The 117,533-nt window shown below is 36.1% G+C and overlaps 2 protein-coding genes, 1 long non-coding RNA gene and 1 pseudogene across 14 annotated transcripts; 2 read left to right on the forward strand and 2 right to left on the reverse strand.

The window, feature by feature from the left end:
• Positions 1–23,280: 23,280 nt before the first annotated feature.
• Positions 23,281–33,538, reverse strand: LOC141561655 (uncharacterized). 5 transcript variants are annotated; one of them, XM_074301558.1, is made up of 5 exons: positions 31,673–31,844; positions 31,179–31,228; positions 28,425–28,464; positions 28,267–28,343; positions 23,281–28,117 (listed from the first exon to the last, which is right to left on the reverse strand). In XM_074301558.1, exons 4-5 carry the CDS (start codon positions 28,283–28,285, stop codon positions 23,295–23,297), a joined length of 4,842 nt encoding a protein of 1,613 aa, XP_074157659.1. In that variant the 5' UTR covers positions 28,286–28,343; positions 28,425–28,464; positions 31,179–31,228; positions 31,673–31,844; the 3' UTR covers positions 23,281–23,294. The 5 variants fall into 5 exon arrangements, with proteins under 5 accessions (XP_074157659.1, XP_074157658.1, XP_074157660.1 ...); XM_074301557.1 differs by lacking the exons at positions 28,425–28,464; positions 31,673–31,844 and adding an exon at positions 33,294–33,538; XM_074301559.1 differs by lacking the exon at positions 28,425–28,464 and having other exon boundaries at positions 31,673–31,698.
• Positions 33,539–44,631: 11,093 nt separating this feature from the next.
• On the forward strand, positions 44,632–71,649 carry LOC141561656 (uncharacterized). Of its 8 annotated transcripts, none has more exons than XM_074301560.1 (3): positions 44,643–44,790; positions 66,660–66,709; positions 67,576–71,649. In XM_074301560.1, exons 1-3 carry the CDS (start codon positions 44,714–44,716, stop codon positions 71,634–71,636), a joined length of 4,188 nt encoding a protein of 1,395 aa, XP_074157661.1. In that variant the 5' UTR covers positions 44,643–44,713; the 3' UTR covers positions 71,637–71,649. The 8 variants fall into 8 exon arrangements, with proteins under 8 accessions (XP_074157664.1, XP_074157665.1, XP_074157661.1 ...); XM_074301561.1 differs by having other exon boundaries at positions 44,658–44,790; positions 67,579–71,649; XM_074301563.1 differs by lacking the exon at positions 66,660–66,709 and having other exon boundaries at positions 44,632–44,790; positions 67,579–71,649.
• LOC141561658 (uncharacterized) lies at positions 45,094–105,320 on the reverse strand. The gene is made up of 4 exons (XR_012488105.1): positions 105,250–105,320; positions 67,560–67,666; positions 52,527–52,661; positions 45,094–45,232 (listed from the first exon to the last, which is right to left on the reverse strand). It is a non-coding gene; the product is annotated as an uncharacterized LOC141561658 (long non-coding RNA).
• A 4-nt stretch (positions 105,321–105,324) lies between these two features.
• LOC141562096 (HAUS augmin-like complex subunit 2) lies at positions 105,325–110,482 on the forward strand (annotated as a pseudogene).
• Positions 110,483–117,533: the final 7,051 nt, after the last annotated feature.

Consider the following 117,533-nt stretch of genomic DNA (forward strand, 5'->3'; position numbering starts at 1 on the left):
TCCCCATATTGGGAGCCTGTAAAGTTACCAAAAGAGAGAGAATAGGGAGAAAAAAAAATAGGCCACAAAACAAAATCTTGGTATATACCTATCATTAGAGAGTATGACACAGAGAGTGCATTAGCAAGGCAGAAAGAAAAGGGGTGACTGGACATATGGGTAAAGGCAGCAACAAGAAGAATTAGTAAATATATAAATCAGTCTTCCTTTTCTTATAAATTGTAGCAATAATAATCATAGCTATCATTTATATAAAATGTTTTAAAGGCTTGTAAAGCACTTTACACAAGTTTATCAATTTAATTCTTACAACAACCCTACCAAGTAAGTGCTATTAGGGTTCTCATTTTGCAGATAGACACAGTGAGATGTTAAATAACATGCCCAGGATCACATAACTTTAAATAGCTGAAGTAGGATTTAAAGTCTGGTATTATTGACTTTTAGGAAGGTTGATCATTTGCTAGCTTAGTGATAATTTCATTCTTCAAAACATAAAGGAAATAGCAAAAAGAATTGCTATTTTGAACCCACTTCTAACAAATGCTGTAAACCTTGAAAAGTTAGTAGGAACATCATCGGAGAGTCTGTGATAGACATAAGGAAGAAGGTGACTATGATCTAATATCAATTTAGATTTTTTAAAAGTTTCTGAAGAGTTCAGAGTAAGCATAGGTAGGCCCTGATGGCTTACAACACTACCAGAATAGTCCATCCAAGAGAAATGAGATGGTGGCAAGACAATAAACACAAAGCAGGTGTTAATACAATTAAATCTATGAGCTTGCATGAGGAGTTCATTAATCAACCTAAATATTTTTCTAGGAGATAAAAACAAGGGAAGACAGCTCAGAAGTACAAAAGGCAAAAGAAAGGAGAAGCTTGCTGATAGGTTTGGCCCGAATAAGAAAAATGAGAGACAGAAAAAGCAAATTACACAACAATTATTTTTCCTCTGCTTCCTCTCTCACAAGGAGAATCTTCAGAGTAAGAAAGTAGAACAAAAAGGATTAGAAAAGACCTGAAATCCAACATAATAATAGCACAAGAGAAACTAACTGCCCCCAATGAATTCAAGTCACCAGGCCCAGACTATAGACTAGAATATCAAAAGAATTGATGAATATGATAGCTGGACCACTGTCACTGAACTCTGAAATGTTGATTAGAACAAAAAAATTTCAAGGGTAAAGATAAACAAATGCAATCCTAATTTTCAAAGTGGGGAAGATAATTTATTCAAACTATATTTCAAGGAATTTGATTTTGATTCTTTTCAAATTCTAATGTCATCAAAAAGATGTAGACATTTATAAAGGGATCTGGAGTCACTCAGAACTAGCATAATTTCAGCAAAAAACAGACCATGACTTTCCAGTATAATTTTCTCTTGAAAAGAGGGTTTTAGATTGTTAAATCAAGGAATGCCGTGAGCAAAGCACATCTGGATTTTAGCAAGGTATGAGACAAGGCCTTACCATATCCATACAGACACTTTTTCTAGGTTTTCTAGATCTAACTCCTTAGAAGGAAAGGTAATCTGTCTCTTTCATTCATTCCTCCACATTTAGCAGCAAATGTTCTCTAATGACAATAATTATGTGTTAAACATTACCCCTATCTCACTAAAGGGGCAGGTAAGTGACACAGTGGATAGAGTATCAGGCTTCTCAGGAAGGATTCATCTTCATTAGTTCAAATCTGGCCTCAGACATATATTAACTATGAGATTCTGGGCAAGTAGTTAAACCCCGTTTGCCTCAGTTTCCTAATCTGTAAAATGAGCTGGAGAGGGAAATGACCAACCACTCCTGAATCTTTGCCCAAAAACTGCCAAAAGGGATCACAAAGAGGCATATAGGACTCAATAACAACATCACTAAAATTTAAAAGGTTTTTTAAAACATGACTCACAATTCACCTATATTATGGGGTTTGTTATAGCTTTGACATAGAACCAGCTGTCTCTCAGAAGAAAAGTGAAAATAAGGAATGGAATGATGCCAAGTTCCTTTTGGTAGGTACTTGTAGACTGAGGGGCATGCTCCTTTTGGCCTATGGAGTTTCTGTTTCTTCAACAGCCTTCTCTATGCCAATCAATTCAAACACTATCGTCTATGTTGGAGGAGGATGAGAAATCTATAATGAGACTCTTTATATAGAGTAAAATCTCCATTTCTAACATGAGTCTTTATTATTAAGTTCCCTACTCTTCAAGTATTATTGATGACTATGGGGCATTCATTGACCAAAATTCATGAACCAACTTTCCCCACACTTTTGATTGGTTTTTGAAGATAGTTATGTCTCATTTCAAGACCTCAAATGACATATTAGACATATGTTCTTGAAGACAACATATGATGGAGCTAGATGTTATAATTAACCTAAAGATGTTATTTAGATAGTAATATTAGGAGGCAGCAATTTTCTCAGTTTAGATGTTATTATATATTCTGAGAATAACTTTGATAGATATCAATATATCAAAATATCTTTTGCAGAAATCCTGTTCAATGTTTAATCCAGTCTTATGAGACGAGAAGCATGTGGACTTCAAAGGAAACTTATTTTTTAAGATTCAGACCAAACAAAAGATTGGAATAAGTTTCTTTTGCTTAGTGATGGAATCTCTCAAAATGGAGGCTGCCCTTGCAGTTTTAATAGACATAATGATGATACTGATGATTATAGTGACTAAAAACATCACTTCATGCTTATACTTGGTTATATTCAGTTCACCACTAACATGTAAGTTGTCTTCTACTGGTTTTTAAATTGTTTTATAGAATCCTAAAATGTCAAAATTAGGATAGGTCTCAGAAATAGCTTTGTTCCATTCCTACCCAAAGCACACATCCCTCCTACAATGGACCTTTATAATGACTGTTTAGCCTCTGATGGAACAACAAGGAAATCTGGCAACCAAAACTCCACATTCCATCTTGAAACAGCACATCTCATTAGGAAATTCTAACTGAAAGTAATTATAATTCTATTTCACTTTTCAGTAACTATAGCTGGAAATGGATATCAAATTATCATCCTTCATGTTTAGTTTTGTCCTTAGATAAGCAAAAAAAAAATCCTAATGCATTTTCTCTTCTGAGATCCTACACTGGACCTGGACATCTTTTCCAATTCTGAGATTCTTGAAAACAGCAGTCTTGTTCTCCCTATGACTTTTCTTTTCTAGGACAAGCTTCCCAGTTCTCTCAGACTTTCTTCATTTGGCATAATCTTAAGATTTCCTCTCTCCTAGCTGCCCTGTTCTTGACATTCTACCATTAATTACACTTATCCCTTTCACATTGTGGGGGTTAGGAGCTAGGCACAGTAAACTCTGGAAATTTTTTTGGTTCTCTCTTCATATCAGAGAGAAAGTCTGATTTTTTTTCTTTTTTCTTTTTTCTGGAGTGCTTACACCCTTAATGTAAAATTTGGGTTAAGTATTTGGCTATAGGCTCTGCTAGCCTTCATTTGTCATCCATGACTTCTGAAAACTCCCTAAGAAATCCCATTTAATTTCTTATGCTGATCCATGATATATCAAAACTGCAATGGGGAAAATTGCAATGTGGAATGGATAACTACAATACTCTTCCTAAAACATGGTTCCCAGAATCGAACACAATACTCTGAACAGCCTTCTCTACTTGTAGTCTTCTCTAGTCTGAGATACCTTCAATGTTGACTAAGACTGCATTAAGCTTACTGGAACAAACCTCTCCAAATAAGCAGTTTCCTGTTCAAAATAGTCATTCTGGGAGATTACTATCTTTATGCTGTTGGTTTCTTCCAACATATTGACATTCCAGACATGATCAAAAGATTCTTGGAACTCTTCCTTTGGCTTTACTTCCCAAGCCTACACCATGTTCTTTGCAGTGCCCTCAGTGGTGACAAATTTTTATCCTTTAAGGGTGGTTTTTGCTTTATTTTTGGAACCAGAAAAAGGCCATTTGAAATCAAATCTGGTCAATAAAGGTGGTGCTCAGAATAAGCAATGCTGATATTGGGTAAAAATGAGACATAACTATGAAGAAATAATCATTAAATTTTTCATGGGATTTGTTAATTGACTCTGGAGGCAATTCCCTGATTGAATAAGTACTTATTAACTGCCCACTATAGGCCAGATACTTAATGATACAATATGGGATAGAAATACATAACTGAGAGAAATCTTTCCCTCAAAAGGCTTACATTCTACCAGATAAGTAAAGGCAGGTTATAGTCAGACATCAATATTCATCTATGCATATATTTAGATATACACAAATATACATACAAAGTGACTAACACCTGAGAAATCAGAAAAGATCTCTTAAAGAAAGTGATTCTAGAGCTGAACTTTTAAGGGAGTGAAGAATTCCAAGGGGCAGAAGTAAGAAAGCAGAGCAAGACAAAAAAGACAAGTGAAGTCTATGTGATAGTCACAGAGGGTCTTGAACGTGATATTCAGGAAAAAGCAAATATATTAGTTTGTCTGGAAGGAAGGAAGGAAGGAAGGAAGGAAGGAAGGAAGGAAGGAAGGAAGGAAGGAAGGAAGGAAGGAAGGAAGGAAGGAAGGAAGGAAGGAAGGAAGGAAGGAAGGAAGGAAGGAAGGGAGGGAGGAAGGAAGGAAGGAAAAAGAAGAAAGGAAGGAATTAAAGAGACAAAATATTAGTAAGTGGTTACTCTATGCCAGGCAGTATAAAATGCTTTACAAATATCATTTCATTTGCTCCTCACAACAACCCTGTGAGGTAGATACTATTATGATCCCCATTTTATAGTTGAAAAACTGAGGCAATCAGAAGTGATTGAATTGAAAAGCCTGACTCATGTGTACTGCCCTATTTTATCACTGTCCTGTCCCAGAGTATATGAGAAGGAATAATGTTTGATCCATTTAGAAAGACTGTGAACAGTTTTAGATGTCAATCAAAGGAGCTTGTATTTTATTCTAGAAGTAATAGGGAGCCATTGGAGCTTCTTGAGCAGGGGCATGCTATAGTCACATCTCTGATTTAAGAATATCAATTTAGCTGCTATGTAAAGGATGAAAATGGGGTAAGCTGAATGCAGGGAAACTAATTAGAAAGCAATTGAAATTGTAATGAGGGCCTGATCTAGAATGGCAATGAAGTAAGTGGACAAAAGGTAATGAAGGATGTTGGTGAGTTAGAATCAATGGGAATTGGCAAATGGATTAGATATTAAGACTAAGATTTCAGAATCAAGGATGACAGGTTTTGGAACGTGGATAATGTGAAAATTATAATAGTAATACTTTAGGGGAAAACATCTTGGGAGGAGGAGTAAATTTTGGAGGAAAGAATAAGTCCTCACTGAGTTTTGCAAAGTCACCTTCTGATAATTCACAAAGAGATAAATATTACTAGAACTTTGGCGTGAATAGAAAGGAATTTCAGTGAGTTTAACAACTCACAGAAAGGGAAAATCTGGAAGATTTTTTTAAAATAAAGGCAAAGGGAACCTATGCTGATTTGAACTTAACATGTACTTGAAAAGAAAGTTATCTGATTTCAAGTGTGTCTGTGACTCCCCAAAGGCACAAGACTCATATTGGTGACTGTGAGCTAACTCTTTCAGGCTTTAAGGATATATTTGAGTGTGTCAAGAAAACGTATTATATACCAAATCTTGAAAGACTTTTATCATCTCCTCCATTATAGCACTCACTGTCTTCTAAATGCTTCTTATTATCTCTGCTGCTGTTTAAGGCTGCTTCTTATTCAGTCCTTGGCAGAGAGAACATCCATGTAGAACACAGTCTTCAGATATTTAAAGACTCTTCTCCACATTAAATAATCTCAGACCAAAGTCCAGTCCCCAAAGATGGAGTGAAGAAAAGCTCCCAATAGGTACTTAAGGATTAAGGAGTAAAGTCCCTTTAAGAGCTCAGCTAAAGATGCAGGGAACACTCTCGTAATTGAAGATAGCAGAAGGCTGAGATAAGTTTGCCTTATCTTTATCAAGCCCCTTTCTTCTATTCTATACTAGCTTATGCTTAGGTCCCCAAGATTGCAACTGTTTTCTCAGAGAGATATTGTAGAAACCAGGGACATAACATCTCCCTAGCTTTGTAGCTTAGAGACGGAGGGGGATGGCAATGCTGGATGGCATTAGAGTGTAGAGATACCATGAGCAGAGAACACCAGAGCACAGACCAGCTCTCAAAAATACAGAATACAGAAAACAGTGTTGAGACTTCCATGATGCTGCTGAAAATGAGAGAACTGGGGGTACAAGGAGACAAGTCCCAGGGAATCCATTTGCCTCTACAGCAGTTGGTGCCAGGAAAGGGAGTAGGGGAGGAGGAGATACAGCTATCCCTGGTCTCTGAAGGGCCAGTCCCAGAAGGCAGAAGTTATGGAGAAGAGAAGGTGCAGGCAGCAAGCTCATGGCTTCTCAGAAAAAAAATTATGGGGCTTTGTTGGAAAAGGAAAAAGGAAGGAGGAAGAACAATGGGATGGCAGAAATGTTGACATAAAGGATGCATTGATCCTAATATAAGCTGTACCACTAAAATGAGACCTAGAACTATAGATTCAGAACAGGAAGGAGCCATCATTGAGTTTGTTCCTTTTTTCTTACAGATGAGGAAATGAAAGCCCAAAGGGGAGAAAGTACCTGACTCAGAATCACTGTGACCATGACTGGGATTCAATCAGCACCTCTGACTTCCTCCTGCAGATTGTGGGAGAATAGGAAGGCCTGGGATCTAATCCTGGGTCATATGACCATGAACAAAGCACTCTAGACTAGGGGAGGAGTATTTGGACTCTAAAGTGTCTTCCTGCTTGAAAAATCTATGGAAATCTCAGAATACAAACACACACACACACACACACACACACACCTGTATGTATGCATATATTCATGTTATATGTAAATGTATATATGTGTGTGTCTATATCTGTATGTATCCATATTATATATATATATATATATATATATATATATATATATGGTGTATCTGCATTAATATATCTACATATATGTGTATTTATCTGCATGTATGTGTATATATATATATATATATATATATATATATATATATATATATATATATATGAAAATAAGTTACTGCAATGGATAGAGTGACCCTAAACAAGTCACTTAACCCTGTTTGCCTCAGTTTCCTCATCTGTAAAATGAGTTACAGAAGGAAATGGCAAGCCATTCTAGTGCCTAGGCCAAAAAACACCAAATAAGATCACAAAGATTTGGACATAACTGAACAACAAGAATTCCAACTTCAAAGTCCACGTGATCTCACAGGGTCATGGGAAGGACAGAGCATGGCAGATCTTTAAGCATGAGATCAATGTGAATTGTTATTATTTCTGTAACAGACTTGGGCTTAAATGACCTTTGAAGCTGAGCTAGTCTAGGATTCTTTCACTCCTGCTGATCCGTTCCCTAGCTTGTCTCACACTTAATATTAGTTGTCCTTTTTCCAACCAAATGGGACTATGATCAGGCTTGCTATAATTCCAGGTCATTCAGTGGTTACTCAAAGAAAAACCTATGATAAGCCATGAGCAGTTGGTCAGGTATCTGAAAAGAGGTTTGGAGGACTTCCAGTTCTCCACTCTGCCCACAAATACAGAAGCAATACTTGATATTAGATAAATAATAACATCCCATATAAAATGTCCCTTCAGAATTCAATTCTAGGAACTCACAGATCCACGCATGACACTGCCTTGTATTTAGCATTTTTCAAATGCTTTTCAAAGTTCTTTCATGAGGAATCAAGCATCACTGACAGTCCTAGAAATTATTCAATAATAATTATTGCTTGTTGAACTATAATGAGTGTTCTCTGGATAGGCTTAGTACAAAAATCACCATTACCACAGTGATGAGAAGAAAAGAAATGGTTTGAAATGAAAGCAGGTAGGATTTTGATTGGATAGGAAAATTTGCTTCCAAACAATTCTCATTAAGGAGGCAATAAGGCCAATGACCTATGATAGCTTATGGTTGTATGTAAGTTTAAGGTTGATAAAGCTCTGGATATACGTTATTCTACTGAATGTTTGCAATAGTCTTTCACAATATATAGTTTATCAGATGAGATCAGAAACTGAGGTTCAGAGAAAGGAAGGAAAAAAGCATTTATTAGACACCGACTATATGCCAGGCAATGTGCTTTCCAAATAATATCTCATTGGAACTTCACAATAACTCTGGGAGAAGGGTGTTATTGTTCTACCCATTATACTGTTGAGGAAACTAAGATAGGCAGCATTTAAATGACTTTCCCAGGGTCATAAATGTGACTGAGGCTGAATGTGAACTCAGGTCTTCCTGATTCCAGGCCCATTGTTCTGTCCACTGTGCCACCTAGATGTGTTGTCCAAAATTATCCATGCAGAAAAGCGAGGACTTAAACCCAGTTTTTAAATCCCATATCCATCCCTCTTTCCCTTTTTATGATACTTCCTCTTGTATAAATTCCCGAGAAAAATTATGGAAACTCCTTCCTTAAAAGTTTCACGAAAAAATTCAGCCTCCATCTACCTAGAATGGTTTCTTGCAATCCAAAAGATAAAATTACCTCTGGAAAAGCTCTCCTTAGATTAAATAAAAACTTGAATATAGGGAAAGGCTGAGAGAGAAGGACATATCAATCAATAAACAAGCATTTATTAAATACCTGCTATGTTCCAGATGCTATCCTAGGTGCTGGAAATACAGGTAAAAATTAAACATTTTCTGTTTTTAAGGAGTTTACATTCTATTATTGTTAATATGCAACATGGAAATGTAATGTAGAAGATAGAATGCTGAATCTGGTATAAGGGAGGTCTAAGTCCAAATTCTGTTTTTGATCCTTACTAGCTATGTGACACAAGGACAAGCCACTTAACATGTAGCCTTAGTTTGCCAATGTGTAAAATATGAAGAATAAAGTCTCTAGTACTTTCTCAGTGTTGTCATGAGACTCGGGTGAAATGAGTATTAAGTGCTTGACAAAATTTGAAAGGCTACATAAATGTTAGGACACATGAAAAATTGAAAATGAATTTCACACATAGGGTAGTGAAGTACATAATGGGTATGAGGAGGCTACCACAGCTAAGCAATGAGCAATGATAAAATAGACATAAAAGATTCCACCAGCCAAATATAAAATGGAAAAGATGGACTGGTAATGTGGTGAGGGCAAGTGATGACGGGTGTACAATTCATAAATTCCAATGCTTTCCTCACCATGCCTGAAGAAAGCAAGGTCAGCCTCCGGTACATGAGGTAGACCCCACTATTGTGAATTGATGAGAGTTTTAGAGAAGGACACTAAAAGGATGAGCAGGCATCACTGAGTCGCAATCTAGGCCATTTAAGGAAAAGTAATAAATTTATGAGGTTATAGACTTATTTTGAGTATAAATGCCAGTTATTAATTGATGATAGATGTTTTAAAATCTCTGCTAAAGTCCTATTTTAGGGCAGCATGGAGTAGTAGATAGAGAGTAGGGCTTTAGGCTGCTCTCTAAGAGTGTAAATTTCAGGGAACTTACCAAACTTAACTGATTGGTGTCATTTCCTTTTCAGGGAATTTTCTAAACCAATGAAATCACAGATCAGTGCTCTATTTTTAACCCTTGAATGCCTCACTCAAATATCTCACTGTACCATGGAAATGACCCTGGTCCTTAAAGTTTCTTAGCTTCTTAGAGACTCTCAGTGGAGTTCAAGTTTCAAAACTTGTATGCACCAAATTCTTATACCATAACTTATGTACCCATTCTGCAATTGATGGGCATCTACTCATTTTCCAATTCTTTGCCAGCACAAAAAATAGCTGCCACATTTTTTTGCATGTGTGGGTACTTTTCCCTCTTTTGACCCGTAGTAGCACTGCTGGATCAAAAAGCATGCGCCGTTTTATGGCCTTTTGGACATAGTTTCAAATTGTTTCCAGATGGAAAGCAATTTGGATTAGTTGGATCAGCTCACAATTCCACCAACAATGCATTAGTTTCCCCACATCCCCTTCAACATTTATCATTATCTTTTTCTATAGCATACAAATTCTTAAAGGAAAAGTTAAATGAATCACAGAAGGAAATAGACAGTTAAAAATGTGTTAGTGGGGAATCTCAGTTTACCCTTCAGAGATCTAGAAGAATGGAACCGTAAGATGAATAAGAAATTAAGAAGATGAATAGAAGCATAGATTATGAATAATTTTAAACTAATAGAATCCTAAAGAGTAAGTATAGGGGGCAGCTAGGTGGCACAGTGGATAGAGCACCAGCCCTGAAGTCAGGAGGAACCGGAATTCAAATCTGGTCTCAGACACTTAACATTTCCTAGTTGTGTGACCCTGGGCAAGTCACTTAATCCTAGCCTCAGGAAAAAAAAAAAAAGAACAAGTATGTCAAAAAGCAAAGCATAGAAACAATAATTTCATTAAGATAATGAGAACAATGACACAACATAACAAAATAGGGAAATACAGTCAAAGAAATGCTTGGGGAAATTTTTATATTTCAAAACACATCAATAAAAGAGAGAAAACAAATTAACATACTGAACTTTCAACTAAAAAAGTAGAAAATATATTTTAAATTCCCAATTAACTTTTAAAATAAGAATCTTAAAAGTCAAAAGGAAAGTTTAAAAAAATTGAAAGTTTAAAAAATAAAAACTAGGACCTGACTTTATGAAAAAAAATCAATAAAATAAGTAAACTATTGGTTATTTTGTTTTTTAAAAAAGAAGAAAATCAAATTGCTAGTATAAAAAATGAAAAGGTTGAATACACCACAAATGGAGATGAAATTAATGCAATTATTAAAAATATTTTTGCTCAATTATATGTCAATGAAATCGACAAACTAAACAAAATGTATTTCTATATAATAAATATAAATTTTCGCAGATTGACAGAAGAGGAAATAGAATAGTTAAATAATTCTATTTTTTAACAAATTAAACCATTAAAAAAAAACTTCCGGGGTGGGGGGAGGAATCAACAACAGAGCCATGTGTGTAACGAGCTGTCGTCTCTAGAAGCTGCCGGATCACTCTCTGGGAAGAGATCTGCTGTGTCTTCTACTCAAATCTCTCGGACAGATTCTTCTTCCTGTAACGAACCGTTGTCTCCAGGCAGTTGCTGTTAACTCTTGTCCTTAGAAGTGACTTCCCTTCCTGCAGAGAGCCCCGTCAAGCCTGATGCAGTGCAGAGTCTTTCTCTTGAATCCTGGCTCTGAATCTCCTCCAGCTCTTATCCTTCTCCAGGCCGATCTGCTCTCTGGGCCCAGTGCTGTCTCTTTTATCCTCCCAGAGAATGGGTGTGGGATAATGCAAGGGCTTCTGGGAAGAACCACCCCAGCCAATGAGCTTGCCCCCTCTATCAAGTCAACCTGAGTTCTCACCTTGTAATTGTCCAGAAAACCTGAATTCTCACCTTGTCACTGTCCAGACAACCTGAGTTCTCACTTAGTAATCCTAACACATGTGGATTGACAAGTGAATTCTGCCAAACATATACAGAAAAATTAATTCCAATACCATAAAAACATTTGAAAAATAGGTAAAGAAGGTCTACCAAATACCATACAAATATGATTTTGATATTTAAGCCAGGAAGAGCAAAAACAGAGAATGAAAATAGACCAATTTCCCTAATGTTAATTGATGCAAAAAGTTTAAATAAAATACTAGCAAAGAGAGTGCACTAATGTATCAGAAAGATCATATACTATAATCAGCTTGAATTTATATCAGTAATACAGAGTTGGTTCAGTAATAGGAAAACTATTGGCGTAGTTGACAATATAAATAAAAATCATATGATAATCTCAATCGATGCAGATATAACTACTGACAAAATACACTATTAAAAACATTAGAAAATAAATGTAAGAATAAATGGATCTTTTCCTAAACCAAGAGAAAGCATTTTTTTTTTGTAATTGGGACAAACTAGAAGGCTTCCCAAAAATCAGGAGTAGAGCCAAAATGTCCTTTATCACCAGTATTAAGTAATATTGCATTGGAAATTCTAGGTGTAGCAATTAAAAAAAAAAAAAAAAAAAAAAAAAAAAGGAAAAGAAAAAGAAATTGAAGGAATAAGAATAGAAAATGAAACAAAATTTTCCCTTTTTGCAGATGACATGACTAGTTTTGTGACTAAAAAACAAGTTGAAAAAATGATTTTAACAAAATTGCAGAATATTTAAAAATCCACATAAATCATCAGCCTTTCTGTATCCTACCAACAAAACCCAGAAGGAAGAGATAGAAGAATAAATTATATTTCCTTAGGAATCTACCCACCCCAGGAAGTATATATCCAATTACAAAACACTTTTCACACAAAGTCAAATCTAAACACTTAAAGAAATAGTAATTGCTCATGAATCGGCTGAGCCAATATAATAAAAATTTCAATTCTACCTGTTAATTTACTTATTCCATATCCTATCCATCAAAATGCCAAAAATGATTTTATAGAACTAGAAAAAATAATAACAAAATTTATTTGGAAGAAGAAAAAGGTCAGTAACATTAAGGGAAATAATTTTTTTTTTTAAATTGAAGGAAGGGCACCTAGTAGTAGCAGATTTCAAACCATGTGACAATCATCAAAACAATTTGGTACTGGATAAGAAATAGAATGGTTGATCAGTAGAATATATTAGATAAACAATAAACACAAGTAAATGATCACAGTAATTTTCTGTTTGATAAATCTAAAGATCTAAGTTTGGGAGCAAGAATTTATTATTTGACAAAAACTGCTGGGAAAACTAGGAAGCAGTGTGGCAAAAGCTAAGCATAGACCAACATCCTCAATTATATATCAAGATAAAGTAAAAACAGGTAGATGATTTAAACATAAGGGTGAATATTGTAGGCAAATAAGGAAAACACAGAAAAAGCCTACTTATCAGATCAATGGATAATGGAAGACTTTATCACCAAATAAGAGATGGAGAGGATCACAGGAAGCAATATGGATGGTTTTGATTAATTAAATTGAAATGGTTTTGCACAAACAAACCAAGGCAGTCAAAAACTAAAAAGAAAAGAAACTGAGAGGAGGGGTAGAACGTTATAGCATGTTTCTTTAATAAAGATATTTCCCAACTATACAGAGAAATGTATAAATTTATAAAAATAAGACCCATTCCCCAATTGATAAATGGTCATAGGATATGAACAGTTTTCAAAAGAAACAAAGCTATTAATAGCCTATGTTATTAAAAAAAGGATTTAAATCCCTATTAATTAAAGAAATGTATATTAAAAATAACTCAGAAATACCACCTCACATTTATCAAATTGACTAACATGACAGAAAAGGAACATGGAGGAGACGCGGAAAAATAGTGGCACTAATACACTGTCAGTAGATTTATGAACTGGTCTGACCATTTTGTAGAAAAATGTGGAACTATGCCCACTGTACAGCCTTTGATTTAGCAATACTGACTGTACCCTAAAAACATCAAAGACAAAGGAAACAGATCTATATGTGCAAAAACATTTATAGGGCTCTTTATGTAGTGGTGAAGCTGGAAATTTGAAGAGATGCCCATCAATTAGGAAATGGCTGAACAAGTTGTGATGTAGTGTTGAAATACCACTGTACTATAAGAAGTGATGAGCATGAGGGTTTCAGAAAAATCTGGGAACACTTATGTGAACTGAAACAAAGTGAAATGGTCAAAACCAAGAAATCATTGTACACAGTAACAGCAATATTGTAACGATGACCAACTCTGAAGTCTTGGGTACCCTCATCAATACAATGATCTATGGCAAGTCCAAAGGATTCTTGATGAAAAATGGTATTCACTACCCAAAAGAGAACTGATAAACTCTGAGTGCAGACTGAAGCATTTTTAGCTTGTGGGTTTGGGGGGGTGTTTGGGAATTTTTTTTGTAAAATAGTTAAGAAGGAAATATATTTTGCTTGATTTCACATGTATAATGGATATTATATGGCTTACTTTCTCACTAGTGGGGGGAGGAGTTGGAGGGAGAGAGAGAATTTCAAGTTTAATTTTTTTAAAATAATTTTTTCAGTTCCACTTTCTCCTAAGGCGTATAAAGATGGTCGTCTATATCAGTAAAAAGAGTACACATGTGGATGTAATCATGTTCAACTTTTGGAAGATAATGACTATGTCTCAAGAATGTCAAAAGCCAAAATGGACCATAGTGAAGAAAGGAAACCTCTCGACACTGTTCATGATCAGCAGCTACCCAAACGCCTCCCCAAAAGAACAATCTGTGTTTCTGTAATCTCCACTGAAAACAAAACATGGAACAAGAAACAGCAGAAATCTTCTTCTTACCTGAATCAATAAGGAAATAAAATTTTCTGTCAAGGAAAGTCAGGAGGGCAAAGTGGGTAGGCACTAAGGAAATTACTTTGTATGCATAGAGAGGCTATGAGAGAGACAGTGATTGAGAAGGAGACAAAGAGAGACAGAGATAGAGACAGAAACAGAGAGAGATAGTCAGAGATAGAGATGGAGACCGAAAGAGACGAGAAAGACAAAGATACAGAGACAGAGGTGGAGATAGAGACAGAGACAGAGAGACAGAAAGAATAAAGTAAACAACCCCATATTATAGACAGAAATCCCCTCATTGACAGGAGAAACAAAAGAACCATAAATTATGTACAGCAAATTCCTTGTTGAAGTTCACTAGGCTTAATTACTGAAAACAAGGTGCCCTGGGCTGCTTTCCTCCTTAAGCTCTGTCCCCTTGGATCTTTCTTCTAAGAGATTTCCGTGTGAAGAACTGGCTTACTCTTCCCATCCTCAGTCCTCTTCCCTTCCCCATCACAAGTCGAGTGCAATTAAATGTCTTCATCATGAGGTTCAGGCTTGTCCACCTCACTCTCTACTCTATCTTGCTCCAAGAAGTCTGGGAAGATCCCCTATTCAAATAGGCTGCCCCCTCAATAGTAACTTCTTTTCTGTTGCTGGTTATCCTTTGTTAAAGTCTCTAATCTCCTGTTGCCATTTCTACTTGTTGTAGTCCTTTCCTTCCCAGTTGTGTGGTTTAGTGAAAAAGAACATTTGGCTAAAGAGTCTCCTCCAGGTTTAAGCCTCAGTTTTGCCATGATCACTATGAACATGAGCAGATCACTTACAACCTTACTGAGCCCCATTTGCTTCCTCTGAAAAATGAGAATAATAAAAATTGAAATAGAGATTTAGAGATAAGATCATGTAGTCCAATGCCCTTGATTTATAAAGGAAGGCCCAGAGGCATTTAAGTGATTTATTCAAGGTCACACAGATAACAATGGCAGAGCTGAAGTTCAGCTCAGCTCTTCATATTCCATAACTAACATACCCTCCACTGGAACAACCTGCCCCTCCTTGATGAGCTGATGAGGAAAGAACTTCTGAAAACTTAAAATCCTAACAAATCGTGCTAGTGCAGGGTATAAGGCCTAAGCAGGACATTTCCCCATAACTTGGAGACAATCAGAAGACATCACTTTCAGAAAATGAAAGTAATAATTACCATAATGCAGATGTGAGTAGCCATTGGCAGTAGTAATTCACTCTAAGATATACATTGGGAAGGAGCTGCTGAATGAAGTAAGTAAGGCTTCCCCAAAACCTTTCCTGGAGAATCTCATCTAAAATTCAACTAAATGAAAGAACAAGCATGAGGGTGGGGAAACTGATGTAGATAGTTCATTGGGGATTTCCCTGACCAATTTGAGGAGCTTCTAAGTTGAATTTTTCATAATATTTTTTAGTCATTTCAATTGTGTATGACTTCTCATTAGAATGTGAACTCCTACAGATCTTAATGCTTTATTTTTTGGAGGGGGGAGAGGTGTCTCCAATATTTAACCTAGCAGTTAATAGCTGCTTGTTAGGTGGTGCAGTATATAGAGTGCTAGGCCTGGATTCAAAAGACTCATCTTCCTCAGTTCAAATCTAACTATAGACCTTAACCAGCGGGACAAGTCACTTAACCCTGTTTGCCTCAGTTTCCTCCTCTGTAAAATGAGCTGAAGAAGGACATGGCAAACCAGCCCAGTATCCTCGCTAAGAAACTCTACATGAGGTCATGAAAAGTTGGACAGAACTGATCAACAGCAAATAAAAATTCTTGGTGATTTGCCTTAACTACGGACTCTGATGAGTCTGAGAGTAACCTACACATCTATACGTTCCTGCCCATTCCTACCCTGCTGCAGAACTGTTGATATGAGACAATCACAGTGCAAGAGAAGGGAAGAGAGGGAATAAGCATTTATATGATGGTTACTCTGTGTCAAGCGCTGTGTTAAGAGCTTTACAAATATTATTTCATTTGATCCTCACAACCTTGGGAGGATAATGCTGTAATTTTTTAAATTTTTTTTTACATTTTACAGTTGAGAAGACCAAAGTAAACAGACATTAAGTTACTTGCTCAGTATCACACAGCTAGTAAGTATCTGAAGCTGGATTTGAACTTCCTGACTTCAAGCCCAGAGCTCCAACTTAGCTGTGGCACTTAGCGGCCTTTTAGTTTGTTCTCCTAGTTAGAAGAGGATAGCACAACGGAAGGGAGAGGAAAAGAGGAAGAGAAAGGAAGGAAGAAGGGAAGGAGGGAAAGGGGAAGGGAAGGAAAAGGAAATTTTTGTTTTTGGCATTTGGGGTTGGGTGACTTTGAATGCCACTTTATGTTTTTGGCCTTTAACTTTCTCATCTGTCAAATGAGAAGGCTGGACTGAATGATCTGAAAAGTTCCTTTCAAAGTTAGTATTATATGATTCTAAAATAAGCTGTAATCTAATCAAGTGTAACCTTTCCTTTATAAAGTAATATTATTCAATCAGATGGTTCGAATGGAGTGTAGAAAAAAAAAGGGGGGGGTGGAACAACCCAACAACAACAGACTTTATCTTTGTGCTTCTAGAACCACACAGGAGAAAGAGTATCCCTACCAGCAGACTTGGTATATACTTTGTACCCATAAAGGAGCCCTGAACTTGAAGTCACACCATCCCAGTTGGAATCTTAACTCTGCTGCTTATTAACCCAATAACTCTCCAAGTCTCTCGCTACCCCCTCACCTGTAAAGTATTTCTATAATAAAAATATCCAAAATCAAAAGATGATTAAATTTCCCAGGACACTTGGGAAATATGTGTAAACATTCATTGGGGAACACTGACTCCAATTTTCAAAAAGCCATGTGACCAAAGCGGGGCTAAGGATTGGTATAAATAGATTTGGAAAAACATTTTGTGGGAGTTGGAGGTTCTTTCCAGGACCAGGACTATATAGGGATACCCCAGAGACAAACAAGCCGCCTATGATGTCCCAAAGCAAAAAAGACATCCAAGCCACAATGAAGCTGTGGAGACTTAACTGATTATGACAGCATAGATGCAGATGCTATGGGTAAAATTTCCCACTCAGGGGACTGAGTGTTGCCTTAGACGCTTGCAAACAGTGTGATTCTGGGAAAATATTAACCTCTCTACTGAAATTTCTCCATCTATGAAATGGGGATAGTGCTGGCACTTCATCATAAGTAAGGATCAAATGAATTGACAATACATATAAAGTGCTTTGTAAACTTTAAAACTCTATATAATTTCTACCTATTGTTGGATGTACCACAAAGGTCTTTTGTATATTGTCTCCATTGTCTAGTACTTGCCTTTATCTACTTAGAAATTTGGGAATATCTGACCTTAAGAAAGGTCTACATATTCAGTGGTTCATCTGACTCCAAGTTCAATATTCAGTGCATTGTCCCACGGAACTTTCTGTGGTAGTGATGCACAGTGAATAGAGTGCTGGGCCTGGAATCAAAAACTTCATCTTCCTAAGTTCAAATCTGACCTCAGATATTTACTAGTTGTAAGAATTAGCAAGTCACTTCACCCTTATTGTCTCAATTTCTTCATCTGTAAAATGAACTGGAGAAGAAAACAACAAGCTACTCTAATATTTCTGCCAAGAAAACTTTAAATGCATAAATAAATAAACAAACAAACAAACAAACAAATAAATAAATGAATGAATGAATAAATGAATGTATGAATGAATGAATAAATAAATAATAAAATAAATATCAAAATATAATAATAATATCAAAATATAAAATTAGTATAAAAATAAATAAATGAATAAATAAATATAGAGCAGGGTATGATTGCAATTGCAAATACAAATTGATTGTGAGCTCTCCTGAGTCAGGAATGAGGTGGGGAGAATAGAAGAAAATAGAAAGGGGAACAGCTCAGGAAATATCAACATGCCATCATTTATTATTGTCTTAACCAGTATTTCAGGCTCCTCTCCTGCTGTGTTGGGAAAGCACCTTCTTATTTCTATGGGCCAGGAATCTTAACCACAATCTTTATTGCTTACAAAGGATAGGGCTTAGTTTCTCCCTAAGAATGTCAGCTAAAAGTTACACCATAGTTGTTAGATGTCCTAGAGAAAGTTAGCAATGTAAGGCACTCCAAAAAAGAATTATAAATAATGTATAATAAATGAGAATTCAAGATTGAGCATGCCTGCATCTAAACATTAGATCAGGGTCAACAAAAACTAGGTCCAAAAAAATGTCCAAAAACCAAATAAATTGGATGAAATGGATGAAAATATACATTACTTAGATAAAGGAACAAGAAACAAAGAATTTAAATGGTTCAATCTCAGATAAAGAAATTGAGCAAATTATAAATAAACCCCCAAAAGAAAAATAATTTCATACAAGATGGATTTGCAAGTGAATTGTATCAAATATTCAAGAATAATTTTTAAATAAAAATAAGAAACTAAGACATCTTTGCAAACTCCTCCTTTGATACAAATAATGTCTTGGTACCTAAACGAAAGAGAGAACCCTAAAGAGTCAATTAAAAATTAATTGAAAGAATTTTAGCAAACTTGAAAAACATAAAATAAGTCCTCATAAGTCAGTAACATACTGTATTTTATCAACAAAATCCAGAAGGAAGAAAAAGAGAAATTCTATTCAAAATTACCGCAGAACAGATAAGATTCTTAGGAGTGTACTTAACAAGACTCACCCAGGAACTATATGAATAAAAGTTACAAGACATCTTTTATACAAATGAAGACAGAACCAAATAATTGGAGAAATATTAATTAATGGGTAAATAGAGCCAACATAATAGAAATTCATTTACTTATTCAAGGCCATAGCAATAAAAACTATCATAGGATTACTTTGAGTGAGAAAAAAAGCAATAAAATTTATCTAAAAGGAAAAGATATTTTTAAAAATCTCACAGCAAATAATTTTATTAAAATGAAAAGAAAATCACTAAAACCAGATCTCATAATACAAAATCTCAAATTATACTTCAGAGAGTTTTGTACTTGTAATATTTCTTAAACAGAGAGGGTGATCAGTGTAATAGATTAAACACACTACATACATAAGCAAATGAACACAGTAGCCTATTGTTTGATAAACACAAAGACTTCAGCTACTAATACAATGATTTATTATCTGAAGAGAAAAAAAAGTATACACAGTAGAGAAGAAGCTAGATGTAAACATTTAACCCCATAAAGATAAGCTCCAAATATGTATATGTTTTAAATATAGAGTGAAATCATAAAGTAAAACAAGCAAGAAATTACCTTTCTGATCTATGAGGAAGAGAATTATAACTAAAGAAAGGACTAGGAAGATTATAGAATATAAAATGGAAAATTTGATCATATAACGATAAAAAGTTTTGCACAAACAAAGCTAATGCAGATAAAACAATAAAAGGTAACTGAAAATTTTTTACAGTATGTTTCTCTGATAATGGTCTCATTTCCAACATAGCAGCAAATCAACATTCTTAATATGACAATCATTAAGAAGGCAGAGCATTAAATTAATGTCATTATTTTAAAGAATTGACTAATTGAAGATGAGGAAAATCTATTATATTACAGAATGAAAGGTGAAGAGAAGCTACTCATTCAGGGCAAAGAGCCCTGTTGGTGGAGTCCTAGGATATAAGTGCAGCTAGATGGCACAGTGGAAAGAGCTCAGGGCTTGAGGTCAAGAAGACTCCTCTTCCTGAGTTCAAATTCAAACTTTTGACCCAGAATTATCACAACTAGGCATCTACTCCCAAAGAGATAAAGAAATAAAAAAGAACACATAAGTGCAAACATATTTCTAGCAGATCTTTTTGTGTTGCCAAAAGGGGAAAAAAAAAAAAGAAGCTAAAGTGGTAAAACAACTAAACAAATTATGGTATGTAAACATTATAAAATATTACTTAGTACTTGCCATTAAAAATGATGAAAGGGATGAATGACAATGGTGAAAGGCAATCCCACTATATTTTTCGCATCAATTCACTACTGCACTCTCCACTACTCTTTCAAACTTTTTTATTCCTCCTCAAAGCTCCCAAAGTGTACCTTTGTTAAATATTTCCTATTTATCCTGTACCTAGCTTGCTTTGCATATATTTGTTAGTATGTTTGGTAGGTCTTTGAGGACAAAAACTGTCATTTGCCTCTTTTTACATACTCAATAATTAGCACAGTACCAGGCATATAGTAGGTTTTTGATAAATGTTTATTGATCCACCAATCTCCTCACCCTTCCCAACCTATTCCATGGCCAAATCATTCTTTTTTTGTTGTTTTGTCTTTTTTCTACTTTATTTATTTTAAATAAACATTACCTTATCATGTTGGGAGAGAAAAATCAGAGCAGAAGGGAAAAACTATGGAAGAGACAAAAAAAAAAAAAAAAACCCAGAAAAAAGTGAACATAGCATGTATTGATTTTCATTGTCTCCTTAGTTCTTTTTCTGGATACAGATGACATTTTCTGTCCAAAGTCTATTGGACTTGCTTTGGATCACTGAACCACTGAGCAGAACCTAGCCAGATCATTGCACATTCTTGCTGTTATTGTGTATAATGTTCTTCTGATTGCTTTGCTGAGCATCAGTTCACATAAATCTTTCCAGGACTTTCTAAAATCAGTTTGTTCACCATTTTTATAGAATAATAATATTCCATTACCTTGATATACCACAACTTGTTTAGCCATTCCCCAACTGATGAGCATCTACTAATTTTTCAATTCTTTGCAACCACAAAAAGCATTTTTGCACATAGGATCAGTTAGTTTTATCTGAAGTATCAGCCTGACTAATAAAATGCATGCTGAGGACAGTGATCCCTTCAGAATAAGTGGGGGCCAGATTAATATATATTTTTAAATTTTTTTTAACTTAAAAGAAAACGATAAAAAGACAGAAAAGGAAAAAAAATCTAAAAATATTGCCATGTGCCCAGCAAAACTTCAGGGAGCATATGTAACAAAAAATTTCCATTTCAAGAAAACATATATAATAGAACACATTGTATTCAGAACTGTCCACCTTTGCTTCCTTATAAGTTTTCTGTGAACTTTTTATCTTATTCTTTTTTTACCCTTCCCCCTATTTCTTCCAAACAGACTATAATTAAGCATAGTTATATTTATGTTTACATATATAGATTAAAATATATATGGATAGGTTGTGTGTGTGGATACACACACACACACACACACATATATATGTATATATATATATATATATATAAAATACATATACACATACATACATATATATATATATATATATATATATACAGAGATATATTTATACACATCTCTTACTTCATATCCTTTCTAACTCTACTTTATTTCTACCTGCTTACTTATCTTATTAAACATCCTGGTTCCTTTCAAGGATTCCTCCTGTATTCTCTCCCACCACCCTTTCCTTCCCTCTTTATCACTTTCTTATTAACCCTCACACTTTATTACATTCCTTTTTATCTACACTCTTCTATGTTCCATCTTATCCTAGCTCTTCCTTTCATTTCTTTATAGATTGTGGAAAATGTTATACTTTTCTCTCTTCTTTATTTCCTTTTGTCCCTCTCTCCCTTCTTTCTGTATGTATGTATATACATAACATATTATATATCTATGTATTATTCCTTCTTTAACTCATTCCTAATTTGAGTAGGATTTCAGAACCACCAGCCCTCCTCCTCTAATTCCTCTGTGTTGGTTCTTGTACATATAATGTAAATACTATTTTTACTTTTTTCTGCATGGTTTTTCTTTTAAAAAATCACATATTCAGCTCTACCCCAATCTTTTTTTTGGAGTACCTAATTACTAATAATCTTAGACATAAGGTTTACATTTCCACATATAAAACAAAGTTTGTCTTTGTTGAGTCCCTTGAAATTGGATGTTGGCTTTTATATGTCAAATTTTTTTTTATTGAGTTCAGATTTGAAGTAAAATCCTGAAAATCTGATAGTTCATTAAATATCCATTTCCCCTTGCCTCCATTTTACTGGATATATATATATATATATATATATATATATATTTTTTGTCACAAAGCTAGTAAGTGAAGTGTTTTATGGAGTGAAGAGTTTTATGGATAATATGAGCTGCAATGACAGGCAGTTAGGTAGTATAATGGATAGGGTGCTGTACCTACAAGTCAGGAAGGCCAGAGGTTGAATCTCCAGGCAAGTCACTTAAATTCTCAGGGCTCTGGGAAACTCTAAGATTATTATTTGTAGAGAAGGTGACCATCAGGTAAGTCAGCCTTAGTTTACTCATCTATAAGATCGGAATAGTACTAGCACACACACACACACACACACACACACACACACACACACACACACACACACATATATATATATATATATATATATATATACATACATATATGTACCCTGACTTATATAAAGTACTTTGCAACTCTTAAGGTACTATACAAATGCTAGTTATTAGACATTCACTAAATTCCTATTAAATAGTACAGGGGAGGCAGATAATGAAGTCATGGAGAGATTCATTTTAAGTACAGTCTGATTGGAGGATAGACCAGAATTTCTCTTTTTTTTCATCATGAACCCCTTTAGCAGTCTATTGATGCCTATGGACCCCTTCTAAGAATGTCTTTAATTGCATAAAATAAATTTTTATAGGATGAGAAAGAAATAAAATTCTCTTCACATACAGTTGTCCAACTCCTTCTCCTAGCCCGAAAATCAAGTTTATGGATCCCAGGTAAAGAACTCTTGGGCTCTCAGACAATGGAATGTAAGGGAAGGGAGAACTTTTTTGAGAGTCCCTAATTGGCTTGAACTGGAAAAAAAATGGCTCAGTATTTCTCACTACAGAAAATTACATGTGCAAGATACAAAGTCAAGACATATTTCAAACATATAAAGAGTAAATTCTTTCCAAATAGAATATATAGTAATTTAATCTCTCAGCCTCCACTGAAATCTTTCTAACAGAGATTTAAAAAATGTCCTCCCATCCCCAGTGTCCTCTTCTCTGAGGCTGTGCCTCTTCAAGGGCATTTCTCCTATGAATTCTGCTTCTTGGTTTCTCCCCTCTTGCTGATGAGCCTTGTCAAGAATGAAGTGTAGCCACTTTGGTCTAGAAGATCTAGAGAGCCCAGGGTCAGAGTAGGATGATGTTGAAAAGATTTGTGGGCCATGAGGGTGCCTTTGCAAACCATGCCGGGAATAAGGAAACTCGAGAGAGGAGCATTCTGTTGTCTGGGGCACTTGGAGAACAAATCTCACCCCCAGTTCCTCAAAGCCAGGCATAGGAGTAGGTATGGCCAGCAACTGTGCTTCAAATGGGTATTTCATTCCCTCATGGGGACAGCCATTTGGAATCCAGGAGGCACAAAGTAAACAGATAGGATAATAAGATGAACTATATCCATTAGAACCATGAGGGGAAAATTTCCTCCTCTTTCGTAGGAGAATTTGTTTATAGACATCATTTTTTATTTTTTCCTGAGGGATTGAATCGATGATGAGCTGAACGATTCTGTTGGGGATGATTCCTCCCTCCACAGTGTATGGCTTGATATAATTTAAACAAGATGACTTTTTGTTTAGCACTGGTTGGGTCTGGTATTGTAGTCTTGACTGAATCTGAACTTGGGGGTCATATTTTGGTCCAATTTCAACCTGAGGGCCACGACCCCTTAGACGTTTAGTCAGAAGCCCAGGACCTGAGGGCAGTACAGTCTTGGGTTTAGTGAAGCTTATTAAAGCTTTATCCTGATTACATAACTGTGTTGGTATTGTGCCCTGGTGTTTGACAGAATTAAATATGGCCTCCACCTGGTTTGTTGAATTGGGCAGAAGAGTGACTTGGTGGTCAACATTGGATATGTGTGTGATTTGGTGATCTTGCCTCGGGGACCATTGTGCTAAGCACTCAGCATCTGGTAGAGGTTTGTTCTGAAGATCAAGATTTGAGAAAGCTTCTGCAGGGCCAGATAAAGGTATGGTCTGGTAGGTAGAGTCAAGCAGAATTGGGTCCTGGGGGTGTATCAGCAATGGAGGTGATGTCCTGAATCCCAAGTCCATTAGAATTGTGGTCTGCTCATCTGTTTCCTGTGGCATTACTGTGCATTGATTGACTGGGGGCTGAAGTGAGAACAAGTCCTTGGGAGACGCCATATTTTTACCCCGTTGGTCAGGACTGCACAGAGGTGGGGTCTGGCATTTAGGACCACATTGAGCTGTATCCTGGGATTCCAAGTCTGGGGGACATATGACTGCCTCCTGAGTCTGGCCTGTTACACTTGTGGCCTGCTGATCTGCTGCCATTGATGAGGTTTCTCTGGACTTTTGTTCTGTTTGAACCCATGTTGGGGCAATGGGATCTATTTTATCTGTAGTCTGATCATCAGGGCTGTAGAGGGGGTGACATGGAGTTGTGTCTTGGGGATCTAAGTCCAATTTAGGTATATGCATGACACCCACTTCTAAAAAGATGGCATCCTGGGAATTGGTTTCTTCTGACCTTTCCCATTCTTCCTGTTCTATCTGAATTGGGTTATGAGCTGCAGCAGTGGGAGGATAGGGGACCTGACAGTCTGCTCCAGTTACAGGTGGTGTTATCTGGCCATCACAGCCTGTTGTATCTGTGGCCTGTTGATCTGTTTTTGGTGTTTCCTGGAGAACTTGTTCTGAGTGCATTGAAGTATCAGTGACAGGCCCTGATGTATCCACATCTGGCTCAGCTCTGGGTGCAAGGGAGCCATGGTTTCCAGGGTCAAGCAGAGTTTTATCCTGGGCATCAGAGCCCAGTGGAGGTACTGTTGCCTCCAAATCGTGGGTTAGAAGAGTTGTGGCTTTGCATTCACTTCTGAGTTGTGTTCTTTCCTTGTTTTCCTGTTCTGTTTTACCTGATACCCCAGTGCCAGGGCTTGCTGTATCTACAGCCCTACAGTCAGGACTAAGAGAAGTTATAGCCTGGTGGCCAGTGCCTGAGAGAGTTGTTTCCTGGTTCTCTGTGCTCCCAATCAGAATTATTTCTGTGGAATCTTGGGCAGTAGGATTTGTGATCTGCGGATCTGTGCCAGGTTGTTCTTTTTGCCAATGTTGCTGTTCTGGTTGAATTGAATCCTGGTCACTAGAGTCTTGCATATCCTCAGTTTGATAGTCTGACCCAAGCTGAGAAGTGTCCTGGTGATCAAGCCCACAGTTAGTTTGTTGATCTTTGTTCAAGGGAACAAGTGTTGCTCCATGGTCTTCACCAGTGGGATTCTTGGATTCCTGCTCCATTGCTGACTGCATTATTTCGCTGGGTTCTAGCTTTTGTTGCTCTGCATCCTGATCATTAGGATCTGGAATAGACTCAGCCTGGGAGGTGGGGCCAGGTGGTGATATATGACAGTCAGAGACAGGGAAAGTTGTTACCTTGTCATCATTGTTCAAAGGAACTGTTGTCCCATCGTCATGCTCAGTGGGATTTGGGGTGTGCTGGTGTATTCCCTTTGGTGGTATTTCACATCGTTTGAATGCTTCTTGATGGGAGACCTGGACCTTGGCATCCCCCAGCCTCTCCTTAGGCTGGGGAGGAGCATTGGCTACAAGTGTGGCTTGGTGTTCAGAGACTCGAAGATTTGGGTTTTGGGTATCTAAGCCCAGTGAAGATGCTGAGGATAGATCTGGGGCTGGGATTTTTATTTTTGGCATTGTTGGTCCCCTGCGCTCTGGTTCAGGCTGAAACAAGATTTGTGCAGCGGGGTCTGGTATAGCCATAGCTGGCTGTTGCTTAAGCCCAGGATGAACGCTGACTACCTTCTGCTGATAGTTAGGGCCAGGCAGAATTTTTTCCCAGCCACTTACGCCTGGGGGATACATAATTGGCCCTTGATTTTGGCATGCTAGAAATGCAGGCTGGTGGTCTACTCCTAGTTGCCTTCCATGATGTTTGAGTTCTGATTGAAGGGTAAACTGAACATTTGGGTCAGGTATAGCCTTAGTCTGAAATTCAGGTTGAAGTAGAGGTGTGCCCCAGTGGTCCAAGTGAGGTGGAATCATCTTATTTGTGTTCTGGGGTTGAGGGATTGCCCCATAACCCCATACAAAGGGACTCATATCCTGGTGATACATTCCCTTTGTCATTGCTCCCCACAGTTCTACGTTTGGTTGGTACATCAGCTGGGCATTAGGATTTATGACTTTCCCAACCTGGTAGTCAGGGTTTAGTGAAGTTGTGAATTGGGGTACGGTGCCCAGCTGATTGATGTCTTGCTTATAGGATATCATTGAAGGTACTGTCCTGAGATTATGACTAGCACCTGTTATAGTTGTGGCCTGTGGCTGTATTCTTGGTGGCAGTGTTTTCAAGGTATAAGCAATGGAGCCTGGGATGTCCTCCGACTGATGGATAGGGCTGGGAGGTGGTGTGGCCTGGTATTGAGGGAGAAAAAGAATTGTTTTCTGGCCATCCATGCCCAGGAAAGGAGGGATGGCCCAGGTATCCTGTCCTGCGGGATTGGGGGCCTGGTTATCTAGTCTCAATGGCATTGTCTTCCTATGATCTTGTTCCATTTGAAGTGGGATCTGGGCAATAGGTTGTGAAGGACCCTCTAGATGGGGAGGAGGTACCACCTGGTGGTTAGGGACATGTAGAGTTTTGCCCTGGAAATGTAAGTTGAATGGAAGTTGTCTTGGCCCTGGATCCTGGCTGGATCTCACTGGACTTGTTTCCCAGGGCTTTTTTTCCATTTGAAGTAATCCATGGGCCATAGAGCCAGTCATGTCCCCAGCCTGGTGTAGCTGAACAGGAGCAGGTGCAGTTGTAACCCTGGTTTTCTGATTCGGATGAGATAAAGGTTCCCCCATTGATTTTTGGAGAGGCTCATTGCAGTACAGCAGTGACACTGTTTTCCAAGGGCAAAGGAGATTGGGATGTGAGGATGAAGATCTTTTGGGTTGGGCCCAATTGTCCAGACCTGAGGTTTTCGAAGTTGTATCTCTGGACCAGTGGTTTGGACCAAGGGAGATTGAGCTAGCGGAATGAAGCATAGGTTCTAGTTTTAAAAATCCTAAAAGAGCGTTTGTGGCCCTGATGCGCCGCCTGGGCTTGGGCAAAGGCTGTGGGCCAGGATTCACTGGTACACTCGTGACCCTGACTGAGTGGTTAGGGCCCGTTTGGGGTACCGCTATGAACATGGTCCTGTGGACCTCACGTGGTGGAACCTCAGCAGATGGAAGTGCCGACGGGTGTTTGAGATGACTCGGATCCTCAGCCAGTGAGACAGAACTCGGGATAATCTTGGGAAAGTGGTCAGGGTTGGGAGCAGCTTCCGAGTGGTGGTTAGCATCCAGTGGATTCACAGGCTGATGTATGGGGCGGAGTGGAGGACACTGTTTACTGAATGCTAAAGTCACAGCGGGTTTAGTGGAGGGGACATCAGGCCTGTTCATGGGCAGGGCCGAGGCAACCACTTGGTGCTTGGGACTAGAGGGTGCCTTATTTACTGTACTCTGGTGGTGAAGATGGGGCAGTGGTATTGTAACTGTTCTGGGAGGAGGACAGGGAGGCCGGACGGTTATAACGGGGTGTTTGAAATGTGGGGAGGGCACTGGTTCAGCCCGAGGGCGGGGATGGGGCACTGGTTGTATGGTTCTTTCCTGATGCTTGAGGGATGTCTGCTCAGCCTTCACATAGGAGTCTTGTTCCAAGAGGGGTGAAACGTGATGTGGGGGGCATGGTAACCATACAACCTTGGCCTTGTAACAAAGGCCTGTTCGAGGAGCTTCTGTAGATGAATAAGAGAATGAGTTATTTCCCCAGCATCTGAAAGTGAAATATGTCAAATATAGGTCAGGTAGAGAGAGTTTATAGGAAATGCAACCATGGAGAGTGATAGTGGGGGCCCCCGGGGCATAATCCAATCCTTGTCTATACCTGGAAGTTGGGACAGCATCTTAAAGCTTTCCAAACACTTTCATATCCATCACTTCATTGATTCCACACAGGAAACCCTGGTTAAGCAAGGGAGATATCATTCACACCATGTGACAGATGAGATAAGAGATCCCATGTAGAGAAAAATATTGACTTACTGTTTGCAACAAATTGGGGAAATGATGGACAGCTCTTGTGCTATAAGAGATGACGAGAGGGATACGTTCAGAGAAACCTGGGAAGACAGGCCTGCACTGATGCAGAGGGAAAGGAGCAGAACTAGGAGAACAATTGGTACCATCAGGAGAACATTGTAAAGACAGACAACTTTGACATATTGAAGAACTAAGATCAGTGCAATGACCAACCATGATTCCAGAGGACTGATGACCCCCCTATGCTACTACTTTCTTGCCAAAGAGTGAAGATGTGGGAGAGAGATTTTTTTTTTTTTGGAGGGGGAGGACATAGACAATGTGGGGATTTGTTTTGCTTGACTGCATATTCATTGCAAGGGATTTTTCTTTCTTCTTTCTTTTAAGCCTGGGGGAAGGGGAAAGTATGAAAGAGAATAAATAAATGCTTATTAATTGAAAAATAAAATGAAATTAAAAAAAATATGAACCACCATGTGCCATACTAGAGAAAGAATTTTGGAGCCTGGAAGTTTGTTGTTGTGCCTGACTCTTCATGACCCCATTGGAGATTTTCTTGACAGGAATCCTGCAGTGGGCTGTCATTTCCTTCTTCATTTCATTTTACAAATGAGGTAATTAAAGCAAATAGGGTTAAATGATTTACCTAGGGTCTTACACCCATTAAGTGTCTGATATCAGATTTGAACTCAGGTAAGTCCTTCTGATTCCAGGCCTAGAACTCTATCCTCTGTGCCACTTACCTGCCTCTATGAATACTTAGGTTTGATTTTGCCTCTGACACTGGCAACATGACCCTCCAGGGACTCAGAAACTCTCAAGCCCTAATTTATCAATGTACCAATGTATTGGTGAAAGAAATTTGCTTATTGAAAGTTCCCCACATCCATGAAACCAGTGGAAACATTTGGAGTTAGAAGGCCTGAGTTGGAACCCCAGATCCACTACTTGTTTGACCTTGGGTCAAATCACAAAGCCTTCACTAAGGAGTCACTTTGTGCTATATGTACTGTGCTAAATTTCAGAGACCCAAAGTAAAAGGCCTTTCCTCAAGCATTTTATGTTCCAACAGGGGAAACAAGATATATATACATATATATATATGTGTGTGTATATATATATGTACATATATATATACACATATATATATTTAATTATATATGTAAAATATACAAAATTAATATAAGATGGTAATGGGAGAGTGGCAAGAATCAGTCAAGACTGTGTAGGTGGTGTTTGAGAGGTAAGTCTTGAAGAAAACCGGGGATTGACTTCTAGAGGCTGGACTGAGAAGGGTGTATATTCCAGGCATGAGCAACAAAGAGTGCCAAGGTACAGACAGAAAAGATTGTCCTCTAAGTCTAGGATAGACTGCAGGCTAGGTGATGCAATAGATAGAACACTGGATCTGGAGTCAGAAGACGAGTTCAAATCCAACCTCAGCACACTAGATAGATGATGCTGGGCAAGTCATTTAACCATTGTTTTCCTTAATTTCCTCATCTGTAAAATGAAGATAATAATAGTCTTTGCCTCCCAGGATAGTTGTGAAGATCAGATAATACAAGTGGTAGTTATTAATAGAGGCAGATACATGGTACTCTGGATAAGATTGTGGGACCCAAAACCAGGAAAACCTGAGTTTGAATCTGGCTTCAGATATTTGGTAGTAGTGGGACCTTCTGCAAGTCACTTAATCCTATTAGCCTCAAGTTTCCTCATCTGTAAAATGAACTGGAGAAGGAAATGACAAACCAATTCAGTGTCTCTGCCAAGAAAACCCCAAATGGGGTCAGACATGAATGAACAAGTTTTTTCTAAGGACAACATGGTTAAACCTACATTTTGGGAAAAGCCCTTTGGCAGCTGAGTGGAGGGTGGATTATCACAAAGAGTAGGCCATATTATTTGGCTTCTCTGGCCTTCATTTCTATCATCTGGAGAATAAATGCATTTCCAGTCCAGATGCTTTATTAAGTACTCTTCCCAAAGTCACATATCAAATCACAGGTATTCGATGAACTGCAGCAAAGTGAAATGAGAAGAACTAGGAGATCATCATGCACAATAACAGCAATGCTGTGATGATGATCAACTGTGAAAGACTTGGCTACTATGATTAATACAACAATCCAAGACAATTCAAAAAGGTTCATAGTGAAAAAATGCTCTCCATCTCCAGAAAGAGAACTGATGAGCTCTGAGTTCAAACTGAAGTATAATTTTCTCACTTTTAAATTTTTTTTCCTTTTTTGTGATATGGCTAATATGGAAATGTTTTACATGATTTCATATATATAATTAATGTCCCATTGCTGGATTTCTCAGTGAGTGGGGGAGAGGTGGGAAGAAGGGAGAGAATTTAGAACTCAAAACTTAAAAAATAAAAAGAATATTAAGAGAAATATCACAGGTTTGAGGTTTCTAAGAATGTCTGTTTCCTATCCAACATAAAATCACAGCTTAAAACAACCAAAACACTAAGAATTTGTTTCCCCCCAACTTATAAAATCATAGATGTATTAAAACAACCAACACTTTATAAATGCATTTGTTTTTCTCACTTAACAACTCTCAAGTTTAGAAGTGAAAGTCTTACTATTCCCATTTTGTGAATTAGCATAAACTGAGTTTCAGAGAATTTAGGGAACTTGCCCCAATGGATAGAGAGGATTCAAAGATGGGGTCTCTGGAGAGATGGGGGAAGGGAATGAGGAGGGAAGGAGAGGTGATTTGAATGAAAATGAAAATTCTCACCTTTGGAAAATATCTTTTGATTTTTCCCCATTCCACTACAGAAGAATTTCCTTGCAGGAGGAAGAGAGGGGCAAACAAAACAAAACAAAAGCAAAAACAAAGACACAAAAATGTTAGCAAATAAGCATCTAGAAATTGATTTTAGTTATTCTTTCAACCAAAAGACTCACAATTCAACTGATGAATAGTTGCCCTTTATGTTACCTCCAAGATGAAGCCCTCCATTTGGCCTATAACACTAATTATATACTTGTTATCTTCCCCATTGTTTTCCTTTTGTCTATATACCTGCCTATGTACTGTGCTAAGTACAGTAACAGGCAAATACTATGTTTGTTGACTGACTCACTAATAGTTACATAGTTACTTTAGGGCCAGAGCCTTAACCAAGCTGGCAAAAATTTATAAAGTGAATCAATGTTCTCTAGGGCTTTGAATATCCTCATTACTAATAGTATAAAGAGCAGGCCATTGGAAAGCCTGATAACAAATACCTTCTGGCTTGAAGTTTCCTATATTGGGGAGACTGATGGAGTAAGTCCTAAGTAGATACAAATCAACCAGAAAATAAGTCTTTATCAGAAAAAAATAGCTTCTCCTGAGAGGACCGTAATGTCCTGGTCAATCAAGGAAGATTAGAATCACTTCTTCCGACATCTAGACAGTAAGATTCTGTCCTATGACCTGACTCATCTGATGAAGATCTGAGGTCTCTGACATCACAAAGTAGCCTCGATGTGCCCATTGTCTGCTCGAACTATTTCATAGAAGAAGGGGTCTTAAGAGAAGTTTTTTTCCTTTTGTTCTCATAACCCAAATACCAAGAGACATTAGGAAATTCAGTCTGGCAAAAAACTCTTGTAAAAAAAGAACAATCTTTTTAAAAAAGTATTATTTCATGTCATAAACACTAAAAGTCTAGAAGCTTAGAATGAAGAAAAGGAGAAGCCTTTGGGAAATAAAGCAATTCTGAGGACATGGAAATTAAATATGAATCCCCAAAGATAAAACTTATCTTTAAAACTTTCAAATTAGTAACATTTTAATAAACATTTATAGGATATGGGAAATAATCTTATCCTATATTAAAATAGAGGTAGTAGTCTCTTTTTTTTTTTAAGTTTGGGGGCAAAGAGAAACTTGAATAGAGGGCAGGACCAAAGGCATTTTGGAATTTTACAATTAGGACTCAGATCTCTGATCCAGGATTCTAGACCTCCTCTCTCAACCCTCTCTCAAAGTTTCCAAGCTTTGAGCCTGAGTTCCTATTGTCAATCCTCCTCTCACTAGAGATATCAATTTAGAAATTACTTTTGACACAGCAATCCCCACTACAAGGCATTATACGAAAAGGAATCAAAAGATAGAAATAGAAGTTATCAATATATTTCCAAAATAATTAATGCAGTACTTCTGGGGGTGGCAAAGAACCAGAAGCAAATTTAGTATCACCATCTATTGGGGAGTGGATGAATAAACTTGTAGTATATTAATGTAATTTTTTTTGTTTGCTTGGACCCATGACAAAATATTGAGGTGGCGAAGTAAAAGAATTCTGGGACTGGAGTAGGAATACCTGAGTTCAAATCCAGTCTTAGACATTTACTAGCTTGGCAAGTCACTTAAGTTTTGTTTGCCTCTGTTTCCTGAACTGAAATCTGGGTATAGTGATACTCCTACCTCCTTTGTTGGGCATATAACAACTGCTGACTCAGATTTAATGTATTCAGAGTTGTTTTTGTTTTTGTTTTTTGCCTTCCATAGTTTCATTATCTATAAAATATAAATACAAATATTTTATTAAATATTAAATAAAATTGACAGATAAAACATTTTAAAATATAAGTACATGTAAATATTTTAAATATTTAAAACATGTTTATTTAAAAATAAACATAGATTGCCTCGATCTAGGTTTCTTTGGGAGTCAAAAGGAAACTGAAGAAATAGAACCTGAGAGCTTAACCTGGTCAACTTGAATACTATATTCTTCTCACATGTGAGAGCAGACAAATCTTCCATTCTTAGCCCAAGAGCCTGCCTAACACATTTGGTCTAAAATTATGTCCTGCCCATGAAGCTCTTTTAAAAACTACATACCACAGTATCTCTTACCAGTAGAATATCTAGAAGAACAGCAAAAATATTTCAAAAGCTAGAAAGCTCATTCTCAGTCAGGGCAATTCTGCTCATGATTCTGGTGAGGGGAGGTCTAAGGAACTCGATCCATAATAAAAATTAATTAGAAAATAGTAAAATAAAGTCTGTTCAGAAAAATAATGCACTTTTTCTTATGAAAAGACTGGGTCCTAGGATGAAAAGAAAACTAGATTGGCATCTTCAAACACCTAGAATAGGACAGAACCTTTAATTCTTCAGTCCACATTCTTCAGAGCATCAAAGAAGAATCTGACATCATAAAGCAACCCAGATGACTTTGTCCACCTGAACTCAGAGCTTCCTCACAATTCTAGGGGATCCATCATTGGAGGTGGTTGTGTTCAGAGAACAATGATATCAGCTTATTGAGCACTGCTGCTACATGTCTTAAATAAGTAAAGCTGACTTTTTTTAAAATTCTTTTTTTTTTTTTACGTTATATGTGTACATTTATTTTTTTTTTACATATTTCCATATAAGTCATGCTGGGAGAGAAAAATCAGTACAAAAGGAAAAAAGATGAGAAAAAAAAAAAGAAAAGGTGAAAATAGTGTGTATTGATCCATATTCAGTCTCTATAGGTCTCTCTCTACATGCCAATGGAATTATCCATCCAAAGTTTTTTGGGGATTGTCTTGGATCACTGAATTACTGAGAAGAACCAAATCTATTATAGTTGATTATTATGCAATCTTGTAGCAACCCAGACTTGGTACTGTATTAAACACTGAATTTTCTATTCTCATCAGTTAGATTCCTGTCATCACCACTACCACCATTCTATCCCATAAGTTCTTTCCACAAAAGATTCAGCATTTTTTTTTTTTTTTGGCAAACACAACTTTATTCTCAAGTCGTTTGTAAAAAAGAGGAGTTTCATAGGTTGTTTCTTGGAGCTTTGGAATTTCTTAGAGAAAGCTGATTCAATGTGTTATGAAGAATTTGAAATGATTGAGAAAACAAAGGTTTGAGCTTCTAACCATATTGATTTAATTAAATGCATGACAATTGCATAACAAATTGGGATCAGGTTTCCTCAGCTTAGCACTAGATCTTGAATACAGCTAAAGGGAAGGAGAGGAAAGATTTGTATACATTAAAAACAAACAATTAACCAGATATAAATCAATACACAAGATTAGAAAATTTTATTTGTAATTGCAGGAAAAATTATAGGCTTTCCAAGTTGGGAGGGGGAAAACAAACAAATACAATTACTTAAAATCATATAAAGAAATGTCTCCCTCCCTCCCCTTCCCCAAGTGTTTGTATTCAATTAAGGGAACAAGAAAACAGTAACTGATTAACCAATTTGGGGCCAATTTTCAATAAGAAATATCAGTTGCTTGATATTGTATAATTGTGAGAAAACTCCTTGCGTCAATCTTTTATTCTGACTAGGTTTTCTGGTCAGTATAACTCAAGTCTTAATTAAGGATGTCTTTAAGCAACAGGTAGAGGTGGATCAGATTCCTGGGAATGAAGGGTTAAGTTGAAACAATGTAATAAAATATTCTTACAATTTCTACAATTGAATAAAGTTTTTTCACAAGACAGAAATAGAACTATACCTCTAATTGAATAGAAAGAGAACTGATCCCAAAGATCCAAAATTGAGTCACAAGATGAAGCCAATAAGGTTTCCTCAGTTCCCACAATTCCTTCAATTTCTACCTCCCCATGCCATGAATCACTAAATCTGTAAAGGTTTTTATATATTCATGTTCAGAATTAAACAAGTCAGTTTATAGGTCAAACTAGTAGAGGGCTCATAACAGACTAATTTGAGAGGGGATATCATGGAACAAAAAAATCAAAGTAATGAAATAATGATTGTTAGGATTACAAGGTAATGTACTTGGTTCACACCTTTAAAAGAGTTCACACCTTTAGACTTCTGAAAGGAGTTTACACCTTTAAAGGAGCTTGCTCATTGGTCTATAAGGAGTTCTCACAAGCCCATGGAGTACCCACAAGCCCATTCTCTGGGAGGATATAAGGAGCCAGGATTCAGGGAGGAGGATTCATCTGAGATTCTACTGTGGTGCTGGCTGGGGACACTTGGACAAAAGCAGATTCGCAAGTCTAAAGAAAAAGCCTGCTCATGGACTTCCAGGAGATTCACAACTAGGATTGACTTCTCGGAAAGCCATAATTCCACACTCTTGGAGGCAGAGTCTGATTCATTCCCACATCTCCCTTGGTGCTGGCTGGAGGCTTTGGATTCAGAGGGAGCTAGAGACTGAAGCTGGCTGGAGACATTCTGAGAGGAACTAAAACCAAGGCTGCCTCCCCAGAAGCTCCCAAGAGATCTCCCAGAGAACGATCTACAATTTAGAGGCAACAGAATTTTACATTTTGGCGCCCAATGTGGGGCAAGGACTTTTGCTTATCCTGACTCTGGCTGATTCTGAGCCCTTCAGGGAGCTAGCCCAGACTTTACAAATGATCATCAGGATATTAACTAATATTAAGTTGTGTATAGCCTAGTAATCCACTCCCAATGTCCATTTAATCATCACATTTTGTCTTGAATCCTAGATGTCTCATGTAGTCATCTGGTCCTTGGAAATACCTTCTTTTGGACATTCTAAAATAGGCCTAATTCTCTGAACAACTCTAAAAGAGGTTCTGCTTCTTTGGTTCCAAATACTTGTAGAGATTCCTAGAAAATTCTGCTAAAATCTGCTAATAGAAACATTTTATGATTTAGTAAAACCTACTATATTTGCATTTTCAATAACTAGTTCATAAAACCAGTAAAAAACAGTTCAAACATTATGGAGCTAATGCCAGTAGCAACAGAGCTATAAGAAAAACATCAAATTAGGAACCCACAATCCAAATTAAAGTTTAGAGAGCTTTAGTTTCTATATGCCATTTGCTATTTTAATCTTTACCCAAATTCTATACCTGATATGAATCATTAAAAAAATTAATGAGGGTCTAACTTGTAAAAATGAACTCTTTTATCTTTTAAAATTATCAGAGAGATACCTTAAAATGAGAAAAATTGCTTTCCTTACAATAAACAATACAATTTTATATGCAAAATATTTAATCCAATTTTGAAAATTTATTACCCAGAACATACTCAAAAGTTGAATTTCCATGCTAGATACATTTGGAAGTAAAACACATACTAGTTTAATTCTATTCCTTTTTCAAAATTTATCTTTCTATTTAACTAGAAAAATTTTACATTATATTTTTGTTTTATTACTTTGTGTAATTCCCCTGCTTACACATTTGATTTTTTTTTTTTCAGAGGATTGGGATTAAGTGACTTGCCCAGGGTCACATAGTTAGGAAGTGTTAAGTATCTGAGATCAGATCTGAACTCAGGTCCTCCTGACTTCAGGGCTGGTGCTCTATCCATTGTCCTACCTAACTGCCTCTGCTTACACATTTTTAAAAAAATGAAATATAATTTATTTCCAGATGACATCAATTCAGTCTAATACACTTACAAATTATCTTACATTAAAAATTTCATTTTATAACCTTTGGTATTTTGTGATAATTACATCTAAAACACAGTGTGGGGTTATCGAGTATAGAACAATTGCATCCAATTAAAGAAATAATAATAATACCAATGACAAAAATAATGACAACTATAATCAACATTTGTATACTGCTTCCAGGCACTGTGTACAATCGTTATATCATTGATCCTCACAACAATCCTGGCAGATGTTGCCATTATTCTTCTTCTCTTTACACATCAATTAACTGAGGTAAATGGAGAGAAGATAATTTGCTTAAGATCCTACAGCTAATAAATTTCGGAGACTGGATTGTAACTTAGATTTTCTTTTCTTTTCTTTTTTTTTTTTTTTTTGTGCTTTATCTGAATAGGAATCCCAGACCACGAATGGCAGGGATTTCTCTCTCTCTCTCTCTCTCTCTCTCTCTCTCTCTCTCTCTCTCTCTCTCTCTCTCTCTCTCTCTCTCTCTCTTATTAATTTTATAATTATAACATTTTTTTCTTTGACAGTACATATGCATAGGTAATTTTATTTTTTTTTTTACAACATTATCCCTTGTACTCCCTTCTGTTCCGAATTTTTCCCCTCCTTCCCTCCACGCCCTCCCCTAGATGGCAGGCATTCCCATACATATTAAATATCTTATAGTATATGCTTGGTACAATATATATGTACAGAACCAAATTTTGTTGTTGTTGTTGCAAAGGAAGAATTTTATTTGGAAGGTAAAAAATAATCTGGGAAGAAAAACAAAACAAAAAAACAAACAAAAATGCTCACAGTTTACACTCATTTCCCAGTGTTCCTTTTCTGGGTGTAGCTGATTATGTCCATCATTGATCAATTGGAATTTTATTAGCTCTTCTCTATGTTGAAGACATCCACTTCCATCAGAATACATCTTCATATAGTATCATTGTTGAAGTGTTTAATGATCTCCTAGTTCTGCTCATTTCACTCAGCATCAGTTGATGTAAGTCTCTCCAAGCCTCTCTGTATTCCTCCTGTTGGTCATTTCTTACAGAACAATAATATTCCATAACATTCATGTACCATAATTTACCCAACCATTCTCCAATTGATGGACATCCATTCATCTTCCAGTTTCTAGCCACTACAAAAAGAGCTGCCACAAACATTTTGACACATACAGGTCCCTTTCCCTTCTTTAGTATTTCCTTGAGATATAAGCCCAGTAGTAGCACTGCTGGATCAAAGGGTATGCAGAGTTTGATAACTTTTAGGGCATAATTCCAAATTGCTCTCCAGAATGGCCAGATTCTCTCGCAACTCCACCAACAATGCATCAGTGTCCCAGTTTTCCCACAGCCCCTCCAGCATTCATCATTATTTGTTCCTGTCATCTTAGCCAATTTGACAGGTGTGTAGTGGTATCTCAGAGTAGTCTTAATTTGCATCTCTCTGATCAATAGTGATTTGGAACACTCTTTCATATGAGTGGAAATAGTTTTAATTTCATCATCTGAAAATTGTCTGTTCATATCCTTTGACCATTTATCAATTGGAGAATGGCTTGATTTCTTATAAATTAAAGTCAGTTCTCTGTATATTTTGGAAATGAGGCCTTTATCAGAACCTTTAACTGTAAAAATGTTTTCCCAATTTGTTACTTCCCTTCTACTCTTGTTTGCATTAGTTTTGTTTGTGGAAAAACTTTTTAATTTGATGTAATCAAAATTTTCTATTTTGTGATCAATAATGATCTCTAGTTCTCCTTTGGACACAAATTCCTTCCTCCTCCATAAGTCTGAGAGGTAAACTATCCTATGTTCCTCTAATTTATTTATGATCTTTATGCTTAAATCTTGGACCCATTTTGATCTTATCTTAATATGTGGTGTTAAATGTGGGTCCATGCCTAGTTTCTGCCATGTAACTTAGATTTTCAACATGTTTTCAACATTTTTTAAATTAGATGCCACAACTAATAGAACTCATTTTTCCAAATCATAATCTAGTTACAGAATTAATCTTACATAAATAAAGCCAAAATTTACAACCACAAAATCAATTTTTTCAATTTTCCTGGGCTATTAGTTACCTGTTCTTTAGAATTTAAAGCCCAGAATTAAGAACCAGTTAATTTTCAAAGATTCAGTAGCACTTTCACCTTTCCATAATTTTTTTAAAATTGTATTTTCTAAATTTTAAGGAAGAAAAAATTTATCTCTTGTTTATAACAGCTCCATCTTTTCTTCCAGAGGCTTTTCAATTTTAATCACAGATAAAAGATAAGAAGGTGATAGATTTATAAAATGAGCTGAACAAGAAAATGGCAGACCACTCCAATATCTTTGCCAAGAAAACCCAAATCAGATCATGAAGTATCAGATATGACTGAAAGGACATAACAATAAGAACAATAAACCTCACTTTCCCATTTCCTTGTGTTGGAACTCATGAGATTCTAAAGATTGGGGACTATGCCTTGCAATGATTTTTTCTGGGGCAGAATATTTAGTTTCCTAATCATAACTCAATAATTAATCTTTATTTCATAGAATTTCTCCTTTGCAATATGGCATTAATTTTCACACAATGTTGATTAATTGCAATAATTAATTGCAAAACTCTTTTTGAATTCCTGACAGCTTAAAATGCATGGTTTCTAATTGTCTTTGTTGGCTTTGGTGACCTTGCTTGTTAAAACAATTCCCACAATTCCCTCATCCTGGATGGATATGTGGATTCCTTTCTTGATAAGGCATTTAACCTACATGTTCATCGGTGCATCAAAGGTCCTCAAGAGTAAGGAAGAGAAAATTCTTACCTCTATAATCCTTGGATTTCAAGACTTTTGGACAAAGGGGTCATAAGCAAAGTAATACTTTAATTTTCACAATAACCAGCTTTCATGAATAATGGTATCTATTTTTCTTATTGACTGTGAGGTAGCTATGTAGCATAGTGAATAGATTCCTAGACATTAGAGTCAGGAAAACCTGAGTTCAAATCCAGACAAAGACACTTAATACCCATGTAACCTTGGATAAGTCAATTGATTTCTCTGTGTCAGTTTTCTTACCTGTAAACTGAGAACAGCAATATATCTACCTCCCACAATTACTGGGAAAGTGATATTTGTAAAGTACTTTGCAATCCTCAAAATGTGTGTAGTCTTGTCCATACACAAAGTTTGCTCTTCACATTTTTCTATTTCTTTTTAAAACATGGCTTTGCCCCTTTACTAGCCTTTCAATCATGTTCTTTTGTCCTCAGCTTATCATTCCTCCTTCCTCAGTTATACCCACTCCTAAACAATAGATTTCATCAGTTAGGAAACAACTTTGTTAGCTTCTTAGGAAGCTTTCACATTGTAACCAAGATAAATTCTCCAAAGTGCCAGACCCTAAATGATTTGTTTCATCAAGGAAAAAAAATCTGTGTAGCAACAACTTATTCTAACCTATTCTGTTAGTTGAGCCTCACATCAAATACTTAATATTAATTTTTGCTTGAGAGACAAAATCCTCAGGAGCCATCATTCTAAATTTACTTTCTCATATTTCATGAAGTACTTAGGATCAGATAATTAAAGAATTTATAGTTGTCAGACTCATTTGTTATATCACAGATCTTCACAGGAAAATACCTAGGAAACCAGGTATTTTAAAAACTAATCTCTAAAGAAATGTTTCTAAAAATAGGAAAGTTTCCTGCAATAAAATATTTGGCTGGAAAAGATCAGCTCTGAGCAATGGAAACAGTCAAAATCACTGGAATCACCAGAGCCAATCCAAGAGAAAACTGAAGTCAGCAAAGTTATTTTGTGGCCCCTCCTTTAAAAAAAAAAAAATACCCTTTCTCCCTTTTTCATCTTTTTTTTTTTTTCTTTTTTTTTCCCTTGAGGCAATTGGAGTGAAGTGGTTTCCTAGGTCACACATCCAGGAAGTGTTCAATGTCTGAGATCACATTTGAACTCAGGTCCTCCATGAATTCAGAGCTGATGCTCTATCCACTGCGCCACCTAGACGACCCCCTTTTTTTTAGTCTTTCCAGAATCTTCTTGAATATTAAGGGCTCAGAAAATGAGAAACACACACAAACATAATAATAAATATCAGGTGTAGAATTTATTAGATTAAAAAGAAGGAAAAACAAAACATGGGTAATAATCATTATCTCAGACAAAGTTAAAGCTAAAATGGATTTAATCAAGAGAGAAAAATAGGAAAACTATATTATATGTAAGCCATCTTAATCAATATTGTTTTAGACTAACTAAAATAACTAAGTAGTATAAGTATGGAATATTGCCGTGGTATAGGAAATGATGAGTTGGTAGATTTTTTTTTTTTTCCCCCTGAGGCTGGGGTTAAGTGACTTGCCTAGGGTCACACAGCTAGGAAGTGTCTGAGACCAGATTTGAACTCCAGTCTTCCTGAATTCAAGGCTGGTGCTCTATCCACTGCGCCACCTAGCTGCCCCCTAGTTGGTAGATTAAAAAAAAAAAAAAAATGGAAAGACTTGTGCTTATGAAGGAAGAGGTTATTTACCTTCAGAGAAACAGAAGACAAGCAAACATAATATGGTCTCACATAGATGTATATGAAATGTATATGTGTATATGTTTGTGTATGTATGATTATAAATATCCACGTATATGTGTGTATATGTATGTATATTATGACTATATATATACACACATATATATATATATATGTATGCACATATACATATACATGAAAATATTTGTTCAGCCTTCCTGGGAAAAGGAGCATGGGAAGAAGGTAGAAAAAGAACAAAACAAAAAATGCATAGCAAAGAACAAAAGAAAACTTACAAGGAAGCAAAGAAAAGATGGATAGCTCAGAATACAATATGTAATATTTATTGTATAGGCTTTCTTGAAATGAAGATTTAGTAATTTATAATCTGAATCTTCTCTTATGTTCTGCTATCCACATGACAATTTTTTTTCTTTTTCTATTTAAGTTTTAAACTAAGAGGCTTCTCCAACACTGACGGTTTTGTGATGGCAAATAAGGCCATCTGTTGTCTCAACCCTAGTTGATAAACAGGCATTTCCTCTACATATTAAGATCTGGAAAATATCTTAATTTAGAAAAGTTAAGATCTGCTATTGTATTCTGGGCCATTGCCAAACAACTTGACTTTTGTCTTGCCATTGGACTTTGATAATTTTGGAACAGAATTTAATAACTGTGTGCAGTTTTGCTTCACGTAAATCCAGCTCACCAGCAAGTCAAGACATCACCTTCATGATGCCATTGGTTCTCTTGGAGAATGAAGATTTATGTGTCACAAAAAACTCTGCAAGAAGAGATAGTTTAAAATAACTCCAGACAGTATAAAATACCTGGGAATATACCTGCCAAAACAAACCCAAGAACTATATAAACAAAATTATAAAAAATCTTTTTATGCAAATAAAATCAGATTTAAATAAAGAAATATTAATTGTTCATGGATAGACAGAGTCAATATAATAAAAATGACAATTTTGCCCAAATTAATTTGTATATTTAGTGCCATCCAAATTAAATTAAAGTTAATATTATTGAATTAGGAAAAAAAATAAAATTCATTTGGGAAAACAAAAGTCAAGAGTATCAAAAGAAATAATGAAAAAAAGTAAAGAAAGTGAGTTTAGCAATATCAGATCTTAAACTATATTATAATTCAGTAACTATCAAAATTATCTGGTATTAGCTAATAAATAAAAAGTAGATCAATAGAATAGAGTGGACATAAAATTTATAGCAGCAAATAAACATAATAATCTTATATTTGAAAATGTGAAGATTTAAAATTTTGAGATAAGAATTCATTACTTGGTAAAAATTGTTGGGAAAACTGGAAAGCAACATGGCAGAAACTGGTCACAGATAAATATCTTAATCTATATTTATCTGTAATGGCTACATAACCATGTAATTTATGATGGCTATATGACCAAGATATAGAAATTTTACAAGAAAATTAGAATACAGAACATATCATTTATAAGACTTATGAATAGGGCAACAATTTATTAATAAACAAGAGATAGAATGAAAGTAAGGTAAAATTGTTAATTTCAATTACATTAAATTAAAAAGGTTTTGCATAAATAAAACAAATATAACCAAGATCAGAAGGAAAACAGAAAATTGAGGGGAATTTTAAAGCTAGTTTATCAAATACAAATTTTGTATCTGAAATATATAAAGAACTTTGTGAAATCTATGAGAATATAAGTCATTCTTGATAAATGGTCAAAGGATATGAACAGGTAGTCTTCTGATGAAAAAAATCAAAACAATTCATAGTCATATGAAAAAATTCTCCAAATCATTAGTGATTAGAGAATGAAAATTAATAATTTTATACTATTATATTATCTAAAATGAAAGAAGAAGAAAGAGACAAATGGAAGGAATGTGAAAAAATTAGAGACACTAATCCATTGTTGGTGGAATTTTGAATTGATGCAACCATTTTGGAGAGCCATCTGGAATTATGGAGTTATAAACTTGCCTATTCCCTTTAATCCAGAAATGTTTCTACTTGATCTGTATCCAAAGATAATTTGGGAAAAAGGGAAAGAGCCCTTCCCTTTGAAATGTTTATAGCAGCATTTCATCTCTTTCCCAGCTGGATAAATAGTGGGTGAAAAGTTCCTTTAGAAATCATAATGCCTCAGTGTGATGCACAGAAAGAACTCTCACTGAATGGACAATGGAGATATGCTGGGTTCTAGTCTGAAGTCTGCCTTGAATTTATGTGATTTTTGAAAAATGTCTTCACTTTTCACCATGTTCCTTTGAAAAATCAAGCTACATTTGGTTCTCTGAGTCTAGCCCTGGATTAAATGATTCCTACAATGCCTCCCAGGCCATAACCAGTCGCCTTGACTTTTGTCTTGTCAGTGGATTTTAATGACTCTAGAAGAGAGAGTAGGACTGACAACTTTATGTAATTCTGCCTCACTTAAATCCAATTCATGCAGAAGTCAAGACCACCACAAGATGTCACTGGTCCTCTTCAAAAATGAAGGATGAACATCCTAAAAGCCTAGATTCTTTGATCTAAGCTTTTGTTGTCAGACTCAAATAGAAAGAGATCACCAGAGCAGTATAGACAACCACAAATTATTACTATCTGGGTTTTGCTGTATGTTTTGGGGGGTTTTGTTAATTATTTCTCAATTATATTTTAATCAATTGCAGGCCATAATGGAGAGTTTTTACATTGTGTTTTATATATATATATATATTTATAGGTATGTCTTTCCATAAACATATACATGAGTATTTGAGAAGGAAGAAATCAATAACAACTAAGAAAAACTGCCCATAAGAAATAACATAAGTTGAGGCTAGGAAGCCAGAAACCCTAGATAGTACAATGGATAGAATATTGGTTGGGCTTGGAAACAGAAACATCTGAATTCAAATCCTGATTCAGACATTTACTTGCTAGCAAGGCACTTATCTTCTCTTGGACTCAGTTTATTAATCTGGAAAATGGGGATCATAATAGCTGCTTCCACACAAAATTAAGTGAGGAAAATGTGTAAAGTTTTTTTGAGGCTTACAAACAACAAAATCTCCCAATTATATCGTTACTTTGAGACTTGCAAAGAAAGGATAATTGGGGGCTTTTATTGTTTGTTCTATCAGAAGAAGCATTCTGGGCAGCCAGAGGGCATAGTAGAAAGAGTGCCAGACCTCAAATCAGGAAGATCTATATTCAAATCTAATCTCAGACATTAGCTGTGTGACCTGGGCAAGTGACATCACTGAACTTCCTCATCTGTAAAATGAGCTGAAGAAGGAGATAGCATACCACTCCAGTATGGAGTCACAAAGAGTTGGATGTGGCTAAACCATCTGAACAACAACAACATTATTTCTACTAATGGGATTAGAGGAGGAAAAACATCCCAGCCATGGGAGAAAACTTGCACAAAAGCAGAGATCAGATTTCAGGAACAGGTAAATAAGCCATAGTGTTTTGTTCAGTATGTGAAGATGAATATAATGACATGAACCTGGAAGATTGGCTGATCTTTTGTTGAAGGGATTTAAATGTCAAGCTAGAAATCTGGTTTTTTTTTTTTTTTTTTTTTTTTTTTATCCTCAGGGATTAAGTAATGAGAAGTTGACACTAAGCTAAGGAGAAAGAGATTCCCTCTTAAATGAAGGAGAATTGACTTAGAAATACCTCTTTTTCTTTCTTCTTAAAGATTATAACTGATGACAACACGAACAGTTCTAAAAGGAACAATCCCTCTGTTATAGATGACTGAGAGATGACTTTATTCATTGAGTATATAGGAGGTAGAATACTTAACTTGAATTCAAATCTTCCCTCAGAAACTTTCTGTGTGTGATCCTGGTCAGGCCACTTGGCCTTTCTCAGCTTCAGTTTTCTTATCTGTAAAAAGGAGGGGGTTGGACTTAAAAGCTTTCTTTCCACGCTAAAGCTACAGCCCTCTTCATCATACCCTCTTACTCCAAAGCCAAAATTTATATAATTTAAATAATGTGAAACTTATCTATTTCAATTAGGTTTGTACCTGGTGTGAGAGCCTAGACTGAACCTCATCTCAGTGGTCAGATTGTTATGCCACAGTCTCCTTGAGCTGTTCTATCTCAGTTTCCCTGCACTAGTTTCCCTTATTGTCCTGACTGAGTTTCCCTGAATTGTTTTATCTCAGTTTCCTTACTGTTCTGCCTCAGTCCCTTAAGTTGTAAACCCCCCCTGGTTCATTAAGACTGAGGACCATTTGCTCTAAGGTTAAAAATTGTCAATGGGAGATGAGGAGCAGATCAGACTTTCTGGCTCCTAGCTCCTTCTGCTCTCAAAAATTTATGACACTGCCCTCTAAAATATTCCAAAAGATAAGACTATCTCAGATACTTCACTGACATCTTTACTTCTGTTTATTCAAACTTCCAGACTCTGGCCTCCCCCCCATCCTGACAGAACCAAGCCCTTCTAACTTTTCCCGCTCTTCTTCTTTCCTGTGTCTGAAAAGCTATAAAAGTGTTTATCATTCCCCCATTCATCACTGGGTACTTTGAGACGAGAGTCCTGTCCAGTCAATTAAACTCTCCAATTAATAAAATATTAAAAACTCTCTAATCTCTATCTTGCCTCAGTTTCTCTGGCATTACAAAATCTTAGTTCATTCTCAAGTTAGTCATCATAACCTGTTGGAGTTGAGTTTGTTAATCTATAGTTCAGGCTTAATGGAACTGTTTCCAATATTTCATTAAGCCAATATTTCAATATTGAAATTTCACCCTTTGGGTTGATTCATAGCTAGGTAGAAGAAGAGGTTAGGATTTGGGAGTGGATAAGAATATGATGTGGTAGTACAGACCCACTGACAATTTTGCTGAAAGGTTTAAGATATGTTGGAGCTTGATATTAAGATTTGGAACAATATCTGATTGGTGGTTAGGGTTGACTGGAGATATCCCAGTGGTTGGGCCAGATAGAGAAGTCCTCTATATGAGGTGTATTCTTGGAAACAGAGATATTGACCTATAATCCTAACATATCCAGTGAGATTGTTCTTTAATGGCCTAATTCTGGTTGAAATGAGAGCTAGCCACTAGGATATTTCATATATATCTATATCTATATATATAGATATAGATATATGTATATATATATGCACATATATATTTATATAGATACACACATATAAATACATGTATACATACATGTACACATGCATATGCATATGTGTATGTATGTACACTTTAAATTTCATTTTAATTTTAAATTTAATTGTAAAATGAAAAATTACATCATTTGCATCAATTTCACTCAAATAATTAAAGTTTTCACATGTACTTGATTGAACATTAATTTGAGCATTCACTTTCGGTAGAACAATTTACCAACATTACTTAATATGAATATTTCATCAACAAACATGTGTCATTTTATCACTAAGAGTATGATGTGATAAATCAACAAAATTACTTTTTACTGTTTTTTTCCTCAATAGAATTTTGTTTTTCCAAATACATATGAAGATAGTCTTCAACGCTCATTTTGATAAGATTTTGTGTTCCAAATTTTTTTAATTAATTTTATAATTATAACATTTTTGACAGTACATATGCATAAGTAATTTTTTACATTATCCCTTGTACTCCCTTCTGTTCCAAATTTTCCCCTCCTTCCCTCCACCCCCTCACCTAGATGGCAGGCATTCCCATACATATTAAATATGCTATAGCATATCCTAGATACAATATATATGTGCAGAACCGAATTTTGTTGTTGTTGTTGTTGTTGTTGTTGTTGCAAAGGAAGAATTTTATTTGGAAGGTAAAAATAACTTGGGAAAAAAAAATTTTAAATGCAAACAGTTTACACTCATTTCCCAGTGTTCCTTCTCTGGGTGTCCATCATTGATCAATTGGAATTGGATTAGATCTTCTCTATGTTGGAGATATCTACTTCCATCAGAATACATCCTCATACAGTATTACTGTTGAAGTGTATAATGATCTCCTAGTTCTGCTCATTTCACTCAGTATCAGTTGATGTAAGTCTCTCCAAGCCTCTCTGTATTCCTCCTGTTGGTCATTTCTTACAGAACAATAATATTCCATAACATTCATATACCATAATTTACCCAACCATTCTCCAATTGATGGACATCCATTCATTTTCCAGTTTCTAGCCACTACAAAAAGAGCTGCCACAAACATTTTGACACATACAGGTCCCTTTTCCTTCTTTAGTATTTCCTTGGGATATAAGCCCAGTAGTAGCACTGCTGGATCAAAGGGTATGCAGAGTTTGATAACTTTTAGGGCATAATTCCAGATTGTTCTACAGAATGGTTGGATTCTTTCACAACTCCACCAACAATGCATCAGTGTCCCAGTTTTCCCACAGCCCCTACAACATTCATCATTATTTGTTCCTGTCATCTTAGCCAATTTGACAGGTGTGTAGTGGTATCTCAGAGTAGTCTTAATTTGCATCTCTCTGATCAATAGTGATTTGGAACACTCTTTCATATGAGTGGAAATAGTTTTAATTTCATCATCTGAAAATTGTCTGTTCATATCCTTTGACCATTTATCAATTGGAGAATGGCTTGATTTCTTATAAATTAAAGTCAGTTCTCTGTATATTTTGGAAATGAGGCCTTTATCAGAACCTTTACCTGTAAAAATGTTTTCCCAATTTGTTACTTCCCTTCTACTCTTGTTTGCATTAGTTTTGTTTGTACAAAAGCTTTTTAATTTGATGTAATCAAAATTTTCTATTTTGTGATCAATAATGATTTCTAGTTCCCCTTTGGTCACAAATTCCTTCCTCCTCCACAAGTCTGAGAGGTAGATTATCCTCTGTTCCTCTAATTTATTTATGATCTCGTTCTTTATGTCTAAATCATGGATCCATTTTGATCTTATCTTAATATGTGGTGTTAAGTGTGGGTTCATGCCTAATTTCTGCCATACTAATTTCCAGTTTTCCCAGCAGTTTTTGTCAAATAATGAATTCTTATCCCAAAAGTTGGGATCTTTGGGTTTGTCAAACACTAGATTGCTATTTTTATTCACTATCTTGTCCTGTGAACCAAACCTATTCCATTGATCAACTAGTCTATTTCTTAGCAATACCAAATGGTTTTGGTGACTGCTGCTTTATAATATAGTTCTAAATCAGGTACAGCTAGGCCACCTTCATTAGATTTTTTTTTTCATTAATTCCCTTGAAATTCTTGACCTTTTGTTCTTCCATATGAATTTTGTTGTTATTTTTTCTAGGTCATTAAAATAGTTTCTTGGGAGTCTGATTGATATAGCACTAAATAAATAGATTAGTTTAGGGAGTATTGTCATCTTGATTATATTAGCTTGGCCTATCCAAGAGTACTTAATGTCTTTCCAATTATTTAAATCTGACTTTATTTTTGTGACAAGTGTTTTGTAATTTTGCTCATATAATTCCTGACTTTCCTTTGGTAGATATATTCCCAAATATTTTATACTATCGACAATTATTTTGAATGGAATTTCTCTTTGTATCTCTTGCTATTGGATTGTGTTGGTAGTGTTCCAAAATTTTTGTCCCTCCCTTATGTTCCTCATTTCCAAGACAGAAAATAATCTGATATAGGTTAAATGTGCAATATTTTTAAATGTTTGTATAAGTTTTAAAATATTTTATAGTTAAATAGACAATTTGCAGAAGAAATTAAAGCCATTTATAGAAAAAGTGCTCTAAACCACTACTACTTAGAGAAATGCAAATTAAGACAATTATGAGATACCACTTCACACTTTTCAAATTGGCTAAAAAGACCAGAAAAGATAATGATAAATGTTGGAGGGGATGTGGGAAAACTGGGACACTAACACATTGTTGCCGAAGTTGTGAAATGATCCAACCATTCTGCAAATCAATTTGGAAGTGTGTTTGAAGGGCTATAGAACTTTGCATACTCTTTAATCCAGCAGTGTCACTAGTAGGTCTAAATTCCAAAGATATCATTAGGACCAATATTTGCAAAAATGTTGTCGCAGCTCTTTTTGAATTGGCAACTGGGGAATGGTTGAATAAGTTATGATCTGTGAATGTAATGGAAATCTATTGTTCTGTAAGAAATGATGAACTGGCTGATTTCAGAAAAGCCTGAAAAGACTTTACATGAGTTGATGCTGAATGAAATGAGGAGAACCAGGAAAACATTGTATACAGTAACAGCAAAATTATGTGATGATCAACTGTGATGGACTTGGCTCTTCATAGCAGTATGGTGATTTGTGAAGATTTCAATAGACTTGGAATGGAAAATGCCAACCTCATCTAGAGAGAGAACTATGGAGACTAAATGTGGATCAAAGCATGGTATTTTCACTTTTTTTTGCTTATTTGTTTGCTTTTTGTTTCTTGTGTTTTTTTCCCTTTTAGTCTGATTTTTTATTCACTATGACAGATATGGGAATATGTTTAAAAGTATTATACATGTATAACCTATATCAGATTGCTTGTCTTAGGGAGAGGGAGGAGGCAAGGGAAGAAGGGTGAAAAAATTGGCAGTACAAAATCTTACAAAAATAAATGTTAACAACTATCTTTACATGTATTTGGACAAATAAAATCTATTGATTAAAAATAATATAAAGATCAGTTCTAGATGTAGGATGAAAAGAAAAATAATGTTGTATGTCTAAAGACAAGGAAAGAGAGAGAGAGTATCAAATACAATAAGATATGGGTTGCAGAGGGTTTAAGAAAAATGAAAACTAAATATGCATTTGTTTTTATGATTTAGGGATCATTGGTGAATATTGTGACAGCAACTTCAGCAAACTGGAATGTGTCAAATCGTGTGTCATAGGGACCATAGATAGAGAGAAATGATGGCATAAGTTACAGACAACTTTTTTCTTCCTTTTCAAATAAAATTTTATTGACAAAAAATAATATTTTATTCTTTCCTAATTACATGTAAAAAGTTTTTCACAATTTTTTTAAATTTTGAATTCCAAGTCTCTCTTCCTCCCTTCCCTTTTCCCTGAAGCAATAAATTTTTTGATACATGTTATACATGTATATTACTATATACATTGTTCTTCTGTTTTGGCTTACTTCACTTTGTATCAGTTCATGTAAGTCTTTCCAGATTTTTCTGAAATTATCCTGTTTGTTATTTCTTGTAGCATAACAACATGCCATTACAATCTTTCATCCAATCTTTCAATACCACATTCATCCATTCCCTAACTGATGGATATCCATTCCATTTTCAATTCTTTGTCATCTTAAAAAGAGCTGATGTAAGTATTTTTGTAATACAGGTCTTTTTCTTTAATAAAAGCTCTTTGGGATATAGACCTAGTACATTGCCATCTATTAGTACATTGCCAACTATTCTAATTCTGCTTGCTAATCAGAGCTGGCTGGGCATATGGTTCCATACTCAGGGCTAAGTATAGTTTTGTCCTGGGAAGGTCTAAACTTAGCAGGCAAAAGGATCTCCTAGTGGTCTTGGTCTTTTATGGTATTGATTTAGTGGTTTGTTCCCTATGGCATTGTTTCCTAGGGTTATAATTCTGGTTGAAGTGTGAGCTGCATGTGGAGGTCTTGGTGTATTCTCAGTCTGATTGTCACATCTAGATGGAGATTTGACTTGGTGGAGTTGTGGACTTATGCCTTATTGGTAAGGGTCAAATATATTTGTGTCCTAAGACCATAAAGATAATAGTTACTTCTTTATGATCATAGATTGATAAAATGGTGGCCTGGAATTCCATTTCCAGAGGAATTGTTTCTTAATGACATTTTTTAAGAGAGTGGGAAAAGAAAAAATAAAAAAATGTATATGGTAATTTTAATACATATTTAAAAGGAATAGTAAATTGTACATAATAGATTTGCAAATCCATATTCTATCATATTTTTGTTATACTATGTTAGGAAAATATTTGTTTCATTCCATAAATTAATTTTTTTTTAAAGAGACTTCAACACTGGGGTCTCATTAAGCCTGGTTCTTAGGTCTGAGCAGAGATTTTGTCCAGTGGTTGAGCCAAGTAGAGTAATATTTTAAAAGTTTTTGTCCATTTGAGATAGTTCTTAGTAATTCTTGACTGCTGGGATTTTGGGCTCATTGTTTCGTCTCAGTGATATTTTCCCAAATAATCTGGTGCTAGTTGCTGTGTGATCTGGGTCTAAGAGCATATTAAGTCCTCAGCTTTGGGACTAACACTTGTTAAATCTTATGAAACCTCATAAGTAGACTTTAAATTGAGGTAAATTCTGGGATTAAGATGTTGTTTGGCGATATAGTCCTCTTGTGGATTTACCTTCAGATATTTGGGATCTGATGAAAGTTCAGCTGTGTGATTAGCAGTAAGTAGCATCAAGGCCTTGTGATGAGAGGCAGGTAATAATCTGACCCAGTGCTCTGGATATTATGACTTAGTTGTATAGTGGACAAGTTCCATCAAAATTATAGCAAAAAGGTCTAGACCCACTATTTAGATGAGGAAATCTGATATACTGAGAAGTAAAGTTATTTTCCTAACTACCACTGGCTAACAAATGGCATATTTGTTGTTGAATCACTTTTCAGACATGTCACACTTTTCATGACCCATTTAGGGTTTTCTTGGCAAAGATATCATAGTAATTTGCCATTTTCTTCTCTACCTCATTTTACAGAAGAGGAAACTGACCCAAATAGGATTGTTGCTTGTCCAGGATCACATAGCTCCAAGATGGTACTATATTCAATAAGCCACCTACTTGCCCAAATTGTGAATGGCCAAGACTTAAAACTATAAAACTTGAGTTTTGAGCATGTGGATGGTTTGCCCAAAGGTATGGCTATTTAGTGACAAACACAAGATTAAAATTCTGGTCTTCTGGTTTTTATAAGATTGGCCTTTGGCTTACCATCATGATTTTGATTTTCAAGAGAACCACAAGAAGTGTTGCCTTCTCCCTCCTTGGAGATTTCTAAGAAGAGTCTGAACAGCTATTTATATGGATTTCTTTCATGAATAAACTGGATTAGATGGCTATTTTCTGTGATTTTAACTGGTAAGGTTTCAGTGAAGAAAAATTAAAAGCAATGTTCTCAATTTGGAGAAATAATTCTGTTTTTCTCTCATTTGCTTATCAAATAATATTTTTGAGAAAATAGTATTTACAAATAACTGGAAAAATTATAAAAGCTCACCCTTGCCAGAAATAATGTTCCATGGTGAGGGGCTTTTCTTTAAGACCTTGGTGTGAGGTCAAGTCTTGCATCTGATGCTTAAGTGCTGTATGATGTAGGCAAATCAATTAGCCTCCTCTTGGTAGATAACTCCAACTATAAATGGAAGAGAAGATGTCATCAGTAGAGGAGATTCCCTCCTTCAGCAAACTTTCAGCAAAATTACAACTTCAGTCCCTATCACCATAGCCTTTTATAGCTTCCCTTTCCTCACTGTCAGGTTGACGCTTACCTTCATTAGAACCTACTCTAAAAAGCCATGACATTTATTTCCGTGCAGTTATAAACTACCCTATTTCTTACCCCCTACCACCTGGTTACTCTTTTTTCATTCCTTTTTCCTCACCTACTTCAAAGTTTCAACATAACTCTACTTAGTTCTTTCATTGTACCCTTTGGAATACCTATTTCATTGACAATAAACTTGTTTTCATCTTAAATCTTTGTCTCTCTTCTGTATTCTATCTCCCAGCTTACTGAAAACTGGCTTTCCCATTATGACATAACCTTTCTGGCCACACTTTCAAGTACTGGCTACCCCTTCACTCATTCTCCTTAGCTCTCTAGTCAAGGCAGGGGAGCTCCCCAATGCTATTTCCAGGTTCTACCCCTAGTTATATCACTTAGTAATCTTGTCTTCCTTTTGAAGTTCATGTTACATTTACATCATAGTAGTCAATCTCTTTAGGCCCCCAGATCATGCGCTCATGGAAAATGAATAGATTGAGAAACTGTGTTGTTAGAGTATTTCAGGAGGAGAGTCAGTGTATGCACTGAAGATCTTTAGTATGAAAGGAGTCAAGAAGGAAAGAAAAATTGTGATCAAATTGGAGAATAAAGAGAAATGACTTGAAATCATTCTACCTTAGCCATGACTCTATCTTCAATTTTGCCAACATCCACAAATATTCCATCTCTATGTTCAAGTACTCCCCAATCTTTTATCCAATCATAATCCTTTTACCTCTTTTCACCTTTCCCTTTGTCTTTTCTTACAAAATCCTACTGTTCATCAACTTGACCTTTGATCCTTCAATTCTCTTCTAGGCCATCTCTCTTTTATACTTTCTCCTCTTCTCCACATTATAACCTCTTGGTGAATCAATTCAAATCTAGATTGTCCTTCTCTTTTGAAATCCTAGTCACCTTATTAAATCACTGATTACACCCAGTCAAGTCTCAGCCTGGATCACTCTTACTACTTATCACCTCAATACTATATATGAAAAAAAATTCACTGAAGAAAAGAATTCCTTAAAAAGAATAATATGACAAATGGAAAAATAAGTATGAAAGCTCACTGAAGAAAATAATTACTTAAAAATTAAAATCGGGCAAGTGGAAACTAATGCCTCTATGAGACTTTAAGAAAGAATAAAACAAAATTTAAAAAAAGAAAAAGAAAAAGAAGAAAATGTAAACTATCTCACCGAAAAAACAACTCTCGTGGAAAACAGATATAGGAGAGATAATTGAAGAATTATTGGACTACTTGAAAGTCATGATCAAAGAGAGTCTAGACATCATATTTCAAGAAATTATCAAGAAATCTTGGATCTAAAGGGTATAATAGAAATTGAAAGAATCCACTGATGTCCTGAAGGAAATCCCCAAATGAAAACTATTGGGAATATTAGATTCAAATTATAGACCTCCCAAGTCAAAAACAAATTATTTTAAGCAGTGAGAAATAAATAAATCAAACAACAGTCAAAATTACAAAAACTTCTAAGAAAGTAGAAATATGATATCCAAAAAAGCTAGTATTATAATAAAAAAATTACTTAGTAAAACTGAGTATAATGCTTCAGAGGAAAAAAAATGAATAGAGAAATTTCAAACATTTGTTATGAAAAGATCAGAAATGAATAGAAACTATGATATTCAACCACAAGACTCAAGAGAAACATAGAAAGTAAACATGAAAGATCACTCATAAAGAACTCAATGAAGTCAAACTATTTTAATTCATATATGGAAAAATAATACTTGTAACTCCCAAGAACTTTATCATTACTAGGTCAATTTACATAGATAGACGTTATGGATGTAAGAGTTAGTTTAGAATGATCTTCAAAAAAATGAAAGAGTGAGAAAGAGAAGAATGCAAGGAAAAGATCTTACAAGAGAGAGGAAAATCAGCGAGAGAGGTGAAAGGTAATCCTTGAACCTCACTCCCATCAGAATTAGTTCAAAAAAGAAAGGATATATATACAGTTAGTTGTATATAAAAGTGCAACATGCTCAACAGAGAAATAAGAGGAAAAAAAGATAAGAGGAAGGAGGGGGGGATGATAAAAGGGAGGGTGGATTAGAGGAGGCAGTGGTCTGAAGCAAAATAGTTTTGATAGTTAAGATAAGAGTAGGGGGGAGAGGAAAGGAGGGAGGAGGGAGAAAGGCAGGAAAGAGGGAGAGTGGGAGGGAAAAAAGGAAGGGAAGGAGATAGGAAAGGGATGAAGGGAGGGAGGGAGGGAGGGAAAGAGAGAGAGAACAGAAGAAAATAGGATGGAGGGAAATACACAGTTAATAAACAACTATGAAAATGGATGTGATGTGCTCACCCATAAAACACAAACAGAAGAATGAATTAGAAACCAGAATCCAACAATATGTTGTTTATAAGATATACATTTGAAAGAGAAAGACATATACAGTTAAAATAAAAGCCTGGAACAATATCAAATATGTTTCAGCTGAAGTAAAAATGACAGGTTTGGCAAATGACAAATGTTGGTGAAAATGGGGGGAAAAAAGGTTATACTGATGAGCTGCTAGTGAAATAGTGAACAAGTCTAAACATTCTGGAGGATAATTTGGAACTGTGCCCAAAGGGCTATAAACCTGTTCATCTCTTTTGACCCAGCAATACCACTAGGAGTTCTATATCCTAAAGAGATCAAAGAAGAAGGAAAAAGGCCTATCTGTGCAAAAGTACATATAGCTGTTCTTTTTGTGGTGGCAAAAAACTGGAAATTAAGAACATGCCTATCAATTAGAAAATGGCTGAACAAGTTGTGTTATATTATTGTGATGAAGTACTATTGTACTATAAGAAATGATGAGATGGGATGGTTTCAGAAAAAAATATGGCAAGATCCATATGAACTGATGCAAAATGAAGTGAGAACTGAAACAGCAATGTTGTAATGATCAACACGATGATCTAAGACAATTCTAAAGAAATTATGATGGAAAAATGCTGTTCACATCCAGAGGTAGAATTGATGAACTCAATGTAAAATGAAGTATATAATTTTTCATTTTTCTTTATTTTTTGGAAATATAGCTAATATGGAAATAATATATTTCACACGATTGATTTCACTTATATAAAATTTCTATCATATTGCTAGTTTTCTCAGTGGGTATGGGAAAGGATGGGAGGGGGAGAGAGAATTTGATACTCAAAATTTATAAGGAAAAGGATATTAAAAATAAATGATAATTTAGAATTTAAAAAAAATTACTAATGACCTCTTAGATGCTACATCCCATGGTCTTTTCTGAGTCCTTATTCTCCTAGACCTTTCTACAGCCTTTAACATGATCCTTCTCTTCAACTTGTACATACTCTTGAGTTATTCAGAATACCACTCTTGTTGGTTCCCATGAATTAAAAGAGCTAACTCTTAGAGGCTCTTTAACAAGAATCAAAACGTTAAGCTAAAAAGGAGGAAGTTCTTACACTTTGTGATTTGGAGTGATTTTAGTTGGGAGAGGGCTTCTTTTTAGCCCCCCCTGAAAAACAAGTTGTCCAAGACTAGCGCTAACATTCTTTGATTTTATAAAATGATCTCACAGTCTTAGGCTTGAACTGCAAAGCTGTTCCTATCCATGACAAAGAGTTCTTTTGTATATTTCTGGATTTTTCATTTGTTACCAAAAACACTTTGAGAATGTGAGACAATCTTTCAGGAAACAATGGGGCAAATCATTATAAAATGAGGACTAAAATACTAACTAGTTTATACAATCACCCACATTTCCAATATATGTTTTTCGTCTCTTCTTTCACATAGTAAATCATCCTAATAAGCAGAGAACTCCCATCCTACAGTGCTTCTCATCAGTAGGGGGAAGAAAGATACTAGAAGAGTAGGAAGCACAGGGCATTGCAAAAGTTCCCAGATCAGGACATTGGAAAAGTTTAATTTCAAATGGTTTCAGTGATTCAAGGTTTCCCTAGTTGATGAAGCAGACCTGATTGAAAACAAATATCCAATAGAAAGGAAACAACTATAAGAGAAACTCAGTAATGAAAAAAGAGAAGTGACTCTGAAAGACTTGAAACTTTTGATCAATTAATCATGTCTCCAAAAGACTGATGATCAAGCAGATTCTTAAAGGAGGAAATGGCCTATAAGTTCAAAGTAAGACATGTATTTTTCAGATGCAATCAATGTTTAAAATTTTTTTCCTCCTTGACTTATATTAGTTATTATAAGGGAAAACACTTATTTGAGGGAGGAGTAGAAGAATTATGGAGGAAGGAAAATAGGGAGTTGTGATAGTAAAAAAGAAAGAAAAGAAAGAAGGAAAGAGGGAAGGGAAGAAGAAAGGAAGGAAAGAACGAAGGAAGGAATAGGGGAAGGAGAGAGAAAGAATGTGAATGAGACATTAGAAAATGCAGAAGAGAACTGAAAGAAATTATGCTGTGGACACAGACAAGCAAGGCAGCATTGGTACTATAATAACAAATTTAATATGTGCTTTTTAAAAACCAAGTAGTAAGAAAGAGCTTCATATACAATGTGTTTTTAATATGCTTTGTATATGGAAATGTTCATGTTTGCTGATTTCGTAATAAAGATAGATAAACAAGTCTTTTCAGAAAAGGCTGGTGCCCTTACTCAAAGAAGACATAATATTCTCTCTCAGACATCTATAGCAGAATTAAATGTTATCTCTCTCTACAAAAGCAGTTTTGTCCCTTTCTTGTTTAATGAACTACTTTGGCAGTCTGGACAAGCCTATGAACTTCTTCTTGGAATAATGTTTTTTAAATGTACAAAACAAAAAACATAGGATTGCAAAGGAAGCCAATCAAATCAAAATTAGTTATCAAAAAAATTAATGCATACATCCCAGGCTTAAGGCCCTGAATGCATAAATTTTCTTATGAATGCATAAAATCATTAACATTCTCTTTTTTGTTATTGTTAAAATCATTAATGGAAGAAATACTTTGCTCATGATCTTTGGTCTAAAAAGCTCAAAAAATTTACAGGGATTACTGATATTGGGATGAACTTGTATTAGGGCCCTAATAAAAAAAACCATTTATTTTTCCCTTTATGGTTCTTTAGGAAATTTAGTCATTGGTCTCTATACTTCTTCTATTTAAGGGGGCAGTGTGAGCTAACGATTTCTTAGCAAAGTTCAAATCAAGCTTTTAAGGCATGAAAATGGGGAGGAAGGACAGCATAGTAAGAGAAAAGATGACAGTTATGAGAGAAAGGAAATTTTTTTTGATGAACTGATTAATTCTATGTTCAAGAGAGTTCAAGATGGATGTGTGAATTTAATGCTTTTATCAAAAAGGGAGGCTATAGATCCTTCCTTAAATCAACTTTCTCTTTAGCATTTAACACACCTCCAAAACACACCTTGAGGGAACAGTATAAAATATGCATTCTATCTAAACTTCCCATAATCTGGGTACAAATGTTGCCCTCAGGGGGAAGAGGAAGAGACTGGAACTTCAAAATTCACTCAGCCTAAGTATCATAGATTTAGAACTGGAATGGGTCTTGGGACCACCTCTTCTCATTTTACAGATGGGAAAATGACTTGCCTAAAATCATACAGGCATCAAGGAGCAAAGAAAAGATTTTATCCCAATTTTTTTGACTCCAAAGCAAGCATTCTTTCTATTCTGACTGTAGTTAAAAATTCATGAATTTTATGCTTGACAAAAAGTGGAAGGGGTGTGGAGAATGATGGAGAGATAGGTATGGGGAAAAGGGTGTTCAATTGGTTAAAAATCAATAAAAAAATTTATTTGTCAGTATGGCTTCAAGATAGAGCAATTTATAGTCAATGAACCAGTTATTTATCTCTGCACACTTCTGATTGACTGGTCTCTTAGAGATGGGTGGGGCAACTATGCCTATTAGTGGACAAAGGACAACTAGTATTTTATGATGTCAATGACAACTCAGATCCCTTACCTGGGATAGAGGTATCTAAAGGCTCAGTCAAACTAAAAGTATCTGAGGAAGCATCTCTTGCTTTCTCTGTATTCTAAGACCCTGACATCTTAGGACAATGGCTTTTTTTTTTTCTTAATTGACCGATTATTCTTTTAGCTACTCTAATCTTTGTATCAGGGATTTAGTCCCTTTGCCTTCTTTTCTTGGAAGGTTTTTGTTGCCACCAAGGACCAAAAACTGCAAAAAAAAAAAAAAAAAAAAAAAAAAAAAAAAAAAAAAACAAAAAAAGAACTATCCACTCCTGATCTTCGTAGCCTGTTTCTAGCTCTTCCTGAAGTTCTTGCTGGTAAGAGCGGTGTTGTAGTGCTTACTCTTTGTGCTGGGAAGATTTTTTTTTTTTCCAGGTATAAAAATGATAAAATTTTCTTATGGCCAGAAATGGAAATAGAAAAAGACTGAAGGTCTGTCTGTACTCAGAGAAAACTCGGCAAACCTAGATCAGGGAGCCCTTGCTGATTCCTCAGCAGAGAAACAATTGAGAAGCAAATATAAGATTGTAGAGTTGGGAAGATTTGGAGAGGATGGATTAGACACTGAAAAGACTTTTTTGGAGTCAAGAGATCAACAGATGGGTTCAAATCCTGATTCAGGTGTTATCTATATGACTTTGGGCAGATCACTTAGGCTCAAATTTAATATCCTTTTCAGCTCTAAACTGAGGTAATCAAGGTCATTGATCCTAATCATGATTGTAATATTCAAAAGTGGTTTACCAAGTAATTCTCCCCCCCCAAAAAAAAACACACTATCATATTATGTTTAAATAGAAGTAATAGCTTCAAGTATCGTTTTTCCCCTGAGGCAATTGGGGTTAAATAACTTGCCCAGGGTCAAACAGCTAGGAAGTGTTAATTGTCTGAGGACAGATTTGAACCCAGGGCCTCCTGACTTCAGGGCTGGTGCTCTATCCACTGCTCCACCTAGCTGCCCCTACCTTCAAGCATCATGAGAATATAATAAATTGGCACACAGGGATTCAGGGATGGGAAGGAGAGATTTAGTATAACAAAATAAATCCAAAGATGGCTTCTGAAATTGTTTTCTATTTTCATTCTCACTGAGTTTGTGTGAAAACATTCAAGTAAGTGCTTATTGAGAAGATTGCTAAACAGAAATCATAAGACAAAATCTGTTGGATTTCATGTCTGACCCACATGGGCAATTTTGGATTTCCCAGGGGTTGTCCCTGGGCACCATAAGCCAAGATTTGCTTTGTTGTATATAAGAAGACTCTTTGTCAAATAGATATTACCAATGTCAGGGAAGCATTTGAGGGGAGATATCAGTAAGGAATACATTCAACAAGCAGAACCCTTCACCCCCCCCCAAAAAAATAGTGTCCTCAAGAAATTTAAATTATATTGCAGGAATTATTGTCCTGGGAACTTTGAGCTTGCTTTTTTTCCAATATTTTCAAATAACTACATTTCAATATAATTGATTTCCTTTGAAATCATTTTATATATTATTTTATCCTAAAAGACATAATTCTGAGAAGGGATCACAGGACCACCAAAAAGAGCCCAGAGGAGTCACATGATCAGAACCTGAACCTTAAGGTATTTTATTGACAGATGTGTATTGGATGGACTAGAGCTTAGAGTAAAAAATGCTCCAGGTTGAATCACAACCACCACAATAGTCTTGCTATAGATGTCTACAGGAGAAGATCCATTTTTCCATGATTCCCAAGGTATATTGCTCTCTGGAAGAACTCTGGAGGAGGCTGATTTATTTATTTAGTTCTTATCTTTTAGTCTCTGTAAGGATCTTCATTAGTTTTTCCATTATTCAAAAGTTCAACATCATTTTTGTGATCTCTTCATTGATTTTGTAGTTATTGAACAAGTCTTTTTGGAGGGGGGGTTTATTTCATCAGTTTGTATACATTTTTCTCCCACACGTTTCTTTGATTTCTTCATATTAATTTTTTGTTTGTTTGTTTTTTTCTGAGGCTGGGATTAAGTGACTTGCCCAGGATCACACAGTTAGGAAGTGTTAAGTGTCTGAGATCACATTTGAACTCAGTTCCTCCTGAATTCAAGGCTGGTGCTCTATCCACTGCACCACCTAGCTGCCCCCATATTAATGTTTTTTAAAAAATTACTGCTTGTTATTGTTCAATGTTCAATGACATTCTGTTACATTGCATTTCCCTCCTCCTGCCCCCAACCATTCCCTAGCCCATTGGCACTTACTGTCTTTTCAGTTCTTTAGTATAACTAAAAGAATCTCTGTGAACATGTAGACATATGTCAAACTTTTTTTTTTACTTTTTTGAGCTATTAATCTGTTCATTAGTGGGATTTCCAGGTCAAAGAGATAGTTTTACTCATTTTTTCTTGAATAATGCCAAGTTGACCATTTAATAGTGCCATCAACAGTCACTATTTACCTTCCTAAAGCAACAGTCCCTGCAACACCGATCACTTCCATTTTTGACTTATTTTTGTCAATCTTCAGAGAATGAAGTATTGTAGTGTTCTCTCTAAAATGTAGTGTTCTCTATTGAGGTTTTCTTGGGAGTCTCTGGGAGCAGCCTTAATTTCAGTTCAGTAATCACCACAAGTACAGCCAGGTGTTAAAGTCCAAATCCTTTATTATCTCTTTCAAAGTCCTATCTCCTTCACTTGGGGCTCAGCTAGTTTTCTGGAGATCTTCCTCTCTTCTTGGTTCCGAGCTTGAGCTCCTGTCTCCTCTGCCTTCTGAATCTCTCTGAATATCCAAAGGTTTGTGCTTCAGCCTCCAGCCACAGCAAAGATGGAAGATGGAATGAGTCTGTCTCAGCTGCCAAGAGCTTCTAGTGGGCTTGTCCTTCCTGGCCTGAAAGCTTCTTGCTTATATGCCCCACACTGAGTATATACCAATCATTATATTACTAGGAAACCATTATTTGTCGTAGGATTAAATCAATGCATGCTAAACTAGATTTAACTATTATCTCCTTAATTCTACTTAGTACCTTGTTTCAAGTTCTGGCCCATAACATCTCCTTGTAGGATCAGATCAATCATACTGAACCATGCTAAATTAGATAACTATTGTCTCTATCAATTCTAATGACTTAGTACCTTTTAAGAATCCTTTGTTTCAAGTTCAGAGTTCTGGCCCATAACAAATAAACAGTAAACATTTATTAAGTGTCTGTTATGATCTATGATCTCAGAGTTGTTTTAATTTTAATTTCTCTCATTATGAGTGATTTGAAACCTGTATTTCTCATTATGACTTATAAAACACAGTTTATCATTTACAATTTATGGAACATTTTTATATCACTTATAATTTGCAAATTCTTCTTTTGGTAACTACCCTTTGGAAAATTTTTCTTCTGGATGATAGCTATGGGCTTTAAATTGACCAAAATTGTGATTTCAGAAACTCTTCAACATAGATTATTGTTGTTTGTCCTACATTCTCAAAGATCACCAATGACAGCAGGAGGATGATGTCTTGACTTGCAAGTGAATTGTATTTAAGTGAGGTGAAGTTGTGCAGAATCACCAGCCTCACTTTCTCCTTCAGAGTCATCTGAGTCCAGTGGCAAGACAGGTCAAGATGACTGTTGATGGCTCCGGATGAAGTGGGAGATTTTGGCCTTTTTAAGCTAAGTTATTTTCCAGATCTCAGTTTGTCTGAGGCAACTCCCAATCAATGATTAAAAGGTTAGATAAGAATTGAGACAAACTATGTACTTGTTTGTCTTCATAAGGAGTCAGTCTGGAAGGGGAAGATCCTCACAGTTTCTGGCAAGAATGGAAGCCATTTCTATTCACACTCACTCTGAGCAACATAGATAAGTCCAAGTAATAAATTGTTTAAATATATAGCCTATAATAGCCTAATTATACATATTATGTATGTATATATCAATCAATAAATATTCAGTATCTACTATGATCTAAGTACTATGCTAAGATCTGAGAATCCAAAAAAATAGACCCTCAAGGAATCTACAAAGTTCCTTGTCTCCATCTCTGTCTTTGTATATTTCTCATTGTCTCTATCTTTTTCCCTCTCTCCTCACTTTGATTCTATTTCTATCTCTCTCCCTTCCATCCCCTTTTCCTCCTTCTCCCCTACACACACACACACACACACACAAACACACATCCCCCACATCCCCACATCCCCAAAAGTCTTAGTGAATCTTTAAGCTTTATTAGCTTAAATATATAGTCTATAATAGCTCAATTATATGTATTATGTTTGTACATATGTATATATCAGTCAATCAATAAACATTTATTAAGTGTCTGTTATGATCTAGGCGCTATGCTAAAAGCTGGGAACCCAACAAATGGTCCCTCAGGGAATTCACGGTCCAATGGAGGAGACATCATGCAAACAAATACATATAAAGCAAGTTATACATGGAATAAGTAGAAAATGAAGAAAAGAAAAAGGCACTAGGATTAAGAGGTATGGGGAATGGCTGTAGGCAGAATCGAGAAAGAATATTTCAGACATGGGGAAGAGCTAAAGAAAATGGTTAGAGCCAAGAGACGGAGTGCTTTGTTCATGAAACAGCTAGAAGATCAGAAAATATGTGTCAGGAGTAAATGTATGAAGACTGAATGATAGGAGAGATCTAGGTTATGAAGGGCTTTGAATGCCAACAGAACATTTTGTATTTGTTACTGGAAGCAATAGGAAGTCACTGTAATTTATCTACTGGAGGGTGTGTGTGACATGGTCAGACTTATATTTTAGGAAATCATTTTAGTGACTGGAGGATGTTAGGGTGAGGAAATATTTGCAGCAGTTAGTTTGCTCATTCATTCCTCTTACCAAGCAAGCTTTTGCAATAGTCCAAGAGAAAAATGATGAGGGCTTGTACTAAAGTGGTTATTGTTTTTGTCCTTCATTCTCAAAGAGGCCAGTAATATTAGGGAGGTGATGCAATGATATGCAGGTGAATTGGATTGGAGTAAGGGAGGGCTATGTAAGATAACTTGCCTCACTTTCCCCTCCAGAGCCATCTGGGTCCAGTGGCCAGATTTAGATAAAAGGACTAGAGATGGCCCTGGATGCAGTGAAAGATCTTGGTGCTCAGGTCTTCAACAGGTATCAGTTTGACTTGAGGACACACCCATTCAGTTATTAAAGCTAGGTAGCAATTGAGGCAAAGAATCTTCTCTTTAGCTTAGAGAAATAGTAAATAAATAAATAAGTGAATGAATGAATTAATCTAGAAAGGGAAGATCCTCAAAGTTTCTGGCCAAAGCAGAAATGACTATTTACATTCAAGTTGAGTCAATCAGGATGATCAAACTTCTAGGATCTATTGGTGACCAATTAGAATCAGGTTGGTTTTGATTTAAGGCCTGGTCCTTAAGAAAGAAATCTAGCTGGTAAACTCCAAGATATCTTTCTGAGGGTTCAGAGGTGCAAAAGAAGGGAGAAAAGCTTTTAAAGTGATAACAGTATTAGAGAGGAAGAGGGAGAATATCCAAGAGATGTGACAGAGGTGGAACCAACTTGACAACAAATTAGACATGAAGAATGAGAGATGGTGAAGAGTTCAGGATAACTTTCAGATTGTGAATCTGAGGGATTAATTGGATAGTGTTATCTTCTAAAATAACAGGGAAGGTGAGGGTGGAAGGGCAGGGATACTTTAAGGGGAAAAGTAAAAAGTTATATTTTAGACATAATGAGTCTAAGAAGTCTAGTGGGCATGAAAGGCAGTTGGTGTTGTGAGACTGGAGATCAGGAGAGGTAGATGGGAGCTAATGAGATTACTAAGTGAGGTAGTGTGGAGGGGTCCAGGTTCTGTCCTTTAGTTAGAGAGAATGGCCTAGAGAATTATTGAGCAAAAGAAAATGAGAAAGAGTGGTCAGAGAGGTAGGAGGAGAGAACCAAGACAGAGTGGGCAGTCTGAATACCTAGAAAATGGGAGTGTATCAAGGAAAAATTGCTGATCAACAGTGACAAAGGCTATAGAAAAGTGAAAGAATGAGATTTAAGAAAAGGCTATTGAATTTGGCAACTGAGTGATCATTGGTAGTTTTGGAGGGAGCAATTATGATGGAATGATGGAATCCAAAAATAGATTGTAAGTCAAATGAGAAAAAGTGAAAGTATCTATGGTAGACTTTTTCAGGAATATATCTAATAGGGCAGAAGAGGAGATAAAAGGTGCTAAGTTAGAAGGGATGGAAACATCAAATGAGGATTTTTTTTGAGGATGGGAGGGGGGACATGGACATGTCTGTAGGCAGTAGTGAATGAGTCAAGAGATGAGGGAATGATTGGGAATAAGTGAAAGAGTAGAGATGACAGAGGGGACAGTCTATTGAAAGAGATGGGATTGAATGAGGTAACTTGAAAAAAATAGAGAGGTTAGCCTTGGTAAGAACATACCTCATTTTGTAAGAGGGGTAATGAAGGAAAATGTGGTAGAAGGCACCTGAATGACAAGAAATGAAGAAGAGAGAGGGAGTTCATAGTGAAATGGCCTTAATTTTTCATGTAAAATATGAGGTGAGGATCTCATCTAAAAAAGTAGGGAGGAGGAAGAGCTGTGACAAGTATAAGAAGAGATGAAAAAGTTTGGAAGAGCTGCTGTGGTGAGATAGTGAGTTGACAAAGGAGGTTATAGTTGGATTGCCTATCAGCAGTGAGGATCCAGTTTAGGGTTATGTAACATAAATTTGTACAGGACCCAATCAGAATTTTCTCTGTTTTCATTCTGCAGCATGGGTATAGAAACAAAGGAGGTGAAAGATGGGAGTGATTCAAGGTTAAAACTTGGCAGGCATAATTGACAAAATAAAAAGGAGGCCATAGATTCAAGAAAAGAGAACAGGTTGAGTTGAATTGATTCACCAAGGGGTCAAAATGTGAAGAAGAGGAAATAATGGCTAAAGCAAGGGAGATGACCTGGGAGAGAATTAAGAGTATATACATGTACTTATATGTATGTGTGTATGGTGTGTCCCAAAAGCCATTATGTAATCTTAAGCTTTAATAACAATTATAAATTTAATATCTGATACATAATAACTTAAACACATATTTATATATATATATATATATATATATATATATATATATATATATATATATATATATATATATATATATATATATTTGTGTGTGTGTGTGTATCACCAAGATGCATTAGTCAATTCCCTGTATATGTGTCAATTCTCTGTAAAATTTTAGATATCAGACTTTTACTAGTAATGTTATATACAAATATTATTTCTACTTTACTAATTCTTTTTTAATCAATTTTTCTTTAGAATAGATTTTGCCAATGTTAGCAGCTAGGCACAGTGAATAGAATAGCCTTGGAATCAGACATCTTCCTGAGTTCAAATCTAGCCTTAGGCACTTACTCGTTTTGTGAGGGACTCTGAGCAAGTCACTTAATCCTATTTGCTTCAGTTCTTCATTTGTAAAATGAGCCAGAGTAAAATGAGCCAATCCAGTATCTTTGCCAAGAAACCCCTTACTCCCCCCCCAAAAAATGGGGTTATGAAGAGTTGGATATGACTAAAACTATTGAACATCCATATATAATATCAATGGTTGGGAGCCAACACAAGATAGGAAAGAAGGAAGTAAAGAAAAGAGGGAAGGTTTGGAAGACAGTCACTAACTTCACTTTTTTTTTTTTTTTTTGGAAGTGGTTAATGCTAAGGTAAGAAGATCATAATATATTCATAAGCTAGCAGTTACTAAAATGAATATAAGAGGAATTGGGTTTGGAAAAGAAATAGCCCAGAACAGGGTAGGGTCAGTCTTCATGGCAGCCAGTTATTTGACTGTTACTTTTCAAAGCCCTTTGGGAGGAGGACAAGACCTTAGGGTCAGAGTTCATGCCACATATTTATTAACAATTTATTTCCCTCCCTTCCCCCCCTTCCCCCAGGAAATCCTTTAGTAGTCAAATGGGGAGAAGACACAGAATATTTCCCAAAGGTGAGAACTTTGTTTTTCAATAATTTCAAATTACCTCTCCACCTCCCCTCCTATACAGCACCTCTCTCTCTTTTTGACCATTTTTGTGGTAGTAGTCATCCATTTCATCATGATTCTATGAATCCTGAAAACTGACAAGATATAATAAATGGAAATAGCATTTATCTAAAAATCAGAAGATCTGTGTTCTGGTTCTGCCATGTGTTCTGGTCCTACCCATGTTACCCTGGGCAAAGTCACTTTAAGATCTCTGAATTTCAGTGTCCTATATTTTAATCCTGGATGTTCATCTTTTTGCTAGCTTTTGGGCAAATCAAAATCACTTAACTATATCCATACCACATTTTTTAACCTCATCTCTAAAATGGGGATAATATTCACACACACACACACACACACACACACACAGAGTGTAAAAGGGTTATTGTTAGCAAGACCTAAGTTAAAATCTGGCCTTAGATATTTAACTTCCATTTGTCTCAGTTTCCTTATTTGAAAATAAGGAGAAAAATAGCACCTAGTTCCCAGGACTATTGTAAGGATGAGACAATATTTGTACAACACTTTGCAAACCTGAAAGTGTTATATAAATGTTGGCTATTATATTTATGTTTATTATTAATAACTTATGAAGGACACTTATAAAAATACAATCCCCTTCTTCATCTGTAACATAGGATTAATGACATCTACCTTAGAAACCATGTGAGCTTCTGGATCAAAGGAGGCAATATATATTCAGACATATTAGGTTTAGAAAAGCCCATCCATTTGGTCCATTACTTCTTTTCCTCCATGTTTCTTTCCCAAATATTATATATGTAAGTAGTTTTTGGCTATCTTCACTCACATCATATCTTTTTCAGCAGCAGAACTGGTCCAATTCCCTCAAAATAGTCTGTATCACCAGAGCTCGTCAGTGTTGTTACCATGTCCTCCACACAGGATTTCACCATTCTGGGAAAAAGAATACCAGTCAAGGAATGAACTGATGTCCCTCCTTCACCAAACTTCTAACACCTCACAATCATCACATCGTCACTACCACAAGAATGTACAAGAGCCTACATCTTGGCTCAAACATTCAGGCAATGCTCCCAAGATGCCCCACCTTAATTATAGAGCAATGGCAGCGCCATTGCCCCGTCTTCATCACCTGGCTAAACCAGCCTCTCGTCACAAGCATCGTACAGGGGCTCCAGTCTTGCCTTTACCTAGGACTGATATCCCAGGCAAAAAAACTCCTGGGGCTTTGATTCCTATTGATCAGTGCCTTATACCTCCTCTCAGTGTCAAACACCAGTATGATTTTCCTTCGGATTCTGACCACCGGTTGGAAAATTCTTCAGGTTCTGACCATCTTCCCAAGATTTTCCCAGCTTGTGATCATTTGAGTATTGAGGATCTATCACTTCTCAACCCAAAGGACCCAACTTCAACTTTCTCTGACTACCAGACTAAGGTTCCATTATATAAGGGCCACAAATCCAGGGATGCTATGATTCCTGACACCCAGATCAAGGCCAGTGACTCTCTGGCAAGAACTCCTGCTCAGGGGACCAGAGTTTTGCCAAAACCCAGGCGCCGGATCAAGGCTACCAATGCACTGTTAGGACTTTTTAACTTGGACCCTGTACTCCATCCACTTGCAAAATCATTACCTTTTACTAACTGGACCAAGGCCCCACATTGCAGAACATCATCTCCAAACCACCAGGCTCAGGCCCAAGCTCTGAAGGCATCACATAGTGACTTACAGCTCAGAGAAGCAATGTCCTTTTTACAATACCTTGAGCGCCATCCTAGACCCCTAGCTGTACCTTCATCACATCTGAATCGGAAAAACAGGTCCACAACTGTATACAAGTATAACAATCGCCAACTACATCCATGCTCTCTTGCCCATGTCTCAGTTCAAACAGAACAAGAAAGCTGGGAAACTAAGCTTCTGAGAAAATACCTCCTGGACTCGCGTCCATGCAGTCCTGAAGAGAAGCCTTTAACTATACCACCAGAGCCTTCCACTTTAGTGAAAATTGACAAAGAGCCTCTTGAAGCAGTTTTCCAAGGAAAAGCTATCCAGGACATACCTCCATCTAGTCTTGACCTGAAAACCAACATGACCTCAGAGCCAACTGTCCATGTCTCCATCCAAACAGAACCAGACACTTGGGTAACAATATCCCAAAGAATAGACCTCCAGGAAAAACTTCCATCCTGTCCTGACCTGGATATTGACATGATCTCAGAGCCTATTGTCCATGTCTCCATCCAAACAGAGCTAGACACCTGGGAAACAATATCCCCAGACACAGACTTCCAGGAAACATTTTCATCCAGTCCTGATGTGGAAACTGACATCACCCCAGAGCCTACTGTTCATGTCTCCATTCAAACAGAGCTAGACACTTGGGAAACAATATCTCCAGAGACAGACCTCCAGGAAATACTTTCATCCAGTCCTGACCTGGAAACTGACAAGACCCTGGAGCCTCCTGTCCATGCCTCCATGCAAACAGAGCTAGACACTTGGGAAACAGTATCTCCAGGGACAGAAGCTGAGGAAACACTTCCATCCAGTCCTGACTCTGAAACTAACAAGAACTTAGAGCCTCCTGTCCATGCCTCCATGCAAACAGAGCTAGATACTTGGGAAACAACATCCCCAGAGATAGACCAGGAGGAAATCTTTGTAACAGGACAGGATGAGAATATAATTCCACTGGACTCAAGTCCCCAGGATATAACATTATCTGACTCTCACCAAAGGACCACACCTCCATCCAGTCCTATGCCCAGAGCTGAGCATATGCCAGAGTCCAATGCCCTGGTCCCTCTTCATCTAGAACTAGAACGATGGAAACCACCACCACAGGATCATTTGGCTATATTTTCATCCAGCCTAGAAATGGACATTAAGAATGAATCAGGATCCACTGTCAAAGAATCAGTTCCAATAAAAGAAATGTACTGGGAAATAATATTAGCAATGCTACTTGGACTATCTAATCATCAGGCAATAACATTAATAGATGAGAAACATGAAACTGCTTCTCCACTGGATTTGGATGCCCAGGAGAGAATGTTTTCTAGCCCTGATGAGGCAAAAACACCTCTACCTAGCCCTAACCTCCAGATTGAGGATATTTCAAATCCTGATGCTCAGGCTACACTTAAACAAAAATTAGAACAATGGGCAACACTATCAGAGGAAGCAAATCTCTGCAACACATTAACATTTACCACAGAATCAAACTTTGAAAAAACTCCAGACCTTAGTGATCTGGATGATCACATCTCAGATGGAATAGAGAAAGAAACAATTGAAATCATAGATATAATGCCACTGAGAATAGAGGACCAAGAAGCAAATCAAATAGTCGAGGATCATTGGGCAATAACATCTCTTTTCCCAGACAATGGTGACCAAGAAAATGCTGTACCTGCACCTGACCATCAGCCCACACCAATCCTCAGTCTGGACCAAGAGCAAGAGGCTGAAGATATAGCACATGACCTTGCCCAAGATTTAATAGTTCAATCAGACCAAAAGTCTGGAGAAATAACACCACTGGGAACAGACTTAGTGGCCACAATTCTAACAGGCCAGGATAATGAGGCAACAATGCCTCTAGTGGACTTAAAACCTAAAGAACCAACTCAATTTGACCTTGAATCTCAAATCATACCTCCATCCAGTCCTGACCAGCAGACTGAAGATATATCAGATCTAAATTCCAAGGTGTCCCTTCAGCCAGAATCTGACCCATGTGACACAATGTCATCAGGAACAGAGCTTCAAAACATCATTCTAGAAGACCAAGATCAAAGGATAATACCACCATTGAATTTAGACAATGAGGAAATTACTCTACTTAGCTCTGACCAATGTACAACACATCCACATAGTCCTGACAGACAGTCAGAAGATCTCAATACTCAGGCTACATCTCCAAGAAATATAGAATACTCAGCAAAAGTGTTTGAGGATCAAGAGTATGAGACACCTCCACCTAGTCCTAGTCCCTCAATCACTATTTCATCCATCTCAGAAAACGAGACTGAATCTGGATCAGAGTCTACCCATGTGCCAAACACAACACCAGAAAATGTGGATGATGAGGAAAAAATGTCTCCAAGCCCTGACAAAACCATATCATCATCAAGTTCCAGCCACCAGACTGAGGCTCCAACAGGTCGTGACCACCAGCCTGAGACTGAGCTGAGCTCCGACCACCAAGACGAGGTTGAATATGGGTTCCCACATCAGTTCCATTCTGTGCAAAAGAGACAGACCAAATTGCGTTTAAATTACATCAAACCATACACCATCGAGGGGGGAGCTGTCTCTGATAAAACTGCTCATGCCATCATCAATTCCATCCCTCAGGAGAGAATAAAAAATGACATCTGTAAGCATATTCCCCTCCCTCTAAGTCTTGATGAATACAACTCATGTGAATACATAGTCTGTTTAATTTGTGCCTCCTGGATCCCAGATGGCTGCCCACATGAAGGAATGAAATATCCATGTGAAGCCCAATTGCTTGCTATACCAATACCTATACCCATGTGTGAGGAGGAGATTGATATAAAATTTGTCTTCAAATGCCCTGAGGCAACAGTCTCTTCCCTTTTCAGCACCTCAAGCACCCATAGCTATTTGAAAAAGTCTTCACAAAGTACAGAATCATCTATCTCAGACACTATGCAACCTGTTCCATCAAGGCCAAAGTGGTTTCACTTCATCCTAGGCAAGTCTCTCCCACAGTGGAAGAAAGACATTCCTAGAAGCCCAGAGCCCCTCCTAGACAGGATCCTTGAGGAGGGAAGCATTAGCAAAGAAGGGGAAAAGACAAAGACACATCGGACATCTTTCAGATCTCTCCTGGAGAGATTTCAGTGGAGGCAAAAGGAAACTAAATAACTATATTTTGAAAGGAATTGATTCCCCCGGTGTATTTTTGGCTTTTGTGTCTTATTTTTTATAGTGATTTTAGGTATTAACAAAAGGAAATGATAAAATTCTCTTCTTTGCAGTTTAAGAGTAAATTCTCTATGTTTTTTTCCTTTCGTATTTCATAGTCTGTAGAGCCCTCTGTGATAAATATGGGGAGAATATGGACAATAGTCACAGAGAAAGGGCATGCAGGGATGTGGGTTGCAACTTGCATCTTTGGTGGAACTATTCAAATCAATGAAATCATGTGTATCTGAGTACTGCGCTAGATAGACTGTGCTCAGAATTAATGGATTCCAATAGGCCAGAAAACTTCATTCTTTACCTTTCTTACACTCATAACAATCTAGTAAATGTTTTCATAGATTAAAATGTGACTACATATATAATCTATAAACCTTTTTATCCTCAACTCACTTTCTGACTTAGTCTATGTAATATATATATATATATATATATATATATATATATATATATATATATATATATATTACAAAACCACAGGATTTTAGAGTTGGGAGCAGAGATCAGTCCATTTTCACAAAATTCTCCAATACAATATACCCCAAAATTGGTCTAAACATTCTCAATATTTAGACCTCAATGGTACAGGTTCAAGCCTCTTCATCATCCTGGTTGCTTTCTTTTGGATATTTTCAAAGTTACTAATCTGTCTCTTAAATTGTGATATCCCAATTTGAATCCTATACTGCAACATATGTAGTCTGGTCAGAGTAGAGTCCAACAAAATGGTCAGATTCTCTTTATTCCATGGAAGATAAGTCTCTGAATTCAGTTCAAAATAATATTCATTTTTGTGGTGTCAACATATGGTTGACTAATTTTATGCTTGAAATCCCATAGATCGTGTGTGTGTGTGTGTGTGTGTGTGTGTGTGTGTGTGTGTATGTGTATCTGTGTGTGTGTGTATGTGTATGTAAGCACTGGGCCAAGATCTAGAAATATAAGAAAAAAGACAATTCCTTCCCTCAAAGACCTTATAATTTAATGAGGAAAGAATAGTAAACAATGGGAAGCTGAAAAAGCTGAAGGAACACTAGGGGTTACAGTTTCAAATTAATGTCAGGTTGACACTAAAACATTGAGACCATTGTTTGAGTCCTACCATTCAACATCTGAATCCCATCCATCTCTGCTGTAGCCCTCATCTCTATATGGTTAAAATAAGAAAATTGGTGACAGTTTATCAAGAATTATGCTGGAATCAAGGTGATATCATGCTCAGTTTCAGATTTACAATGAATCATGACTTCAAAAGATCTGCCATTTTATTAATATGAATAATTCTTCAATCTTCTAAGATGGAAGAGAAATTCATCTTATTGCTCATCTTTTGATGCTGAGCCTGTCCAACCATGGACCAATTAACAAGTATTTATTTCAAAACAAATTAATTAAAAGAAGCCTTTTATTTTCGATATATATGCAAGGATAATTTTTCAATGTTGACCCTTGCAAAACCTTGTGTTCTAATTTTTCACCCCTTCCCCTAGATAGCAAGTAATCCAATACATGTTAAATGTGTTAAACATATATGTTCAATCATATATATATATATTTATACAATTACCTTGCTGCACAAGAAAAATCAGATCAAAAAGGAAAAAAAAGTGAGAAAAAAAATAAAATGTAAGTGAACAACAAAAAGAGTGCAAATGCTATGTTGTGAACCACACTCAATTCTCACATTCATGTCTCTGGATGTAGATGGCTCTTTTTATCACAAGATCATTGGAATTATTCTGAATTATCTCATTTAACAAGCATTTATTAAGTACTAAATATGCACTAACAACTATACTAGGAGCTGGGGACAAAGAAATTATCTCAACTCAAGGTATTTATACTCTAATGGAGAAGGCAAGCACACATGCACATATGTGTGTGTGTGTGTGTGTGTGTGTATACATATACTTATACTTCTCTTCTCCATTAAAATGTAAATACCTTGAATTTTATACTTATGTGTATATATATATGTATATATAAAACATAACATGTATAACAAAAAGAAAACTACAAGTGTCAAGATTTTAAATACAATGTATTTTGGGAGGGAAACCACTAGCAGTTTGGATCAAGAAAGACAATATAATGGTGTTTAAGCTATGTCTTGAAGAAAGAGGGACATAATGAGGTGGAAGTAAAGAGGAAGGGCATTCCAAGCATGGGGCCTGGCATAAGAATAGGAAATAGAATATAATATATAAGAAGCAGTAAAAATGGCCATTTTGACCAGATCATAAATTACACAATGAGGAGTAACCAGTGTGGGTGGAGAAGTGTCTAGTGAGGTAGTAAAAAGCTTTAAAAACTAAATATAGGGATATAAATTTTATTCTAAAAGCAAAAAGGAGTCATTGAAATTTATTGAGAAAAGAAGTGTTGTGGTTAAATGTGTGCTTAAAGAAAATTACTATGGGACTGCCCCAGCACTTAGCATAATGTTAGGTATACAGTAGGCACTTAAGAAATGTTTGTTAATTGATTTCATGGATAGAATAGGAAATTTGACAACTAATTAGAAGTCTGTTGCAAAAACTCAGATGAGAGTAGATGAGTATTTGAACTAAGATGGTAGCTGTGTGAATAGAAGGGGTCAGATTGAAGAGAATACAGAGATAGAAATGGCAAGTTTTATCAATTGGCAATATGGAGTGAAAATGAGAATTAAGAATCTTTTAATAGAAATTTGGTCTGGAAAAGGGTAGGGGTTGCGTTGGGGGGGGGAGATAAGGAGTTCAATCTAGAATATGTTGAGTGTGAGAGATCTCTAGGATATTAAGTTAATAAAATTATTATTTTCCCCTAATTATATATAAAAACAATTTTAGCATTCGTTTTTAATTATTGACTTCCAAATTTTTTACTTCTCCCCTATCATTGAGAAGGCAAGTAATTTGATACAAGTTATACATGTATGGTCATGAGAAACATTTAAATATCAACATGTTATTGAAGAAAACATAGATCCCCCCAAAAAGCACACATACAAGAAGAATAGCTTAAAAACTATTCTTCAATCTAAATTTAAACTCTCAATTATTCCTCTGGGGAGGAGAATAGCATTTTTCATCATAAGTGAGACATATAGTTTAAAATGTCCAATAGACAACTGGTGATTCAGGACCAAATTTCAAGGAAGAGAGTTACATGTGCATGCACAAGCATCTGTCTGCTTAGAGAAATCATCAGGGTGAAAAGAAGAAAGCTTGATTTTGGAAGCTGGAAAGTGCCTACAATTCAAGGACTAGATTAAAGAATGAGCCAGGAAAGGAGATTAAGGAACATCGGACAAGTAGAATCAGAAGAAAATACTTTCACAAAATACCCAAAAAAGGGAAGAGGAGGAAGGAATGGTTAACAGTGAAAAATATAGTAGCCAGCTCTGGAAGGATAAATACTATAAAAGACACTTCACATTTACCAATCAAGAAGCCATAACTTTTAGGTCAATTTCAGTTGTATGACAAAATCTGAAGACAAAGGGTTAAGGAATGGGTGATAGAAAAATTGAAGGCAGCAAATATAGATTACTTTTTCTAGGGGTTTGGCTGAGGAACAGAAGAAGGCTATGGATATCTTAAGGATGGAAGGACCCAGTGAGTTTTGGGATTTTTTTTGGGATGGGAGATTTGGGCACGTTTGAGAATATAGGTGAAAGAAACAAAGTTTGAATATTTAAGAAAGTATAATTGAAGATGAAATCTGAAGAAAATAGAAGGAGTTACAGAGGTGGAATCAAGATGGCAGAGTACAGTCAAGAAGCTGCTCAAGCTCTCCCAATTTTTCTTGAAAATTATATGAAACCAAGCCTCTGAACAGAGTCTGATGGAATGAAACCACTCTCCAGCTCAGACAGACTGAAAAAACTTCAAGAAAGGTCAGTCTCACTGAAATAAAAAGGTTATTCAGGCCAGGTCAGATAGATTCTGGGAAAAGCTGGTGAAGAGGGTCTTAATGATAGCAAACCAGCAACTAAGACCTTCAGTCCTGTTTCAAATAGAGGAGCAAATCAGTGCGGCAGTTTCCAGTCCCATCTCAGAAGGCAAACTCTGAGAAACCAGGCTATTTTCTGAACAGAGAAGGCAAAACTATCCCCCACAAACACAAGGAGCACTTGTGCTCAAAGTCGAGGCTCAGAACTGCACAGGAAGCTTGAGACTGTGCTCTCTTTATCCCAGGAGCAGAGCTTCACCTTGAAAATAAAAAAAAATAAAAGAGGAAATACCAAAATAAAAGGAAAGACTATGAGAAAGAAACAGAAAAGAATCTTGACCATAGAAACCTACTATGGTGACAGAGCAAACCAAACAAAACACAAACTTATACAAGAATAGAATGATCACAGAAAAAAATCTCAGAGTGAGATAAACTGATCTCAAGCCCAAAGAGGCTTCTGGGAAATGCTCATAAAAGACTTTAAAAAACAAATAATAGAGTGGAAGAAAAAATGAGAGGTATTCATGAAAGAGTCAACAGTTTGGAAAAGGAAGGAAAAAAATCTATTTGAAGAAAACAACTTAAACAATAGATTAAACCAAACAGAAAAAAAGATATCTGAAGAAAATCATTAAAAACTGAAACAGGGAAAATAGAAGCTAATGACTCTGTGAAACAGCAAGAATCAATCAGACTAAAAAGAATGAAAAGGTGGAAGAAAATGTGAAATATCACACTGGCAAAATAGCTGACCTGGAAAAAAGATCCAGAAGAGACAATTTAAAAATGACTGACCTACATGAAGGCCATGACCAAAAAAAGAACCTGGATAGCATTCTACGAAAATTCATTAAGGAAAACTGCCCCAATATTTTAGAAAAAGAGGAGGAAATATTCATGGAAAGAATCCATCTATCACTTCTGGAAAGAAATCTCACAAGGAAAACCCTAAGGAAAATTGTTGCAAAACTCCAAAACTATGATCTCAAGGAAAAAATACTGCAAGCTGCCAGACAAAAACAATTCAAATATTGGAACAACAATCAGATTTACCCAGGATCTGGCAGCTTCTACAATAAAGGATTAGAGAGCCTAGAATATTATATTCCAGAAAGCAAAGAATTACAACCAAGAATTAAGTACTCAGTGAGACTCAGCATTAAATTTTGGGGAAGGAGATGGAGATTTAATAAAGTTAAGAGACTTTCAATTATTTCTATTGAAAAAAAAAAACCCAGAACTAAACAGAAAATTTAATCTACAAAGAGAAGACTCAAGAGAACCATTAAAAGGTAAACAGAAAAATATATATATATTTAAAGGTTAAACTGTTCACATCCCCATGGGGCAGAGCCAACATGGAGGAGAGGACCCACACTTCATTCTGATCTCCCTTACTACCCTCACTACTGATTACAAAATTCAGCCTCTGAAATAGTGCTTGACTAGTAGAATCCACAAATATTGGGAGTACAACAAATTACTAGCAGAAGATAATTTGGAAGATCACCAGAAAAGGTCTGCCTTGATTTGGTGGGAGGAGGCCAGCACAGGCAGGGAGGCAGAACACAGAGGCCAGCACAAGCTGAGCAGACTAGGGGTGGGGTGCAGTCTCCATGGGTGGAAAATTTGCGAGGATGACTATACCACAGTGTTGGCTGCTCTGCTTTGGTTGCAAAGCAGTAGATTAGCAGAGAAGTTACACAAATGCAAAAGGTAGAGTGTACCCCAAAACAGCAGAGTTTCACAGGACCTAGCCACACCCATCCACCACTAGGAGTGACTCAGCACAATCACTGCAGAGCTGCTCTCGGCAGTGAAGCCACTCTTATGCAGCGCAGCGCAGTTCGCAGCCTGTTCACAGGACACCCACTGTCCATCCTTGTCCTGTAGAGGAATCTAGGAACCTCCTTGCCTTAAAGACAGACCCCAAGGGTTTAAAAAAAAAAGAGTAAAAAAGCAAAGCAAGCTCTAACTATGGATAGCTTCTATACTGAAAGAAAACAATTTCCAACCCTGAGGAGACTAATAGCAGACAATCTCCAGACAAAACCCCAAAGGGGAATACATACTGGTCCCCATCACACAAGGCTCTCCTAGAAGAAATTTTAAAAGATCTTAAAAGAGAGCTAGAAGAAAAATGGGGAAAGGAAAAAGAAGCTCTGCAACAGAGTATGGAAAAGGCATATAATTCATTAAAAGAAATATTTGAAAAAGAAAACAATTCCTTGAAATATGAAATGGAAAAGCTGAAAAACTCCCAGGGAAACAGAATTTGTGAATTGGAAAAGATAAAGAACTCCTAGGAATAAGGGAGCCAAGATGGCGGAGAAGAAACACACGACTCTGTGAACGTCCTCATTCCCTCACAACCAATTAGATAAATTAAGTCTCAAAATAAGCCCAGGACTGATAGATACCACAAGGACTGGAAGCACGACTTACCAGCTGAAGAGAATCTGGAGTTTCGGCAGAGAAGGTCAGTCCCCAGGGGAGGAAGAGGAGAGGCCAGCACAGACGGCTGGGTGCTCGCATACTGCGCCCATTGCGCTGGGAAGGGCTCTGGGATCGGAGAGGCCACTGAGGTGAGGGAATCTGGCACAGGCTGTTGGCTCTTCTCTGCTAATTGTTTGGCAGTTCAGAGGAGAAAGCCAAAATATTTTAAAACTCAGATTGGATTTTCCCCCGACCCTGGAGGTGACTCAGCAGATCTCGGCACCAGGGGTGTGTGGCCTCAGCTACCACCTGAGAATAGTTAAGAGATTGACAAGTGGGTGGATACGGCCCAAGGCAACACACACTGCCTAGCTTAGCTGGAGGGAGTGGAACTCAGCTCCAGGAAGTCCCAGAGAAGCGGAACCTTTGAACTAGGGACCGCGGTTTCTGGCAGACAATTCCAGTTTGAGCACAGGGGCTTTTCACGTCACCTGCTGCAGACATCCACGCCCAACCCGGACACATAGGCTGGGCTTTGTGCTGTCTTTACTATTCAACGCCCTCGAAGCACAGCAGTGCTAATCACCTCTGAGGCACTTCCAGGGAGGGGGTGGGGAACTCTCTCCCAGAGCTCTCTCTAAGCTCAGGAGCAGGAGCCGCTGCATCCATCCGGTCTGGGAGGAAGCTGGTAAAGAAGTAAATAAATAATTTCCTACCCCAGGGACAGACCCCAAAAGATTTTTTAAATATGAGCAAAAAAGCCAGAAAAACTATAGATTCCTTCTATAAAGAGAAAGAGCGGGTATCCAACCCCGAGGAAGTTAACAGCAGAGAGACAGCAGATAACAACCTAAAGGGGAACGATTCCTGCCCCCCATCACATAACTCTCTCCTAGAAGAAACTCTTAAAAAATTAAGGGAGTTTGAAGAAAAATGGGGAAAGGAAAGGGAAGCTATGATAGAGAATAACAACGTCCTGAAATTGGAATTGGAAAAAATAAAGAATTCACAGGAGATGCAGGGAAACAAAATTTATGAATTAGAAAAGGTTACAAAAACACAGGAAAGTAGGATTTCTGAATTGGAAAAGATAAAAAAGTCTCAAGAAAATAGAATTTCTGAATTGGAAAAAGAAAATTCTCAAAAAAAAAATTAGGGAAATGGAAAAAAATTCAATAGAGCAAAATAATTCATTTAAAAACGAAATTGGGCATTTACAAAAAGAACTAAAAATTGTGAAAGAAGAAAATAACTCCTTAAAAGTCAGGATGGAACAAATAGAAATGAATGATTCACAGAGAACCCAAGAATCAGTCAAACAAAACAAGAAAAATGAGAAGCTGGAGAACAACGTCAAATACTTACTGGGAAAATCTATAGACCTGGAAAATAGATCTAGGAGAGATAATCTGCGGATTATTGGACTTCCAGAAAACTATGACCAAAAAAAGAGCCTAGATTCTATTTTACAGGAAATTATCAAAGAGAACTGTCCAGAGATAATAGAAACAGAAGGGAAAGTAGATGTGGAAAGAATTCATCGAACTCCTTCTGAAATAGACCCTAAAAAAAGAACACCACGGAATATAGTGGCTAAGCTGCAGAATTACCACACAAAGGAGAAAATCCTGCAAGCAGCTAGAAAAAAACAATTTAAATACCAAGGTGCCACAAGAAGGGTCACCCAAGATCTGGCTGCCTCCACATTAAAAGATAGAAGGGCCTGGAACCTGATATTCCGCAAGGCAAAAGATCAAGGACTGCAACCAAGAATGAACTACCCAGCTAAGTTTAGCATCTTTTTCCATGGAAGAAGATGGTCATTCAATGAAAAAGAGGAATTCTATATGTTTCTAAGAAAAAAACCAGACTTAAACAAAAAATTTGATCTACATCCACAAGACTGAAGAGAAACAGAAAAAGGTACACAGAACCCTTGAGAACTGTAACTCTGTTGTGGGTATATAAAAAGTACTCAAGGATAATTTGATTTTACTGATATAAAAGAAAAAAAAAGGGGGGTTTAGTAAAGGGAAGGAGGTCGGTTCAGAAAAAGGGGAAGGAATGATAAAAAGAGGGAAACTACATCCCAGGAAGAGGCATAGAAAATACACCATATCTGAGGGAACTTAGTGAGGGGGAGAATCATTGTGTGAATCTTACTCTCATCAGGAGAGGCTCAAAGAGTAAATAATTATCATATTTGTTTTTTAGAGAATTTTCTCTCACCTCATTAAAAGGGGGGAGAGGAAAAGGGAAAAGGAAAAGGAGAATAAGTGAAGGGACTTGGAGGGAGGGGGGAGGGATCCTAAAAAAAAAAAAAAAAAAAAAAGAGGGAGGGTTGCGCGTCACAAGGGGGGTCTGTAAATTAAATATCGGGGAGGGGGATCAGGGGGGTCAAGGGAAAAAAGCATAATCTGGGGATAATATGATGGCAGGAAATACAGAATTAGTAATTTTAACTGTAAATGTAAATGGGATGAACGATCCCATCAAACGGAGACGGATAGCAGATTGGATCAAAAAGCAGAACCCTCCAATATGTTGTCTACAGGAAACACACTTAAAGCAGGGAGATACATACAGAGTAAAGGTAAAAGGTTGGAACAGAGCCTATTATGCTTCAGGTAAAGCCAAAAAAGCAGGGGTAGCTATCCTTATCTCAGATCAAGCAAAAGCAGAAATTGATCTCGTTAAAAAAGATAAGGAAGGAAACTATATCCTGCTGAAAGGTAGCATAAATAATGAAGCCATATCAATACTAAACATATATGCACCAAGTGGTATAGCATCTAACTTTCTAAAGGAAAAGTTAAGAGAACTGCAAGAAGAAATAGACAGTAAAACTATAATAGTGGGAGATCTCAACCTTGCACTCTCAGATTTAGACAAATCAAACCACAAAACAAACAAGAAAGAAATTAAAAAAGTAAATAGAACATTAGAAAAACTAGGTATGATAGACCTTCGGAGAAAACTGAATGGCAATAGAAAGGAATATACTTTCTTCTCAGCAGTTCATGGATCCTATACAAAAATAGACCATATATTAGGACATAAAGATCTCAAAATTAAATGTAGGAAGGCAGAAATAATAAATGCATTCTTCTCAGATCACAATGCAATAAAAGCTACATTCAGTAAAAACTTAGGGGTAAATAGACCAAAAAGTAATTGGAAACTGAATAATCTCATCTTAAAGAATGACTGGGTGAAAGATCAAATTATAGAAACAATTAACAATTTCACCCAAGATAATGACAATGATGAGACATCATATCAAAATCTTTGGGATGCAGCTAAAGCAGTAATAAGGGGAAATTTTAGATCTTTAGAGGCTTATTTGAAGAAAATAAAGAGAAGATTAACGAATTGGGATTACAACTTAAAAGGCTAGAAAAAGACCAAATTATAAACCCCCCCAACCAAAAATTAAACTTGAAATACAAAAATTAAAAGGAGAAATCAATAATATTGAAAGTAAAAAAACTATTGAATTAATAAATAAAACCAAGAGTTGTTTTTATGAAAAAGCCAATAAAATAGATAAACCTTTGGTAAATTTGATCAAAAAAAAGAAAGAGGAAAATCAAATTGATAGTCTTACAAATGAAAAGGGGGATCTTTCCACCAATGAAGAGGAAATTAGAGAAATAATAAGGAGTTACTTTGCCCAACTTTATGCCAATAAATTTGATAACTTAAGTGAAATGGATGACTTCCTCCAAAAATATAGGCTCCCTAGATTAACAGAGGAGGAGATAAATTGCTTAAACAGTCCCATTTCAGAAAAAGAAATAGAACAAGCTATTAATCAACTCCCCAGGAAAAAATCCCCAGGGCCAGATGGATTCACATGTGAATTCTACCAAACATTTAAAGAACAATTAGCCCCAATGTTATATAAATTATTTGAAAAAATAGGGGATGAAGGAGTCCTACCAAACTCCTTTTATGACACAGACATGGTACTGATACCTAAACCAGGTAGATCGAAAACTGAGAAAGAAAATTATAGACCAATCTCCTTAATGAATATTGATGCTAAAATCTTAAATAAGATATTAGCAAAAAGACTTCAGAAAATCATCTCCAGGATAATGCACTATGATCAAGTAGGATTTATTCCAGGAATGCAGGGCTGGTTTAATATTAAGAAAACTATTAGTATAATTGACCATATTAATAATCAAATTAATAAAAACCATATGATCATCTCAATAGATGCAGAAAAAGCATTTGACAAAATCCAACATCCATTCCTACTAAAAACTCTTGAGAGTATAGGAATAAATGGACTATTCCTTAGAATAATCAGGAGCATATATTTAAGACCTTCAGTAAGCATAATATGCAATAGAAATAAACTGCAACCTTTCCCAGTAAGATCAGGAGTGAAACAAGGTTGCCCACTATCACCATTACTATTCAATATAGTACTAGAAATGCTAGCCTCGGCAATAAGAGCCGAGAAAGAGATTCAAGGAATTAGAGTAGGAAATGAGGAAATTAAACTGTCACTTTTTGCAGATGACATGATGGTATACTTAGAGAACCCCAAAGACTCTGCTAAAAAGCTACTAGAAATAATTCAAAATTTCAGCAAAGTGGCAGGATACAAAATAAATCCACATAAATCCTCGGCATTTTTATATATCACTAACAAAATGCAACAGCAAGAGATACAAAGAGAAATTCCATTCCAAACAAATGTTGAGAGTATAAAGTATTTGGGAATCCATCTACCAAAGAAAAGTCAGGAATTATATGAGAAAAATTACAAAACACTTGCCACAAAAATAAAATCAGATTTAAATAATTGGAAAGACATTCAGTGCTCTTGGATAGGCCGAGCGAATATAATAAAGATGACAATACTCCCCAAACTAATCTATTTATTTAGTGCTATACCAATCAGACTCCCAAGAAACTATTTCAATGACCTAGAAAAAATAACAACAAAATTCATATGGAAGAATAAAAGGTCGAGAATTGCAAGGGAACTAATGAAAAAAAACTCAGAGGAAGGTGGTCTAAGTGTACCTGATCTAAAGCTATATTATATAGCAGCAGTCACCAAAACCATTTGGTATTGGCTAAGAAATAGACCGGTAGATCAGTGGAACAGATTAGATACAAAGGACAAAAAAGGATACATAAATAGCAACCTAATCTTTGACAAACCCAAAGATACCAACATTAGGGATAAAAATTCATTATTCGGAAAAAACTGTTGGGAAAACTGGAAATTAGTATGGCAGAAATTAGATATGGATCCACACTTAACACCATATACCAAGATAAGATCAAAATGGGTCCATGATCTAGGCATAAAGAGGGAGATAATAAATAGATTAGAGGAACAGAGGATAATCTACCTCTCAGACTTGTGGAGGAGGAAGGAATTTATGACCAGAGAAGAACTAGAGATCATTATTGATCACAAAATAGAAGATTTTGATTACATCAAACTAAAAAGTTTCTGTACAAATAATACTAATGCAAACAAGATTAGAAGGGAAGTAACAAATTGGGAAAATATTTTTAAAAACAAAGGTTCTGACAAAGGTCTCATTTCCAAAATATATAGAGAACTGACCCTAATTTATAAGAAACCGAACCATTCTCCAATTGATAAAGGTCAAAGGATATGAACAGACAATTCTCAGAGGAAGAAATTGAAACTATATCCACTCACATGAAAGAGTGTTCCAAATCACTACTGATCAGAGAAATGCAAATTAAGACCACTCTGAGATACCACTACACACCTGTCAGATTGGCTAAGATGACAGGAACAAATAATGATGAATGTTGGAGGGGATGTGGGGAAACTGGGACACTAATACATTGCTGGTGGAGTTGCGAAAGAATCCAGCCATTCTGGAGAGCAATCTGGAATTATGCCCAAAAAGTTATCAAACTGTGCATACCCTTTGACCCAGCAGCACTACTACTGGGATTATATCCCAAAGAAATACTAAAGAGCGGAAAGAGACATATATGTGCCAAAATGTTTGTGGCAGCTCTTTTTGTTGTAGCTAGAAACTGGAAGATGAATGGATGTCCATCAGTTGGCGAATGGTTGGGTAAATTGTGGTATATGAAGGTTATGGAATATTATTGTTCTGTAAGAAATGACCAGCAGATGGAATACAGAGAGGCTTGGAGAGACTTAAATCAACTGATGCTGAGTGAAATGAGCAGAACCAGAAGATCACTGTACACTTCAACAACAATACTGTATGAGGATGTATTCTGATGGAAGTGGAAATCTTCAACATAAAGAAGATCCAACTCACTTCCAGTTGATCAATGATGGACAGAGGTAGCTACATCCAGAGAAGAAACACTGGGAAGTGAATGTAAATTGTTAGCACTAATATCTGTCTGCCCAGGTTGCATGTACCTTCGGATTCTAATGTTTATTGTGCAACAAGAAAATGATATTCACACACATGTATTGTACCTAGACTATATTGTAACACATGTAAAATGTATGGGATTGCCTGTCATCGAGGGGAGGGAATAGAGGGAAGGGGGGATAATTTGGAAAAATGAATACAAGGGATAATATTATAAAAAATATATATATAATAAAAAATTAAAAAAAAAAAGAACTCCTAGGAAAGCAGAATTTGTGAACTGAAAAAAAGAAAATAACTCATTAAAAAAATATAAAATGGAAAAAAATTCCATAAAACAAAACAACTCATTAAAAAAACTCAATTGGGCATATATAAAAAGAAATTTTAAAAAAGTAAATGAAGAACAAAACTCATTAAAAATCCGAACTGAACAAATGGAAATGAATGATTTGATGATACATTAAGAATCAGTCAAGCAAAACCAAAAAAATGAAAAAAATAAGGAAAAAATGTTAAATATTGACTTGGAAAAAACAACAGGAGAGATAATCTTAAGGATTATTGGGCTCCCTGAATGACATTGATGACCAAAGAGCCTCAGACACTATATTTCAGGAAATCACCAAAGAGAACTGCCCAGATGTTATAGAATCAGAAGATAAAATGGGATTGAAAGAATTCATCAAACACCTTCTGAAAAACACCAAAATAAAAACTCCAAGAAATATTGTGGCTAAATTTCAGAGCAATCAGACTAAGGAAAGAATATTACAAGCAGCCAGAAAAAAAAAAAATAATTTAAATACTGAGGAGCCACAATAAGGATCATCCAGAATCTAGCAGCTTCCACATTAAAAGATTGAAGGGCCTAGAATCTGATATTCCAAAAGCCAAAGGAACTTGGAATGCAGCCAAGTATAAAATATCCAGCTAAACTGAGCATTTTCTTCTAGAGAAGAAGATGATCATTCAAGGAAACAGGTGAATTCCATTTATTTCTAATGAAAAAACCAGATCTAAACAAAAAAAATTGACCTCCAAATATGGGACTCAAGAGAAGCATAAAAAAGTAAAAAGAACTCTTAAGAACTGTATTTCTGTTACAAGCATACAGAAAGAGCGCATGTATAATTTAATTTTGCTGTTATAATATAAAAAAAAGAATTAAGAGTGGAAAGGGAATTGTATCAGAAAAAGGGAAAAGTGCAGTTAAAAGGGGGAAATTACATCTCATGAAGAGGCAGAGGAAACCTATCCTATCTGAGGGAATTAAGGGAGGGGGAGGAACATTGTGTGAATCTTACTCTCATCTGATTTGGCTCAAAGAAAAAATATTAGACATGTTTGGTTTACAAACTTCTCTTACCTCATTGAAAAGTGGGAGAGGAAAAGGGAAAAGGAAAGGGGTAAGCTAAATAGAAGGGAATACAGAAATAGTAAGGGAAAGGTATAAGAAAGGGGAAGGAACTTTAAGGGGAAAGAGGGAAGAATTCTAAAGAGTGAGAGATGCTGAGGCAATTGGTGCTCATAAGTTTAATACTGGGGATAGGGGTAAAGGGGAAAGGAAAGAGAAAAGTATAATCTGGGGATAAATGGCAGAAAACACAGAATTAGTAGTTTTAACCATAAATGTGAATGGGATGAACTCTCCTATAAAGTGAAGGTGGATAGTAGACTGGATTAAAAGCCAGAATCCTACAATAAGTTGTTTTCAGGAAACATTTAAAACAGAGTGATACAGACAAAGTAAAGGTAAAAGGCTGGAGCAGAATCTACTATGCTTTAGGTGAAGTAAAAAAAGCAGGAGTAGCCATCCTTAAATCAAGCAAAAGCAAAAATTGATCTAATTAAAAGAGACAAGGAACAAAACTCTATCTTGCTAAAGGATATCATAGATAATGAAGCAATATCAATTCTAAATATATATGTGCCAAGTGGTATAGCATCTAAATTCCTAAGGGAGAAGTTGAGAGTTGAAGAAGAAATAGAGAGCAAAACTATAATAGTGGGAGATATTAACCTTGCACTCTCAGAATTAGATGAATCAAACCACAAAACAAATAAGAAAAGATGATAGGTATGATAGATCTTTGGAAAAAACTGAATGGAGACAGAAGGGAGTACACTTTCTTCTCAGCAGTTCATGGAACCTATACAAAAATTGACCATATATTAGGACATAAAGACCTCAAAATTAAATGCAGAAAGGCAGAAATAGTAAATGCATTCTTTTCAGATCACAATGCAATAAAAACTACATTCAACAAAAAGTTAGGGGGAAATAGACCAAAAAGTAATTGGAAACTAAATAATCTCATCCTAAAGAATGAATGGGTGAATCAGTAAATCATAGACACAATTAATAATTTCACCCAGGAGAATGACAACAATGAGACAACATACCAAAATTTATGGGATGCAGCCAAAGTGGTAATAAGGGGAAATTTTATATTTCTAGAGGCTTACTTGCATAAAATAGAGAAAGAGAAGATCAATGAATTGGGCTTGCAACTAAAAAAGCTAGAATAAGAGCAAATTAAAAACCTCCAATCAAATACTAAACTTGAAATTCTAAAAATAAAAGGAGAAAATAATAAAATTGAAAGTAAAAAAAAGTATTGAATTAATAAAACTAAGAGTTGGTTTTATTAAAAAACAACAACAGGTAAGATCAAAATGGGTTCATGATTTAGTCATAAAGAATGAGATTATAAATAAATTGAAGAACAAAGGATAGTTTACCTCTCAGACTGGCAGAGGAGGAAGTTGTAATAAAAAAAGAACTAGAGATCATTATTGATCACAAAATAGAAAATATTGATTATATCAAGTTAAAAAGCTTTTTGTACAAACAAAACTAATGCAGAAAAGATTAGAAGGAAAGCAATAAATTGGGAAACATTTTTACAGTTAAAGGTTCTGATAAAAGCCTCATTTCCAAACTATATAGAGAATTGACTCTAATAAGAAATCAAGCCATACTCCAATTGATAAGTGCTCAAAGAATATGAACAGTTTTCAGATGATGAAATTGAAACTATTTTTAGCCATAAGAAAGGGTGTTCCAAATCACTATTGATCAGAGAAATGCAAATTAAGACAACTCTGAGATATCACTACACACCTGTCAGATTGTCTAAGATGACAGGAAAAGATAATGACGAATGTTGGAGGGAATGCATGAAAACTGGGACACTGATGAAGTTGTTGGTGAAGTTGTTAATGCATCTAATCATTCTGCAGAGCACTTTGGAACTATGCTCAAAAAGTAATGAAACTGTGCATACTCTTTGATCTAGCAGTGTTACTACTGGGCTTATATCCTAAAGAGATATTAAAGAAGAGAAAGGGACCTGTATGTGCAAAAATGTTTGTGGCAGCCCTTTTCATAGTGGCTAGAAACTGTAAATTGAATGGATGCCCATCATTTGGAGAATGGCTGGGTAAATTATGGTATATGAATGTTATAGAATATTATTGTTCTGTAAGAAACCAGCAGGATGAATACAGAGAGGCTTGGGAGAGACTTACATGAACTAATGCTAAGTGAAATAAGCAGAACCAGAAGGTCATTATACACTTCAACAACAATACTATATGAGGATCATTTCTGATGGAAGTAGATATTTTCGGCGATGAGAAAATCCAATTCAATTCTAACTGATCAGTGATGAATAGAACTAGCTGCACCCAGAAAAAGAACACTGGAAAAAGAATGTGGACTGCTTGCATTTTTGTTTTTCTTCCCAGGTTATTTTTACCTTTCTAAATTTGATTTTTCTTGTGCAACAAGATAATTGTATAAATATGTATACATATACTGTATTTAAGATATACTTTTAACATGTTTAACACGTATGAGACTGCCTGATCTCTAGGGGAGGAGGGTGGAGGGAAGGAAGGGAAAAGTTGGAACAGAAGTTATTGCAAGGGACAATGTTGAAAAATTACCCATGCATATGCTCTGTCAATAAAAAGCTATAATAAAAAAATAGATAAACCTTTGGTAAATTTGATTAGAAAACTATTTTATAAAGCAGCAGTCACCAAAACCATTTGGTATTGGCTAAGAAATAGACTAGTTGATCAGTGGAATAGGATAGGTTCACAGGACAAAATAGTCAATAACTATAATAATATAGTGTTTGACAAACCCAAAGACCCCAGCTTTTGGCATAAGAATTCACTGTTTGACAAAAACTGCTGGAAAAATTGGAAATTAATATGGCAGAAACTAGGCATTGACCCACACTTCACACTGTACACCAAGATAAGGTCAAAATGTGTTCATGATCTAGGTATAAAGAATAAAATTATAAATAAATTAGAAGAACATAGGATAACTTACCTCTGAGACCTGTGGAGGAGGAAGGAATTTGTGACCAAAGAAGAACTAGAGATTATTGAGCACAAAATAGAAAATTTTCATTATGTCAAGTTAAAAATCTTTTTTACAAACAAAACTAATGTAGACAAGATTAGAAGGAAAGCAATAAACATTTTTGCAGTCAAAAGTTCTGATAAAGGTCTCATTTCCAAACTATATAGAGAATTGACTCTATAAGAAATCAAGCCATAATCCAATTGATAAATGGTCAAAGGATATGAAAAGACAATTTTCAGATGAAGAAATTGAAACTGTTTCTAGCCCTATGAAAAGATGCTACAAATCATTATTGATCAGAGAAATGCAAATTAAGACAACTCTGAGATACCACTACACACCTCTCAGATTGGCAAGGATGACAAGAAAAAATAATGATGAATGTTGGAGGGGATGTGGGAAAACTGACACTCTGATACATTGTTGAAATTGTGAATGCATCCAACCATTCTGGAAAGTAATCTGGAACTATGCCCAAAGGGCTACAAAACTCTGCATATCCTTCGACCTCACAGTGCCATTATTGGGTCTGTATCCCAAGGAAAACATAAAGGAGGGAAAACAACCAAACATGCAAAAAACCAAACAAACAAACATGTTTTTTTGTGATAGCAAAGAATTGGAAAAAGAGTGGATGCCCATCAAGTGGGGAATGGCCGAACAAGTTGTAATACATGAAGGTAATGGAATATTATTACTCTATAAAAAATGATGAACAAGCTAATTTTAGAAAGGGCTGGAAAGATTTACATGAAGTGATGCTGAATGAAACAAGAAAAAACAGAAATATGTTGTATACAATAACAGCAAGAATATGTGATGACCAGCTATGAAAGGCTTGGTTCTTCATAGTAGTACTACGATCCAAAGCAATCCCACTAGAGTTTGGACAGAAAATGTCATCTACATCCAGAAAAAGATCTAAGGAGACAAATGTAAATCAACATACTATGTGCATTTTTTTCTTTCCTGTTTTTAAAAAAAAATCTTTCCCATTGTTTTTTCCTTTTGCTCTAAGTTTTCTCTCCCAAAATAATTCATAAAACAATGTGTGTTAAAAATAAATACTGTAATAAAAAAGAAAAAGAAAGAATAAAAAAAATAGAAAGGGATGGGCTTAAAGTATATTAAAATCAATTGACTTTGGCAAAAAGCTACTTCAATCTTGGAGGAATAAATGAGGCAAAAGTGGAATGGGGGTGAGAAAGGTAATGTTAAGAGGGGTCTGAGAGAGAAGAAAAGGAGATTCATAGTTAATTGTCTCAATTTTTTTCTGTAAAGAAAGAAGCAAGGACTCCAACTAAGAAAGGGAGGAGGCACGGAGGAAATTAGAGTGGGGCGATAAGGTCTTCCACAGGCTACACTTGTATGAATTGATATTTGAAATCTGTCCAGTTTGGTAGGAATTATTAAATCTAAGATAATCATCAAAAACACATTCTGATCTCTACTTTGTGGTGCAGCCTCAGAATAGAACTTTGGTAGAGACATTAACATACAGGAAATTTAAAAAAAAAATAGGATTTTTCTTTAGATTAGGCATATTCCCATCCAAGGTTCCCTGAAGTCATCAACTATCTTCCATTACATGTAGTCCTGCTGCCCACCATTTTGAGAAGAAAGATCTTTGAGAGCAAAGACCAATAGAAACTTTTATTTATAATTTGTATCCCTGATGCCTAGCATGGTGCCTATTATACAGAAGCTAATTAATTGGTTTATTGATCATTCAAGGAACTTGAATCCACCATTCCCTGGGGCTTTCTTATGTTATTTGTGGATACTATTACTAAACAAACTAAAACAGGAAATTATCATTAGTTCAATAATGCCTAAAATCCAAACATTTTATGTGATTTATTGATTATGTGGGGTGGATGTTTAATGCCTTTTCAAGGATTTATACTAAGAAGCAGAATAATCCTCCTAATAGAAACCCAGTCAGAAAGGCAACAGAAAAATCACAGATTCTTGAGGGGTACCTTGGCCCTAGACCACAAAGGGTCAATCACTTCAACATATGTGTCTTTGTTTAACACAATAGCTGAAAAATTTTTCATGTACTAAATTTACTTTGCTCACTAAGCAGTGAGCAAAGCTAAATTGAAAACCAAATCTCATTTCTATGCAATTAATTATAAAAATAGCAAAGTTAAAAATACTTCCTGCCTTCAAGGAACTTGTAATCTAAAGGAGGAAAAATATTAAGAGAGAATGGGTAAAGACTTCTTGAAGAAGGTGGGATTTTAGCTGAGACTTAAAAGGAAACCAGAAAGCAAATTCTCCTTGACTGACCTGGATCACTTGGATCCTCCTATTCCACTCCTCAAAAATGTTGACTTCTCTGCTAGTAGAATGGAAAAATTCCCTGGCTTTGTATAAAAGCAGGCCAGGATATGAAATTAGCTTTTTTCCATCTCCTCCTCCCCAGTATTGGTACCATTGCTCCATAACTTTACCTTAAAACTTCCCCTCCTTAGAATGACATCCTGGGAAAGATATTAGGAAGAAAAAAACAAGTGATGCAAAAGGACACACAAATAGCTAATTAGAAGAATGCCTTTAAAAGCAAAATTAGCTAAATGGAAAAGTAAAAAGCTCACTGAGGAAAATAATTCCTTAAAAGTTAGACATGAGCAAAAATGGAAGCTAATGACTTTATAAGAAATAAACAATAAAGCAAAACCAATGTGAAGTATCTTATTGGAAAAACAATTGACCTGGAAAATAGATTCAGAAGAAATAATTTAAGAGTTATTGATCTGAAGGCCATGATTAAAAAAAGAGAAAGAGATTAGAAATCATCTTGTAAGAGATTAACAAACTGCTCTAATATTCTAGATCCAGAGGGCAAAATAGAAATTGAAAGAATCCACCAATCACTTCTTAAAAGAGATCCCAAGATAAAACTCCCAGAAATATTATAGTCAAGTTCTGGAACTCCCAGATCAAGTAGAAAATAATACAAACATCTAGAAAGAAACAATTAAAACATAATGGAGATACAGTCAGGATAACACAAAATTTAGTAGATTTTACACTACAGGGCTTGGAGTGTGCTTTTATGGAGAGCAAAAGAGCTAGAATTACAATCAAGAATTGCCTAGTAAGGAAAACTGAATATAATCATTCAAGACAAAAATAGATATTGAATGAAATAGAGGACTTTCAAAGATTCATGATGAAAAGACTAAAGCTGAATAGAAAATCTGACTTTCAAATACAGGTCTTAGGAGAAGCATAAGAGTGTAATCAAGAAAGAGAAATCATAAGGGACTTAGTAAGATTAGTCTGTTTATATTCCTACATGAGAAAATTATGGTTGTATAAGAACTTTTTCTTTATTAGGGCAGGTAGGAGTAGTATATATAGACAGAGGACAAAAGTATAGGTTAAATATGAAGGGATAATATTTAAAAATAAAATTAAGGGGTGAGAATTTAATGTAGTAGTAGAAAGGGAAAAGGAGAAGCAGAATGGTGTAAATTATCTGCCATAAAAAAAGAGAGAAGAGGGGGCAGCTAGGTGGCGCAGTGGATAGAGCACCTGAATTCAGGAGGACCCGAGTTCAAATCTGGTCTCAGACACTTAATGTGTGACCTTCCTAGCTGTGTGACCCTGGGCAAGTCACTTAACCCCAGCCTCAGAAAAAGGAAAAAAAAAAAAAAAAGAGGGAAGAAAAAATGTTTACAATGGAGAAGAAGAGGGGAAGAAAAGGAGGGGATAAGCGAAACTCTTATCAGAATTCACTCAAAATAGGAAATAACATACACACTTAATATGGGTATAAAAATTTATCTTGCCCTGAAGGAAAATAGAAGGGGAGGGGTTACAAGAAGGGCAGGGTGATAGAAGGAAGGGAATATTGTAGGAAGCTGTGGTCAGAAGCTAAGAGGAAATACAACTACCAATAATAATTGTGAAAAAAAAATTGAAGCAAGTTTCTCTGATTTCTTAAATATATAGGTAACTGAATAAAATTTATAAAAAATAAGAGCCATTCCCCAACTGAAAAATGATCAAAAGTTATGAATAGCTTTCAGAAGAACTGATCAAACAATTTATAGCCATATAAAAGTAGTCATTCATTATTGATTGAAAAAATGCAAATCAAATTGGCTAATAGGCCAGAGGGGAAAAAAGCAACAACAACAAATATTGGAAGGAATATGGGGAAAATGGGATGTTAGTGCATTATTGGTGGGTTTGTGAACTGATTGAACCATTCTGTAGGACATTTCAGAATTGTACCCAAAGGGCTACTAAATCATATATACTGGAACTTATGGGGGTGGAGCCAAGATGTCGGCAACGACACACATTTCTTTCTGATCTTCTTTACAACCCTCACAATAATTACAAATTCCATCCTCTGAATTAGCTCTGGACAGGCAGAACCCACAAATATTGTGAGTGCAACAAATTATCAGCAGAAGATAATTTCAAAGATTGCCCAAAAAAAGTTCTGTTTCAATTGGAAATGGGAGAGAGGCAGCTTGGGCAACCAGTACAAATGCCAGCACACAAATCAGAGTCCCAGGGCAGAGAATTTATGGGAGGAAACAGACCAGAAAAGATCTGTTACAATCAGAAACCGGAGAAAGGCAGCAAAGCACAAATAGCTGAATACAAATGCCAGCACAAATAAAGCAGAGCCCCGGGGCAGAGCAGTCTCAGTGTGGCAGTGTGATCTCTGTGGGATAGAGAGTTTGTGGGAGGAAATGGACCTGATAAGGTCTGTTTCAATCAGAAGCAGGAGAGAGAGATAGCAAGGCCAGAGCAGCTGACCACAAACACCAATGCAGACAGTTCAGAGTCTGGGAGCAGTGACGTCTCAGGATGGCTGAGCAGATTCCAATTACAAAAATCAGCACAGACAGCACAGAGCCCCTAGGGCATTGCTGATGACTCTGGCAAAGCCAGTACCAGGCGTGAATCAGCACTGACCCAGCATAGCTGCAATTGTTTAGAAAATCTCTCAGGCCCTAAACGCAGACTTTAACTTAACTTTAAAAAAATGAGTAAAAAAATAAAGAGAAATCTAACCATTGACAGGTTTTATGGCAAAAGAGAAGAAAAGATTTCAAATGCTGAAGAGACTAAAGTTAGATTATCTCCAGATGAAGCTCCAAAAGGAGTAATAACCTCATTCCCATCACATAAGGCTCTCCTAGAAGAACTTAAAAAGGATCTTAAAAGAGACCTAGAATAAAAATGGGGAAAGGAAATGAAAACTTTGCAAGAGGGTCTGGAAAAGGCAATACAAAATAGACATAGTGAAATGGAAAAAGTATATAACTCATTAAAAGATAGATTTGATAAACTGGAAAAAGAAAGCAACTCCCAGAAAAACTGAATTTGTGAAACAGAAAAAGAAAATAACTTTTAAAAAAAAATAGAATTTATGAAATGGAAAAAAATTCCATAGAACAAAATAACTTATTCAAAAATTCAATTGGATAAATACAAAATGAAGTTTAAAAAAAGTAAATGAACAAAACACTAAAATTCAGAATCAAACAAATGGAAATGAATGACTCAATAACACAACAAGAATCAGTCAAGCAAAACCAAAAAAAAAAAAAAAAAGGAAAAAATAAAAATAAAAAAAAATAAAATAGCTAATGGAGAAAACAACCGACCTGGAAAATAGATCTAGGAGAGATAAGCTAAGGATTATTGGACTCCCTGAAATACATGATGAAAAAAAGAGCCTAGACATAGTCTATCAGGAAATCATTAAAGAGAACTGCCCAGATGTCATAGAATCAGAAGGTAAAATGACCACTGAAAGAATTCACTGAATACCTCCTGAAAGAGACTCCAAAATTAAAACCCCAAAGAATATCTTGGCTAAATTTGAGAACTATCAGACCAAAGGAAAAATATTACAAGCAGCCAGAAAGAAAAAATTCAAATACCAAGGAGCCACAATAAGGATTACTCAGGACCTAGCAACTTCCACTTTAAAGGATTGAAGAACTTGTAATCTGATATTCCAAAAGGAGAAGGATCTTGGAATGCAGCCAAGAATAAATTACCCTGCTAAACTGAGCATTTTCTTTCAAGGAAGAAGATGGATGTCCAATGAAACTGGTGAATTCCATATAATTTTGATGAAAAGACCAGAGCTAAACAAACAACAACAACAACAACAACAAAAGACCTCCAAATATAGAACTCAAGAGAAGCACAAAAAGATAAAAAGGAGGAAAAAAAAACTCTTGAGAACTGTATTTTTGTTATGGATATACATTGAGAAGACATGTATAAGCTGATTTTACTGTTATAAAAAAGAAACTAGAGATGGAAAAGGAATTGTAACAGAAAAAGGAGGGGGGAAGTGGAGGTAAAATGAGGGAAATTACATCTCAGGAAGAGGCAAAGAAAATATAATTAAGGAAAGAAGGGAGGGTGATGCATATTGTGTGAATTTTAATCTCATCAGATTTGGCCTAAAGAAAGAATATTAGATATGTTTGGTTTCACCGAGAAACATCTCTCATCTTATAGAAAAATGGGAGGGAAAAGGGGAAAAGAGAAGGGGTAGGCTAAATTGAAGGCAAAGGTATAAGAAAGAGGAAGGTTCTCTAAAGGGGGAGTATTGCTTGATGCAAGTAGTGCTTATAAATAAAATACTGGGAAAGAGGGAAAAGGGGAAAGGAAAGAGAAAAGTATAATTTGGGGTTAATAAGATGGCAGGAAAAACAGAATTAGTAGTTTTAAACTGTAAATGTGAATGAGGTGAACTCTCATAAAACATAAGTGAATGCCAGACTGGATTAAAAGCCAAAATCCTACAATGTGTTGTTTATAAGAAATGTATTTAAAGCAGAGTGATACATGCAGAATAAAGGTAAAAGGCTGGAGCAGAATCTATTATGCTTCAAGTGAAGTAAAAAAAAGCAGGGATAGCCAGCCTTATCTCAGATCAAGCAAAAGCAAAAATTGATCTGATTAAAAGAGATAAGGAAGAGAATTATATCTTGCTAAAGGGTATCATAGATAATGAAGCGAACATATATTAAAAGTACCAAATGATGTAGCATCTAAATTCCTAAAGGAGAAGTTAAGAGAGTTGGAAAAAGAAATAGCAAAAGTATAATAGTGGGAGATCTCAACCTTGCTCTCCCAGAACTACATAAATCAAACCATAAAATAAATAAGAAGTTAAAGAGGTAAATGGAATACTAGAAAAACTAGATATGATAGATCTTTGTAGAAAATTGAATGGAGACAAAAAGGAGTACACTTTCTTCTCAGCAGTTCATGGAACCTATACAAAAATTGACCATATATTAGGACATAAAGACCTCAAAATCAAATGCAGAAAGGCAGTAATAGTAAATGCATTTTTTTCAGATCATACTGTAATAAAAATTATATTCAATAAAGGGCCAGGGAAAAATAGACCAAAAAGAAATTGGAAACTAAATAATCTCATCCTAAAGAATGAGGGAAATAGCAAATCATAGACACAATAATTTCATCCAAGAGAATGATAATTATGAGAACATACCAAAATTCGTGGGATGCAGCCAAAGTGGCAATAAGGGGAAATTTTATATCTCTAGAGTCTTACTTGCATAAAATAGAGAAAGAAAAGATCAATAAATTGGGCTTGTAACTAAAAAAGCTAGAAAAAGAACAAATTAACCCCCCCCCCAAATACCAAACTTGAAATTCTAAAAATAAAGGGAGAGATCAATAAAATTGAAACTTAAAAACTATTAAATTAGTAAATAAAACTAAGAATTTGTTTTATGAAAAAACCAACAAAATAGATAAACCTTTAGTTAATTTGATAAGAAAAAGGAAAGAGGAAAATCAAATTGTTAGAGGAAACTAGAGCAATTATCAGGAGTTACTTTGCCCAACCTTATGCCAATAAATTTGACAACTTAAGTGAAATGGAAGAATACCTACAAAAATATAGATTGCCCAGATTAACAGAAGAGGAAATAAATTACTTAGTCACATTTTAGAAAAAGACCAAGGCCAAGTAGGATTTATACCAGGAATGCAGGGCTGGTTCAATATCAGGAAAATTATTAACATAATTGACTATATCAATAATCAAATTAACAAAAAACATTTGATAAAATGGTAAAAAAAAAAAAAAAAGCATTAGATAAAATTCAACACTAATTCCTATTAAAAACACTAGAGAGTGTAGATATAAATGGACTTTTCCTTAAAATAGTCAGTAGCATCTATTTAAAACCATCAGCATCATATGTAATGGGGATAAACTAGAACCATTCCCAATAAGATCATAGGTGAAACAAGGTTGCCCACTATCACCACTGCTATTCAGTATTGTATTAGAAATGCTGGCCTTGGCAATAAGAGAAGAAAAAGAGATTAAAGGAATTATAGTAGGTAATGAGGAAACCAAATTATCATTCTTTACATATGATGTGACGGTATACTTAGGGAATCCCAAAGATTCTGCTAAAAACTATTAGAAATAATCCACAACTTAAGCAAAGTTGTAGGATACAAAATAAATCCATATAAATCATCAGCATTCTTATATATCACTAACAAAATCCAATAGCTAGAGATACAAAGAGAAATTCCATTTAAAATAATTACCGATAGTATAAAATATTTGGGAATCTAACTGCCTAGGGAAAGTTATGAGCTATATGAGCAAAACTACAAAACACTTTCCACACAAATACAATCTGATCTAAGCAATGGGAAAAATAAAGTGCTCTTGGATAGTCAAACAAATATAATAAAGATGACAATACTCCCTAAACTAATCTATTTATTTAGTGCTATACCAATCAAACTCCCAAGAGATTATTTTACTGAACTAGAAAAAATAACAATAAAATTCATCTGGAAGAACAAAAGGTCAAGAATTTCAAAGGAATTAATGAAGAGAAAAGCAAATGAAGGTAGCCTAGCTGTACTAGATCTAAAACTATATTATAAAGCTGCGGTTATCAAAACCATTTGGTACTGGCTAAGAAATAGACTAGTTCATCAGTGGAATAGATTAGGCTCACAGAACAAAATAGGCAATGACTATAACAATCTAATATTTGACAAACCAAAAAGCCCCAACTTTTGGGATAAGAATTCACTATTTGACAAAAACTGCAGGGAAAATTTGAAATTAGTATGCCAGAAAGTAGGCACAGACCCATACCTAACACTGTATAGCAAGATAAGCTCGAAATGGGTTCATGATCTAGATAAAAAGAATAATAGTATAAACAAATTAGAAGAACATAGGATAGTTTACCTCTCAGATTTGTGGAGGAGGATGGAATTTGTGACCAAAGAAGAAACCAAAGAAGAACTAGAGATTATTGATCATAAAAAAAGATAATTTTGTGAATTGACGCCTATCAATTGGAGAATGGCTGAGTATATTATGGTTTATGAATGTTATGGAATATTATTGTACTGTAAGAAATGACTAGCAAGATGAATACAGACAGGCTTGGAGAGACTTACATGAACCAATGCTAAGTGAAATATGAAGAACCAGGAGATCATTATTCACTTCAACAATACTATATGAGGATCAATTCTGATGGAAGTGGCTATCTTCAGTAATGAAAGGATCCAAATGAAAGGATCGATTTGATCAATGATGAACAGAACCAGCTACACCCAGACAAAGAACTGAAATGAGTATGGACCACAACATAGCACTTTCACTCTTTCTGTTGTTGTTTGTTTGCATTTTTGTTTTCCTTCCCAGGTTATTTTTACCTTTCTAAATCTGATTTTTCTTGTACAAGATAACTGTATAAATATGTACACATATATTGTATTTAACATATACTATAACATGTTTAACATATATGGGACTGCCTGTCATGTAGAGGAGAGGGTAGAGGAAAGGAGGGGAAAAATTGAAACAGAACTGTTTGCAAGGGTCAGTGTTGAAAAATCACCCATGCATATGTTTTCTCAATAAAAAAGCTATAATAATAATAATAATAACAATAACAATAATAATAAAAAGATAATTTTGATCATATTCAGTTAAAAAGGTTTTGTACAAGCAAAACTAATGCAGACAAGATTAGAAGGGAAGCAATAAACTGGGAAAATATTTTTACATCCCAAGGATCCAATAAAGGCCTCATTTCTAAAATATATAGAGAATTGACTCAAATTTATAATATAGTTCAAACCATCCTCCAATTGATAAATGGTCAAATTTTCAGATGAAGAAATTGAAACTATTTGTCACCACATGAAAAGGTGCTCCAAATCATTATTGATCATAGAAATCCAAATTAAGACAACTCTGAGATACCACTACACACCTGTCAGATTGGCTAAGATGACAGGAAAAGAGGGGATGTAGGAAAACTGGGACACTGATAAATTGTTGGTGGAACTGTGAAAAGATCCAACCATTCTGGAGAACAGTTTGGAACTATGCTCAAAAAGTTATCAAACTGTGCATACCTTTTGATCCAGCAATGTTTTTATTGACATTATATCCCAAAGAGAGCTTAAAAGAGAGAAAGGGACCCACAAGTGCAAAAATGTTTGTGACAGCCCTTTTTGTAGTGGCAAGAAACTGGAAACTTGAGTTGTTGCCCATCAATTGGAGAATGGTTGAATAAATTATGATATATGAATGTTATGGAATATTATTGTTCTCTAAGAAATGACCAGCAGGATGATTTCAGAGAGGCCCAGAGATTCTTACATTAACTGATGCAAAGTGAAATGAGCAGAACCAGGAGATCATTATACACAGCAACAACAAAACTATACGATGATCAGTTCTGATGGAGGTGACGCTTCTCAACATTGAGATGATTCAAATCAGATCCACTTGTGCAGTGATGAAGAGAGCCATCTATACCCAGAGAGAGAATCATGAGAACAGAGGGTAGAACACAGCCTACCATTCTCACTCTCTCTGTTATTATTTGCTTGCATTTTGTTTCTTTTTTCTAAGTTTTTCTTTTTCTTTCTTCTTGATCTGATTTTTCTTGTGCAACCAGATGGCTGCGTGAATATGTATACATATATTGGATCTGGCATGTATTTCAGCATATTTGTCAAATATAGGACTGCTTGCCAGTTGAGAGAGGGGATTGGGGGGAAGAAGGGGAAAATTTGCGGCAGAGGGTTATTCTGGGATCAATGTTGGAAAAATTACCTATGCATATGTTTTGTGCATAAAAAGCTTTAATAAAAAATCATATATACCATAAATATGTTCTATAAAATTATATACCATAAATATCACTACTGGATATGTATCTCAAAAGAGATTAAAAACAAGAAGGAAAAGGTCCTAAATGTACAAAAATATTTATAGCAGCTCTTTTCTTGCGTCAAGTAATTAAGAGATTGAATGGAAGCCTATCAATTAGAGAATGGTTGAATAACTTGTGGTATGTGGTTATGATGGAATATTATTATTCTATAGGAAATTATGAGCAGGAGTCTTCAGAAAAACCTGGAAAATCCTTCATGGGTTCATGCAAAGTGAAATGTACTGTGTACAAAGAGTAATGTTGTGAAATGATCATCTGTGAATGATTTTGCTATTCTCGTAATACAGTGATCCAAGACTACTCAGAAGGACTTATGATGAATAATGCTATCCATACTCAGAAAAAGGATTGGCTGTGTCTGAATACAGATTGAAGATATTTTTTTAAACTTTATTTTTCTTGGAGATTTTTTTTTGGGGGGGAGGAAAATTATATATTTTTAGCAACATAACTTTTATAGAAATGTTTTTCATAACCTCACATGTGCCTTCTCAGTGGGGGTGAAGGGAAAGAATCTGATCTCAACATTTTAAAAATAGATAATGGAATTTTTTTTTACATGTAACTGGGAAAAATAAAATATTAAAGTATATAGCGATCGAACATAGTAAATATACATATGTCAACAACACATATATAACAACATGAAAGTATACATATAAATGAAACATAATACAGTAGCAAAAGTATATCACAAAGCAAATACAGGCCATCTATATAACACATGACAAATGCTAGTTATATGGAGCTTCAGTACATTTATTTCAAAAAAAGGTATCTACCACCTAGCTATAGGAACAATGGCTAGTTACATTGTTCCTGAAAACTGATAATGATTCCCAGCCAGAGTCCTAGAATTCTGTTGCCACTCAGTAACAGCACTCAACACAAACCTGAATTTTTGATGATCTAGACTGATAGTGTCCTCAGACTTGCTGGTTTGCAGCACCAGTCTAAGTTATAGAATAAGGAAAAAGAAGGAGGAGCAAAAGGGGAAGGTGTCAACTAAATTAGGTGAAAAGGATGAATCAGATAACAATGGAGTTAAGTACAATTCTGAGCAGCAGGAGCATTTCCCACCTCCTCCCTCAATTAACCCTGAAGGAATGGAGGAAGAAGGAGGTGGGGAAGAGGCAGAAACATAAACAGAATTGCCTGTTAAGCAGCCTATGACAAGATTAGAAAAAGCATTGATTAAGGCTAAGGGAGGACAAGATGTAAGTGATTATATAGATGCATACCCTGTAATTGAAGAGGTTGACCCTTCAGATCAAAAAAGGAGAAGTTGCACTTCTTTTAATTTGGATAAAATTAAGGATTTGAAAAAAGATGGCATTCTTTATGGGGCCACATCATCTTATGTTAAGATGTTACTAGATAATTTGTCTTATGAAATCCTAACCCCGAATAATTGTAAATCCATAGCAAGGACATGTTTAGAACCTGGACAAAATTTGTTGTGGATTTCAGAGTATCATGAATTATGTAGGATTCAAGTAGGACACAATAGGGAAACAGGAGTTAACACACAATTCACTTTTGTCCAACTAGCAGGTGAAGGCCAGTATGGAAAGAATTCAGAACAGATTTATTATCTCATAACAGTGTATGAGCAAATTACTAAGATTGCAATAAAAGCCTAGGGTTCCCTCATCAGACAGAAAGATTGAGGGGAGGCTTTCACAAAAATAGAGCAAGGTCCCAATGAACCTTTTGTGGATTTTGTGGGATGTCTGCAAACTGCTGTCAAAAGAACTATTGGAGAAAATGCAGCTACAGAAATAATGACTAGACATTTGGCTATGGCAAATGCCAATGAGATTTGCAAAAGAATTATGTGGGGACTAGACAAAGATGCTTCTTTAGAGAAGATCATTAGATGCTGCGCTACAGTGGGCACCAATGCTTATTATACTCAAACTATGATGAACATGAAAAGACAGAGTCCCTCCTGGAAAAGGACTTCTAGAGAAACTCGTCAATGTTTTCAATGTGGAAAAGTTGGACATCTAAGGGCTCAGTGTAGATATGGAGATAGAGTGAGAAGATAGGATAAGAGAAGACATAAAACTCCATGTCCAAAATGCCACAAGGGTCTCCACTGGGCCTCAGAACAAAGATTGACCCAGGGAAATGAGAGGCGGAGCCCAGCTCCAAGATATCAATCAAAAAATAGGTGGGGCATGATGGCAGCTGAGGTTACACCCAAAGAGCCTTTAGGAGGTCAGGACTCTGATGTGATCTATCAGCAGAAAAGTAACCACATGGAAGAAAGGGATTACATTATCAGTCAGCCAAAAAGCAATCAGATAGAAGAAATGGATTGCAATTGGGAAGAATATAGGTTTTTTAAACCAACAGGGCAATGTCCAGTGCAAGCACCTCCAATGTAATTGCCAAATGATGAGAAAAGATTTAGAAAGTGGTAAATAGAAGGAAAATAGATAGGTTAACTGCCTGGGAGAAAGGGTTTGCTTATATTTTAACAGACAGAAAGAAACAAATGAAGAAGGAAACAGATGGGTGGCAACAAGCACCTGGAGAGAGACAGAAAAGGAGAAAAACCTCAAAACAAAAGAGAAGATCTAAAGAAACCTCTGACACTGGAAGAGCATGGCTGATAAGGAAACTGTTAAAAACTTTAAAACCAGCAGGAATCATTGGATTCCAACACAAGATGAGACTATTGTAGGACTTTAAAACTTGCAGGAATTATTGGATTCCTGACACATGAACTCATGGACAATAGATTCCTTTTGGACTATTTCTAAGACTTATGAATATGTTCCTCATGTGTTATGTTATTATGTGCTTATGTAATCTATGTAATTATGTATAATATCTCCCATATTGATGGATTTAAGTACGGTCAAGGTTATTATCACCCTATGTTCTAAATCAAAAGAAAGGGGGAGATGTTAGGATCCTTACTAGGTACTAAGTCGGTACTTAACAATTCTCTAGCTCAGAGTTCACACCTTTAGTTCAAACCTTTAAAGGAGTTTACACCTTTAAAGGTGTTTACTCATTGGTTCTGTAAAGAGTTCCTACAAGCCCATGGAGTACCCACAAGCCCATTCTCTGGAAGTATAAAAGGAGCCAAGACTCAGTGGGGAGAGTCAGTCTGGAAGAAGCCAGTCTGGAGCTGGATTGGGTCAAGTAAAAGACTTCCCATGGATTCACAAGTCCAACAGATTCACAAGTCTAAAGGAAAAGCCTGCTCATGGACTTCCGGGAGATTCACATCTAGGATTGAATTCTGGGAAACCTACAATTCCACACTCTTGGAGGCAGAGTCTGATTCATTCCCACGTCTACCTTTGTGCTGGATGGAGGTTTTGGATTCAGAGGGAACTGGAGAGAAGATTTGGAAAGAGACAGTAAAGAACTTTAACTCCTGGCTGCATTTTGGGGATTACTGGTACTGGAACTAAAACTAAGGCTGCTTCCCCAGAAGCTACCCAAGAAATCTCCTCCCAGAGAACGATTACAATCTAGAGACAACAGAACACAACAGATACCAAGACACATTTTCTTATCTTTAACCATATCTGGATTATGGATATGTGCACATATATGTGTGTATGTGTATGTGTGTGTGTTTACCTCTGAATCCACCAGAAACTGATGGGTGAACTTATTCTTCTATTTTAAATTTATTTTTTCATATTTTTATGATATGTTTAATATATGCATATATATTATATGCACATATATTGTGTTGATCACTAAAAGATGAAGATAAAGTAAAAACAAAAACTTCATTCTAATGGGATGGACAACAGATATATAAATCAGAATATACAAGATACATACAAATAAATACTATCATTCTCTATATCTAGATGGAAAGCAACCTCAGAACAGTATCATGATGCAACATTCAGATTACTACCATATAGTAATACTACTACAGTCTCACCTCAGGTGAGAGGTGTGGAGTCATGAAGTTGTTAGCGATGTGAGTGAAGAAAAGTAAACTATGGGGGAGAAGTGTTGCTGAGGAGAGAATTAAAAGATGGAATAACTAAGTGGATGATATTTAGAATAAGAAACAGAGGAGAGTCATGAATGACTCTGAGCTTGCAAACCTGAGTAATTGGAGTAGGGAATTTAGGAAGGGAGCAAAATTTTTTTTGGAAAAAAATGATTTTGTATTGGACATGTTGACATTGAGTTTAAAATAGGGCTATTTCAAAATGTTCAGCAGATATGTAGAAATTGGGGAGGACAGTTCAGGAGAGAGACTGAGGCAAGAGCAATATACTTGGGAATAGTTTGCATAGAGATGATAATTGGATGTCATGGAAATTGATGAGATCCCAGAGTAGGAGCACACAGAGCAAAAAGACCAGTAACAGAGGCATGATCAGGTACCCCACCTCAACTGTCAGGCTGAAATTAATGACTGGTCACTGCCTCAAAGGAAGGAGATCGTGTGAGCCCACCTTGTGGCACAGAAACTTATTCTTGTTGTGCTGTACCTGACTCTGGCTGTTCCCAGAATAATGGTTGAGCTATTACTTCTCCAACTCCAGGACCAGCAGGAAATCACCCCAGCCTTGCCTTTCCATCAGAAGTTGGACACAAAGAGAACCTCAGTGTTCTTAAAATTGATCACTGAATGCAGCGCTCCTCCACTCAGCCTCAAAAGCCAGCCTACCCTTTTAACCTTTGACTCCTCCCTGGCAAAGAAACCTTTAGCTCCTGAGAACCTTCCTGAGATTTTCCCCAAGTAATAGAACCTTTTACCAAGGCTGTGGTATATTCCAACCAAAAATTCATATCTTCATCAATTCCTGACCACAAGGCTTTAATGATTCCTGAATCATAGAACAATCACTATAGCTAGATCCAAAACATGTCCTGCCTACTGCCCAGGATATGCCATGGATGCCAAGGAGCACTGGTAGTCAGGTTCAAACTCCCTAAAAATCATTGGAAAATAAGATTAGCAGAAAATCTTCCAAAATATAGTTATCAAATTTTGATCATAGATCAAAATCATATCATTTCTTCATGAGGAAAAAACTACCAGGATGCAACTCTCCCTGACTCTTAACAACCCAGATACACCTCCATGCAGACAGAATTTTAGTTATCTATTATTTATTTATAAAATCATCTAAATTGTTTCAGCTGCTCCCAAGGGCACTGACCTAACCAACCGCTGTGAGGTAGCTGTTAGAAGAACACTCAGCCTCTGGGCTCATCACTCAGTAGATACTAGATTCCTACAGTCCCCAACTGCCACAAGGCAGCTGTTGGTGGAACACTTAGCTTCTGTGCTTGTCACTCAACAGATACTAGATTAATCCCCAGACCTCCCCAACTGACACAGGGCACCTATTAGGTAAACATTTAGTCTAAAGGTTTGTCACTCAGGAGATAGATTCATATAAGAATACTGTTCTTAGTTTGTTTTTTTTTTTTTAAACTTCAAGATCAAGCAGATTAAAAATATGCAAGCTGAAATCAGAATACCTTGAAAATTGACCTCTTAGTACTAGATAAGGGTACAGGAGATGGCATTCCTCTTTTTTTTCTAGTTCCCAAGGGATAGACTGTAATGCATGAATCAGCACTTGGAGATGGCATTGAAGGAGAAAGGGGACCCTTGGATGTCGACTGAAGAAGCCCCTGTGCCAAGAGAACATGCCAGGAGAACTTGCCTATACAAGCCATCTACTAGAGAGGTATGTGGAACAATTGCTGGAGATGACCATAACTCTCATTGAGAAATGAGGAGTCCATACTGAAGCCATTAGAAGTGTAGAGTCTAATGTGAAAAAAATATATAGGGCTCTGACAAAAATGCGTGTCTTCCCAGGAAAGACTCAGAGGAACAGATAGAAAACATATTAAAGTAGAGAGAGCAAAAGAAAATTTCTTCTTTTATCACCAATTGGAGATCTCTTCCAGAAAAGCACGAGAAGGTAATCTTCCTTCTATCTTTCCAGTCCAGAAGGGCCAGCTGATTGATTGATACCAAGTGCCTACTGATTATTTGATTTTTGCTTATGTATTTTGTGAAAAAGAAATCTCCACATAAATATTAGATAGTATTATGTCAATTTATATGTGATTTGTTCTTGTTCTTCTGCTTGCTTTGTGACAATTCCTAAAAGTCTGTCAAATTTCTCTGAATTGTTCAAAATACTCCAATGGTTCCCTATTACTTTAGGAAGCAAATATAAAATCCTCTGTTTGACTTTTAAAGTTTTTTTTTTTTAATAATCTGCCCCCATCATCACCTCCTTTTTGAGGTTTCTTACTCTTTCCTCTCCTCGGCATACTGCAGGATCCAGTGGCACTGGCTGGCTTCTGGTCTGTTATTCTGCATATTCCATCAGTCTCTGAACTTTGATCAGTTTCTCTGACTATCCCCCATGCCTGCAATTCTCTTTTCCTAATCTCTGCCTAAAGGATTGTTTGGCTTCCTTTAAGTAGAAAGCTAAATCCCACTTTCTGCTTCCAGATTAATGCCCTCTCTCTGAGATTACTACCAAGTTAGTTTGAATATATTTTGTTTTTACAGAATTGTTTGAATGTTGAGTCTCCATTTAATTGTGGGATTTTGGAGGGTAGGTACTGATTATGCCTTTTCTTTCTCTCTCCATCACTTAGCCTAGTGCTAGTTAGCTTAGAGCAAACTTTTTTTTTATACATATAAGTCTTATTTATTTATTTATTTTGCATTTTAAAAAATTAATTTTATAATTATAGCATTTTTTTGACACTACATATGCATGGGTAATTTTTTACAACATTATCCCTTGTACTCACTTCTATTCAGAATTTTCCCGCCTTCCCTCCACTCCCTCCCCTAGATGGCAGGCAGTCCCATGCATGTTAAATGTGTTATAGTATATCCTAGGTACAGTATATATGTGCAGAATAGAATTTCTTGTTTCACAGGAAGAATTGGATTCAGAAGGTAAAAATAACCTGGGAAGAAAAACAAAAATGCAAACAGTCTATGCTCATTTCCCAGTGTTCCTTCTCTGGGTGTCCATAAATTGGAACTGAATTAGATCTTCTCTTTGTGGAAGATATCCATCAGAATACATCCTCATATAGTATTGTTGTTGAAGTGTATAATAATCTCCTAGTTCTGCTCATTTCACTCAGCATCAGTTGATATATGTCTCTCCAAGCCTCTCTGTATTCATCCTGCTGGTCATTTCTTACAGAACAATAATGTTCCATAACATTCATATACCATAATTTACCCAACCATTCTCCAGTTGATGAGCATCCATTCATTTTCCAGTTGAACAAACATTTAAAAAAATGCTGCTTGTTTATTTGATTTCTGAGGGTGTGATGATACTATATCATATAACCACAATTTTTTCAGCCATGAGTTGCCATTCATAGGCTTTCACATTGTTTATTCCAAAAAAGGGTTATTATAGATATTTATATGAAATGAATATTAATTATTTATAGGACCTTTCTGATTGGCTCTCCTCTCATTGGGATAGATACCTAGTAGTCCCCTAAGTGAATCAATGAACAGGTACAATTCTACCAAAAGTGCTTTAGTGAATTTACAATTTCATATACCTTCCAATTTTGCCAATTTTGCCTTTTTTCCTTCCAGAGACCCATTTTTTTAAGGGCTATCTGTTTAGATATTCAAAAACATCTAGGCCAAAGATAGAATAATTCCATTGATTGACATGTGATTCATAAGCTAAAATAAGCAAAATGATATGTCAATAGGGTCATAAGTTGAGTTAAATTAAGGGATATCTCCACGCAAGAAGGATACTCTTCTCCTTACATTGGTCAGGAGGAAATGGTACAAGTTGTCATATGTTGGGTGACCTATGTGGTCACAAGATGGTGAGTATGTGATGATCAGCTGTGATGGACTTGGCTCTTTTCAGCAATGCTATCATCCAAGGTAATTTCAACAGACTTGGGATAGAAAATGCCATCTGCATCTGGAAAGAGAACTATGTAAACTAAGTGTAGATCAAAGCATAATATTTTCACTTTCTGTTGTTGTTTGATTGCTGGTTTTTTTATTGTTGTTGCGGTTTTTTCCCCTTTTGGTCTGATTTTTACTTGTACAATATGACAAATATAGAACTATGTTTTAAAGAATTGTACATGATGATGTACATCAGATTGCTTGCTGTCTTGGGAAGATTGGAGTTAAGACAGGAAGAGAAATACATTTGGAACACAAAATTAAAAAAAAATATTGTAAACTTATCTTTACATGTATTTGGGAAAATAACATTGAAATAAATTTAAAAAAAGAAATGTTATAGGAAATCTTACTATGTCTCTATCTCTGACTCCCTCTTTATTTTTCTCTTTCTTCCTCTCTTCTCCTCTTTCTCATTTCCCTCTTTCCCCTTTTATCTCAATATTTCTCCTCTTTGTCCCTTAGTTGGTCTTGCTCCATGCTGTCTTGTCTCTTTCTCTCTTTTCTCATCTCCCACTCTCCCTCCTTCACTCTCAGAATCAGCACTTCAGACAATGTTTGTTTGTAAACATTTAACAAGTGGCTCTCCAAAGAATGTGTATTATGTCCATGTTCTCCATCTCTTTCAAGAAGAATTCAACAGAACAATAAATCAAGCTTTGTTCTTTATATTCTGAAATATAAATGCTCACAATGAAAATTAATTGTCAGCAAGCATAATGGAGCTGGCTTCTGCAAAGCCCTGCCTATCAGCCTCATAGATGTAGCGAAGAAACATATTAAGATCTCTCCCATTTATAAACTATATAACACGATACTACAAAGTACGTGAAAAATAATGTTGGATGAGGGTATTTTGTTACAGGGACTAGACAACTGTTTCATCAAGAGTTAATATTTTAATCTTTGGCTTTGGAATTCAGTCAGCAGAATACCTTAAAAATATGTTATTGTTGACACATAGAGACAGGAATTAGATTTGTAGTTTCCTTGGTATGGGCAATACCTGATCAAGGAAATGAGACAATTCAGGGCAGTATCTTGTCTGTAATGTACATTTCAAATGCTCTGTCCTACCTTAGTCACATACAAAGAAAGTCAGACCTTTGATCTTGCCATCACCCCCACATGCATCACTTGCATGTTCATGAATCCTGAGATTGTCTTGTCTAATGGCAATTTATGGTCATTCCAACTTTATCGTGAAATCCTAAACCTTTTTCTGTGCCCTTATCAGAACCTGTCTCTCCATTATGTCTGCTCTGGCTACATTTTCTTCCTTTCCTTCTCAAGACTTCTTATTAAACTGATTCAAATCAATCCTTTTCTCTCAGGTCTTTTTTCCCTTCATGTTACCACCATTTCCAAGTCTTATACAGGGATCATTCCCATCTGCTGCCTTCATTCCATTCATACTGCTTAATGAAGCTAGAGAAAAATCATGAAACTGTGCCGACTGGTCTACTACAAGTTGGTCCCATATAATTTCACCTGGGCCTTCACTGTTACAAGGAAAATCTTTGATACCTCCTATATGATTTCATTACCCTGTTCCCCATGGCTGTTATGCTTCCTTCCTGAAACTGTTTATATTTTCATGGACAACAGAAGGCCAGTCACTGAGAGTTCCTCTTCTCCTTCTCCCTTATCTTACTCAGATGCTTTCTGCTACTCTTACCCCTTTTGAATCATATGAAGAGGAAGTCCCCTTCTCCTTGCCAAGCAAACCTTTTACATACACAAATGATCCCATTCTAGCCCATCTCCTCCAGAGCTTTACCTCCTTTATCCTCTTTTAATTTTGCATTTTAAAGAGTATTATTAACATTGCATTTCAATTAGTAAAATTCAACTGAATGAGGAGAGGAGAAGCCAGAGTTCAGTGAGTTTAGAAGAGAGTGAAAGGGGAAAGAATAAGTGGAGGCAACAATCATTTAACATTTATTAATTGTCTACTGTGAGCCAAGCTTCATTGTAAGCACTGGGGGAATACAAAGAAAGGCCCAAGCCAGACACTGGCCTGGAGAAGTTCCCAGTCTAAGGGGGTGATTCCATGCAAACAACTCTGTTCAGATAAATGTACAAATAAGAAAAATTGTAAGTAACAAAGTTGTCCCTTGGGTTTCCTGTAGGTGTGAAATGAGGGACAGCACATGCAAGATCACATTGAAAAGGGTCCAGCTCTACTCCAAAGGCCAGGTAGATCACTGAGTAGATCTCTGCTCCCTGTTCTGGTACTATCTTTCCCACCCACCCTCTGTTTCCTGATTTCCTTCTCCTTTTGCTCATATGTTCCCTTCTTCCTCCACAGACTTGGTCCAGGTTCCTCAGAAAAGCCTCTGCCAGCAGGCCAGGTCAGTGCTGTTCCCAGGTCCCCCTCACCGGATTTCACCATTGTGGGAAAAGACCCCCTGTCCAACACAGTCCACCAGTCATCCTATCTCAACTGACAGGCTACAATTAATCCAAGATCACTGCTTTACACTTGGGACAGGAAGAAAATAGTGCTAACCTCATGGCTCTAACACCTGGCCTTGGCTGGGCTAAAGGACCTTGGCTGTTCCCAGAGTAATGGCTGAGCCATTACCTCCCCTTCAACTCATGAAGCATCAGGAAGCCAGCCAGCCTTGCTTTTCCATCAGGGGAACCGTGATGGGCTTAAAATCAGTCACCGAATGCATTACTCCTCTATTCAGCCTCAAAAGCCCAGCTTGCCTTTCCAACCTTTGATTCCTCCCTGGCAAAGAAGCCTTCAGGTCCTGAGCACCTTCCTGAGATTGTACCCAGGCAAAAAGACCTTTCGGGACAAGATTCTGATCAATTCCACCCCCTAGGCCCCAGGCAGCAATTGTAGATTATCAGGCTTCTTTTTCAGGATTCATTGTTAGCAGCATACTACCAAGAAGCCGCATGCACTCTGCTTACCAAACCAAGGACCTGCCTTTGTCAAAGAGAGTGCTCCTTGGTTCCGCCCAGCCTGGGTTCCTGGGTCCCTGCTCCACTGATTGATAAGGGCAGGGATATCCCAGACACAAATGTCCACGTAATGAAAAACCTCAAAGGATTTTGACGTGTTCTTTCATCTAGAGAATTTTGAAAAAAAGAAAAATTTATTTTTTATAATTTTTAAGGGAATTACTACTTCTTGTGACACCAAAACTATGTGTCTCATTTTACATGTCATTTTTTAATTTTACGTAGTGAGGAGTCTGTTTTTTTTTTTTTTTTTTCCTTTTTAAAGAGATATTAACTGGGATTTTTTTCTAAAATCAACTAGATTGATTCCATTGCTCCCACAGGCAGTGACTACCCTGAATCTGAGCCTGGCATCTTAAACTGAGGTTCTTCTACAAATTGCCAATTCTGAAACTTCCACACCAGCTATCAGACAGCTGTTGACCAAACATTTAGCCTCGGGGCTCATCACTCAGAAAATCCTTGACTCAACCCAGAACTCTTCAATTGCCACAGAGTAACTCTTGGGGGAACACAAAGCCTTGAGCTCCTCTGATCCCCCAGGATGCATGAGGCCTGCAAAATCATTTGCTAAGGCAAACACAGGCAATGATCATATGAAAGTTAGACATAATTAATCTCCTACTGCTTGGATTTTTGAATGGCCTGTGAGCGATATTATAAATAGGCCAATTGACCTTGGCAGGAAAAAAGGTCTCACCTCAGTCCTAGAAGAGAGATTAAAAAAAAAGTAGAGATCTCACTGGAATGGGTATGGAGAGAGATCATGTCTTCCTTCTCTTTCTTTGGTGTGATAGTATCAAAGATAACACAAAATGTTGAGAGTCCCTGGATCATTGTCACAGGTATCAAGCTCAAATGTGGGTCTCCCAAGTTAATGAACAACATTTATTTACATGATAAACAGTGGGCCAAGTTCTAAAAGAATTTAGCAATTAGCCAGGAGCAAGCAGGTCAATTTCTAAGGAAAAATAAGAGAAATCCAGGGCTGAATTCATGTCACTGGTATGCTACTTTAATGGCTTATACATAAAGCAATAGTGCTCAAGTTCTTATTTTGAAGGCAAATGTGGTACCCATATGGATCTCTGAAAAGAGCTCATGGAAGTGACCTTCCATAGATGTGTTTTTAGGCTTGAAAAGTCACTAGATCAAATGGCTGGCATCCAATTTTGTACTGCATTTTGCTTTAACTTTAGTCACCTTATTATTGATTCTCCTTAGCTTCACAATCCCGTTATCAGCAACCAGCAGGTTGTTATCTTGTTCTGTGGTATTCTTTTGGCCTTAGCCATTGGCCCTGCAAAGTAATCTGAGCAAGATCACACTAAATACAACTATATTCAAATAGTTTGGGGTCTGTAAACATCATTCCCAGCATCTGGCAACACTAGGCATCTTAGAGTCTCCAATACCTGGGGTTTTCTTGAAAATTGCATTAGTATACCATTTCTCATAATTGCACCACATCAGAAATCTCCCATCATTTCCCGAGGCAAAGATTAGGGACCCAAATTTATTTGGGGCAAAGGGTAAATAGTTTCATTTTCTGGAGCTACTTCTTAGTTGAAGATTTTATAGAATTGTTCCTGCCTAGCAACATCCAGATTGAATAGGGGAGATATGTAACTTAAAGAGGGTGGCAGCAGTTTTCATGGGGTGCTGGGGGTCTGCAGCAGGTAGAAGATACCATTGTTCAAGTAGCTGGAAGTTCATGTCCTGGAGCCTAGAAGAAATAAAGCTCACAAGTTGGTAAAAAGTTCAGGGACCAAAAATGAACAGGAAAAGAATAATTAAAATTGGAGAAAGTATGGGGGTCAATAGAGCAGTAGCTAGAACCTCATCTGGAGGAAGACTTGGGGAGAGGGAGATGAGATTTTTATGAATATCTCACATCCATCCAGTCTTTTCTAGTATTAATACTATGGTGTTGGATGAAGCAATTAAACTGGAAAAAGTGGAAAGTGACAGGGAGAAAGACAAAGAGAAGTAAAGGAGGACATGGACAAATTCTTTTTCCTACAATAAGTTTCCAGCATTAAGAAGAATCCTGGAATAGCAGTTTCTGGTCTTTTCTGAGTTCACAGGAAGAGCCAGTAAGGTCTGGATAAGAAGAGGTAAAAGAGGGAGTATATTGGATTCTAGAAATATGAATCCATCTGTGAAGGCTTCTGAGATTAACGGTGGTTAAAATGGCCTCATGTGGTCTTTTCTTTTCGGTGCTCAGATCAGGACTTTGAAATTAAACTTCCACATAAGCTTTTTGAGGTTCACAAAACCAGAAAGGATTTTTGTGCATTGGGAAACAAGCAAATGGTGATTGGGACTGATTGAAATATCTAGTTGAAATTTAGGGAATATCACAAACTAAATTAAATGCTACTTAATTTTAAAACAACTTTTAAAATTGGTGTATATATATATTTGTGTGTGTGTGTGTGTGTGTGTTAAAATTGGAAACTGGATTATAAATTATACGAGTTTTCTACCCATTTTGGTTATATATTATGTTCTACCTGAAATTGAAGAATTGTCTTTTTTCTCCCTAAAACAATAAGGAAACTCATTTAAGTGGACAAGAGGGGAAAGCCCAAGCCCTCCTGAGAACTCCCAGACTTGTCAAAACTAGGGAAAGAAAAATCCTACCAGTGACATCTATGAGATTTGTGATTACTCACTGACAAATAATGGGTTCTTTCTGATATTGTAGAACTGAGATTTGGTTTTATCCAGGAACTTGAATTAAAATATGAACTTTAAAAACTAAAAGAATTTGGAAAATGTATTATTTTATCAGTTTTCCCTAACCCTATTTTCTAATGTTTTTGAATGCAATTTAGTGAATTAGATATTAGTACCTTTCCTTGTAAGTTTAGAGGAAATTACAGCTAAAACAATTTGGTTATCATTTATGAACATTGTAAGATTGCTAGTTATTTGGAATTATTTCATAATGATACAATCTAAAATTGGTAATTGAAAAGGAGGGGACAAGTTAAACCCTTGTCTAAATTGGCTCTGCTTCCTTAGGGTTTGGTCAAGTGCATCAGAGGTAATCTATTTCCTTGCCACCTATACAGAATAGAGGGAAGCGTCCAAGAGCACAGTCCATAGCAACTCTATGGATAGAAATGGTGAAAGGGGAGGAGAGCAGCAAACTCAGCCCCTTCTCAGAGGTCTATGTTGATTCCCCTGAATTTGTATGCTTGTTTCTTTAAACTATCTTTCAAGAGAAGAGTTTCTTCTGATGAAATTCCCAAAGAAGAAATGAATTTAGTGAGAATATACAGGTCTGCTTATTATATAGAAGAAATATCTAAAGGCTAAGATTTATACCAGAAGGAGTTGAAAATCAAGGGGAAAAAAGAAAAGAAAAATAACTGAAAGATGTTTAGTGAAAATTTTTATGTGTCTGAGGACTGGTAGGTAAGCTTTGTTACTGTCATGAGACTAATTTTTTGTTTAAAGGGATTCTGGGAGTAGTAGTCTTTATGTCCTTTTGAACATGGGTAGTACATCAACATTTATTTGTTATTTATTTTTTTATTAAAGCTTTTTATTTTTTAAAACATATGCATGGACAATTCTTCAACATTAGCCCTTGCAAAACCTTGTGTTCCACTTTTCCTCCTCTTCCCCCATGCCCTCCCTTAGATGGCAAGTAGTCCAATATATGTTAAACATGGTAGAAATATATGTTAAATCCAATATATGCATACATATTTATACAATTATTGGACTGCATAAGAAAAATCAAACAAGTAAAAAAAAAGGGAAGCAAAATGCAAGCAAAAAACAAAATGAGTGAAAATACTATGTTGTGAACCACACTCAGTTCCCACAGTCCTCTCTCTGGGTATAGAATTCCGGATAATTCTGAATAATTGGAACTGATTTGAATCATCTCATTGTTTGAAGAGAGCCACATCCATCAGAATTGATCCTTATATAATCTTGTTTCAACATTTTAAAAACAATTTAGAATTCTAATATTCTACATTTTCTTGTTTATTTGACTATTTGATCATTTTCACACAAAGTCATTTGTATTATGTTGACCTGAGAGCTGAATCTGAACTTGTGAGACTTACTTTTGGGGATAAAAATTTTTGGGACTGTAATGGATATGGTTCTTTTTATTCAGTTTGACTTGGTTTGCTCCTTTGTGACCTCTTACTCTTTTACAATGCAAACACTATTCACATTTGAAAAAAACAAAACAAAACAAAACAAAACAAAAAAAACCTCTGCCAAATATCTAATTTTGAGAAGGAGAAAGTTGCTCAGGTGGGAGGGTTGGGAGGTTGGGGTTGAGGACTAGAACAAAAGAATATGGACCATAGAAAACATGGGACTTATTTTATACTTGTAGGTGTCTTGGCAACTTTTTTATTGTTCATTGACAATTGTATTTTTAAATTGAGATATGCTGTGGAAAATCTTCCTATAAAGCTCTCTGACTGTCTCAAAGTGTTTGTCTCTCTCTCCTCAGCACTCTCTTTTGGTCCTCCCATTTCTCTTCTGGGGAAAGTAGGTAGTGCAGTGGATAGAGCACCAGCCCTGAAGTCAGGAGGACCCGAGTTCAAATGTGGTCTCAGACACTTAACACTTCCTAGCTGTGTGACCCTGGGCAAGTCACTTAACCCCAATTGCCTTAGCATATATACATATATATATATATATATATATATGTGTGTGTGTGTGTATATATATCAGTATATATTCCCTAATATACCAGTGCCCAGATTATACTCCAACAAAGCAAGATAATTTGGAAACCACCTCACCAGGACTAGACTACTGGAATATACCTCCAAACAATGCTGTCTCTGAGGCGAAGGACAAACAAGGTTCCTTCTATGTCCAATTCCCACACTAGGAAATAGTCCAAATACAGTGGGGACTCCCCTTGATTAACTTCAGCACCCATTAGAACTTCATTCTTATATCTGGAACCAGATATGGCCTTATACTTGGTGGTTGGTGGGATGGCTTTCTCATTATTCATCAGATTTTGGGAGCTATTTCCAGAAAAGTGGTGGGGAAATCTGATTTAAATTCAGATTGTTATTCAGGATGGTAGAACCTCAGGCAGTGTGGAAGCATGGAAAGTGGAGCTGTGGCTGTGGTGGTTCATTGACATTTTTACTGAGGTACATTTGAGGGAAAAATTATCTGAATTGGAAATTCTGGAGGTGTTACCCAGCAGTTGGGGCCAGGGTTCTCAGGGGCAATATCCATGTGGTATTGTCTTTCTTAGCATCTTGATTTTTGCTGTTGAGGCTTGCCGGGTTTCTTCTCTGGTGTTATAGTATTAATGGGAGTGTGAAATTGTGTTCCCTCTAATCAGCAAAATTATCACTCTAAAATTGTGTCCCCTTTTGAACTGTAAAAGAAGGAAGATTCCTGGTGTCCCAGGCTCTAAAGAGTCTAGGAAGAAGCATATTTCCCAGCATTCAATTGGAAATCACCCCACATTGAACCAGATCCCCCATTCAGGCTGAAAAAGCCTTCACTCAGTTGGGAGATCTGGGCCTGATATTGAAATATCTAAGCCTGGGGGCATTGGCTTTCTTTTCAACTTGAAACCTAAGCTTCGGATTTCTATAAAGGACATTTCTAAACTCCTGATCCTTGAAGAATGTCCAAAGAAGGACTATACCTTGTCCCTTGGCATCGCTGCCTGTCAGGACCCCTGCCTGCTGTAAAGACATTCTCTTCTCAGCGAAAAAAGTTTTGTGAAAGGGAAGAGAATCCTGACCTGTTCTGATCATGCCATCATTAATTCTATACCTCAGGAGACAACCCAAAACAATATCTATTAAGATGATTCCCCTGAGGAGAATAAAGGAATTCTTCACGGATCTATGTAAATAAATGCTTTATCTAGCCTCTGACTCTTGGATCCCAAATGGGTGTCCTCATGTTCATGAAATAATGAAATATCCAAGTGGGCAAAATTGGTGATCATACCAACAATTGTGTCCAGTTCTGGGAAAGAGATGGCTGCAAAGTTTGCCCTTAAATTGACATACTCCCTTTCTGATCCACTTAAATACTCTTTTATATTGGTCATCACATAGTTGCCCACCAATCTTTTTAGCATCTTTCTGTCTCCTGTACCTCTTCAGCCTGAAAAGTTAAAATGATTGGAAATTATTTCCAGTCTCAGAAGGCATCCAGTAAAACTAAACTCTAATAGTCAATCAAGAGCAGTAAATAGATACAGGGATGAGAAAGAACCAAGAAAATGGTCCTGGACATTTTTCAGATCTCTGCTATAGTGATTTCAAAGGACACAAAACAGAAATAAAGTTCTTATATTTTTAAAGAAATTTATCCTTCATGTGACTTCAAAACTTGGGTCTTATTTTGTATTTCATTTTAATTTTATATAGAAAAAGGCATATAGAGAAAATAATAGATTTTATTTTTATTTTTTCAAATAGATTTATATTGGGGGTTTTTCTTGATTTTTATTATTTTTTATGGTAAAATCACCTATAGTGATTCAGCCACGCATGG

The sequence above is a fragment of the Sminthopsis crassicaudata genome, chromosome 3 (assembly GCF_048593235.1).
Source record: "Sminthopsis crassicaudata isolate SCR6 chromosome 3, ASM4859323v1, whole genome shotgun sequence".
Classification (NCBI taxonomy): Eukaryota; Metazoa; Chordata; class Mammalia; order Dasyuromorphia; family Dasyuridae; genus Sminthopsis; species Sminthopsis crassicaudata.

Excerpts from the sequence above, each read along its gene's own strand:
- LOC141561656 (XM_074301560.1), top strand. The coding sequence starts at position 44,714 with ATGGGATTAGAGGAGGAAAAACATCCCAGCCATGGGAGAAAACTTGCA. Across the intron at positions 44,791-66,659 it reads AGATCAGATTTCAGGAACAG|GAAATCCTTTAGTAGTCAAA; the intron begins GTAAATAAGCCA and ends CCCTTCCCCCAG. Across the intron at positions 66,710-67,575 it reads ACACAGAATATTTCCCAAAG|CAGCAGAACTGGTCCAATTC; the intron begins GTGAGAACTTTG and ends TATCTTTTTCAG.
- LOC141561655 (XM_074301555.1), bottom strand. The coding sequence starts at position 31,209 with ATGGGGAAAAATCAAAAGATATTTTCCAAAG. Across the intron at positions 28,118-31,178 it reads TCAAAAGATATTTTCCAAAG|AAGCTCCTCGAACAGGCCTT; the intron begins GTGAGAATTTTC and ends ATTCATCTACAG.